The 123,883-nt window shown below is 31.2% G+C and overlaps 20 protein-coding genes, 1 long non-coding RNA gene, 1 other non-coding gene and 1 pseudogene across 38 annotated transcripts in view; 10 read left to right on the forward strand and 13 right to left on the reverse strand.

The window, feature by feature from the left end:
• LOC109354686 (xyloglucan glycosyltransferase 4-like) overlaps nucleotides 1-1,311 on the forward strand; it is a 3,722-nt gene extending 2,411 nt beyond the window's left edge. The window contains exons 3-4 of the mRNA XM_019597350.1: nucleotides 1-51; nucleotides 449-1,311. The exon at nucleotides 1-51 is cut by the window's left edge and continues 354 nt beyond it. Coding sequence (XP_019452895.1) covers nucleotides 1-51; nucleotides 449-1,084 — 687 coding nt within the window. The 3' untranslated portion in view covers nucleotides 1,085-1,311. The remainder of the gene's footprint in view (nucleotides 52-448) is intronic.
• On the forward strand, nucleotides 2,032-4,182 carry LOC109354689. The gene is made up of 3 exons (XM_019597355.1): nucleotides 2,032-2,408; nucleotides 3,136-3,195; nucleotides 3,813-4,182. The coding sequence occupies exons 1-3, from the start codon at nucleotides 2,097-2,099 to the stop codon at nucleotides 3,948-3,950; spliced, it is 510 nt and encodes a 169-aa protein (XP_019452900.1). The 5' UTR covers nucleotides 2,032-2,096; the 3' UTR covers nucleotides 3,951-4,182.
• LOC109354688 (gibberellin-regulated protein 14) lies at nucleotides 7,237-8,888 on the reverse strand. Of its 2 annotated transcripts, XM_019597354.1 has the most exons (5): nucleotides 8,726-8,885; nucleotides 8,555-8,587; nucleotides 8,303-8,401; nucleotides 8,095-8,188; nucleotides 7,237-7,685 (listed from the first exon to the last, which is right to left on the reverse strand). In XM_019597354.1, the coding sequence occupies exons 1-5, from the start codon at nucleotides 8,780-8,782 to the stop codon at nucleotides 7,501-7,503; spliced, it is 468 nt and encodes a 155-aa protein (XP_019452899.1). In that variant the 5' UTR covers nucleotides 8,783-8,885; the 3' UTR covers nucleotides 7,237-7,500. The 2 variants fall into 2 exon arrangements, with proteins under 2 accessions (XP_019452899.1, XP_019452898.1); XM_019597353.1 differs by having other exon boundaries at nucleotides 8,095-8,401; nucleotides 8,726-8,888.
• Nucleotides 14,917-18,542, forward strand: LOC109354687 (senescence-associated carboxylesterase 101). Its single transcript, XM_019597352.1, has 4 exons — nucleotides 14,917-15,120; nucleotides 15,321-15,672; nucleotides 16,671-17,210; nucleotides 17,500-18,542. The coding sequence occupies exons 1-4, from the start codon at nucleotides 14,918-14,920 to the stop codon at nucleotides 18,298-18,300; spliced, it is 1,896 nt and encodes a 631-aa protein (XP_019452897.1). The 5' UTR covers nucleotide 14,917; the 3' UTR covers nucleotides 18,301-18,542.
• On the forward strand, nucleotides 21,352-22,428 carry LOC109354886 (peroxidase 31-like). Its single transcript, XM_019597681.1, has one exon. The coding sequence runs from the start codon at nucleotides 21,392-21,394 to the stop codon at nucleotides 22,361-22,363; it is 972 nt and encodes a 323-aa protein (XP_019453226.1). The 5' UTR covers nucleotides 21,352-21,391; the 3' UTR covers nucleotides 22,364-22,428.
• Nucleotides 30,681-32,984, reverse strand: LOC109354691 (U-box domain-containing protein 40-like). Its single transcript, XM_019597357.1, has one exon. The coding sequence runs from the start codon at nucleotides 32,808-32,810 to the stop codon at nucleotides 31,119-31,121; it is 1,692 nt and encodes a 563-aa protein (XP_019452902.1). The 5' UTR covers nucleotides 32,811-32,984; the 3' UTR covers nucleotides 30,681-31,118.
• LOC109354694 (zinc finger AN1 domain-containing stress-associated protein 12-like) lies at nucleotides 36,406-37,963 on the forward strand. The gene is made up of 3 exons (XM_019597360.1): nucleotides 36,406-36,569; nucleotides 37,281-37,808; nucleotides 37,899-37,963. The coding sequence occupies exons 1-2, from the start codon at nucleotides 36,462-36,464 to the stop codon at nucleotides 37,758-37,760; spliced, it is 588 nt and encodes a 195-aa protein (XP_019452905.1). The 5' UTR covers nucleotides 36,406-36,461; the 3' UTR covers nucleotides 37,761-37,808; nucleotides 37,899-37,963.
• LOC109354696 lies at nucleotides 38,021-38,609 on the reverse strand. Its single transcript, XR_002108588.1, has 2 exons — nucleotides 38,276-38,609; nucleotides 38,021-38,098 (listed from the first exon to the last, which is right to left on the reverse strand). It is a non-coding gene; the product is annotated as an uncharacterized LOC109354696 (long non-coding RNA).
• On the reverse strand, nucleotides 40,234-42,538 carry LOC109354690 (U-box domain-containing protein 40-like). Its single transcript, XM_019597356.1, has one exon. The coding sequence runs from the start codon at nucleotides 42,361-42,363 to the stop codon at nucleotides 40,672-40,674; it is 1,692 nt and encodes a 563-aa protein (XP_019452901.1). The 5' UTR covers nucleotides 42,364-42,538; the 3' UTR covers nucleotides 40,234-40,671.
• On the forward strand, nucleotides 45,959-47,516 carry LOC109354692 (zinc finger AN1 domain-containing stress-associated protein 12-like). Of its 2 annotated transcripts, XM_019597359.1 has the most exons (3): nucleotides 45,959-46,122; nucleotides 46,834-47,361; nucleotides 47,452-47,516. In XM_019597359.1, exons 1-2 carry the CDS (start codon nucleotides 46,015-46,017, stop codon nucleotides 47,311-47,313), a joined length of 588 nt encoding a protein of 195 aa, XP_019452904.1. In that variant the 5' UTR covers nucleotides 45,959-46,014; the 3' UTR covers nucleotides 47,314-47,361; nucleotides 47,452-47,516. The 2 variants fall into 2 exon arrangements, with proteins under 2 accessions (XP_019452904.1, XP_019452903.1); XM_019597358.1 differs by having other exon boundaries at nucleotides 46,834-47,516.
• On the reverse strand, nucleotides 47,574-51,202 carry LOC109354695 (ferredoxin-thioredoxin reductase catalytic chain, chloroplastic-like). Of its 2 annotated transcripts, XR_002108587.1 has the most exons (7): nucleotides 51,023-51,202; nucleotides 50,320-50,432; nucleotides 49,705-49,754; nucleotides 49,495-49,566; nucleotides 48,198-48,258; nucleotides 47,829-47,950; nucleotides 47,574-47,651 (listed from the first exon to the last, which is right to left on the reverse strand). XR_002108587.1 is itself a non-coding variant. In XM_019597361.1 (6 exons), exons 1-6 carry the CDS (start codon nucleotides 51,117-51,119, stop codon nucleotides 47,906-47,908), a joined length of 438 nt encoding a protein of 145 aa, XP_019452906.1. In that variant the 5' UTR covers nucleotides 51,120-51,202; the 3' UTR covers nucleotides 47,704-47,905. The 2 variants fall into 2 exon arrangements, 1 of the variants encoding a protein (XP_019452906.1); XM_019597361.1 differs by lacking the exon at nucleotides 47,574-47,651 and having other exon boundaries at nucleotides 47,704-47,950.
• Nucleotides 54,649-55,295, forward strand: LOC109353484. Its single transcript, XM_019595783.1, has one exon. It carries the CDS (start codon nucleotides 54,708-54,710, stop codon nucleotides 55,065-55,067), a length of 360 nt encoding a protein of 119 aa, XP_019451328.1. The 5' UTR covers nucleotides 54,649-54,707; the 3' UTR covers nucleotides 55,068-55,295.
• On the reverse strand, nucleotides 57,240-58,843 carry LOC109353683 (protein CREG1-like). Its single transcript, XM_019596035.1, has 5 exons — nucleotides 58,590-58,843; nucleotides 58,223-58,258; nucleotides 57,771-57,972; nucleotides 57,583-57,661; nucleotides 57,240-57,464 (listed from the first exon to the last, which is right to left on the reverse strand). Exons 1-5 carry the CDS (start codon nucleotides 58,787-58,789, stop codon nucleotides 57,343-57,345), a joined length of 639 nt encoding a protein of 212 aa, XP_019451580.1. The 5' UTR covers nucleotides 58,790-58,843; the 3' UTR covers nucleotides 57,240-57,342.
• Nucleotides 61,174-63,091, reverse strand: LOC109354875 (putative pentatricopeptide repeat-containing protein At5g37570). Its single transcript, XM_019597664.1, has 2 exons — nucleotides 61,998-63,091; nucleotides 61,174-61,862 (listed from the first exon to the last, which is right to left on the reverse strand). The coding sequence occupies exons 1-2, from the start codon at nucleotides 63,070-63,072 to the stop codon at nucleotides 61,180-61,182; spliced, it is 1,758 nt and encodes a 585-aa protein (XP_019453209.1). The 5' UTR covers nucleotides 63,073-63,091; the 3' UTR covers nucleotides 61,174-61,179.
• On the reverse strand, nucleotides 63,360-67,732 carry LOC109354876 (protein NRT1/ PTR FAMILY 5.8-like). Of its 2 annotated transcripts, none has more exons than XM_019597665.1 (4): nucleotides 67,611-67,732; nucleotides 66,465-66,682; nucleotides 64,882-65,396; nucleotides 63,360-64,289 (listed from the first exon to the last, which is right to left on the reverse strand). In XM_019597665.1, exons 1-4 carry the CDS (start codon nucleotides 67,663-67,665, stop codon nucleotides 63,470-63,472), a joined length of 1,608 nt encoding a protein of 535 aa, XP_019453210.1. In that variant the 5' UTR covers nucleotides 67,666-67,732; the 3' UTR covers nucleotides 63,360-63,469. The 2 variants fall into 2 exon arrangements, with proteins under 2 accessions (XP_019453210.1, XP_019453211.1); XM_019597666.1 differs by having other exon boundaries at nucleotides 66,465-66,673; nucleotides 67,611-67,707.
• Nucleotides 73,016-78,591, forward strand: LOC109354698 (mannose-1-phosphate guanyltransferase alpha-like). Its single transcript, XM_019597376.1, has 15 exons — nucleotides 73,016-73,283; nucleotides 73,402-73,499; nucleotides 73,959-74,059; nucleotides 74,168-74,246; nucleotides 74,356-74,416; nucleotides 74,495-74,541; nucleotides 74,699-74,791; nucleotides 74,921-75,011; nucleotides 76,210-76,258; nucleotides 76,536-76,652; nucleotides 76,743-76,890; nucleotides 77,290-77,382; nucleotides 77,460-77,528; nucleotides 78,095-78,137; nucleotides 78,391-78,591. The coding sequence occupies exons 1-15, from the start codon at nucleotides 73,229-73,231 to the stop codon at nucleotides 78,489-78,491; spliced, it is 1,245 nt and encodes a 414-aa protein (XP_019452921.1). The 5' UTR covers nucleotides 73,016-73,228; the 3' UTR covers nucleotides 78,492-78,591.
• TRNAI-UAU lies at nucleotides 80,772-80,845 on the forward strand. The gene has a single exon. It is a non-coding gene; the product is annotated as a tRNA-Ile (tRNA).
• Nucleotides 81,124-82,573, reverse strand: LOC109354699 (probable galacturonosyltransferase-like 10). The gene has a single exon (XM_019597377.1). It carries the CDS (start codon nucleotides 82,463-82,465, stop codon nucleotides 81,296-81,298), a length of 1,170 nt encoding a protein of 389 aa, XP_019452922.1. The 5' UTR covers nucleotides 82,466-82,573; the 3' UTR covers nucleotides 81,124-81,295.
• On the reverse strand, nucleotides 84,900-95,776 carry LOC109354697 (paired amphipathic helix protein Sin3-like 2). 12 transcript variants are annotated; one of them, XM_019597373.1, is made up of 23 exons: nucleotides 95,648-95,776; nucleotides 95,219-95,294; nucleotides 94,438-94,647; nucleotides 94,166-94,346; nucleotides 93,985-94,083; nucleotides 93,722-93,886; nucleotides 93,343-93,625; nucleotides 92,774-92,910; nucleotides 90,901-90,976; nucleotides 90,778-90,807; nucleotides 90,364-90,560; nucleotides 90,108-90,262; nucleotides 89,796-89,923; nucleotides 89,434-89,688; nucleotides 88,104-88,742; nucleotides 87,873-87,907; nucleotides 87,090-87,716; nucleotides 86,911-87,008; nucleotides 86,701-86,839; nucleotides 86,463-86,615; nucleotides 86,184-86,347; nucleotides 85,673-85,784; nucleotides 84,900-85,258 (listed from the first exon to the last, which is right to left on the reverse strand). In XM_019597373.1, exons 2-23 carry the CDS (start codon nucleotides 95,290-95,292, stop codon nucleotides 85,121-85,123), a joined length of 4,095 nt encoding a protein of 1,364 aa, XP_019452918.1. In that variant the 5' UTR covers nucleotides 95,293-95,294; nucleotides 95,648-95,776; the 3' UTR covers nucleotides 84,900-85,120. The 12 variants fall into 12 exon arrangements, with proteins under 12 accessions (XP_019452918.1, XP_019452916.1, XP_019452914.1 ...); XM_019597371.1 differs by having other exon boundaries at nucleotides 93,343-93,628; XM_019597369.1 differs by having other exon boundaries at nucleotides 93,713-93,886.
• LOC109354700 lies at nucleotides 91,321-101,416 on the reverse strand. Its single transcript, XM_019597378.1, has 2 exons — nucleotides 100,803-101,416; nucleotides 91,321-91,679 (listed from the first exon to the last, which is right to left on the reverse strand). The coding sequence occupies exon 1, from the start codon at nucleotides 101,383-101,385 to the stop codon at nucleotides 100,819-100,821; it is 567 nt and encodes a 188-aa protein (XP_019452923.1). The 5' UTR covers nucleotides 101,386-101,416; the 3' UTR covers nucleotides 91,321-91,679; nucleotides 100,803-100,818.
• On the forward strand, nucleotides 106,061-108,291 carry LOC109353556 (annotated as a pseudogene).
• Nucleotides 111,836-113,730, reverse strand: LOC109354061 (CLAVATA3/ESR (CLE)-related protein 25-like). Of its 2 annotated transcripts, XM_019596414.1 has the most exons (3): nucleotides 113,344-113,726; nucleotides 113,229-113,313; nucleotides 111,837-112,192 (listed from the first exon to the last, which is right to left on the reverse strand). In XM_019596414.1, exons 1-3 carry the CDS (start codon nucleotides 113,495-113,497, stop codon nucleotides 112,153-112,155), a joined length of 279 nt encoding a protein of 92 aa, XP_019451959.1. In that variant the 5' UTR covers nucleotides 113,498-113,726; the 3' UTR covers nucleotides 111,837-112,152. The 2 variants fall into 2 exon arrangements, with proteins under 2 accessions (XP_019451958.1, XP_019451959.1); XM_019596413.1 differs by having other exon boundaries at nucleotides 111,836-112,192; nucleotides 113,229-113,730.
• Nucleotides 114,655-119,198, reverse strand: LOC109353295 (putative rRNA methyltransferase YlbH). The gene is made up of 10 exons (XM_019595515.1): nucleotides 118,861-119,198; nucleotides 118,657-118,757; nucleotides 117,985-118,098; nucleotides 116,776-116,880; nucleotides 116,561-116,665; nucleotides 116,192-116,330; nucleotides 115,831-115,946; nucleotides 115,686-115,742; nucleotides 114,904-115,101; nucleotides 114,655-114,855 (listed from the first exon to the last, which is right to left on the reverse strand). The coding sequence occupies exons 1-9, from the start codon at nucleotides 119,006-119,008 to the stop codon at nucleotides 115,000-115,002; spliced, it is 987 nt and encodes a 328-aa protein (XP_019451060.1). The 5' UTR covers nucleotides 119,009-119,198; the 3' UTR covers nucleotides 114,655-114,855; nucleotides 114,904-114,999.

Here is a 123,883-nt window from a genome sequence, read left to right on the forward strand (position 1 = left end):
GGTCCAATGCAGCTTTTTCGGATATGTCTTCCTGCTATAATAACTTCTAAGGTCTTTTAATTTTCAGTTCTCTTTTAACTTCTATTTGATCTTTGCATGATACTAAATAGCCAGAATTTCTTTGCTAGAATGATTTGACACTGTATTTAGAATCATGATTTTCTCACACCATATTTTCACACCTTTTATATACTTGCATTATAATCATTGATTCAAAGATTTCTGCTTTAGATACAACAATAGGTAGATAATAGATCATTAGGATTTAGGCGAATAAGCTAAAAAAGCTAAAAGAACTCATAGAAAGATCATAAGCTATTTTCATTATTAACAATCATTCTTGAATTTTGGCGAATTCTGACAAATAATTTTTGTTGTGCAACATTACTTTAGATCATTATATTCAAAGTGTATTCAATATTCTTATTTCTGTTTTGTTTATGTGCAGATATCAAAATGGAAGAAGGCTAATCTGATATTTTTGTTCTTCCTATTGAGGAAACTTATACTTCCCTTCTACTCATTCACCTTGTTCTGTGTCATATTACCCTTCACTATGTTCATACCAGAAGCTGAACTACCCCTTTGGGTGATCTGTTATGTCCCTATTGTCATGTCATTCTTGAACATTCTTCCATCACCAAAATCTGTCCCTTTTCTAGTTCCTTATCTCCTTTTCGAGAACACGATGTCGGTTACAAAGTTCAATGCCATGGTTTCTGGACTATTTCAGCTAGGAAGTGCTTATGAGTGGGTTGTGACAAAGAAAACAGGCAGATCTTCTGAGTCAGATTTATTAGCCTTGGTTGAGAGAGAATCAAAGTGTTCAAATGAAGATAAAATCCTCAGAAGGCGTTCCGAGTCCGGCTTGGAATTGTTAGGAAAACTTAAGGAAGCAGAAAAGCATCAAAAGAAGAAGAGGAATAAGCTATATAGGAAAGAACTTGCACTTGCTTTACTTTTGCTCACAGCATCTGCAAGAAGTCTTCTATCAGAACATGGTGTTCATTTCTATTTCTTGCTATTTCAAGGATTATCATTTCTAGTCATGGGTTTGGACTTAATTGGTGAGCAAGTGAGCTAAAACAAAGCCATGAAATCCTTATCCGAAATAAGCATGCGAATTGATTTACATATTCTTTGACACCAGGTAGATATTATAGAGCGTTATGACATCATTCGATTCATGTAACCGACCTCAGCTAATGTGGCTAAGGCTTGGTTATTTAGTTATTCTTTGACACCAAATACTTTGTTCTGTATCCAGATTTCAGTTGATTTCATTGAAATTATTACAATCATTTGAAAGAAGTATAAAATATGAAGCATTGATGAGCAACAAACATTGTGTTTTGGAAATGGAACTCAAACTCCATGCATCACTATAGCAAAATTTAAGAACTATAACTCAATAACCCTTTGATGTTAAATAATCAAATATTCAATTCCATATCCAGTTTCCATACATGAAATTATGTTAACAATACCCTAAGCAATGCAACCATTTTCTATCACTAGGTTGTAAAACAAGGTTGCTATGATGTCAATCTAGCTCATAAATGATATATTGATTCAGCACATGTGGACGAAACACAAAATAAGTAAATTAGTGAAAATAAAAAATGATTCCAAATATGGATGAAACATAAGAAGTGAAGATATTGTGTTGAGTAATTCCGGATGGGGATCACCTGTCCCAACTTGGTGTCCCCATTCCTATCCGGTTCCACTCATATATTGACATATGAAATTAATATATTATTTTAATAAAATAAAAATAAATTGAAGTATTATTTTTGACTTGTTGGCAAACACTAATTGGTCTAGGACATAAGACAGAAACTTTTATGGGGCAGAGGATCTCGTTCCGAGTAATGCCTACTATATTCTTTTACTAATCATCTGATCCACAAGAAAGTAAATATCACTTTATAACGTAGGTTAATTTCTCCAGGGTAAAAGGGTGGGCTTGACTGGGCTTTTATTTTTGGGCCTGTAATACAAACTAGAGAGAGAGAGAGAATGTTGATCTTTATCTGTGTGTGGAGATAGATAGGGTGGAAGGTGATAGAGAGAGAAAGTTAGATATCGAAATTATGAATATGGCTACAACACTATTATCTTCTTCTTTATCTTGTTTATCTCTTCACTCAATTCCATTCTCTTCTTCAACCACTCTTTCTACTTCTCTTCTTCCTTTTAACTTTGTTCCTCGCACTTCATTTCTTAAGAAGGCACGTTTAAGCATAGTCAAAGCTGTAGAAGAAGAACAAGAACAAGTTACAATCGCTGAACAAACACCTACTGTTGTAGTTCCAGTATCACCATCTGATACTTTAACAATGTTCTTTCAAGCAGAGGGAACACTTAATGAATCTTCTATTCCTTCTCTCACCAAAGCCTTACAGGTACTACTACTCTCATTGTCAATTCAAATATTCAAGTTGTTATGGTGTAAAAGATATCATTCAATCGTGAGTCAAATGTAACCTTTCGCCTTTTTCGATAGACTCATTCTCCAAGACATAGATTAAATACATGTTTGACTATTCCTCTCATTTTAAATTGGTTTTGAAACGAAACTGAGCTGAAAACCAGAATTTTTAAATTGCAGTTGCGGTTACAGTCATTGCGATGCCGATTCGGCAACTGCACTGTGAATTATTTTGTGATTAAAAAACTATTTTTGAATTTGATGCTGTCTGATGCGGTTACGTGGCGGCCACATCATCCTGAATTGGAATCACACCGCAAATGTAATATTTTGATGCTTTATAACATATAGAACTGCATAGAACTGATAAGGTAGCCAGTTAAATTGGAAGTTTTTGGTAAAATTAGATTCTCAACTAGCTCATAAATGTAAATGACTTAAAAGTTTCATAGGCTTCTCTCATTGACTTATACATTAGGCTTTATAACATTAGGTTAGGGGATTTTTTAAATTCTTTCCTAACTAAACAGGTTTTCTAGCTTATTTTTTTTGTCAGATAAGCTTTATGACTAGCTTATATTGCCAAACACACACATATATGAAATAATTTGTGGGTAGCTTCTGTTTTCTGATTGAAAATTTGGATTATTAACCTTAACAGTTGCATATCAAAATTCCTTTGTATGCATATTTTGTTATAGGAGACAGATGGTGTTGCCAATTTGAATGTTCGTGTTGACGAGGGACTCGCAATTGTAGAGGTATACTTCAACTACTGCTTTAATATATTTGGCAATGAAAGCTTATTCTTTGAACTCTAAAGTCTAAACTTCAATAGAACTGAATAGTGAATACATTATATCTCTGACCAATCTGTAAAACTCGTAGAACTCAATACCATGCCATTGTTAGCTTTTAATATAATTATACAATGAAATTATTTTTAGTATTATATTTGGGGAACTACCTCTTCTGGTAGAAGAAAATGGTAGAATGAGCCCTTAAGTGGTTTGGATATGTTGGAGGAAACCGTTAAGAATTAGTAAGGTTCTGTTTGCGAGTTGAATTTTGAGGGAAAAAGGAAGGGAAAGGCTTCAGAGCCTTGTCAAAAGTGTATTTCATGGCTTTGAATTTCCCTCCAAACCCGAACTCGTAAATGAACCCACCTAGATGAAATGCAGTTATGCAGATTAGTCTAATCTCTAGAGGAAAATGTTGGCCAAGAAAAACTATATGTGAACTAATTAGATAGGATTTAGAGATCAGTTTGTGAATAAACAGAGCATTATTGCATCGTTTGATCTATGTAACTTACTCCACTCAGTGAGTCATTGCTATTGTTGTTGTATCATTAGTGTCTTTTTGTGTTGTTGTTCAGTTGAAAAAACAGACAACAGTGCAAGCTACAGGAGTGGCTTCTAGTCTCTTAGAAACCATACAGGGTTCAGGCTTTAAATTACAGACATTACATCTGAGTTTTGATGATGAAGAAGATGCAGCAGCAGTAGTTGCCTAAAGTAAATAAGCTAGTGTAAGGACACAATGAAGTTCCACAAAACAATTCTATTTGGTTTGTATAACCCGGATTAACTGTGTTGTATTTATTTTATTAACAAGCAGCTAAATCATGTCTCAAGCTTTTCAATATTCTTATCACAAGGGAACCATTCATTTCAACCATCCATGTGTAGTGCATGTGTTTAAAATTAATATTCATTCTTGGGTTAGCAGCTAATTATTATTGTTTTCTTTTTAAAAAGTAAAAGTTTACTAGTTTGTAGTTTGTGTCTTCAATTTTGAGATAATAGTTGATCCCGAATATAAGTTAAAATAGTCTTTGTTAGGGAGTCATAAAAAATGTTAAAAGAATTAATTTAACCCACATTTAATATTTTTATAACTATTAAGTTTTTTAATTTACCAAAGATTAAATTGTTACATTCAAAAATTTTGAGAAATTAAAATAGGTTTTTACTCTTTTAAATTTTATATAATTGGTTTTAGTAATATGTAATTTTATTATATTTGTCAATATTACATTTTTAATGGTTATAAAATTATGAAGTTTAAGTTAGACAAATTATGTGTATAAATTACATGGACCTAACCCAATCCTAATTGCTATATGGTTTAATCAACCATGATTGACCAAGTTGATATATAAGATCACATTAATTTGGGTCTAGGGTTCGATTTGAATTCAAAAAATGATCCGATTAATATTTAGTGGGAAATGAGAGATAAATCTTTTACTACCCATACGCCTTACCATAATAAATAGTGGCATTAATTTGCCTGGTGAAATTGTCAATCTCATATGTCATGTGCTCTGACATCTGAATAGTGAATAGAATAGCTGTGATTGTTCAGAACTTGAAATTCTTAGAAATAGATATAGTAAGAATCTTTGGTGTAGTGTTCAGAGACAGCTATGGAGCCATTACTTCTACTATAAACTAAGCCCATTTCTGCCATCAAAATTCGAAACATTGTCATGTCCAAAAATAAAAAAAGAGATATTATTTGTGTGTATATAGTTATAAAGTTGGGAACAAAATGAGAGGGACAAAAGTTGATATTTAAAATTAAAATTAAGAGTTTTGTTATTTACAAGTAGTTTCGAGTTAATCAAGCAAGTGTATAAAAGTATTTCATATGTCATAACTGATAATAATGTATTATTTAATCTTACTAGAAATTTTATCACTCAGACTTGTAAAGTTACACGGTGATAAAACATCAACAAAAGAATAAAATCAATATACTAAAGATAAAAATATTAATTTGAATGTTTGAAGTTTGAACACGTTAAACCAGTATTGTGAAAACCTAACTATCGATTGGACTTGAAAATTATTGGAAAACATAGCTACTAAGTAGAAATAAGACAATAACACTAACATTTAATTGAGTAAGTGTTAATCAATTAAAACTATAGCTAATCGATTAACTAGTTATAAAATGTCACGTTTTACACATTTAACGCATGTTGAAATTATTTTACAGTATGTGTTTATTAGTTTGTTAGTTAGTTAGCTAAGTTTGTTACCTATTCATGTATAAATAAGGCTTTTTCATGTGTTGATCAATAATGAAAAATCATCATAATATTCATTTTAAGTTTTCACAATATGGTATAAGAGCATCTTCAATAAATGTGTCTCTGTTTTCGTCGCTGCAGTTCATTTTTTTATTTATTATCAAATCACCATTTCCTTATCTTTGTTTGTTGCTATCATTGCATCATTTCTTCACTCTTAAGGTCAATGAGTAAAACTGTCATGGTTAAGTATTAAAGAAAGCTCATAATCTTCTTTATTCCTCTCTATCACTCAGGAGTTTCAGCGGATTAAGCATGAACTTGCCATGACTTGTAGTGCAAAGGACCAAACACTCATTCATGCTTACGATGCAACTAATGTTGCCAAGATTCACATGCAGAAAGCAATGTCACATGGAAAAAGGCTTCTTCCAACAACATTTACCACATCCCAGATTCTTGTTATGCATCAATGCACTTTCTTGTTATGCCAAGATTCTCATATCATTCTTGTAACTTACCAGTGGTGTGCAGTGTCACAATGGAGTCCTAGCAACCTTCAAGAGGAAATCTGAACATGGCAGAGTTAGGGCTTCAATCTCAAATATACATTTCTTTTATATTGACAAATGGAAGAAATGATAGAACAAATACACATCTCATATTAGTGTCATGCATGATTGTTGTCATGCTTTGAAGATTGTTATAACCCGTTTTCAAGACCCTGTTTGTAAAGGGAAAATTAAAAATGTTGTTAAGAAAATATATGAAATTCACGCCAAGAAAGTGAATACAATGATCAGAAGCTACTAGGAAGCTTCAACAATGTAAAACCATGGGAAAACCATGGGAATATGGTCAAGATTTCTGATCAGGAGTATAATCGAGTGATTGAGAAAATCCAATCACATCAAGATCGAGATTTCAATCCATCACATTCTTATCAAATCAAATTATCAAGCTGAAATCCTTAACATTTATGCTCTAGCTTGAGGGGGCTATTGAAGAACAAAGCCACCATGAAAATAAGACAACAATAACAATTAATCGATTAACTGTGTAAGTATTAATCGATTAGCACAATTGTTAATCGATTAACTGGTTAGAAAATCAAGTGAAACATTGGTTGAACAATTATTGTAATTGACACATTTTACACGTTTTACACATTTAACACATGTTGAATTGTTTTACAACATGTGTTTATTAGCTTGTTAGATAGTTAGTTAGGTTAGTTGCATGGCTTGCTTTATAAGGCATGATATATAAATAACACTCTCCTGTATCATTTTAATTCAATGAAAAAAATTCACAATATTCATTTTATGCTTCCATGTTATTTTCACAATAAAAACGACTCTGGTTTACCGTCTTAATCGAAAGAGAGTTAGATCGCTTTGAACCGGGAAAATTTCGGTTCGACCGTGTTATACTCGATTAAACCGGATTATCCCGGAAGTAAACCAAATAATTCACTTAAAAATTAAAAAAATGAAACACTACTCTCATCTTTTATTTTTTTCCGGTCTAAAAAAGAAAAATATTCTACAGTTTAATAACATCTGATTATTAATTATATAAAACTTTATATTTATATATAATTATATATTTATAAAATAAAAACTATTAATTATGTCTCACATTACATTCCGTTAAACAATATAAGATTAGGAATTAGGAAAAATATGAGAAAACACTCTTGCCCTCTACTAGCACTATATTTAATTATAGCATATTAGATGTCCAATATCAGTAATTGTAGACAAAAAATGTAGATAAATACCACTGCAAATCCATCAATGTATATTAATTATATAAATATGAATTTCTTCCATGAAGCACATACATCGATCTCATAGACAACACAAATTAAGAGGGATATAGTACTAATTGATCATTAACACAATAACTTGTACTATTAAATACTCAAACTTTAACAATACAATAATTCAAACTTAACTACTACTACTAATAATAATAATACTAGTAAAAACTTAGGCACTAATATATAAAGCCATGCTTGTATCTAAGGGCACTTGGGTCTATTGCCATGAGTCAACATATCAGTGTAGCATTTCCCACATTTGTCACGGTTACCATAAGTTCCTGGTGGGACACATTTGCATCGGTCACAACATGTCACACATGCTCTCACACATATTTGTTTCCTTGAGTGCAATTGACATCTATAACCACATAGTGGGATACAATCTGCACATCAAAACATATACATACAATACTACCATTAATTCTTCATACCCCACTAACACTTTATCAGTAAACAGTACATTACAATCACTCCCACCATTACAATCAGTACAAAATGTGTATATAAGTTTTAAGAAAGGAGTACAAGAAGTGATATAGTATTAGTACGCTTATCATATAAGTTTAGCTTTCCAAGTGAATTGTTTTTGTTATAAAGATTTTAATGTAAATGTTTGATAATATTAAGATACTTAATATGCAAATAACACTAATAGAACCAAGTCAAAGTTTACTGAATCTGAAGAATGATGGCTGAAAAAATGGTAAAAATTACTTATACAAGGTGCTCCAAAAGGGTTTCCTTTATTTGAATATACCAAATAATTAAGAGGAATGTGTAGGACTAGCTTACCCTTATCTGACTTCACAATGGGAGCTGGAGCAACAGGTGGCTGAGCAGGTGATGATGGAGTCGTTGGTGGTGGTGAAGGAGGAGGAGTAGGTGGCTTCACTGGTGGTGGTGCATTCACTGGTGGTGGTGAAGGTGGTGGAGTTGATGGTGTCTTCACTGGTGGTGGAGTTGATGGTGTCTTCACTGGTGGTGGAGTAGTTGGTGGCGCCTTCACTGGTGGTGGTGAAGGTGGTGGTGCCTTCACTGGTGGTGGTGAAGGAGTTGTTGGTGCTTTTATTGGGGTAGAAGGAATTGGCCTCAATATTGGCTTCATTATGAAATAAATGATAAGCAGAATATAGAGATAGTGACAATATAGTATATAAAATAAACATTTTAATAAGGATTAATTGTTATTATTATAAAATATGTTATGCAAAATACAAGAATGAAATAAAAAACAAGTGTAGTATGAGCATACCACAATGTTGAGAACTTCATCATAAGAAGAAACCTGCTTGATGAATATTTAAGCAATGGTTAGATTTTCAGGTTAGGATAATAGTTGAACAAAGATGATAACTTTTAGTTCATTTTCTTAGTGGGTCTAAGCAAATGATGAGTAAGTATAGAAAGTGAAGCATATATATACCTTTGTGGTTAGCACCAGAAGAGAAATGAGCAGAAGAATAAAGGATTTGAAAGCCATTTTATGGAGAAGACAAAAGAGAAATGATGAAAGAAGAGTGAATAGGTAATTAACTATTGAGAAGTGTTGATTCAACCAATTACTTGATCTTGTTGTTATATAAAGTTCAAGACTGAAGAGAGAGAAGGGATATGAATGAAAACACATGTACCATTCTCTATGTTAGTTTATGTGTCAAAGTGTATAGGATGGATTGAAAGTTTTTATGTATAATATCATCTATCATTTATATTTAATTATTACTCATTTTGATTCTTAAATATAATTTATACAAATAAGTAATAAATGTTATATCAAGGATAAAAGACTAATCGTGATGCCCACAGACCAATTTATGTCCCTAACGTTCGTCAAGTAAACCATGTGGATTCGTCAAGTAAACCATGTGGATTGGTTGTGTATAATTCTTTACCTTTTAAAACAATTTAGTTTGTTAAATTTTTAATTAAATTTATTACCCTAATGCAAAACTTTAGTACATAAAGTAATTAATACAAAGTGTAAAATATCACATTTGTTTCAAACAAAAAAGGTGGGCACAAATTAAGTGTCTATTTACAAGTTGAATTTTGGAGGAGAATGAAATAAGTGAAATACTTAGAAGTCATGAAATATATTTGTGCAATGATTATAAAGTCTTTCCTTTCATTTCATTCATCTCTAAAACTCAACTTACAAACAAACCCTTGTATTAATCTTTGGCTTTATCCCAAGCAATTATATGCTAATTTTATACTCTTTCAGAATTTGTTGTAGTTTTTTATTTTTAAAATTATTGTTGTTTTAAAATTTTCAATAATTGGTCAAACTTTTTCAATTCCATTTTAATGCAATAACTATACATATTATATATTTTTATTAATTAACAGAAAATATATATTTTGATCCCTCAAAAAAATTTGTGTACCAATTTGTTCTTATAAAATGAAAAAACCTAAAATGATCCTAAAAAGTATTAAATATGGATTAAATTAGTTATTTTTAGCATTTTTATGAAATCTAAGAATGATTGTTTTGAATCACATTCTTATTTTAAATACTAGTTTGAATTTTTATTTTTCTTGATGTTAAGTTGGTACACACATAAATTTATAAGGACAAGGGTGAACATTCACTCTAATTAATTTTACTTCTTCTCAAATTAGGAAATAAATTGGAACTTTTTTTTAACAAAAATGCAATATTTCTAATTTATATATTAACCTTAAGTAAGAAATATTATGGGAAAAATTAATGTTTTAATAAAACATAATCTTTAAATTAACAAATGCTCCTTAAGTTTTCTTCTCCATTCATATATATTATTAATAGTGTATAAGTTTATTAGAATCGGAAAGATTCACGATATAAATTAAAGGGGCATACTTGAATTTGAGTGTTTAGTTAAAGGAAAGTATAAATGTGTTGTATGAAAGTTTGGACAATATTTTATCGTAACTATTATGTCTATTGATAAAATATTAATTTTAAAATCATTTCTAATCGTTTTGACTATGTTTTTAGGATATTCCCCAACCCATATAAATTGGACTAAATTTCTTTTCATCAATCTCCTCAACATTCCCTTATCTTTTAACTATTACAACTTTAAGTTGAGTTAGGCTCAACATATTATCCACAAAATTATTAAGACTCTACACTTTTTGTATAGGTTCATGATATTTCACATCGAATACAATATAGTGGATGTAAAAGTAAAGCATCCCATATTCTTTGAGTAGTATAGCTTTTAAGCTAAGTTGAACTCAACATATTATCCACAAATATCAATAGTACATAAAAAGAAGATCTAGATAATTTTTTTGTTGATATGATTTTTAATTGGATTTAATATGTATACATTAACAATATAAATGTTTTTAACACTGTCAGCAATTCATTTATCATTCGTATGCTGATCACCATTGACTCTTAAAACAAAAATATTATAAATCAATTGTGAATGATTGACTGATAGTATAAAAAACTTTAGATTAATGGTGCATATATTTTAAACTCTTGTTTATTAGAGATGAAATGAGGTGTGGGTGCAATGTCCTTAATGTGTCCTTTAATTGGGTTGGATTGAAGGATGAGGCCACAAGTATTAATTAAACCATGCCATGCATCCACCTCTGTCAGAAATGCCTTAATTGAAGCACTAATTAGCAAAGGTAGTAGCTGTTGGGTCTAATAATGATAAGAGTTATTGTTTCACCGATGATGAAAGAAATGCCTAGAGTTATTGCTACGCTTGTGCTACTTGCATTGGATCCATAATCACCTCATCCTCATGTACTCTAAGCTCTTCAAAAGCTTCATGCTATAAAATTTAGAATGATCACATATTGCTATTGTAGGCATTTGGATGGACACGAAAAATGATTGTTTTTACTCACATTTTCAATGACAAAAACGTGATTTTATGGTAAACAAAATGATAAAAGTGTTATTACACATTGCATTTTGTGTGTTATTATGTGACACTTGTCTCTCATTAATGAAGAGGATCCTTACTTAAAAATGAAAGTGAATGAAGGGTATGGGTAGAGAAAAATAAGATACACATCTTTCCTAATAAATTAATCAACCAAGAAGAGAGGGGAAAAAGTTCCTAGCTACTCTTTGGTTTTTTTCCTTGTTGTGATTGTATCTCTCCCATTGGAGGATGAACAAATTTTCTTTAGTATATTGTAGTTTCTCAAACTATAGGGTAGATTTTATCTTAAAAATATTTGACTTGCACAACAGGTAGTTCAGAATGATCACCTTTTTGATATTGATATTGTAAGACTAAACCTACCTAACATTGACAAGTTAGTTTTTTCTCAAAGTGAAGTTCCACATTTGATATAAGGGAATGAATGGAAGAATTTATATATGAAAAAGACTCATAAAACTAATGTCTTAAAGTTTTGGTTTAATAAAATTCCTTATTAGTTAGAGGCTCCCTATTTTACAATGGAAAAAATAGTATAATGAATGACCTAAACATCATATTTTACAAAATAATAATGTGTTATAAAAAATAGTATAATAAAAATAAAGCTCTTTCCTAAACATTGTCATTGACAATGATGACAAATAACCTAAAAAGTAAAGTCTACCTCCAAGATGAAGTGTTTAATAAAATAATATTAACCTTTTTAGTTTTCCAAACTTTACATTTTTAGTTTCCTAAATCATGGCCTTAATCGCAATGTGTAGTTTCATAAACCTTTTAGATAATCTAAAATCTTGTGTATTAAATTAAAAAGAAGTTTTGGTCGAACATATATATATATGACACTTTAATTATTTAATTAACTCAAATAAATGAAATTATATTAATACATGATTAGAATTTGTTTAAATGGCCAAGTCTGATCTCTAAAGTATTTTGTAAGCTTATTCCAAAAGAATAATTGCAAAAAGGAAAATCCCGGACAAAAACAAGAATTCAACTATGATTTATCAGAGTAAAATTGTGATAACTCATTCATTCACTGTTGGATCGAGCTGAAATTTTGATATGTTGTTCCTGACTCATATGGATTCAATGCGAACGGTCGAATTGCTGAAATGAGCAAAAATCATTGCGTTGAGCACAAGTTTCTACGCTCAACACAAACAACATCAAATTTCAACATTGTGCTATTGTTTCATCTGCGCTCAGTGTGGTAGGTGGTGTACTGAGTGCACAGAGGTACGACCAACACAAGTGGGTGCGTTGAAAAGTCGCGAGAAGCCAACTGAATGTGCGATGAGCGCATAGGACAACACCAGAACATTATTTAAGGACTTCCACCTCGAACAATTTAAGAGACACTTCATAAATTCACATTGTAATATTTACTTTTGAAGTTTTTAGGGAGTTTAACTTACTTATATCGTGGAAACTAAGTATAAGCACTATAAGAGTTAATCTATACTAGCTTGTGTGTAGTTCTACCATCCCATGAGTTGTGTATTTACCTTATCTTGTTTGAATTGTGTGAACATTAATAACTAAGTACACTCTTGTTGGGATTGAATGTAATACAAGCTTAAGGTATACTCTAATTTATTTATATGAAGTTCTTGAAGTTTTGATTATATTTGAGTTAATGTAGCAAAACATTGAGATAAAAATATTGTTTTACTCTTTGTTGAAACTAGTTTTAAGAGGATTATTTTAGTATTTCTTAAATAAAATAAATCAAAATTCCCTCTTCATTAATTTTCAGTCAACCCCAAAAAGCCTTGCATGTGCCAATCCATTATTATTTATTTAATGCACTATCCAAGCTTTATTGTTTGGTTGTAATCCTTTCTTAATTAGATTTCTTTGTTTGTTTTTGAAGGTTGTTGAAATTAAAGTCTAAGAAGACACCTAAAATAAACACTCCAAAAATAATACACTTCCTTGGACCATTTGGTTAAAAGTAATGAACGACAGAAAACAAATTGGAAAATAATAGTCCTTGACATTGATGTGGAGAGAGAGGAGTTTTGACTTTTATTTGTATCAACTTTCAGAAAAAATATATATTATCCCAACATATGTATTGATGTAGTTTAGTTACCTTGTGATGCACGGCATGCAAATTGACTATACCACTACATTTAATTATATAAACTATTTTAATATTTTCACTTAAATTATAACTAAACACACCGTATATAATTAAATTGTTATTTAGTCATGTCACTTTAATATGAAATTACATCCTAAGTAATTTAAATTTTACATGTAATATTTTCATCACAAATAAATCAAGATAAAAATAAAAATAATTATAAGTTACAAAGTAAAATTGAAAATTAGTATAGTATAGTGACCAAATAAAAACTTAATTATTAAAAGTGTTACCCGACAAATAGGTTGACACTTTAATCAAATAGATTTTCAAAAGAAATATAAATAATTATTATCTAGAATATAATTGTTATGAAATTGTTTAGCAAACTTAATTAATTTGGGAAATAAAGGGTTTTTGTTTGTAAGATTAATGAAGTCAATACTAAAGCAAGAATAAAAGTTAACGATATTAATTTGAATGGTGAAGAAATCGATATTAGACTTTTCTATTCAACATCTGAGTATCCAATACGTAATAATGGCATTATAAACATGACTATTCCTCTAAATTCTCCAACAATAGTTATTGTCTATTTATCAATTTATTGCATAAATAGAAAAAAAACTAATCAATCAATTATAATAAATTAGGTATCTCAATGTCTAGTTTAATTAATTCCTTCTTAAAATTAAGATGTTACTAGATGACATACTATAGATCTAGTTTAACTATGAAATTTCTATTATGTACATTCAAACCTTCAATCATGAATTGGGTTATCAAACCAAATAAGCATTAGAAATAAAAGTAGACATGAAAAACAATGGAGTAGTAAGAGTTCAAATATTTATACGTAATCACAGACAAAAAAAGTTTAACTCCCCATTCCTATGGAAATCAAAATCTTAAATGTTGTTGACATTCTTTTACTTTTGAGCAAGGTTGCAAAGGTTTGTTTGTCGTTTCAATCTTAAGGTCTCGTGTTGATTACAACCCTCATGGTCTCTTATTTACCCTAATTTGAGTGTGATTATCTTCAAAGATATATTCTAATTAGATTTATAGAAATCAAAAAATTTCCTTGGACATGAGCATATCACTAGGCGAATATTTCGCTCAACCTAATTCATTCGTCAGGTTCAATTGACTTCTCACACTTGTATAATATGACCGGCAATTATGTACATTTTTTAGAACTACTCAATTATTCTTTTTATCTAAGGTAATTTTCTTATTAAATAAAAAAATAGGTAACTAAATTAGGGAAATGAATGTGATTAGTTATATTTTGTAAACTTAAGATAACAATTCTTTTCTAATTATCTTCCTCCTCATTTCACTTTCAAGTTAATTTTTTCATATGACTAATACATTATATATCATTCATGAATGTTATTCTTTTATTTAAGAAAATCAACAATAATTAATAAATAAATGATGATGAATAATATGCTAGTAATAAAAACAATTCTTACCTATTTCTCTTCATTTTTTTTAATCTTATTTTCTCCACTATATATGACAGGAAAAAAAAACATTAGATATCCTATTGTTGTCAAAAAAGAACATTGTCATAAGATAAATAAAAATGTTAGATACTTGTGTTGACTTTGCAATGTGTATAGCATCAACCATATTTTCCTCTTCATTTCCATTGATTTTCATTGCAGATTCTTTCTCTTTTCTACAAACTACTAATCAACCTTCTTTTATACCTCTTTTCTTCCTTCTCAAATCTCAACCTTCTTCATCACAACCTTCTACTTTATCTTACCTTTCCTCTCTTACTCTTTCAACCACCATGACCCAATCTTCATTGTATGTAACATATAAAACCATAAACCATGTTCCTTTTTACTCTTTCCTTATGTTTTTCTATCTTACTTTGTTGGGTTTTGTTTTGTTTTCATAAACCAATAAAACAAAGAAATATATAACATATAACATATTGAAGTGTTGAATCTTATAGAGTTTTATGGTATTAACTTGTGCTGATTTTGTGTTCTTGTGTGTTACAGATTTAGCAGTGGATCACAGCTTGCACCATTTGTGATAAGTTCTGGTCTTCTACGTTTATCATGGAATGCTATCATTTCTTTGGAAACAGTCATTGATTCAAAACAAGGAGTGAAACTTTCTTATAAAGTTCATTCTGTTCCATTTCATGGAAAAGATTTGAAGATTATAGTATTTGAGACTCAAGACCATGATGTTAAAGTGGATTTGATTTCATTTAATGATATCAAGAAGAAAAAGTTCATTGACTTTGAGTTCTTGTGTACTGAACGTAATCCAGTTTTCTCTGTTAACAAAGATGTTTTTTCTCTCTTACATGAAAATCATCAGATCCTTGTTCAGTTGAAAGATGAGGTAAATTTCATCCTTTTCCTTTCATTTTTCTAAGCACTTTTCTGGGTTTGATTCGAAATTTTGCAAGGTGGAAATATTTTAACATAATTTGGAAAGTGATTGAATATGTGAACTGCATAAAAAACTTTTTCTTGTACCTGCAAATTTAGAGATTGATTGATGTATGGACTAGTCAAACTTATTAGTTATTAACTATAACACTCTTTTGACTTGGAAAAGTTTCTGAGTTTGGCTCTAAATAAGTAAAGGTGTATCTATTAGTTATGATTACCAAAGATTAAAAAAGAAAAAGAAACATTAGTAGTTAGCTAGAGGATTGTATGTGGACAAAAGTGTTAGTTCAACCCTACTCAAATCCAAAAGTGAACTTAATGATGTGGAAATAGGAGTTTTTATTTATTTATAGTAAATACCCTTATTAAAACAATATCCTTTTATGCAATTCTAATTCCTTAAATCAATTGGTCTAGTGGTATAAGGCTCTGTTAGATCCCCAGAAAGACCAAAAGGTCAAGGTTCGATTTTTAGGAGCGATATTTATTGGGAGGGGCAATCATACACCCCGAAAGAGATTAGTTCCTTACCCATAGGGTGAGAAGATACTCTTGATAGTGAAAAGTCGGATTGATTGTTAGGAATGATTTTGTCCTGGTGACATAGTTTGTAAGCCAATGTATGAATGAAAGGATAACTCTCCTAAGTTTCACATGTTTACTAAATATTTTTGTTACCAACACTGAGGAAATATATATGAGTGTTTATCTGCTATGTAAATAGCCATAGTACTTTTCTAAGTACACTTAATTACATTTTACTGAATAGGAAACTCTATGCATACATTATCAGATTGTGTCACTATGAGAATGTTGCATTGTTCTTTTTCTTTTTCTGTCCTGTTTCATCATGTTCACTTAACCTTTATAGTAATAGTAGGGATAAATTTTTCTAGACATATCATTTTCTTCATGTGCAAACTCTATTAACAATGCTTAATGCAGATTACTAGCTCCACTCAATTGATTGTTACTGGAAGTGGTCTTGCTGGATCAGTTGCTTCTCTTTTCACTATATATCTATTAGATACCAACGGTTCGGGAAAGAATCGCCCTCTCTGCATCACCTTCGGTTCGCCCCTTATCGGTGACAAAAAATTGCAAGAATCGATATCACGTAGTTCTACTTGGAATTCTTGCTTTCTAAATGTAGTGTCTCACAATGACCCTCTTCCAAGGCTCTTCATAACAAACAAAACCACTTCCTACATGCCTTTCGGAACATTTCTCTTAGTTTCTGATGAAGGTTCTACTTCTTCTGAGAACTCTGAGTTTATTTTGGAACTTCTTGTGGCATTAAGCTCAACCAATGTTCAAAACCAAGGATTTCAATCTGCTGAATATGGTAACATAGTCGAAAGTCTATTTCGTAAAGTAATTTGCAAGAACCTTACATCTCAGGCTGAGAACATTAATCTTTCTGATTCACTACTTGCAAGTATTAGTCTGCAGTTGTTGGCTCTAGGATTGGCACCACTTATACAGGTACCAGAGTATATTTTATTTCTTGCAGGACTTGTCTTATCTTATAAAGTATTGAAGTCTCGTATCGGTCGAGAATATATCAGTCATTTATTCTAAGAACACGAAGTTCACATTTGAGATAAAGTGTGCAAACTTCACATTCGAGATGTCGAGATCTTGGATGAGACATATCGATATCATACATTGAATTGTTATTTTTACATTTGTGGAGCATGGATCAAACATTAATATTTTGGTAAATCATAAATCCAATTTCTCCTTGGTCTCATTTCTAAAGTTGATTTAACAGGAATCCAATATTTCGAAAAAGTTGAAAACATTAGAAGTGAAATTCATTATGGACAAAAGGACATTATTTGATCCAAGCAGGAAACTAAATGTATTGAAGAAAGATATGGCTCAACTTGAATGGTACAAGAAGAAAACTAAAAACCAAGGAATAGGGTACTACGACAGCTTTCGGAACATGTACTCGCATTTCGACCTCGACGTCATTGGGTTCCAGAAGAACCTAACAAAATACTGGGAAAAGATGGTTGAAGAGGCAGAGATGAAGCCTCAAAAAGAAGGTTCACAATTCCGAACCCGTTGGCTCTATGCCGGAACTAATTACAGAAGAATGGTTGAACCTTTGGTTATTGCTGAATACTATAGGGACAAAGGTCAAGACTATGTGAACAAGAAAAGGTCTAAACATTTGAAAAAGTTGGAAAATTGGTTGAATGAAGGGAATGAGAGAACTAGAGATAGTTTAAACAAAACAAATAAACATAATGTTGAGTCCATTTTAACCTTGGATTCTTGCTTTTGGGCACATGTTGAAGAGGCTATAATTGCATGCAAAGAGTTCAAGGAGTTGAACAATGAAAAAGCAAAGAATAAATTGGATGAGTTTGAGAAGTATGTATATAATCTGCTGAAGAATTATGCAGTGTCACCAGAGATATTCTTGTCAGGCAGCAGCTATATAAAATGGTGGAATGAGTATAAAGCAATCAAGGGAAGTTCATATGATTCAACACTTTCAAGCTTTATGAGCAAATCTGAAAATTACAAGGAATATGCAGAGGGAACTTTCGATTTTCTCTGAGTGTGTAATGATGATCTAATAAAGTATACTTTAGTTGGTTGAGTTTTGGAAAAATGTGTGTTCAAATCTTGTAATGTATTTATTCCTTGTTTGAATGTTTATTATTGAACTCTTGTTTCTATTGGCAGTGATTTAATTTGTACTTTGTTTTTTTTCTACCATGATTCTTATGTAACCAAACATCTTAGTATCTTAGCTCCATTACCCTCAAAATAGACATAATCATATATCTATATTTCTATGAAGAGTAATGTGTTTGAGTTAGTTCTGAAAAATACATTATTTTAATAATCAATTATAAGTATAATAATATATCATAAATTTTATAGTAGAACATTTTTATGTTCAAACATGGAAGGTTTGTATATGAAAGCTTTTTGTTAACCAACACTCTTTCTTTTAGCTATACATTATTTGTCTGCCTTAAAGATTCTTAGCTTTGTGTCACCTAAAAGTCCAAAAATATAAGATATTGAGCTTTTATTTTATGCAAAAAATTAATGGAGTTACATGTGTATGCAGAATGGAGAGTATGCAAGCTAATTAGTTTTAAGGTAATTTGAAAAGCCATGTTTCAAGTGTGAAGATAGGACCGGCCTTCACATGAGATCATGAGACTAATTCTTATAAAGTATTACTTCTAGAACTTTAACTAATTAATTATAAATTCTACATGTTCTATCCAAATTTTCGTGTAGAGTTTTGTAGTTGTTCTTAAATGTGGAAGAAGTTGATTGGCAATCATATCTCCCTATTCAATCTGGATAAGAGCCAATCTTGGACTATCTTCGATGAGTATCTGAAAAAGAACTTCAAAATTCAAGCCAGAATAAGTGGTTTGCTTTAGAGACATAAAGTAGAGTAAGCGTATATTTTCCTTATAAGTGACTTCATCTAGTTATTGTGAGGTGGAGTGGTCTGTACTCTAGTAGGTGATCAATCATCGTTAAGGACGATATCACTTTATCATATCTCATATTGACAATATTGTAGATTTGGACTACCTTTGTCATATGGGCAACATGAGTTTGTACTACTCAGGCTACATAGTTTTATCTTTGGTGTGAAGGAAGGTTTTTCTACATTGCAAGTGTTGATTTGATTGTCTTATTTTCGTCGTCATATTTCCTAGCTAGGTCTATGTTCTAGAATGATCGATATTTGTATAAGCTAGATCTTACTTGTTTGATTATTGGCGACGACGGGTGTTAACCGGTATTAACATTGGGATACCAACCAAAAGGATATTTTTTGCTATGTGCATGCTATTTGTTCTTTGTGGATGAAAAAAAATCACAAATATATGAAAATGGAATGTTGGCAACATAAAGAGAAAGAACAGAGTTAAAAATGAAAACAGAGGGAATAAATTAAATGTGAGGTAAAAGTGAGATTTGTCATAAATCTTTTCCGTTTTATAACATATATAGATATATGTGTATGTATATTTAATTAAATTTATGGTTTCTTGTTATTTATATTTTCGTTAAGTTACATATCTTTTTTCGATAAGGAAAAATTATATTAATAGGAGTACAAGGATACCTTCCACCAATAAATTGTTGATCTAATGGTGTAAGGTTTTACTGGATCTACTTGAAAAAGTTTGATTTCTGATAGCGACACTTGTTGAGAGAGGAAACCACGAACCCTAAATGGATTAGTTCATTACTCAAAAAATGTGAGAGAATACCCTTGGTAGTACAGAAAAACAAGGGTGCTCTCTCAATTCAAAGAGAAGATCAATTGTTGATTTTTTTAGAAGCTAGATGAATACAAATTTTTGGATCATTACACCAATTTCCAAAAGTTAAGCTAGATACCCTATTATAGAAACACACAAAAAACATAAGCCATGATGATTTCTTACCATTTATGTCATGATGATCGATAGTATATGACTTTTGTTCTTTTGTGTGGAGGTGGTAGAGCTAGAATGTTCATCTTTCAGCTAAATTTGAGTAGGGGTTAGTTTTGGACTACCTTGATGGGCTCCCGAAAGAGCACTCAAACATTTAATTCAATATAGGTGAAAATATGTAGATATAAGACAAAGTGAGAGTATATGAGTACGAGAGTGTAAGTTTACACTTACTCGTTAGAGGACTCCCCTAAATTGAGTGAGACATATTCCACGATGAGATATTTTAATCATGACAGGTTGTCCAACTAGATCTTCCCAAGTGTGAGTGACTTTATTTGTGTCGAGTAGCTTTGTTGCTTCTATGCTTTGGTTAGCATAGTGTTTTATCCAAGGTGGGTCATTTTGTCCTCTGTTCAAGTTATTGTAGTTGTATATCAAGTAAGTCCTTGCCGCATGAGAGAGGGTAACCCACAGTTTTTAGAAGGTGTATTCAACTCTATAGTATTGTCTGTACTGATTAGGCAATGAGTCAGTCTTGTAACAAATGTTTGTTATTTTACGAGTGTTGACTACACCATGTCTTACCATTGTCACTATTTCCATCAGTTAGGTCAGTCATCAAGACGTGATTGACAGTCACGCACCAAATCTTATACGTCTAGTGATGGGTCGTAGCATTATGAATAAGTCAATACATGTCGATCCACATTCTAGAATGGAAAAAAAAATTATACTAACGTTACATAAATATTTTATATGTTAAAACAAAATGGCATAAGTAAGTTTTAATTAGTTGTAGACAATATGAAAATTGATTGATTTGAAATTCTCAATGAACACAAGAAGAGCATGAGAGAGAGAAGTGAAAGTAGTTTGAAAGGTGGACGTTCATTGATCTAATAAGAGAATCCAATGGCAACCAGCTAAGCTAAACAATAATAATTTACAGATATTAGCATTGCCAGTGCCAGCCCATTGTCCCCATTCCATCCAAGATCACATGTCTCAAACGTTGTCTCACTCTATGTCCGAAGTCAATCAGAATATTCTATTTTATTACTTTTTGCTTTTAAAATTTTTATTCTATCCGATATATAATTGACTTGAGACAGAGAATGAGATACGGTCGAGTACATGTCATCTACATCCCATTCCTCTCCCCCTTTAACTTAAATCCCCTCACTACCCTTTCCCTCTCACTCTTTCTCTTCACTTTCCACTTTCACAATGCATTCTTCATCTTTCTTCTTCTTCTTATTCTTCTTCTTCTTCCCTATCATATCACAATCAAGACTTACCCTTGATTTCTACAAACAATCATGCCCTCAGTTTCATCAAATCATTCAAGACACTGTCACTTCCAAACAGATCTCATCCCCAACCACCGCCGCCGCCACCATCCGCCTCTTCCTCCACGACTGTCTCCTCCCTAACGGCTGCGACGCCTCCCTCCTCCTCTCCTCCACTCCTTTCTCCACCGCTGAACGTGACAACGACATCAACCTCTCCCTCCCCGGCGACGCCTTCGACCTCGTCGTTCGCATCAAAACCGCCCTCGAGCTCGCCTGCCCCAACACTGTCTCCTGCTCCGACATCCTCGCCGCCTCAACCCGCAACCTCCTCGTCATGCTCGGCGGACCTAACTTCCCTGTCTTCCTCGGCCGCCGTGATGGCACCGTCTCAACCTCCGCTTCCGTCACCAACCACCTCCCGAAACCCGCCATGGCTATGTCTCAGATCATCGACATCTTCACCCAACGCGGCTTCACCGTCGAAGAATTCGTTGCTCTCACTGGGGCCCACACCGTTGGTTTAACTCATTGCTCAGAAATATTCAACAATAAAAGCAACAACAACATTCACAACGATAACGGTTACAACCCTCGTTTCGCAGAAGCGTTAGAGAAGGCGTGTGGGAATTACAAGAATGACCCTACACTATCGGTGTTTAACGATATAATGACACCTGGCAAATTCGATAACATGTACTTCCAGAACCTTCCGAAGGGTTTAGGAGTATTGAAATCGGATCATGGGTTGTATAGTGATAACAGAACGAAGCCATTTGTGGACAGATTTGGGAAAGATGAGAATGAATTTTTTAGGGTTTTTGCCAAATCAATGCAGAAGCTTAGTTTTTTGGGTGTTAAAACTGGGAGAAGAGGTGAAATCAGAAGAAGGTGTGATCAAATTAATTGATTTTGTTTTTGTGTTTCAGATTGTAATGATATTAGTAAACAATGTTTTAAATAATGTTTTTGATAATATATAGTTACAATTGCGATTTATGAAATTCATGTTATTTAAGGTTGATTATATAATATATAGGTGTTGTTGGATTTGGGTGTTCTCTGAATAGATGATGAGTTTTATTTTTACTTAGTGTTATGTTGTAAAATTTAATTGAAGCTCTAATTTCATCTGATTTTTGTTATAGTAAGAGTATAATATATATCTTTTTCTCTCAATGTAAAGATTAAAATTCATCATTCTTATATGCCACTCATGAATGATGGGTGAAGAGGGTAAAAATTATTTACACTCTGCATAAATCTTTCTCTTGGAAAAGATGTAGCATTTTACATGATTATTTTTTTGTATTACTAAAAGTATTTCTAAAATTAATCTCTCGAGATTCATGGTTATCTTGCCAATAATAATTAAAAATTCTTAACTAGAATTTCATGTCTTTAATTTTAAGTAAACTTATTCACTTTTTGTCTCTTATCCCTTTTTGGTATAAGTAAAAACTAATCCTTATGATGTGTATGGTCTTTTTCACCTAAAATTTAATCTTTTGAACTAATACAATTTTTTGGATCTAATAGATTTTTACATCACTAAATTAATACATTATTGGTGATTTTTTATTCTTTAGTAGACATAATAACAAAAATTAGTACTAACAAAATAAACATTAAAATTTAAAAGATTTTTAACCCTTTAATCAATTATTTTTTATTAATTCAGTTCAATTAGTGTCTAATAGATCTTTATTATCTTAGGATCCTTATATTATTATTTTGAAAATCTTGGAACCTGTATTTTGTCGGTTGTGTTTATTATGGTTAGCAATAGTTAATCAATAGATTTGACATAAAAGTAAGCATTTTGGAAACACGATGATTATGAAAATTGTTACCCGGTTCCTTATTATAGGAAGTGTGTTTCTTTAAAGACTAATATTATATAGTGCTATAAAATTATTCTACAAATTCTGACTAAAAAAAAAGTAATATATAGTACTTATAAGTTAATCATTAAAAAAATAAAGTATCATGATATATGTAACTTTTTTGTTGATAAAGAATTAATATGATAATTTAATAGAACACATATCATTTTTTTTAAATAATTGGGTTCATCTTTATATGTTACTTTAAAAAGTTAGACAACAACGATGTTCTATAACTTAATCAGATGATATATCAAAATTATTAAAATCTTTTATCTACTCAGTTTAGCTATTTTTTTAGCAAATTAGATTTACTCATATTTATTTGTCATTTTATAAAATCAAAACAACATTAATGATCATTCTCAGAATTCTTCCCCTACTTGATTAATAAGTGATAATACACAAAAATTTGGTTATAATTATTACATAAATAATAGGTAGAGTTGTGAAATATTACATAAATTTGATACAAATAGATATATTAATAATTTTCTTAATTGGTGCATTACAAACTTAAATGACAACTAATTAATAATTTAGGTAGTATTATATAAATTTAATAGAAATAAATATATTAATTGTATTTCTTAATTTGTTAGCGCTAAAAGAAACACTTGGAAACGAAAACAGTATAAAATAAAAGATGCATAATGAAGTTATGGTTTGTGCTTAAACAAATGAAAAAAGACAATGGTGTAGAATTTACCAAGACAATATTAAATTGAAGAAGATGCCTTTTCATTACGATAAGATAAATGATAGAACTTGTTTGTCATGGTGTGTCTTGGATAACCTATCTTCAACGATGTTTCATTCCGTTTTTTCATTTTTTAAGCTAATTATATATTGACACATGAATAAATTTTTTTATTAAAAAACATAATGTAATAAAAAGTAATACTATGATTAGTTTGAGATATGGAGTGAAACACTGTTTGAGACGAGTGATATTTGTTCATTGAATAGAACAGCTTTCAAGGCACATGCATGTGTATGCATGTTAATACAGCTACCATATGCATATTAATACAAGTATACAACTACCATAGCCTCTCCATACATTATCTTCAAAAAATAGTTCTAAAGCTTTTATACTTGAGCATGTAATTGCGTTAAATATAAGGAAAAATAAGAAGAGTTTTGGCATCTATGTTTATCCTATTACTTGTAGTTGGGAGAAAAATAAATGGTAGATCCATAAGGATGTAATGCATTAATGTTGATAGAGTGGTTTCGATTATAGTGAAATATATATATATATATATATATATATATATATATATGCTAACACTATAATATATATACTTAATACATTATAAATTATTTATTTGTATTACTTTTATTTAAGAATAATAATAATAAAAAATGAATGATAGATAATGCAATAACAATATAAAGAACTCTTATACTGTCAGTAAAGATATATTTTTCTGTTTCATTTAATGACTAAAGAAAATATATAAGTAATATTAAATTTTTTATTTTTTATCAAGAGTGTCCCCACTCAATAACTTCACATCTTTCCCAAGATCTAAAGATGTCAAAGTATGCTTTGTTTTTCCCAGCAATTTTATTTGAGAGAAAGATATATGTATTTATTCTTAGTTATTGTATCATCGATCATTCATATTTTATTATCATATTAACTTTTCAAAAAAGTAATATAAACGAATAGTGAATATTATATTGACTGCATATGAATCTTTACAATGATAATACATAATTATTGCATTCATTTTATTTTTATACACATTATAACCCGATTATCGATCAAATGTGCATGGTTTTATGAGGTAGGAAGGTTGATTGCGTGTATTGAAGACGAAGTCGTTCGTGGAAAAAAATCAACATTATTTGCACAAATTTGGCGTCCGATGTCAGAATAATTATTTTTATACCTTTCCGGATAGGGAATCAAGCAAACAAAGCGAAATCATAGATTTGTCGTGAGGTACATGCTTTTTAGGTCATCCAAGTCCATTTCAAGCCCGAAAACGGCAGTTCAATATTTTTAGCAATTTATGTTTTGGATAATTTTTGCATTAGGTTTTCTTTTTAGTATTTAAAAACTTTTGGGATGTGGTTGTCAATCTTTATCTCATCATTAATAATGAAATTCGAAAGTTTTCTTCTCCAGGTGGATTCCAGAATTTTATCTGTTAAGTTTATCGCTTATATACTTATATTCTCATTTTAAATTTAGATCTTATCAACCCTAACCCTTTATAATTCTGATTGCGTCATTTTATATGTTATAAGCTACCTATGATTTGATTTTAATTGCATAAAAATCTCTATCTAGTAAATAATATACAACACACCATTACTGAGATACATTCACTTTAGAGTATTTCCTTGTGTCCGTTTTTAATTTTATTTTTGAGTTAATCACAAAATGGGGTTAGACAACTATTTTGACTTTAAGACTTGGTATATTAGTTAAAATAAAATAAAATAAAAAAGTAGAATTGGATTCGGCGATAATTGAGGAAACAAAATCTACGAAAATATTGTAATGTGTAATGGTCAAATGATGAATGTGATAACAGAGTGTATAAACTCATAGTAGTAGAGACGTGGGACCCAGTATCATGCTTTTGTTTGCAAACATCGCATGCAGTGTTGTTATCAATTTTAAGGACTTAGATTATGATATATCACAAAAATATATTAACAGTATAAGTGTTTTTTATACTATCAGTATATTATATATTGTTTATATGTTAATTATTATTAACTTTTAAATAAAAGTAATACAAATTAATGATGAATGATGTGCTGACAATGTAAAAAATTTTACACCGAAAATGCATAAATTTTAAATTCTATTATGAAAGCTGAGACATTTATTGATGCCTTGAATTTGATGAACGCGGTTTGGGTTCAAGGCGAATAAGCTTTGGGGCCCTTCTCTACAATACAAAGAATTAAAGTATACAAAAGAAATTAACCAAAAAAAAAATAGTATACAAAATAAATCATAAAGACCAGTGGAAACTAGTATAATATATATAAGTTTGGTTTTGTTCAATAAGGAATTCGACTCGAGCTTAATATAAACTATTCTTTAGTTTGAATTTGGTAGATTAAAGTTCATCAATTCAAATTGATTTATTTAAGATAAATTATTCAAAACCGTCCTATAACTTTTCTATGTGAAATTATTCCATCTAGTTCATATTAGTTGGTACCATTGATCTCAAAGTTAGTTTTTTCTTACATAGTTAAGGTCAGTATCAATTTGGTTTCTCAAGTTTTCAGTTAATTACAAATTGGTCACTTAAATTTTTAGTTAGTCCCAAATTTGTCTAACTATTTTAGGAAGTTTTAAATGGTTTTCAATTTCATACTAACATTTAACGGGCGTTAGAAAATTTTGACATTAAGGTCAGTAATTTAAATTGCAGCCGCAATGTTGTGATATGATCGCAATATTATGGTTGCGGTAACTGCCGCAATCGCATCACACCATAATTGTGGTGTGATTTCGAATCACAATGATGCAGTCACTTCGGGCTGCAACATAACTACATTGGATCGCAATGAATTAAAAAATAGTTTTTTAATCACAAAATAATTTACATTACAATAGTCACAATCCGCATCGCAATGACCGCAATTGCAGTAACCACAATGTTACCGCAATCGAGATCACAACCGCAATTTAAAGCAAGTCAATGGTGTTAATAGATATGAACTTAATGGACTAATTTCACATAAAAGAGTTATAGGATCAATGTAAAAAATAATGAAGTTAAGAAAAAAAATGAATAATTTCACTTTTTATACCAAACATAAAGATTATTAGTTTTTTAAACATACGGTAAAACTCCATTATTGTAAAGAAGGGTTATTCGATTATTGTCCTTGTAATTTAATTTATATTTGGTTTTTGATTCATACCATTTAAAGCAATCTATTAAGTGTGACCTGGTAAACAAAGTGTTAAGCCAACTATCACATGTGCGATTAGGAGATGACATGTTCAATTTTTGTATGGAGATGGTGATTTCTCCAAAATGGCACTCATAGGTATGAAACACAAAATCTCATCATTTTTTCTTTACTATTATCGATTTTATTACATTTTTTGGGTACTACCAATGATATTCTCCCACTTTTTCTAGGTAAGAAACTCATCACTTTTGAGGTTCGTGGCTGCATCTCCAAATAATTGTCACTTTCAAGAATCGAACTCCCAACCTTGGGGATCGAGTGAAGTCATAATGTATATCATATTCATATATTTATTAGTAACTAAAATACATCAAGTTGGTAATAAGTATGGGTTTAATAGTATTGGATGAAGGAACTATTAAATGCCTAAGTCATTTGGATTTGATTGGTTTTTATGTGGTCATGGGTTTAACCTTCATTACTACTATGCACCAAAAAATATATAGTAAATGATTAAAGTATTTAATATTAATTGTTGTGAAATTAATATAAATACTTGAAATCTATAAAAGGAAATATATTAGTTTAACTTTAATTTAATATAATAATATTTTAAGAGTTTAATAGTCATGCATCGTCAGAATAAAATTCTTTACATTATCAATATATGATCCATCATTCATATATATAACTTTTATTTAAGAGATTAATGATAAATAATGCATTGACAGTGTAAACTAATCTTACATAGTCTATATATAAATATTAAAATCATATTTTAAAGTAAAATACATTATTTTAACCCCTATATTATTGTCAATTTATGTATCACTTTGTTTAGCATGTCACAACTAAATATTATATAAGCATTTAATAGAATTTCTATCAATTTATATTTTTATTGTTTGAAATAAAGTGTATAATCTTCTCACATAAAATCATATTAATGTTTTTCAGTCTGGTTTGATTAAAACCCATCAATTTTACGATTTAAACCATAACCGGTTATATCCTAGTAGCTTATATAATAGCTCTCCACTCTAATTTAATTTAGAGTCAGCACTAGTTTGATTTTCAATTGTAATCTTTATTAAAGTTAGGGGTGTGAAAAGAATGACATTAATTTGTTTACCAAAGATGTGATTAAAACTATACAATGCAATAGATTGGGTGGTCAAAATAGAAGGGGTGTATAGAGAAAGATCATAAGCTATTTGCATATGTAAAGAAAACACATAAGCTTAATAAGCTAATCATAAACCCAAATAACTTAACTCTTTTAGAATGCCCTTTTGGATTTCAAGATGATGATGCTAGAGATTATTTCTCACTAGGATCCTTAAGACATTTGACTCTTCAATCATATGGATATAAAAAGAACTAAAATAAAATTAACCAAGAAACATGTCCCTTAAGTTTATTATTACAACTTGCAAGATTGAAGATAAATAACAATGTAAGGATAAGTTGAGTTCCTAACAATGGTAGGTTGGGTTGGGACTTAAGTTTCTAACAATGTTTAAATTTGATTGATGAGTGAGTTATTTTCTTAAATTTGGATGTGGTATCCTCAACAATGTTATTAGGCTCAAACGACCCAACAGAATCCGAATAAAATAGGTTACATAGAATAAAGAAAGAGTATGAAGTATTCATTGTGTGCAAGGAGTATAACACTTTATAAACCAACATTACCAGGTCTTTGTCAATGTTTGTAGAAGCAACCTTCTACTTATAGATTTTCTTTAGATATTTAGAGCTAAAAAGTCTATAATTGATATGACTCTTATACGTATAGAGACCAAGTTTTGCAATTGCGGCATGATATGATTGTAGTGGTCATTACAATTGCTATATTGTAGTCGAATTATGTAATGCAGTCCACTATTTAAATCACTAATTGTATATACATTTCTACCTATATATTTATTTCTATGCCTATGCCTATGACTATGTCCATGTCATGTCTATAATCCATCAATAACTTGCACCTTATTAAATTTATGCATGGGTAAGTTAATCTGAGTTAGTGAACTATAATTGAGTCGAATTTGAGTTAAAAAAATAGTTTGACATTGAACTTAACTAAAAATTAGATTCGAACTAATCCTTAACGAGTCGAGCTGAGCTTAATGAAGTTCAACTTAATTAATTTCTACTCATAATCGGAAAAGTTGGAGTGTATACATTTCCATCATTCTTTAACTGAACTCAATCTTGAAAGGAAATATCACATTCCCACATGCTTTATTGTACATTCATTGGAAATCAAAAGCTCCTTTAGCATAGTCTTCATAATTGCTAGCATTGTTCATGAAACTTGCAAGTGTTGAATCATATGAACTTCCCTTAATTTCTTTATACTCTTTTCACCAACTCATATAGCTGCTTTTATGCAAGAAAATCTCTGGTATTAGAGCCTCTTCAACATGTGCCCAAAAGCATGAATCCAATGTTAAAATGTGTAGACATTTTTTTGATCACATAGTCTTTACCACCATCCCTATAGTATTGAGTAACAACTCAAGATTCAACCATTCTCCTGTAAGTAGTCCTACCATAGAGCCGGCGTCTTGTACGAAATCCGGCATTCTTTTCGAGCCTTCATCCCTATCTCTTCAACCATTTCCCCCCGGAAAAGTGTTGGTTTCTTCTCTAACTCAACAACAGCAGCATGGTCCAATTGTGAGTAAATGTACCTATAGTTGTCATAGTACCCCATCCCTTGATTTTTAGTTTTTTTTTCCTTGTAGTATTCAAATTGGAATCTCAACTTAGAACCATTGAGCCTAGGGTTATTTCATTCTATTATTTTCATCAATGAAATGTGTGAAGAAATGTGGCTCTCATGGTTTCTTTCCCAACAAGTTTTCTGTTTCACTACCCAACCATTTGTTAACAAAGGAAGATTTTGCAATAGGATAACTTCTTAACAATGTATGTCACATTTTCCTTATTATTTTTATTAATTTATGCTATATTTATAATTGAATATGATGAAATAATTAGAGGAGCTTTCTACAATTGTAATATCATATCATGAAATCAAACTAAATTCACCCACATAAAACTTTTTAAAAGAAAAATGTAAGACCTAAATAAAACAACCTTTTCATTCTAGATTATGACCTTATGGAGCACATAATTAAAGAAAAGAAAAGAAAGTGAAATGGGAAAAGAATAAGATAGAATAAGTTGTTACTCTTTTGAGCATTATTCTGGGACATTGAACAAGTTTTCACTAAATAACTCTACAACACTTTCATGTTCATAACTTCATAGATTCATTGTAAACTTTCAGAAGTTAAACTTTTACTTAACTCTAAATGGAATCAAAGAATGAAAAACGTATAATCTGACCTTAAATTATCTTAAGATAGCAAAATTTGTGTGCAAAAAGGAGAGAAAAAATAAAGATAACCAGCTTATGCAAACGATGGAATAAAATAAAGTGATAGCATATATTCCAAACTACAACATCACTTTCTGGCTCAAAAATCTTTATCTTTATTAATCTTTCTCCTAGTTTATTCCATCAACAACATTACAATCAATGTTCCCTAATCACAATTAATCCTCATAAGTTCATTCCAGCTGAAATTCATAACGATTGTTGTATTTCTACTCCTCATAAGTGAGAACCCATAAATAAATTCAGGGTTCTACCTTTTAATCCAACTTTAAAATAGTAAACAATGAGGAAAAATTCAACAACAAAGCAGCAACTTCAACAACATTGTTTGAAGATGTAAAAAATCAATAATTACACTTGTAAAAAGAACAAAATTGTAGCCTTACTCAGCACTCGAATTATGAAGTTGTTTGACACATGTAGCCGACTACGCTGAACAAAAAAAAACTTGATTGTTGTTATTATAGTCAAAACTCGGACGAGTTAGCATTAGAATCATCCAACTCGCTACAATGTCGGCCACGAGTTCGACAACCTAACCCGGAGTCGAGTAGATCCTCCCAATCCACATCCTCCTCCTCTTCCTCCTTCCCTCTCATCATCTCCAAAATCCGCCTCACCTTCTCCCTCGCCCTCTCACTCCCGACCTTCTCCACCTTTTGCAACACCTCCACCACCCCTGCCGCCTTTGCCAATGCCTTAAATCTCAACCCACCATGACTCAATGCATACATCACACTCACACAACTCTCTCGAGTTGACCCGATTCCCAACTCGGACCCACCCAACAACCCCACCAAACATTCAACCACACCCGCATCCAACATTGCAGCCCGCCCATCCGACCCAGAGCCCAAATTACACAAAATCAACAAAACCCGACTTATCATATGACCCGACTCAACCATCATCATTAAAACTGGAACCGAACCGAACTTAACCATCTTTGACATATTACTCTGAACCATGGATAAATGATAAAGCGCTAGGGCCGAGTCATGACGCGTGCGCTCACTCTCCGAACGCAGCGCGTGAAGCAAGGGTTGCAAACCACCCAGAACACCAATGGCGGTTTTGTTATCATGTTCTATAGCCAAACTAAAGAGCGCACCGGAAGCGAGTTCCTGCGATTCAGAGGATCCCAGCCTCAAAACTTCAATCAACGGTGGAACAATCCCTGACCGTACGATCTTCACCTTGTTTAATTTCTCCAACGAAAGGTTGACCACTGAAGCAAGAGCGTTGACCTGAACATTCGTGTACTTTGAAACAATGAGAGATTTTAAAACAGAGAGTAATTGAGATGTGCAGAGAGAAACCCTAATTTCCTCTCTTGTTCTTGTAATCTTTCTAAGTGAAATTAAACCCTCTTCGATGATGAAAATTTGGGGGCTTTTGAGGTTTGATATGATTTGTTCCAATTCAGGGATTGTGGTGGGTTCAATTTCAGAAGAGGAATTTGAAGAGTAAGAGTAGTAGCAACTAGGTTTTATTGAAAATTGAAGAGGTGGTGTTGAAGCTGAAGCTGAAGCATTAGTAGCTATGGATTCGTCTGAGGTAGAATAAAAAAGTGCTGGCCTATTAGGGATTTGGGTTTCGGCGCGGTTGAAATTGAAATTAGGGTTTTCCTCCATCCTCAAAATCAAATCTTTTTCCGAAACTGTAGCAACTTGGGTTGGCACATTCTGATTCTGATCACTCTGTTTTGAAATTATTGCGTGTATGATGTTTTCTGTAGTGGTGGAATCTGGTGCGACGAGAGTATTGTTGGAGTTTATACACCATTTGGTTATGGCGGATTTGAGGGCAAGGTTGGGGATAACGTTGGAGAAATCAGGGGTAGTACCATCTAAGAGTTGAGGGGTAAAGTTGAGATTTTGACAAGTTTGAACAGTGATTCGATCGAAGGAGTGGCCTGAAGAGACTATAACTGGATCTGACATTAGGGTTTTGGTTATGGGGCAGAGAAATTCTTCTGGGGGTTTTTCTGTAATTTTGTTGTTGGGTTTTGAAGGTGGTTGTTGTTGTGATTTGGTGTGGTGGAAAAAGATTTGCTTCCATTTGAACCTTGGAGTAATGGGTTGTGGAAGTTTATCTGATTTCTTGTTGTGTGTGTTTTTTCTGTGGACTAAGAGCTTCAGTGTTTGTTGAATCTCCATGGAATTGTTGTAACTTGTTTGAATGAAGTTATCACTTTTTGTGAAGCATATAGAGATGAGGTGAAGATCCCATAATTTAAGGTTTTGATAGATGTTAGTATGTTAAGTGTTGAAGGGGTTGTAGTGGGTGAAAGAGAGTGAGTGAGTCAGAGAATGATGATTGATTTGGTGTAGCAGGTGCAGGGTTTGGGTTTGAGGACTGTGCCACTGTGGTGTGATGTAGAGTTTTGATTCCTTTGCTTTTGGGATATCTACCCATAGGAAAGGAAAAGCTGAGGGAGTGATCATACATCGCAAACACACCATTCTTAACCTGAGTAAGTTTAAAAAACTTATTCTTGAAGTAATTGAATTCCTTCTCATAAATGAATCGATTGTTTATCTATTGTTGTATAATGGTTATGAATATCTTTTTTAATAGACTTAAAAGTAATAACTATTTTTATTTAAATTTTATAATCTATATGAATTAGATAAAAAGAATATGTAAATATAAACTAAGATAGTGAAAAATGTGTCTTCTACTTGGTTTTGTTTTTTGTTCTACTTTGAATTTGGTCCAGCATTTGATGTAAACGTTCAATTAAGTAAATTCCACATAAACTTCATCATAGTATCACTATTCAGGAATGTTCATAGCACTATGCTTCTGTTTTTCTCCTTTTGTGAAGAAAATACCAAATATACCATTGGGGCAAAACCACAAACAGCAACAAAAGTTTAAAGATAAAAGTGGTATTCTCAGTCTTCCCCATACCCCACCTTCACTTTACAACTTTAACCTTTTTTTAATGAATTAACACAATTACTAAAGGGTATCTTAGCATATAACACTTTTGCATGAGGAATGTGTTTTTTCCAACCAATGAACCCACAATTCCTTCTCATTATTTCAATATTAATCGGTTAAGCCTTTAGCACTAATTAAGCACATCAATGTGGGCCTTTATGGATGGTTCTCGGCTGGACAAATATGGAAAAAAAGATCTATTATCCCGAAACCTATTCCAAACTAATCATATTATGCTGTGTCGGTTAAAAAAATTAAATATTCATGACTTAATAATTTTTGCTTCATTCTATGATTGGTTAGGACAGGTTTGATGACAGATTTGGGGACAACAGATCTCATTCAACAAATCTCACCATTCCTTTGGTAAAAGTGATGGGATTCATATTTCATTTTCCTGGCCCAACCCAATTCATGTTAAGAGACCATTATTGTTATTTCCTTTATCTTTATGATGATTATTATCCTTCATAAAATATATTTCTAAATGATGTAGAACATGGATTTATGCATTACTTGGTGAGTAGAATAATAACATGTGTTTTCTAAATTATGTTAAGATTAACTTTATCTTAATTTACAAAATACAAGGCTATTTAAAAAAGACAACTTTATTGGATGGATCCACAAACCACGTGATAAACTTACTCTACATTTTGTTTTGAAACATAGATCTTTGTAATATGAATATTAAGTCCCAAGGGGAAGAAATTACGTTCAATTATTTATTTATTTATTTAACTTTTCGATGTTGAGTTGCGTAAACTTTTCACTTATGTCTCCTTTACCTTAATTTGTGTGTTAATATCTTTATATGACAAAAATACTCTCTAACTTTACATGATATGCATTTAATTCATTAGTTTACATAATATGTAAATAAGACTTGAATATTGGTTCAATTGAGAAATAGTTCCTCACTATAACAACGACCTTTTGCATGATGTGCAAATAGTTCTTGAATTTTAAAAAAAATTGTAAGAAGTACACTATACTTTGCATGCAACACTTGAACGTTGGAAAATAATTATTAATGTTATAAATAAAAAGGGAAATACGGATATTTGGTTTTGAACAATTTTTAACCCATTTATATATAATCAATGGTTAATTTCAATATATGAGGACCATTAGTTTAAGATCATGCAATAATTTTTCTCTCACTAAATAGTTAAAAGGGAATATAAATGACAAGCTATAGTTATGAAAAAAAGTTTTGGAATCATGATGGATTTATTGTGTATATTTAAATAGAAATAAAATTGAAAAATATTATACCGTCCTAAAGTATTATTTGGATTCGTATAAATAAAGATGACATGTGTTACTTAAAAGTGATAATGTACCCTTTTATAATAAGGTGGATTTGGATTTTAAGCTTATTTTAAGAGGAGATAACATTACTCATAAAAAATAGTATATGAAAGGCATGTTAAGTAAGACATGTGCAATTAATCCAAAGATAAAATTGGAGATAATATTATATTACAACAAACATAGTTTATATGTGTTGGATCTAATATACAAACAAGTTGATAGAAAAATAAAGAGAAATATAAGGATAGGAATTTTTGGTGTTATTCGTTATGGTACTGAATATTAAGGTGAAAAAGTGTCAACCTGCATGGAACAACATTTTTTTATGTATTTTTCAGTGGTTATTTGGGATTATATTTGTTATCCCAAAAAATATATTACGTTATTAATGATTAAGGAACCTAAGGTTGCATTTAAATAAAAGCACGATATAAGTGCAACAAATATAATAATTTGAATGGGCATATAAGATAAAATTAAAAATAGAAATATTAGATTAAAAAATAGGAGTGAAACCTAGGTTGAATCTCACTTAACATAACTAACAAGACCAAGAGGAGAAGTTCCAATTAGAAAAAAATTATCAACGGAAAAGAAATGAAAATAAAGGTTAGAAACCAAAACATAACCAAGTCCATTACAAATAGCATCTATTTATCTCAGTATATTGGAAAACCATTATAGCATAACCAAGATATAAATGATGTTTTTGGGTTTATTCAAGTGTCAAGTCTTACATTGAATATGTGGGGAAATGAAAGAATTTATAAGTAGGAAATGCCCATGAAACTAATGCTTTAAGGTTTTAGTTCAAGACGTAATGTCTCACTTGTGACTCTCCAATTTTCTCATACCTCGGTAACAGTGGAACTCCCTAGTAATTGGAAACTCCCTGATCGCAATCTAGTTCAACGGATGCAGTTAAAAGAAAAGCTGTATATACCTAGAAGCCCATCATTTGTGTTAGAGAAATATAGAGCTTCTAAATAAAATTAAGAAAACTAAAAACAAGAACATGTTAAAAGAGATTGAGGCATAACATGTGTGTTCTATTCTATGTTGGGTGTATTTTATAATAGAAGAGAACATGAATACACAAATTCTCACCCTTGAGAAGAAAAAAATGGGCTTAGAGAATAGAGTGATAAAGAGATTCAAGTTTTAATTCTCATTTGTTGCCCTTACAGTATAAAAAAATTAATTTATTGTTAGTGCATAATATTAATTTCTTTAAAAATATCTATATCATCATAAATTTCAATTGGATAGAAAAAAACTGTTAAAATAATTAAAATAAGAATCATTATTTTGGTAAAGAAAAAAGTTAAAAAAAAAGAATTAATTATGTTTAGCGCGTAGCCAAACAAAAATTGGCGAGTGGTACTAGAATGTTCTGTTGTGTTATCACACGTCTTTCTTATCTTAGGCAACAAGACATTACCATAACTATATATACATATATTATTATACATGTTCAATTCATATAACAATATATCATTCTTCAATCTCTCTTTATTCATTCTCACAAAATATAATTAATATCAATGGCAAGTGGTGGAACAGAAGCTTTTCCTGATTTGGGTAAACATTGTCAACACCAAGATTGCACCCTCCTTGATTTTCTTCCTTTTACATGCCATGGCTGCAAAAAGGTACATACATCTTTCTTCAATACCATTCTATCGCCTCGAAACAATTTCTTCACTTGCGAGAATAAAATCTATGCAAATTTTATTAAACAGTAGTTAATAAGCTAATAGTATTTTTTATTTTAAATGGTGATAAATAAATCAGATATTAGTCCATAAGTCTTTTGGTTAATATACCAATATGTTTTTCCATTGATGATAGATTTAATTATTAGTTAACAAGTTAAAAAACTAATTTTTTTATTATTAATAACACTCTCCCAAACATTTTTATTTATGTCCATGTGCTTTTAGATTTAAAATATTTCACTTTCACTATATTAGAAATTAGTGAAAATAATGAATTGTAGGACAGATTTAACCCCATACAAGTTTTTTGAATCTGTCCTGGAATCAACTCATTGTTAACCATTATATGGGAGGTATATTTCATTGTGAAAAACTGATAAATTATGGTTGCAGTCGCGGTTGTCATTGAATTATGTTTATTGTAATTGCCGATAAATGGAGGAAAATGCAGCCATAGCATCCACCATTTGGATGTGTGGTTGTGAACATTGTCAAAACCATAACATTGTAGTGGTAATTACCATTGTGAAATGCAATTAAAACCATCTAGCATTACAGCAATTGCACATAGTATCCATGTGTTTTGTATGTGTATAGAATTTTTTTGTCCATAATAAAACTGTTTTAACATACATGTAAATGCAGGTATTTTGCTTAGAACATAGATCCTACAAGTCCCACACATGCCCAAAATCTGACCACAACAGCAGAAAGGTAATTGTTTGCCAAACATGTTCTATGTCCATTGAGGAGACCATAGGCTACATAGGACAAGAAGAGGAAGCAGCTATCTTGAAGAAGCACCAAAAATCTGGAAAATGTGACCCCAACAAGAAGAAGAAACCGATGTGTCCGGTTAAGCGCTGCAAAGAGATTCTAACATTCTCTAATACAAGTACTTGTAAAACTTGCAGCATCAAAGTGTGCCTCAAACACCGTTTCCCTGCTGATCATGATTGTGGCAGAGTCACTTCATCTTCTTTATCATCTGCTGGTGCTGGTGCTAATGGGCAATGGAAAAATAGATTCTTGGCTGCTCTGGCTTCAAGGAATGGCCAAGACTGTGGCAAGAGTAAAGGGCATAATTCATCTTCTGCTAGTAATCCTTCTGTTAAGGCCTACTGAGGGTAGGGATCAGATATAGGCACAGTTTTTATTTGTGATTGTACTTATATTGTATTTATGCGACCACAATTGTGATCGTAATGGACTATTAAAATCACAATATTGGTCGCAATTGCGATTGAGACTCAAATTTAAAACCTTGGATATGAATGTTGTAGTTTATTTTACATGGGTATAATGCAATATTGAAATCCATTGTCTTAGAATTTTGTTTTGATAAATAGCACTAAGCATGCTTTCATACCCACAAGCATTTTTTGGGTATGTTGTTTTCTTCACACCTTTTGTTGTCCCTTTGAACAATATCTGATTAATCATTTACCAGTTCTGCAGTTTTCCTGATTATAGTGTGATAAAGATATTAAAACAAGTTAATAAAAGCTGCATTCGGAAATAAGCAGTCAAAATTGAAGTGATGAAATGAATGAGATTTGTAATACAATATAGGCAATGCTATTTAGAAGGGGCAAATGTCAAAAAATTACATGTGGTATTGGGTAAATACAAATACCTACATATTATTAGACCTTTCTTTTTCACTTATCATTCAAAAGATACAGATTGTAACAAGTAACTTAAATCATCATATCTGTTACATATTTGCTGTTGCTTCTTTAATCTCATCCAAGGTGATGGTCTGCAAGGCAAGAAATGTTGAATCTCATTAAGGGGAGAAAATATATTCTAATCAAAATTTGAATATAGATGTGCCAAGTCAAGGTCGTGCAGCCTCCCAGACCCCACTAAGTGGAAGCCTCGTGTATCGAGCCGCCTATTTTTTTAAGTCGAGGTCGAGGAGAAAAAATGAAAGTCACTTATGGCCAACACAGCTGCAACCATGAGGAACAAAATCAAAATTTGAACAAATTGAATGAAAGAATTGCTATATTGTAGTCGAATTATGTAATGCAGTCCACTATTTAAATCACTAATTGTATATACATTTCTACCTATATATTTATTTCTATGCCTATGCCTATGACTATGTCCATGTCATGTCTATAATCCATCAATAACTTGCACCTTATTAAATTTATGCATGGGTAAGTTAATCTGAGTTAGTGAACTATAATTGAGTCGAATTTGAGTTAAAAAAATAGTTTGACATTGAACTTAACTAAAAATTAGATTCGAACTAATCCTTAACGAGTCGAGCTGAGCTTAATGAAGTTCAACTTAATTAATTTCTACTCATAATCGGAAAAGTTGGAGTGTATACATTTCCATCATTCTTTAACTGAACTCAATCTTGAAAGGAAATATCACATTCCCACATGCTTTATTGTACATTCATTGGAAATCAAAAGCTCCTTTAGCATAGTCTTCATAATTGCTAGCATTGTTCATGAAACTTGCAAGTGTTGAATCATATGAACTTCCCTTAATTTCTTTATACTCTTTTCACCAACTCATATAGCTGCTTTTATGCAAGAAAATCTCTGGTATTAGAGCCTCTTCAACATGTGCCCAAAAGCATGAATCCAATGTTAAAATGTGTAGACATTTTTTTGATCACATAGTCTTTACCACCATCCCTATAGTATTGAGTAACAACTCAAGATTCAACCATTCTCCTGTAAGTAGTCCTACCATAGAGCCGGCGTCTTGTACGAAATCCGGCATTCTTTTCGAGCCTTCATCCCTATCTCTTCAACCATTTCCCCCCGGAAAAGTGTTGGTTTCTTCTCTAACTCAACAACAGCAGCATGGTCCAATTGTGAGTAAATGTACCTATAGTTGTCATAGTACCCCATCCCTTGATTTTTAGTTTTTTTTTCCTTGTAGTATTCAAATTGGAATCTCAACTTAGAACCATTGAGCCTAGGGTTATTTCATTCTATTATTTTCATCAATGAAATGTGTGAAGAAATGTGGCTCTCATGGTTTCTTTCCCAACAAGTTTTCTGTTTCACTACCCAACCATTTGTTAACAAAGGAAGATTTTGCAATAGGATAACTTCTTAACAATGTATGTCACATTTTCCTTATTATTTTTATTAATTTATGCTATATTTATAATTGAATATGATGAAATAATTAGAGGAGCTTTCTACAATTGTAATATCATATCATGAAATCAAACTAAATTCACCCACATAAAACTTTTTAAAAGAAAAATGTAAGACCTAAATAAAACAACCTTTTCATTCTAGATTATGACCTTATGGAGCACATAATTAAAGAAAAGAAAAGAAAGTGAAATGGGAAAAGAATAAGATAGAATAAGTTGTTACTCTTTTGAGCATTATTCTGGGACATTGAACAAGTTTTCACTAAATAACTCTACAACACTTTCATGTTCATAACTTCATAGATTCATTGTAAACTTTCAGAAGTTAAACTTTTACTTAACTCTAAATGGAATCAAAGAATGAAAAACGTATAATCTGACCTTAAATTATCTTAAGATAGCAAAATTTGTGTGCAAAAAGGAGAGAAAAAATAAAGATAACCAGCTTATGCAAACGATGGAATAAAATAAAGTGATAGCATATATTCCAAACTACAACATCACTTTCTGGCTCAAAAATCTTTATCTTTATTAATCTTTCTCCTAGTTTATTCCATCAACAACATTACAATCAATGTTCCCTAATCACAATTAATCCTCATAAGTTCATTCCAGCTGAAATTCATAACGATTGTTGTATTTCTACTCCTCATAAGTGAGAACCCATAAATAAATTCAGGGTTCTACCTTTTAATCCAACTTTAAAATAGTAAACAATGAGGAAAAATTCAACAACAAAGCAGCAACTTCAACAACATTGTTTGAAGATGTAAAAAATCAATAATTACACTTGTAAAAAGAACAAAATTGTAGCCTTACTCAGCACTCGAATTATGAAGTTGTTTGACACATGTAGCCGACTACGCTGAACAAAAAAAAACTTGATTGTTGTTATTATAGTCAAAACTCGGACGAGTTAGCATTAGAATCATCCAACTCGCTACAATGTCGGCCACGAGTTCGACAACCTAACCCGGAGTCGAGTAGATCCTCCCAATCCACATCCTCCTCCTCTTCCTCCTTCCCTCTCATCATCTCCAAAATCCGCCTCACCTTCTCCCTCGCCCTCTCACTCCCGACCTTCTCCACCTTTTGCAACACCTCCACCACCCCTGCCGCCTTTGCCAATGCCTTAAATCTCAACCCACCATGACTCAATGCATACATCACACTCACACAACTCTCTCGAGTTGACCCGATTCCCAACTCGGACCCACCCAACAACCCCACCAAACATTCAACCACACCCGCATCCAACATTGCAGCCCGCCCATCCGACCCAGAGCCCAAATTACACAAAATCAACAAAACCCGACTTATCATATGACCCGACTCAACCATCATCATTAAAACTGGAACCGAACCGAACTTAACCATCTTTGACATATTACTCTGAACCATGGATAAATGATAAAGCGCTAGGGCCGAGTCATGACGCGTGCGCTCACTCTCCGAACGCAGCGCGTGAAGCAAGGGTTGCAAACCACCCAGAACACCAATGGCGGTTTTGTTATCATGTTCTATAGCCAAACTAAAGAGCGCACCGGAAGCGAGTTCCTGCGATTCAGAGGATCCCAGCCTCAAAACTTCAATCAACGGTGGAACAATCCCTGACCGTACGATCTTCACCTTGTTTAATTTCTCCAACGAAAGGTTGACCACTGAAGCAAGAGCGTTGACCTGAACATTCGTGTACTTTGAAACAATGAGAGATTTTAAAACAGAGAGTAATTGAGATGTGCAGAGAGAAACCCTAATTTCCTCTCTTGTTCTTGTAATCTTTCTAAGTGAAATTAAACCCTCTTCGATGATGAAAATTTGGGGGCTTTTGAGGTTTGATATGATTTGTTCCAATTCAGGGATTGTGGTGGGTTCAATTTCAGAAGAGGAATTTGAAGAGTAAGAGTAGTAGCAACTAGGTTTTATTGAAAATTGAAGAGGTGGTGTTGAAGCTGAAGCTGAAGCATTAGTAGCTATGGATTCGTCTGAGGTAGAATAAAAAAGTGCTGGCCTATTAGGGATTTGGGTTTCGGCGCGGTTGAAATTGAAATTAGGGTTTTCCTCCATCCTCAAAATCAAATCTTTTTCCGAAACTGTAGCAACTTGGGTTGGCACATTCTGATTCTGATCACTCTGTTTTGAAATTATTGCGTGTATGATGTTTTCTGTAGTGGTGGAATCTGGTGCGACGAGAGTATTGTTGGAGTTTATACACCATTTGGTTATGGCGGATTTGAGGGCAAGGTTGGGGATAACGTTGGAGAAATCAGGGGTAGTACCATCTAAGAGTTGAGGGGTAAAGTTGAGATTTTGACAAGTTTGAACAGTGATTCGATCGAAGGAGTGGCCTGAAGAGACTATAACTGGATCTGACATTAGGGTTTTGGTTATGGGGCAGAGAAATTCTTCTGGGGGTTTTTCTGTAATTTTGTTGTTGGGTTTTGAAGGTGGTTGTTGTTGTGATTTGGTGTGGTGGAAAAAGATTTGCTTCCATTTGAACCTTGGAGTAATGGGTTGTGGAAGTTTATCTGATTTCTTGTTGTGTGTGTTTTTTCTGTGGACTAAGAGCTTCAGTGTTTGTTGAATCTCCATGGAATTGTTGTAACTTGTTTGAATGAAGTTATCACTTTTTGTGAAGCATATAGAGATGAGGTGAAGATCCCATAATTTAAGGTTTTGATAGATGTTAGTATGTTAAGTGTTGAAGGGGTTGTAGTGGGTGAAAGAGAGTGAGTGAGTCAGAGAATGATGATTGATTTGGTGTAGCAGGTGCAGGGTTTGGGTTTGAGGACTGTGCCACTGTGGTGTGATGTAGAGTTTTGATTCCTTTGCTTTTGGGATATCTACCCATAGGAAAGGAAAAGCTGAGGGAGTGATCATACATCGCAAACACACCATTCTTAACCTGAGTAAGTTTAAAAAACTTATTCTTGAAGTAATTGAATTCCTTCTCATAAATGAATCGATTGTTTATCTATTGTTGTATAATGGTTATGAATATCTTTTTTAATAGACTTAAAAGTAATAACTATTTTTATTTAAATTTTATAATCTATATGAATTAGATAAAAAGAATATGTAAATATAAACTAAGATAGTGAAAAATGTGTCTTCTACTTGGTTTTGTTTTTTGTTCTACTTTGAATTTGGTCCAGCATTTGATGTAAACGTTCAATTAAGTAAATTCCACATAAACTTCATCATAGTATCACTATTCAGGAATGTTCATAGCACTATGCTTCTGTTTTTCTCCTTTTGTGAAGAAAATACCAAATATACCATTGGGGCAAAACCACAAACAGCAACAAAAGTTTAAAGATAAAAGTGGTATTCTCAGTCTTCCCCATACCCCACCTTCACTTTACAACTTTAACCTTTTTTTAATGAATTAACACAATTACTAAAGGGTATCTTAGCATATAACACTTTTGCATGAGGAATGTGTTTTTTCCAACCAATGAACCCACAATTCCTTCTCATTATTTCAATATTAATCGGTTAAGCCTTTAGCACTAATTAAGCACATCAATGTGGGCCTTTATGGATGGTTCTCGGCTGGACAAATATGGAAAAAAAGATCTATTATCCCGAAACCTATTCCAAACTAATCATATTATGCTGTGTCGGTTAAAAAAATTAAATATTCATGACTTAATAATTTTTGCTTCATTCTATGATTGGTTAGGACAGGTTTGATGACAGATTTGGGGACAACAGATCTCATTCAACAAATCTCACCATTCCTTTGGTAAAAGTGATGGGATTCATATTTCATTTTCCTGGCCCAACCCAATTCATGTTAAGAGACCATTATTGTTATTTCCTTTATCTTTATGATGATTATTATCCTTCATAAAATATATTTCTAAATGATGTAGAACATGGATTTATGCATTACTTGGTGAGTAGAATAATAACATGTGTTTTCTAAATTATGTTAAGATTAACTTTATCTTAATTTACAAAATACAAGGCTATTTAAAAAAGACAACTTTATTGGATGGATCCACAAACCACGTGATAAACTTACTCTACATTTTGTTTTGAAACATAGATCTTTGTAATATGAATATTAAGTCCCAAGGGGAAGAAATTACGTTCAATTATTTATTTATTTATTTAACTTTTCGATGTTGAGTTGCGTAAACTTTTCACTTATGTCTCCTTTACCTTAATTTGTGTGTTAATATCTTTATATGACAAAAATACTCTCTAACTTTACATGATATGCATTTAATTCATTAGTTTACATAATATGTAAATAAGACTTGAATATTGGTTCAATTGAGAAATAGTTCCTCACTATAACAACGACCTTTTGCATGATGTGCAAATAGTTCTTGAATTTTAAAAAAAATTGTAAGAAGTACACTATACTTTGCATGCAACACTTGAACGTTGGAAAATAATTATTAATGTTATAAATAAAAAGGGAAATACGGATATTTGGTTTTGAACAATTTTTAACCCATTTATATATAATCAATGGTTAATTTCAATATATGAGGACCATTAGTTTAAGATCATGCAATAATTTTTCTCTCACTAAATAGTTAAAAGGGAATATAAATGACAAGCTATAGTTATGAAAAAAAGTTTTGGAATCATGATGGATTTATTGTGTATATTTAAATAGAAATAAAATTGAAAAATATTATACCGTCCTAAAGTATTATTTGGATTCGTATAAATAAAGATGACATGTGTTACTTAAAAGTGATAATGTACCCTTTTATAATAAGGTGGATTTGGATTTTAAGCTTATTTTAAGAGGAGATAACATTACTCATAAAAAATAGTATATGAAAGGCATGTTAAGTAAGACATGTGCAATTAATCCAAAGATAAAATTGGAGATAATATTATATTACAACAAACATAGTTTATATGTGTTGGATCTAATATACAAACAAGTTGATAGAAAAATAAAGAGAAATATAAGGATAGGAATTTTTGGTGTTATTCGTTATGGTACTGAATATTAAGGTGAAAAAGTGTCAACCTGCATGGAACAACATTTTTTTATGTATTTTTCAGTGGTTATTTGGGATTATATTTGTTATCCCAAAAAATATATTACGTTATTAATGATTAAGGAACCTAAGGTTGCATTTAAATAAAAGCACGATATAAGTGCAACAAATATAATAATTTGAATGGGCATATAAGATAAAATTAAAAATAGAAATATTAGATTAAAAAATAGGAGTGAAACCTAGGTTGAATCTCACTTAACATAACTAACAAGACCAAGAGGAGAAGTTCCAATTAGAAAAAAATTATCAACGGAAAAGAAATGAAAATAAAGGTTAGAAACCAAAACATAACCAAGTCCATTACAAATAGCATCTATTTATCTCAGTATATTGGAAAACCATTATAGCATAACCAAGATATAAATGATGTTTTTGGGTTTATTCAAGTGTCAAGTCTTACATTGAATATGTGGGGAAATGAAAGAATTTATAAGTAGGAAATGCCCATGAAACTAATGCTTTAAGGTTTTAGTTCAAGACGTAATGTCTCACTTGTGACTCTCCAATTTTCTCATACCTCGGTAACAGTGGAACTCCCTAGTAATTGGAAACTCCCTGATCGCAATCTAGTTCAACGGATGCAGTTAAAAGAAAAGCTGTATATACCTAGAAGCCCATCATTTGTGTTAGAGAAATATAGAGCTTCTAAATAAAATTAAGAAAACTAAAAACAAGAACATGTTAAAAGAGATTGAGGCATAACATGTGTGTTCTATTCTATGTTGGGTGTATTTTATAATAGAAGAGAACATGAATACACAAATTCTCACCCTTGAGAAGAAAAAAATGGGCTTAGAGAATAGAGTGATAAAGAGATTCAAGTTTTAATTCTCATTTGTTGCCCTTACAGTATAAAAAAATTAATTTATTGTTAGTGCATAATATTAATTTCTTTAAAAATATCTATATCATCATAAATTTCAATTGGATAGAAAAAAACTGTTAAAATAATTAAAATAAGAATCATTATTTTGGTAAAGAAAAAAGTTAAAAAAAAAGAATTAATTATGTTTAGCGCGTAGCCAAACAAAAATTGGCGAGTGGTACTAGAATGTTCTGTTGTGTTATCACACGTCTTTCTTATCTTAGGCAACAAGACATTACCATAACTATATATACATATATTATTATACATGTTCAATTCATATAACAATATATCATTCTTCAATCTCTCTTTATTCATTCTCACAAAATATAATTAATATCAATGGCAAGTGGTGGAACAGAAGCTTTTCCTGATTTGGGTAAACATTGTCAACACCAAGATTGCACCCTCCTTGATTTTCTTCCTTTTACATGCCATGGCTGCAAAAAGGTACATACATCTTTCTTCAATACCATTCTATCGCCTCGAAACAATTTCTTCACTTGCGAGAATAAAATCTATGCAAATTTTATTAAACAGTAGTTAATAAGCTAATAGTATTTTTTATTTTAAATGGTGATAAATAAATCAGATATTAGTCCATAAGTCTTTTGGTTAATATACCAATATGTTTTTCCATTGATGATAGATTTAATTATTAGTTAACAAGTTAAAAAACTAATTTTTTTATTATTAATAACACTCTCCCAAACATTTTTATTTATGTCCATGTGCTTTTAGATTTAAAATATTTCACTTTCACTATATTAGAAATTAGTGAAAATAATGAATTGTAGGACAGATTTAACCCCATACAAGTTTTTTGAATCTGTCCTGGAATCAACTCATTGTTAACCATTATATGGGAGGTATATTTCATTGTGAAAAACTGATAAATTATGGTTGCAGTCGCGGTTGTCATTGAATTATGTTTATTGTAATTGCCGATAAATGGAGGAAAATGCAGCCATAGCATCCACCATTTGGATGTGTGGTTGTGAACATTGTCAAAACCATAACATTGTAGTGGTAATTACCATTGTGAAATGCAATTAAAACCATCTAGCATTACAGCAATTGCACATAGTATCCATGTGTTTTGTATGTGTATAGAATTTTTTTGTCCATAATAAAACTGTTTTAACATACATGTAAATGCAGGTATTTTGCTTAGAACATAGATCCTACAAGTCCCACACATGCCCAAAATCTGACCACAACAGCAGAAAGGTAATTGTTTGCCAAACATGTTCTATGTCCATTGAGGAGACCATAGGCTACATAGGACAAGAAGAGGAAGCAGCTATCTTGAAGAAGCACCAAAAATCTGGAAAATGTGACCCCAACAAGAAGAAGAAACCGATGTGTCCGGTTAAGCGCTGCAAAGAGATTCTAACATTCTCTAATACAAGTACTTGTAAAACTTGCAGCATCAAAGTGTGCCTCAAACACCGTTTCCCTGCTGATCATGATTGTGGCAGAGTCACTTCATCTTCTTTATCATCTGCTGGTGCTGGTGCTAATGGGCAATGGAAAAATAGATTCTTGGCTGCTCTGGCTTCAAGGAATGGCCAAGACTGTGGCAAGAGTAAAGGGCATAATTCATCTTCTGCTAGTAATCCTTCTGTTAAGGCCTACTGAGGGTAGGGATCAGATATAGGCACAGTTTTTATTTGTGATTGTACTTATATTGTATTTATGCGACCACAATTGTGATCGTAATGGACTATTAAAATCACAATATTGGTCGCAATTGCGATTGAGACTCAAATTTAAAACCTTGGATATGAATGTTGTAGTTTATTTTACATGGGTATAATGCAATATTGAAATCCATTGTCTTAGAATTTTGTTTTGATAAATAGCACTAAGCATGCTTTCATACCCACAAGCATTTTTTGGGTATGTTGTTTTCTTCACACCTTTTGTTGTCCCTTTGAACAATATCTGATTAATCATTTACCAGTTCTGCAGTTTTCCTGATTATAGTGTGATAAAGATATTAAAACAAGTTAATAAAAGCTGCATTCGGAAATAAGCAGTCAAAATTGAAGTGATGAAATGAATGAGATTTGTAATACAATATAGGCAATGCTATTTAGAAGGGGCAAATGTCAAAAAATTACATGTGGTATTGGGTAAATACAAATACCTACATATTATTAGACCTTTCTTTTTCACTTATCATTCAAAAGATACAGATTGTAACAAGTAACTTAAATCATCATATCTGTTACATATTTGCTGTTGCTTCTTTAATCTCATCCAAGGTGATGGTCTGCAAGGCAAGAAATGTTGAATCTCATTAAGGGGAGAAAATATATTCTAATCAAAATTTGAATATAGATGTGCCAAGTCAAGGTCGTGCAGCCTCCCAGACCCCACTAAGTGGAAGCCTCGTGTATCGAGCCGCCTATTTTTTTAAGTCGAGGTCGAGGAGAAAAAATGAAAGTCACTTATGGCCAACACAGCTGCAACCATGAGGAACAAAATCAAAATTTGAACAAATTGAATGAAAGAATTACCTGTTCCTGGCCAGCAAAATCATTGTCAGGAGTGAGAAAGAGCATGCAATGGCACTCCTTCCTGCCAAAAGTATCAAACAAAGTCACGATGAAGTTAAAAAATGAAATCTAAGTGGGACAATTTGGGGCATAACTAAGAAATTTTCATAAAATAATCTTCTTTAATCCACATTTCTTGACAAACAACAAAAACAAAGGGATTTTATAGCTCAAATGTATTCCGGAGGTGTTCTGAACACTACGGTATTACTCAAGATATCTAGAGTTGTGGTGCCTTTGACAAAAATGGACGAAAACCGAAGTCAGACTTTAAACTTGATGGTAAAAATACCTACAGAACAATTTTTTAGGAAAAATTAATTATGAACAACCACTTAAATTATAGACTTTTACAAGACAAATAAGCCTGTGGCTATGTATGTTCTATTTGATATAGTTGTTTCATAGGTAAATATGCGTTGTGATAAGAGTGGATGTTGGTTGAGATAGCGAATAATTTTATCCTGGGAAAATACTAAGAATGATATAATGTAGATTAATGATCCTTCATCAAAGCTTCAAGAAGACTAATATGAACAAAGTAAAAGCAATCTACGACTTACGAACTAGATTTGATAAAGCTTCACTAGAAAGTAGAAAAAAGTTTTGTTCAAATGTGTAGAAAATGCAACCAAGGGACGGAACTTAAATATTAGCTATGAGAAGTAATTATGCAAGAAGAAATTGGAATGTTATTGCTTTTCAAGCCTTCAACCAAAGCGTTAAATGCTATTTCAGACTCTTAAAACCAAGAAGTCACAAAAGTCTTCAGTAAATATTCCTAAGAACATAAATGTTGGTTTGACTCGCATTTTCACTATGAATCATGTTTACTTCTGTAGATTTTTTGCAGTTACCAAATCATCAATAGGATTTGTTCTAAATTTGCTAACTTCAACAATATGAAATGTAAAACTCTATAAAAAATCAAAAAAGAAACGGAGCTAAAACAAACTTTCACAGTGGGAAGAATTATTAAAACATACTCAAAGAACATGAGTTTATCAGAAACTATTATGTTAACTTCTCTAGAGGGTTAAGACAAGTCTAGAGGCTATTCTAAACTAGCATTTAACATCTGCCAAGAATGATACGAGTTGTTTTCAGTAATTTATCGATACAATCCTAAATATAACTAATTTAAACAAACATATACTCTTAAAAAAGCATTGGTCCATGCAGAGCAAGTAGCTTCCAACTTGGTAACATAAAATCATATAAAGCATGTATATTCCAGTAGTTATAAAGATGTCCCTACCTCTCTCTCATTGGAACACATGGGCAATTCCAAAATCCTTGTGAAGCCTCAGCAGGTTTATCATCATAATGCCTAAAACACAATGATCAGAGATTATAAAGCTATAATACATTGATACTGATCAAATTGTATTTGTAGCTACATTTCTAGAGGTATAGAATGAAGACAAAATATCATGGGTGACGAGAAGACAAAAGAACAAGCATCTACCGGCAAGGGCAAAGTGGTGCACCCAATGAATCTTTATGGTCAGCCAACCCCTGTTTCAAAATAGAAAAATTTATAAGATTCCATGTATAATTTCATTCCAACATGCCATCTTGGAAGTTTAAATGATTTTGTTTCATTTTATTTATTGGCATTTTTAGAGAGTGAGCCTCAGTGCAACGGTAAGATTGTTTGCCTTGTGACCTGGGGATCATGGGTTCAAATCCGAGAAACAGTCTCTCCCGTTGCGATAATAAGTCTGCGTACATCTACCTTTGGGTTACCCCTACAACTAAAGTATAGATCTGTATGCATACTGCACTTATACACTACCAAAGCATGTTTAAATCCGGCAAATAAAGCATAACTTCAAGTAGAGACTAGCCTTTGTAAATTTCTAACAACTATTTTTAGTTTACATGTGAACAATAAATCTCCCACCACTCTCACTTTTTTCATGATATTGCAGGACTAACTAATTGCACTAAGATTCATATTACCATCTAAACTAATATAAACTGAGTATGAGTTTTTTATTTGGCAATGCCCCCTACTAAAACAAAAAAAAAGGAAGTTAAAATTCATATAGTATTTACAACCCAAAGGTAAAGAATATACCTTGATGACAACAGAAGTGACTCCCTTGTCAACACAAAAGTATGTTCCCGACTTCCGGGCATATTGCTCCGAGAATTTCCTCATAATTTCAACATTTTTATCAGTTGGCTCCACTGCAAGAACAATCAAATTATTTCCATAGAAAAGTGGTGTTAACAAATCACGAAAATTAAAATCACAACCATCACAAAAACTCCACCTTTTTAGATTGTCACATGATTCCTCACTAACTTATAATCTCAACCATTCATTGTTTAAGCAGCGTTCAGAAGAACTTAAAGAGATCAGAGAGCTTATTTGGGCTTATGGAAACTGCTTATTAAAATAGGTTATGACCTTCCTATAAAAAAATTAAGCTTATTTCAATAAACTTATTACAGAAGCTAGTGAAAATAAGTTCTTTTTAGCTTAACTAACATTCATGGTATATGGGACATTCTTATAAACTCTTTTTAGCTTAATTCAATAAACTTGTTAGAAAGGTTACCAAAATAAGCTCCTTTTAGCTTATTTCAATAAAGTCTATTGAATAATCACTTAATTAAATCGGATATGTTTATGTGTTTCTCTAATCCTCTCAATTCTGAAAACATTCATAATAGAAATATCCTCTCTAATCCTGTCAAATTTGACAATAATCAAAACCCAATTAAGGTGTAGAAAAATTGTAATAAAAATTAATTGCAGAGCGTTGAAAATTGACCTTGGGCTCGAACGGTGAAGAGATTGCGGTGGCGCCGGAGAGGGGTTACGGCGGAGGAAGGAATGGCGACGGCGAAGGTGGAAGCTTGTAAAGTCATTATTATTTTTTCTGCAACAAAATGATAATAATGGATTTTTTTTATTGCGCTCTGTGTGTGAAAAATAGTTTAAGAAATGAGATTGAGATTATTTATTAATTAAATAAAAAATGGGAAATTTTGTGAGGGTGTTGAAGCCACTCGTTTTGTGGAAGTGAAAAATATCTGTGTTGATTTGTTTGTTTGGTTATTATCTTCTTCCACTAAAGTGTATGTGTTTCTTGGTGGTGGTAAGTGCTAACAAATACTGATTATGGTTAGTTCAAATGATACATATTTGATTTATCTTAAGTGATATATCAGATTTGAGTTTTGTAAATAAAAAAAATATCTACTGAATTGTATTTCCAGGATAGGAAAAAAAAAATTGATGTTGAAGCTAAGTTTCAACTTTTGGATTCTTTAATTGGTTCTCCTTTAATTCATATTCTTATCCACACTTTCACATCACAATCAAATTAATGCATTTTTATATGTCATTCCATTTTTATCTTCTTCTGTTTTTTGGTTCTTTTTATTTTTTATCCAAAGATATTAATTTTTATTGTATACTATTAATTTTAAAATAAAAACATAAAATAATTTTAAAAAATAGAAAAAACACCACCATACAAATATGGAGAAGATTACAAAATTACATGATAGTTATAATCTTTTTAATAACAAATACATTTAAAACATACAATTAATTTTTATAATAACATTAGACATTAAAGGAAAATGATAGAACATAATCTACATGTCACCTTCATCTTAATCCAACTAAAAATCAAGTGTATGATTGCGTGGTGTTAGGTGTTTAATATGTTCTAACTCATACTTCTTATAGATATCATCTAGAAATGTAAGAAAACTCAAGCATAATAAAATAAAAATATCAGTTACATTGTTTTAAATTTTTTAAAACTATAACATTTCTAGCTGTCAAAAATAAATAAAATGTTCATAGAGAATAATAGTATAAGAAAATAACTTTTAATACAATTTAACTCATAAAACATTTCATTACTTTAAATAATATTATAATTAACATTTAGCATAAATATAATTGATCATGATAACATAATCAATTTGCATATATGAGATTAAATATCTCAAACTCTCTATCCATTATTAAAATTTTGCACATACATCATGACGGTGGGAGATAGTTGTTAGGTGTATTCAAATTCAGACCGATCAAATTTTATCAATTTGTTTGGTTTTGCCTTATTACTAGTGAAATTTAGTACTTGGGTTTTGGTTAGGCAACTTTAGGATTTGAATGTATGCGTAATTTCAATCTTTTATAAAAAAATTATACAAATTGAGTCAAAACTGTATATAATATTTGGATTGAACATCTTAGTCTAAAAAATTAGACTGGATGGTAAGTTAATTATGTGTATAAATTTTTTGGATCAGATGATTTTTTGCCTAAAAATTGATCAAAACCGACTGCAAACAACTCCTAGTGGTTGCCCCTCACTTGATGCTCTTAATTCCTAAGAGTATCTTACTTAGTTTTCGGAAATAAGTTTATCTTAATGCGACTGATAATTCATTTCCTTATGTATAGGTCAATCAAAGTATCATATATATGATCCCTAAACATAAAAGATAATTGGATCACATATTCTCTCAACAATCAATAAATTTGGATCATGAATTCACTCTAACAATTATCATAATTGAATCATAGACCTCTTCATCAATAATATAATTGTGCCTCACTTTTATTAATAGTGTAGATAATTGAGTGATAATTCTTCCTAACAAAAATTAAAATTTAATATATTATCTTCTATTGCTACTATATTAGAGTTAGGCCTTATCTATATTATTAATATTAAATAATAAAAAAAAAAACAAGTATAGATGGTTGCTTTTAAAAGATAGAAAAACATTCAACATATAATATATATTATATGTTCATGTTATAATATATATATATATATATTATATGTTTATGTTATAATATATATATATATATATATATATATATATATGAACTTACACGGTAAAGATCGGAAGAATATCTTATAAGACAACAAATATACTCCCGTAGAAATTTATGCTGTTATTATTATTTATTATTTTTTGTTTTATTTAAAAAAAAATCAATGACAATAAAGAAAATTAAGGATTTATACAGATTTAAAAGTATAAAATGATAATTAAATATAAGTAAGGAATATGAGATGTCACATAATTATTTTTCTCCAAGTAAAAAAGGCCTATATGCATTAATGTTTGATTTATGTTGCACTGTTCAAATACTTCATCTTTCAACAATGATCATTTACATAGGCTTCATTTTCAGGAGTAGACATTGTCATTCAAATGATTATAATCCTACACATATAAACACTACCCATTATTTATTTTATTTCCACAAGCCATTATTAACTGAGTTAAAAAATGTCCGCTAAGAGAGTTAACCCACGTATTTGTAGATGTTCCCGATTCGGATAGGATTGCCTCCCGTACGAGGATACATGTGGAAACCAAAAAAAATAAAAGTCCCGTATTACTTTGTCATGTATCTTTTTCATCACCTTCACACAACTCATGCTTGCTTTGTTGCAATTTAGCTCACAATTAAAAACAAAAGATATTGCTTCTTAATTCTTTTCCCACTAAGCATGATATTCCTTTTTGAAATATAAACATAAGTGAAATGAGTTTTGCGACATCTCCTAATAAAACATATTTTATACACATCACAGAATCACAAAATTTAACTCCTCTGAACAACCTTAAATAATCAAATAATATTCACCTTAATTTCCATAAGTTGATGACCTTTTAATGTTAGTATGCATTCTAGTCCATGTTTTATATATGCTAAACTTGTGCTTTGACAATTATCACTCCCCTCATTCTTGCTCACACCTTTCTCAAACATTTCATGTCTTTAATCATTCTGCTCAAACACCTCCATGTGATCTTCTTAAGTAAATACCAAGGCATAACCATATAAATTACTTAAACTTATTCTTTTTTTATAGGCAAATGTTAATATGTTAATATTTTTTGATAGATGAAATTTGAATCATCAACCTCCTTATCATTCGACTTTCTAAGCCTTCCATCTTTATCACTTGATCACCTTATGACTCTCTCAAGAATTAGGGTCTATTTATGGTAGGAGAGAGAACTAGCCCTTGACATTTCTTCGGTGTTTTTAATTAAGATGATAGTTTTATGAATCTATATTTGCTGAAAGATGATAGATATTCTAATTTTTCTTCTAGGGTTATGCGAACCTACTATGATGCCATGATAGAATTGACTTTCTTGTTCATATTATTCATTATAATCAAATGAATAAATATGTTAAGAGAGCAATAAAATCTCTCAAAAACAAGATAGAATTTGAATAAAATTATCATATCTTAAAATAAAATAAAAGGAAATATCAAGAAAATATAAGAAGATATGCGAAAAAGATAAGTAGATATAATATGATTATCTTCAAAATATGGGCCCAAAATAATTGGGCTTACAATCCAAAAACAAAAAAGAAAAAAGAAAATAAGAGAGAGAAAATGTAGAACAGTTAGAAGCAAAACAAACGCATAGAGAGAGAAACCTCCATCTCCATCCATGGCTACCTTAACCAACGCCTCCGCCATGCTCCGTCGCCGTCTCCTCCAATCTCACCGCACTCGCGGCGGTGGATCTTCCGGTCAAAGCCGTTGGACCAGTCCTGGTCACGAAGAACGACCAAAAGGTCTTTTCATGAACCGAACTCCACCTCCACCAGGTCAATCTCGAAAATGGGAAGATTGGGAACTTCCTTGTTACATCACAAGCTTCCTCACCATTGTTATTCTTGGCGTTGGTCTTAACGCTAAGCCTGATCTCACCATCGAAACTTGGGCTCATGAAAAAGCCCTTGAACGACTCAAATTGGAGACAATTAATCTTCATGCCAATAATAATAGTGCTTCAGATTCTGAGTGAAATCTGATTTCAATTCGGATCTGAAAATCTCCGAATTCGAATCGTTGAATAGGAGATAGTGAATTTAGTTTAAGAGAAATAATAATTTCGATGTAATAAGGGTATAACTGGAATTTATACTCCTTTTCTAAGCTTCATTGCTTAATTTGTTAGTTTTCATTTTTTTGCAGATGTTTATGAGATTCATCACTCGTTTTTCCTATGGTATATAGGTGTTGGTTTTTTGGTGTTAATGTTTTTCTATTTTATATTGTTTTTATCTAATATGATATTATATATAAATCTGCTATCATTTGTGTCTTGTTGTTTGTTGAGAAACTAGTTGAGCCTAGCTAATTTTTTTGGTTGTTTTTTCACCGGATTTCGCTACCATTGGGTTGGAGGTGGTGGTTAGGTAAATCGAGGTCGTAATATTGTAGTTCTGGTAGTCTCCATAACCCGATAGTAACTTTAATCGTGGCCGTATTTTCTAGCGATAGTCAGCAATTGCGGTAAATACAATTTAAAACCTTGGGTAAAGCACTCACCAAACAGGGACACTGAGAATCAAACTGTGACCTCATGGGCATAGTTCACCTAGGGCATAGTTCATTTCCATTTCGTCCAATCGTATTTGGGTAATTAAGCATAGAATTTATGTCAACTTTTAATATGGATTTTGAGAATAGAAGTTGTTCCCTTTACTATTGATTTTGTATCATTAAGTTAACATTGGAAATTTTATGATATTGGGTTGCCTGCTTGGGTATCTTTATGTGCATGAGTCAAGAATTTGTGGGTTATATACACACTGTGTTGTGTTTGATCTTTTTTAGCTGTATTATCCTATAGGTTTAGTTCAAACTTATTCTAGTTTCCCATTCTGAGGGAACTTATTTCCTGGCCTGCATTGTTTGATTGGTTCAAATTATTGAAATACTGTTTTGAAGTTTTGTACCTAGCAATTCTTATCAGGTTGAAGTTTTAGATCCACTCTCTCAGCTTATGGTTCTAACTCTACTACATAGCTGTAATTTTGTTGGTATTTCCAAATTCTGTTTCTGGCATTTCAGTCTATATCTAATTGAACTCTGTACCATCAAGCAGTTAATAGAGTGCAGAAATACTTGAATGAGAGTTGTCTTAAACTAGTTCAGATGGGATTATGGACCTTCAATTTATTTTTATTTTGCACTTATAGACACTGAACCCATAATGAATTAATTTTAGATTAGATTGCTACATGCTTGAATTATTGTTAGATTAGAATGCTATGTGCTTTACTCTGCACTTGTTTATGATGGTTAAGTCTTTAGATAAAAGGGCGGTCCAATGCACAAGATTTCTGCCTAGGTCTTTATATGGGGTAAGCAAATTCGTCATGAAAGCCTATATAGTGTATGTTTATGTTTTGTACTAGTCTGCATTTTCTTTAAATATATGAATTAGTGGGGTGTAGCTTTGCATCAGTTCCTTTGTTACCCTTTTATTCTACTAGTCCAATCTGAAAGAAAGACTAAATTGGAACATTATGAATTGCGAATTTCGTTTTATCTAATTACTGAGTGTACAGAGAAGTTGATGATGCCAACAACAAACTAGTGAAGTTTAGGATGTTATGTTCAATTTCTGATTTTACTTATTCTCACACAGTAACTTTTGAGCAGCTTTTTACCCTGACCTTCATGATGTTTGTTGATACTAGTTTACTGAAGTTGGGTGTATGTTGTTGTTGGGTGGAGCTAAAATGTTAGATTTTAATTGAAGCTCATTTGTAGTATTATGGAGCTAAAGTTGATTGAGTTTGCAAAGCCATTAAGTCTTCTAATATGATGTTTTCTTTGCACCTGCCATTCACACCTCTTGGACATATGAAACAGTCTTGTGTTGTGTTGGTTTTTTTGTTAGTTTATATCACAATTTATATAATTTTCTCATTTATATCAAATACCGAATTCATCGTTCCACATATCGGGTTTGTCATATAGAAGGTTTCATAATAGAAGTAACGAATCATATATCTCAGTTAATGTCTTTTTCTGAAAAGAGTTGATGGTATTAGATGATCAGTGAGCAATATTTCAATGAAGAAATAGTTAGAATTGCATGAAGTAAGGACAAAACCAACATTGATGCACATAGTTGAGTTGAGTTGAGGAGAGTTAGTTATAGTTATTTTACTAAGTGGGTTAATTTATTTATTTATTTAAGTTCTCACACTCAGCAATACATTCATAATATAAATATCAAGACATGTTATGTCAAGACTTTTTTCAGCCTTATTATTACAAATTATTTAACTTTTAGAAAGTAAATACTGTTTCACTGTGATAGGTTTTGGACCACCAAACCAATCAATCAAAAATATATTTTCAATCTCTAATTTGAAGACTTGAAAGTTGTGATCCTTAGGCCAATCTGTGAAATATTATAGCAAAAAAAAAAAACAGAGAATTAGTTTGCAACTATTGTCATGACTAATGAAAGAATACATTATAAATGCTTCTAATTCATTGATTTATGGACAATTACTTACCCTTCATCTCTGAGTGCTTGGAAAACAAAGCATATTTAGCAAACCTGGCTTCCTTAGACTTTTGATCAACCAATTTTAGCTTAAACAAAAATGAAGATTTGTAAGATGCAACAAAATGCAGACCAGTGCAACAATAAAGGAAAAAATACATAATCATGCATATTCAATAGATTTTTTTTTCCACTCACCTTGCCACTTAGAGTAATTTTGGAACAAGTAGGATTCTCTGGGTCTATTTTGCCACATGTTCCAAGAGGGTATTCACTAACTGTGAATGAAGCTTTTGGGTCTTTCAATCCATTTTTTGCTGTTGGATCTAAAGTTGTCAAGTAAAAATATGGGATACCCTTTCCTTTGTTAGGTAATCCATCACTAAATGATACCACATTCCTACATAATAGATAATAATATATAACTTGAGTATTTTTAGAGAGAAAAGGAAATAAATACAACTTTGCATCATTGCAGAAAAATATATAGAGAAAAATCTTTTTGATTTTATCTTAGAATAAAAACATGGTAAACAAGTGTATGAAATGAAATATATAAAGAACTACTTGTTTGGTTACATATTCATAGAAATTAATGTTCATAAGATATTGAGATAGTAAAATTAGAGTAGGAAGAAATGCTTAATTACCCAAAGGGTGCTCCACCTAAATCAGCTGAGATAGTACTGCAAAGAAACAAATAAGAGAAGCATTAAGCACATAAATCAAATAAAGAAGTAATCCATCCATGAAATTAAAAGAAGTTTTTTTTTTATCGGTAATTGTTAGTATAGTAGTATTTTGTTGTAGATTAGACTCCATTTTCAACATCCTTTACCCTAACCATTAAACCACCTTATAACTTTCCTTTTTTTTGTTCATGGTAGAACTCGAACTCACAGTCTCTTTTACTCCATTCCTTAAGTCCTCCCTCGTCACCATCAAACTACTCAGAAATTAAAAGAAGTTAAGGAACTTAGAGAGAAAGATAAATAGAGAGAGAGGGTATATATATACCTAAGGACCCCCCAGAAATTCTGAGATACCAACCAACGAGCAGTGGCAACAGCATCATTTGGGTCTGGTTTCTTTGCAATGGAGTTTATAGACAACAATGATTTCCCATGCACTATAGAATTATGGGAACTCACCAACAAGAATAAGAAAACCAAAGGGACAACATAGGAGACATTGATCATAAAAACATTGATGCCCATGTTTGTTATGTTCTTACCACAACACAAGATGTCTTAAGATGAAAAGTGAATATCACATGAAATCACAACAACTCTTGACTATATTTAAATGATTGAAACAAATTGGTGACACATGTCATAATGTGGGTTATTCCAGCTCAAAATTTGTATGTAGCACACTGTCTAGTGGTTTAAGTTTACTTATTGAATAAGATATTTATGAGTTAAGACTTTTATGATGTGCATGTTACGTGTTCCTTTATCTTGCTTTCTCATATATTATGCATATAACAAGGCCAATATATGGAAACTACAATTCTGGTTTATCATAAGATTTATTTGCATAAGATAAAGGTGAGTTCTTCAAGATTCTGCATGGCTGCCATAGGTAAAGGACATCATGGTGGTGGGGACTAATGTTCTTCAACGTATATGTCCTCTCTTTGACTAAACTGTTTCTAGATATAAATGATTAGCTTGTACTCATGAAGTTGTAAGGTACATAAAAACTTATACCTATATAGTATTTTTTTGGTACTATCAAGAATATTTTTTTCATTTTTTAGGTAAGGAACTATTTTCTTTTAGGGTTAATGATTATCCTCCCAATAAGTGTCGCACTTAAAAATCGAACATTTGAACTTAAGGATCTAATAATATCTTACATAACTAGATCAACATGTCGTTGGTAGATAGTTTGTATTTGATAAAAGTAATTGTACAACTAGTTGAAATTTATTAGATGAGTGAAAAGAAAATACAATATTGATTTATTAATTAATTCTTAATTGCATTAATTAAATATGCAAACAATAAAAAATTAATTTTCTAATAATGTATTTTAATATTTGTTTTCTGTAAACTCAAAATAAGTAATATTTATATATGTGTATGTCCATGAATTCATGATAATATATTTTGTCAATTTCACCTTTATAATAAAAAAATAATGAGTCATATGTAAGATTTATGTAAGTTTAACCTTCGAGAAAGATGAAAGATTAGTATGTATTTTAATGTTGGGTGATTGGTAAAGTTTCAAATGGTAAAAATGATAAATCAATTATTGAAAATTCTATGATTATTTTTTTTGTTTCACACAAGTATCTTCGTACCGGAGGCAATTATGTCCGAGCCGAGAATATCCACACGTATGTGGGGCTAACTCTCCCAGCATATATTTTTTTCATTCACAAAACTCGAACCCGAGACCTTGCTTAAGAGAATCAAATATATACCACTTGAACCATCACATTCTTATGATTATTTGAAATTTAATTAAAGCAACTTTATCAAAATTAGCTTTGAAAGGCTATAAGCTTCTTTTAAAAGATAGAAACTCCATTAAATTTTTGAATACCAAACAGTTTTAATAATTTATTAACTGAGTTAAAAATCTATGAACTATATGAAAAGCTATAGACTGCTTGTGGTGTGGGAACATTTTATTATATTTTATAGACAAAATTATCGATACATTCCTCTCATTCACAATATTATAAATAGATAATACATTTTTGAATTTGCATTACTAAATTGGAATGATTGTGGATGGTCATGAAACTTTTTCAATATCTTACTACATAATATGATTTTGTTTCCATAATCATACATTAACACATTATAAAATACATTATTACTTCAGCAACTAATACATAATCATCCTGTCTTTTATTAATTGAATTAGCTAAATCATAATCATTCAGCAATATTGTTTTTCTCCATATCTACTAGGTGAGCATGTGTTAAGTTAAGGGTTATCAAACCTAAATGTTAGTCAGATTATTTTTTTGAACTCAGATCCGGATCTGATTCTAGATCTGAAGCTAATTTGATCCTAAATATTGATTCAGTCAGTCTTTAAACCTGAACCCGACTCTAAACCCGATTATATATAGTGAATATTCATTTTAGATAAAGTCTCCTTAATATTATATATTATTATGAATATGTAATTTGACATATAAAATAATATATGTATATATATTTTAATCATATACATATATATATGATGAAAAAATTGGAGAATCATTTATGCTTTCAACAAAAAATGTGTCATTCTTCTGTACACATTGAATAAAGACACATAAAAATGATGAGTGAGTGGCCATAAGCCAAGTCATGTTTGGTCCCTATTCGGCCCTAACTATTGCTGAATTTAATTTTTGAACTTGAACCAGGTCCTAGACCCGATGAGACTCGACCTTATTCAAGCTTTATCATGATCGAGTCATACCATATAAGCGGATAGGGCCCAGTCCTACTCACCCCTAATATCTACTATGTCAATTTAAGCCATAAATAGCATAATTGTGTGAGTTACACATATGATGAGGATAATGGAAATGTGGTTGAGTCATGTAAATATCCTAAGTTGAAGTGTCATGTAAAAAGGTATTATTCACATCAAATTAACAATAAAAATTCTTCTTCATATACTGTCCTCTAGTATTACTTTGTATCCAACTATACCCTGAAGGTTTTATCATCCCCTTTTCACTCATCATCATCTTAACTTCTTCTGCACACTCCCATTTAGCCTTTGATGCATAAGTATTTGCTAGAAGCACATAATTTCCAGAGTCCTCAGGGTCAATCTCAAAGAGATGTCTAGCTGCAATTTCGCCTAACTCGACATTGCCATAAATTCTGCAACCTGCTAATAAAGAACTCCAAGTTGTTGCATCAGTCTTATATGCATTCTCCTTTATGATACTGTATGCCCTTTCTAGTTGGCCAGCCCTCCCAAGCATATCAACCATGCAAGCATAGTGCTGAGGTAAAGGATCAATGTCATATACCTCAGTCATAATCTGAAAAAACCTGCAACCTTCTTCCATAAGACCTGAAGAGCTACATGCATTGAGGACACTAACGAATGTAACATGGTTCGGCTTTAATCCTTGCTTTTGCATCTTTGAGAAAAGATCTATAGCATCATGTGAATTTCCATGCTCAGCAAAGGCTGCAACCATTGCACTGTAAGCATAAACATCTCTGTAATTCATGCTACCGAATTCCCTCCGCGCTAAGTTAATATTTCCACATTTTGAGTGCATGTGGATCAATGCACTGGATACAATATGTGTCCTTTCTGAGAGAGAAAGAACAATTGGTCCCAATCAAACAAAAGTATAAAGGTTAGTGACAAGCATTTCTTTTAACCTAAAGGGATTAAATTTGGCAAAATAATGAAGCACATAAAACCAACAATAGAAGGTCTTCTTACCACAACAACCCTCATCGAGATGGTCGGTCAATGTTTTCGACATTCTAATATCTCTAAGCTGTGCACAAGCTGACATAGCACCCGCCATTGCTACCTCGGTGATTTTAATCTTCACCTGTCTCATTTCCTTGTACATGTCAATAGCTTCATTTGCATATCCATTCTGAGCATAACAAGCAAGCATTGCTGCATACGTTGATGCATTCCGCGGCATCGGTATGGCATCAAATATCCTTCTTGCTTCACTCACATCACCAAACTTTCCATAACCAGCTATCATTGCTATCGAAGATACTGCATCCCTCTCATCCATGCCATCATATAATTCCTTGGCAGCTTTCATATCACCCTTATTAGCATATCCAGCAACCATAGTAGTCAAAGTAAAATTATCCCTTTCTCCCATGTTATCAAAAAGCCACTGTGCCTCAACCATCATTCCAACCTTGGCATACCCACGAATCATTGCCGTCCACGTAACTACATCTTTATCACCCATCCTATCAAACACATACCGTGCATCAATTACACAGCCGAATTTCGCGTACATGTCAAGCAGCGCAGTTTGCACAATCTTCATTCCAAAACACCCTGACTGCACCAACCTTGCATGGACTTGTTTCCCTTCAAATATCGCGGGGACTCGTCCACATGCATTAAGGACTGAGGAGAAAGTGAACCCAGATGGGTAAACCCCATTTTGGTGCATTCTAGCATATGTAGAGATGCAACAGCGAAATTGGCCATTGGATAGGATTGAACGAATAAGTGAGGTCCAGAGGAAGCCATTTTGGCAGTTTGGTATTTTATCAAACACCTGGTGTGCATAGCGAAGATTGGGTTCAGACGGAAAATGGAGAATCTGTAGTAGCAAACGACCCAAAAAGTAATGGTAGTGATGGGATTGAGTGTGGAGTTTGAGAAAATGGGCTTGTGTTTGTTTGAGATGATCAATGGTTTTAGTAGCATTAACCAGTTGATTTACTAAAGCTGAAATTTTATGCTTTGGGTTTGGGTTTGGATGAATGATGAAGTGCTCACGTTCAACTTCACTCATGTTCAACTTCATGCACATGATGTTCTGACAAATCTCTCTTTTTACCTTATTATTAAAATGAGTTTCAAATTTATGCATTATCATTGTAAAGTTTTTTATATTATCGGAATATCATTCGTAGTTGATTTATATTACTTTAGTTTGATAATCAATTATCATTAACATATAAATGGTGAATGATTTAATACCTAAGATTTTTGTTATAAACAAGATGTAATAAGTATCATTTTCATAAAGCCTTACATTATGTCAAAAATATGTTGACATTTTTGTTTGCTTTTTCAATCTTACTAACCAATAAAAGATCATACAATTATTGCTATCCAATATATAAGGTGAACTAGTTGAACAAACTTCAGCCTAAAAGGAAAAAAAAGAAACAAAATTACAATTAAAAAGAAAAAGGAAAAAAAACTCAATTTTGAGTATCAGAACCACTCCTATTGTGGTAATATTTACACAATAATGCATAAAATACCAAACTCATAACACTTAACCAAGTTAGAAGCCAATAATAATTATCCAAACGTGCTTCATTCATATCATCACAAAACCAACTTGGAGTTCCTTTTGAACTTGTATATACTTCAACTAATGTAATCAAAAGTGCACTCACAAAACTTCCAACTCCAAAAACACTTGTATACAATGCAATTCCCATTGTTCTCATTGTCTTAGGAACTTCACCATAAAAAAATTCTTGCATGCCAACAACTGTGAAAATATCTGAAATACCAAGAAGAATATATTGTGGTAGCAACCAAAATATGCTTAGTGGCACAGTTTCTGATAGTGACCCTGAATTTTTCATTGCTTTTCCAATCTCAAGTCTTCTCATTTCAACTAGTGCTGCAATAACCATAGCTATGATTGATAAAACCATTCCAATACCCATTCTTTGTGTAACACTTATACCTTTGTTTTGGTGTGTTATAATCTGAGCAATTGGTATGAAAATTTTGTCATATAATGGCATTAATAGTATTATGGACAATGTAATAGCACTTTGTAGTGTGGCTGGTGGGATCTTGAAAGTTCCTATGTTTCTCTTCATTGTCATGCCTTGTTTTGTGAAAAATGTTGCTGGTTGTTGGAAAATCACTGCAAACATAAGAAGCATTGTCCATATGGGAAAAAGCCTCATAACAACCTTAACATTTGATAACACATATATGCCACTTTTTGAATCCTTAAGGCTTTCCAACTTTTCAGGACAAAGGGGTTTCTCTTGAAGCCTATAGTAAGAAAAAAACAACAATATTTTGCTGTAAGTACCATGCATGTATAGTAAATGGTGGGGGTTGGTTTGACACAAGGATCTCATGTCTCAAATTGTGTCATAAACATGTTTTGGACCAATGAAAATATGTCATGTCAATTTAAAAAATTAAATGTTTATTTTCTGTTTTTGTTTCAATATTGTTGATCGTAGACATAGTTTGAGACAACAAATTTTCTGAAGGAAAATCTTTAACTTCATCATTTCCTTGGCAAACTCTTGAAAACAAGAAACTGAGGGGTTACTTTGCTTGAGAATTTTTTTTTCAGTTTTTATTAACAATTGCCAAAATGCCACCTTTTTTTTTTTTAATTTTTTTCCATATTTTTTCACTACTTATTGTACAAATATATGAAAAAGGAATAAAAACAATATGGCATTTTTGCAATTATTAATAAAACAATAAATCATTTTCTCAAACTAAAACAGACTCTAAGTGAAAATGTGACATTTTTGTTATCATAAATCAAAACATAATATGAAGGTGAAAATGAAAACATAAAACAAACCAAACAGCAAGTAATTTTCTAAGTAAAAGTAGAACTTACTCTAGCTCCAAAACTTCAGGCTTGTCATTTGATATAGTAATTCCACAATGGAAGCATTTCATTGCAGATGATTTTATAGCTTGAAATATATTCATGAAGTTCTTCTTAACTTGATTTTCATCATGGTGTTTATATAAATATATAGGGCTTCCACATGAGAAAACTAAAATAGACATAAGCATTGAAATTGCAGGGATAGCAAAACCTATTACCCAACCAAAGTTTTCTTGTATGTAAGACATGATTGTAACACCCATTAGGCTTCCACTACAAATACCAAAGTACCACCATTGGAAGAACAATGTTCTATTCTTGGAACTTGTGTCATCTTTGTTAAGTGGCAATTCTTCTTCTTCATCAAATTGGTCTGCTCCAAAGGCTTGAAGAGAAGGGTTATATCCACCTTGGCCGAATGAAATCAAGTAGAGAGACAAAGAGAGAAATGAAGTAGACATTGTTTTGTTTCTATCATACCATGACCTTGCTAGTGTGGTTGATGTCAATGCTACAAGGCCCTAACAACAAAACACAACAAAATATTGTTAGTGTAATATTCATGTATTGTCAGTATAAAGATTTATATATAATCAGTATATCGTATGTAGAGTGAGGAATGATTAAATATGAACAGTGAGTGATACAATAATAATGTATAAAACTATAATATAATCGGTGTATACAATTTTTTTATATCAGGATCAAGGTGCCATAACTTTATAATTGGTTTTAAACATTAGCTTATTTTATTTCCTCTAAATAATGATATAATTTAGCATGTAGTGTTTATGTGCATGAATGAATAACTTTAAAGGAAAAGAGGTATACTTTGTCTAAAAAATAAAGTTAGACATGTCCAGTTTTATTATTATCTTGTTGCTCCAATTGTTACCTTGAATTTTCTATTTAAGGTAATTTGTTTTTTAATAATCATTTTTGGTGAATAAACAATTTTACATGTCATAAATTCATTTTTAGTTTCAGATATCATATAGTTTCACTTATGTCTAGTGGCATATATTTTTCTGCTGAGGCAAAAGAAAATTCTCATTGTTAATAACCAAGAAAGGATATGAGAAAAAAAATCTATCAACTAAATTTCTTTTTTAATAATCAAAGTTTGGAATAAACAGTCTGTTAGAGAATTAGAATGTTGAATAGTATTATCTTTAAAATGTAGCATAATATGGCATTATGGTTTTCACATAATGGATAATGCTGATTAATCAAGTTTGAGGTTTATCCAGAATTCCAAACTTAATAATGGATATGACTCAGACTCCAACTAACTTCATGATAATGCTGTTGTTCTTTTTCAACTGTTTATTCATGTAGTCATCATATTTTTTATAATTAAGATTATAATTGATTATCAAAAATAATAAATAAGCAAAAGTAAAAAAGGAAATATGAGGCCATCATGGTGGAATATTTGTGCCAATATATATATATATATATATATGTTAAAATTGGAAAATAATTTATATTAATTTTAAAAGCAAAATATAAAGTATAAAGTAAGAGACTTTAGTTTTATGATATATAAATGTTAAAATTGGAAAATAAAGTTGTGGAGGGTGACTCACCATAAAATAGAGAAAAGATGAGGCCATTATCGTGGAATATTTGTGCCAATATGTATCAGCAATAGGTGCCACTAACAAGGGCATTATGGAAGTGAAACCAACCCAACTATTTACCATTTTTGCTGCAGATGAATTACTTAGGTTCACAACATCAGTTAAATAAGTTACCAAATTTGATGATACCCCCTTAAATGCAAATCTTTCTATACCTGCAATTGCTGCCACAAACATGTAAAATATAAATTTTTAAACTCAAAAAGTTTCTACTAAAAAAATTATTAAATTTTGACCCAATACTCACATAATTAGTGCATTTGATTTGCTATAATATAAGGGACAGTACAAAATATTCATATTTGATTTTCTAACTAGAATAAAATGGGCCAACACAAAAGTTATATTTTTCCCTAACTAGAACAAAACTTTATCCTATCCACTTAAAATTTGTTGTTCTTACATTAAAGACATAAAAAAGGGCAAGAACATGCAAAGTTGGCTAGATAGAATAATATTTTCATTCTTATTTGAGTTTAGTTCAATATTTTATAATTTAATATATATTTCTAGAAATTAAGAATAGTATTTTCTTTTTTCTTGCAACGAGAAATATTATTTTTATTTTTACTTTGATTCGCATTTTATGATAACAATAACCATAATAATATTCTTGTGAAAAGAGTATTCTTAATAAATAAGAATCACATTGGCAATGAGAGAAAAATATTTTTATTTTAGTAAGAATGATCTAAGAATCAATCAATGACCTTTCTACTATCAAAAGATGGTAGAGTGATAACTACTTTCCTATGTTTTCTAATGAGTACTAAACTTCAATGATACTATCTTGAGGTCTATTTGTTGTGGAAAACAAGATCATTAATGGGATTAGGATACTTCATTTGGACTTGGATTGTCCAATTTCATATAAGAATTGGTGAACCTTATATAAGTCTTATTTTGGTTATTAATGAGTATAAGATTGTTCATCTAAGTATAAAACTTGTCACAAAGGATCCATTAATTTCCTACTTCCTTTTTGTGACTCATTCATGCATGCTTCAATACAGAAACTATTGTGATCTTGAGTAAGTTCATTAACAATATGGTTGGAAAATGAGAAAGCACAAGATATATATATATGCATACCTAGGAGTAGAATACATGACTTGTTGAGCCTCTTGAATCTTTGTGCACCAGCCATGACAAAAGAGGTAGCTACAAACCTATAAATTATGATGAAGCAACCAACCTCTCACTCTCTATAGAGTTAACTAAATGAGCCACAAGGTATGTAGGAAACGAGAATATACAAACCAAAAGTGGGTTATGTTTCTTTTAGGTCACAAATAACTATGCATTCACTATTTATTGACCTCTCAAGGTTAGGCATGGCAACAAATGTGGGTAGTGTTTTCATGTTCTCAAACTCAAAATATTTACGGGTACCCATATGAGTAGTGGATATTTGCAGGTAACCAACAAATTTTTAATTTTAATTATATATTTATATAATTTGTAGTAATCAATATGTAAAAATAATTACTAGATGAATAATATGATATTTCTATGATAAATTTATTATCATAATTAAATATGTCTAATTTATTATGAAATACAAATAAAATATATAATATATAATCTTAAAATAATAATAAAAAACAAAAATATATATAAAAAATTAACTATAAATTTTGCAGGTGCCCATGAGGTGAGTATTATAAAATATGTTCCCATCTAAAAACTATTATTACGAGTAGCCGTTATGAGTATTTCTATGGGTACTCACGAATCGATTTTTTTTTTGTCATTCCTATTCGATGCTTAGCTTCAAATGGCTTTGGACAATGTATTATACATACATAGAAGATATGTGACAATAGACTTTAACTTTGCACACCAAAAAGCATCCTTAAAAACAAAAATGTTGCTTGCTTTAATTTCCTATAGGAGTAGTGTTATTGTTGGTCACGAAATAAGTGCAAAAAAAAGTTAAAAAACACTTTCAGTTTGAGAATGATTTTTATAAGTGTTACCGAGGTAGATAAGAAAATGTTTATTCTGCACCATATCCCCTCGCAGGTTATACCACATTGACACGTTTCAACCATGAATCCTTAATGTAAATATTATTTTATATGATGTGGCTATGATTCAAGTACTCCACTTTTTCACATATATTCTTTTTAATATTATAGTTATAGCTATTTAAACAATCATATGCAAGTGAATTCCATGTGTTGAACTAGCTAAGCTAGCTATGACTCCGAGTACTAGGCTTTTTCATATGATAAGAATTTAATATTACAGTACTGATTACTAACAAATATATGCAAATTAAGCGGATTCCATGTGTTTAATTTGTTGTCAATATTGCATACCATAGACAAATTACTTATTCCACTCACCTATTTGGTCTATTGAGTCTAAGAAAATGAATAATTGAGATTGAGTGTAAATTAATTTGGGTGTAAACGGATCCTCCTTATATACCGAAATGTTTGTTTTACTGTATCATCATCAAGTTAAAACTCTTGTATAATGTGGTTGCCTTTGTGGCATCATAATGTCATTTATTCTTCTATATATGTATTTTTAAGAATTTAGTAAATTGCCTTTCGAATCTAACCTTTAGTTTTACATATTATAGTAAGTATAAAAAGTTTGAGAGATTGTAACCACAAGTGCATTGGAAGTATGATTTCATTTGTTACCAATGTAGCATCATCATGCTTCATGAAAAGATAGTAAGGGGGTTAAACAAAAAGACAAATGTGCATATGTTTCTGGAAAAAAGTTCTCTTATTTTATATTATGGAAAAATGTAGCATCTAAACTTTATAGTATTCAATATGATAATTCATACAACTTATACATTCATTACCTATTAATATATAATTTATTTTGGCTTTAAAGTTATGCAAAGTTATTAAACTCAATATCTGTTCATCAATTCATTTCAGATATTGGGTCATTAGGAAATTACTAAATCAATATTGAATTACCAATAAAAGTTTAAATAATATGAGTGTTGTTTCTATAGATTCCCCACTTCAGCTATATTTGAGTTATATTCTCAATAATTCTCATCTCTGAGTATACATATGAAACATTCAAAACATTGATATTACCAAACAACCCAATAAGCAGACAAAGTAGTGAAATATTGATATGTGTTGATCTCTTTAATATTGGTGCTTCCATGATATGGACACCACTTTTTTTTTATAATTATTATGTCAAACTATAGTGGGAAATGAGTAGTCATATATACTTGTATTTCCATTATCTCAAATCTACAATTTTTTGTTAAGAGTAACCGGTGTCACATGATAGAACCCAACATGTCTTCTCATATCATATTATTTGAGTATTAATCCCCTTATAAATATTTGAGTATTAATCCCCTTCTCATATCATATCATATTTAAGAGTTTTGCATTAATACCAACCTTAATGCCCCAAATAATAAGATTTTTTATTGCTTAAGCTAATGAGTTTGATATGGAGAAAGTGAGAAATGAGTGATATTGTGTGTGTGAAAGTACGTGGAACGGAACTGAGTGGCGTCTATATGGCTTATCTGGTTTTTAGTTCTCATGCATGGTTTTTCCATACTTATGTAATATATATATATGTAAGTAACATTACGTATATCACCCCATTCATTTTCTTTTTCAAAAGCAAAAGGTGTTTTACAAACAAAAGTAAAAGCTGCATAGTCCAAACATTAATATTTTCTATACTCCTACGCAAGCAATGTCACATTACTTTATGTCGACACACATGTATTATATATATATATATATATATTATATTCTTTAGGGTATGAAATTATTTAGCTGGGAATGAAAGTTATTGACAATGGCGTTACAAGTGCAAAGATGAATGAAAGTTGTGTCATGTTTATCAGGCAAAGCTGCAGCAACATGCATGCATGCATTGCATGGAACAGCAAGTAATGGAAAAGCTTTTTAGGATCAGAAAGTGATACCCAGTGAGATTTTATATCAAATAATTGTGTAGGACATTATCTGGATCATATTCAAAAAGGGACTTTATTGGTAGTAGACAAGCTTTAATTTCCACTAAATGGGACTACAAGGTCTTCAATTTGGCCATTGGTATCAAATAAACAATTCATTATATTAGTCTTTTAAATTTCACCAGAAAATCATCAATGAAGTCGAAATATTGTGTTTCGAGAGTCTCTACAATAGCTTTATGATCACACATAAGTGAGATCGTAATTCTGCTAATTTAGAAAAGTGGTAGGCCGAAAAATCATTTTTTTATACTACTAATAATATTCTCTCATATTTTTGGTAAGGAACTAATTCTTTTCAGGTTTCGTGACTACTCCAACAAGTGTTACTCCCAAGAATCAGGAATCAAACTTTGAGTCTTAAAGATATAATAAGACCTTATACCACTAGACTAACACTTTATTGGTCTAGAAGAATTGATTGAACGCTTCACTCGTAACCACAATTTAAAATACTTTTGTATTTTAAAGGGGGCCAAAATTCTCCATCTTTGAGTGAGTGATCCCAACATTTGACCACTAAAGCTTTGTTCTAATTATATTGAGGTGTCTCTTTCCTTCAATAATTAATCTGTGTGGCTATCTATGATTTTCATAAATCTTTTCTAAAAAGGCACATCAGTTTTTTGTAGGTGCTTTTTAAGTATGAGGTTGTCCTAAGATTATTTTTTGGAATAGATTTCCTCATGAAAATTAAATTGTGGTTATGTGAAGAAGATATTATAAATATTTTTTCTTCATGAATACAGACAACACTTACTAATTAACTACTCATTCCATAATTTTGCATGAATGATATTTTTTTAAAGGAAAACCCTATTTTTATTTTATCACTCTTAAACATATCAACACATTATAATTCATAAAATAAAAAAATTCCATCATCTCTTTGCATTTAGAAAATTAAACTAACCTTAATATGATGATCTACTCTAATTAAGAATGTCTCTACATTCTTCCACTTTTTCTATGACAGGTGTGCTATCACAATTTTCTCTATACTATATTCATTTTTAATTCTATGTTGATTTTTACTCATTTAACCCAATATTTCATCTATACTACATTGTGTTTATTCATTTGTTAACATTTTACTATCCAAGATTTACTCTCATGTAATTCATGCCCATAAATCTAATGTCTTTGTAGCTAATGGTGTGACTGAAGAAATCATAACCATTTTCTTCTAAGCCACTAGCTTCCAACTCGGCATTCTAGAAATAACATAATCTATTAAATGGAAGAGTCAAATCCAAAAAACTAATCTATTAGGTGAGACAGTCTTATGATTTAAGTATCATATTAAATTTGCGATTATACTTAATGTGTAACTCTTAATATTGAGTGTCAAATTCTACAGGAAAGTGCTGAATTAAAGATTGTTAATTACAGCAGGCTTAGGGGTGAATCAAAATAGTTTTAAATACTATACAATTGTTTGGTTCAGAAGATCTATTCCTAAATATACATTTCATCTTTGAATGCTTCTTCAAAACAGGTTATTAACTAGAGAAAGACTAAGGTTGATGAATGTATAGATCCATAATAAAACTTTCTTTTTGTGTGAGGTAGTAGATGAATAAAATAAATACCTCATTTTTAGAGATTGGTATAGAAAGAAAGGAATTACAGTTTTTAATAGTAAGAAAATGCATCTTCATCAAATTTTCAAAAGGTTAAGAGCATCTTCATCTCATGATTTCTTCCTTCATTTCTTACTATGAGATTCTTAGTTGTTAAAATATTTCTTACACAAGAATTATTCTTATTAGAAGATGTGACCCAAAGGGAAAAGAATGAGAGATAAATTGTGCATTCATGTATACTAAATATTATTTTATGAAAAAATAAAAATAATGTTTATTATTTTATGAAAAAAATAAATATTATTTTTAATTTATGGGATATGTATTAAATTATAAATATTGCGTAAGACTCACATAACAATATAGTAATATTCTCCTTGAAGATGCTATTAGTTTGACATTGCTATTTGGCTCCTTTATGGCTTTCCTAATCCTTCTGATTGAGACAATAACATTGTGTATCATAGGATTGTTTATTAAGGTTAATTTGTTTGTTATTAACAACCCAATCTAGGAACAATAGAGTTGGGATTCTCTCCATTAATATAATATGATTTAACATTTTAATCCTTAAGATATAAGAATATAAGAATTTTACCCTTATATGTAAGTGCAAAAATGCTCATTTTCCTTTCCATTAATGATATATAAAACTCATACATTATCAGAGAATATATCTTTTTCTCATTCTAAAAAACACATGGAGTATTATTACATGAATAAAGATATCTACTATTTCAAATCTTGTATCTCTCCTAAGTGTCATATATCAATCAAAATATTGATATAATATTGATATTGATATATCATTCCCATGAGTTGAGTCATCGATCTTGAGATCCAATCAGAACTTATATCATTTCTAAAAATTGAATTCTCGATCTTGAGATCCAATAAGACGATAGTTCATGGTATATACTAAGGTATCTGATCTGATCTAGCTGTAAAGTTACAGACACTGACTCACGCAACATCATATGACCCACAAACAGACCAAACTTCTGAACCATCACTCTTTCACTTCACCAAACCAAGTTGAGATCATCTTCCACAATTCAAACTAAACACACATTCATTGTCTTCTACACTCTCACAAGTTTGGTTTTTGAACCAAAAGATCTGTGCCTTGTTCTGAAATGGAGAGTTCAGAAAAGGTGGTTGCTGTGATTATGGTGGGTGGACCCACTAAAGGTATTTCACATCTTTCCTTGCTTTCTTATCAAAGTTACAATCTTTTTATCATTTGGGATTTTGGGTCTTTATTTGATTTTGTTCATATGCTTTTATTTCAATTGTTTTGTTTGTGTAGGGACCAGATTTCGACCTCTTTCATTCAATACTCCAAAACCTCTTTTCCCTTTGGCTGGTCAACCAATGGTTCATCATCCTATTTCTGCTTGTAAAAAGGTTTGTTTCCTTTTCTCCTTAATTATACTTCACATTCTTCCTTAGTAACTATATTAAGATAATCAATAGCAACTTTCAATTTCAATGTTGACTTGCATAATGTTTTTTTAGTAAACCCTCATTTCAGTTCTCAAATTATCTGAAGTTTTGTAGCACCAATTAAGTCCTTAAAAGATTTGAATAATAGTAAGCTGAATGTGTTTATTGGTGATTGTGACTTAAGTCATCAGAAGGATCAATGTGGTGATGTTTTAAATCTTTCAAGGGCTTAATTATGACAAAAAAGTTGTAAGGGCATATATGGCGATACCGTAATATTTAGAGAATTGAATTGAGGCTTACTCTTTCTTTTTTCATATTGATGTATCCGACATTAAAGGTTAGCTTTGGAATGGATGAAGAGGAGATATGACTTATAAGATGTGGAGAAGTCTTACTAGTTTTTTGTGTCTTCTACAGATACCCAATTTGGCTCAAATTTATCTGGTTGGATTCTATGAGGAGCGAGAATTCGCTCTATACGTCTCTTCAATTTCATACGAGCTGAAATTGCCAGTAAGGTGACAGTTATATTAATAGCACGCTTTTATTTTTTAAATGTTTATAAACTCTGTTAAATGTTGAACCTAACTAATGACTATGATGTGTTATTACTAATGTACATCTAGATATTTGAAGGAAGATAAACCGCATGGTTCAGCAGGTGGCCTTTACTACTTCAGAGATATTATCATGGAAGATAATCCGGTTAGAAACATTTTTCTGATGACTGTGTTTACATTTTGTATCGTATTATGTATTGAATTAAAATGTTTTATGCCGAAGTTCTAACAGATAGGATACCTTTTGATTGCAGTCACATATCTTTCTGCTAAATTGTGATGTTTGCTGCAGTTTTCCACTATCATCCATGCTTGGTAAGTATGTTGTTATTACGGCACAGTAGTTCTTCAGAAGTACGGTGCCGCTGAAATATTTCTTTCTTCCTTTTGCAGAAGCGCATAGAAGATATGGTGGGATGGGGACAATGTTGGTAATCAAGGTTGGTGCATTAAAACATTATTGCATGTATAATTGTATATCCATGTGCATTTTAAGTTCATGCAAATGGTGTTGTGTCTGTGTATAAATGCATCTTTGTGTTTCATTGCAAAACCATTTTTTCATTCTCCTTTCGGGGTTGGGGATGTCATGTGCAGGTTTCTGCGGAATCTGCCAGTGAGTTTGGTGAGTTGGTTGCTGATCAAACCACTAATGAATTGCTGCATTATACTGAGAAACCTGAGACTTTCGTGAGTATTCAACTTGGTTCATTTATCTTCACTTTTTCTCAAGAAAAAGAAAATTTGTGTAACGTATGCGGCATGTCTATCTTGCTTCTGATTTTACCTAGAGAATATTAACCATCTTATAATATGCAGGTTAGCAATTTGATAAATTGTGGTGTCTACATTTTCACCCCTGATATTTTTAATGCCATCGAAGATGTATCTATGAATCGAGAAGGCAGAGGTTGGTCTCTTTCCATCACAATTTCAAAAGTCTCAATCATAAAATGGTTGTTATTTCATGAATGAGTTCCCTAAAACGCTATATTTAACTTGTCTTCAACCTGGAGAATTTTAAGCAATAAGTACAGTTTCGTTCTTGTTTTACTGCAGCTTCTCATCTTCAAGATAATACTGTTAATAACACAGGTGTCTTACAAATATTAACATTTTGTTTTGTCCTTTCTCATCTATTCATAGACCCTTAGTTATGAGATGTATGTGAGAAAGTATAGAAAGAGAGTCGGTCTTTACACTAAGGGGATGATGGGAAATATTTAAGCCAATAACCTGCACCATGACTAAACCCCGATGTGGCAATGGGAAAGAGGTGAAAAGGGAAATTCAGTTAGTTAGGAGTGGGGATAAATGTGAGATGAGAAGAGAGGTAATGTTAGGCCATTATTCAGGAAAGGTTTCGGGGCCATTTAGCTAGGAAGGAGCAAGCCCTCTAAGTCTGCGGGTGTTTTATATCTTTATCTCTAGTTTTTCAGCTTAATCAAGTGGAAATATCCTCCTTTTAAGGCGCTAGACTTCATTTCTCCTTTTGTTAATTTCCGGTAACTATCATCTCTCTTTTAACTTCTGTATGTGCTGAAACGAAGTTTGTGTCAAACTGGTATTCGTTTTAGTCACCGTGCACATATGTTGGCCCTCTGGGAGCTTATTTGTTCATCTACGCCAAAGGAAATATTACTGACTAAACGAGCTATCAGCGTAGCACATTTTCTTGGCAGTCATGTAGACAAATGTCTTATCAGTTTATCTCTTATTGAATTACTGGGTCTGGTTGAAGTTAAAACATATACTTTATGGAAAACATATGAACCTGGCCCTTTTATGACCTTTTATTGTTAATCGAAGAAGATATGGGATACTTCATATTCTAATGTGCCAAGAAGGTTCTCTGCATAGTAAAGTGCAAATCTTTGTTTTGTTTTTTTAAACTCTGCTGCATTACACACACACACACACATATATATATATATAATTATAATGTTACTTTTTTTAATCAATGACATGTGCATGCTAGGAACTAGAAAATCTCTATTCTTTTGCCTTCAGGATTTCACGTTATCATCTAATTTATCTTGTGGCCTTGTGCTATTCACAGTAAAGTTGTATGACTGGATATTGATTTTATTTTGTTCAATGTATTGCAGCTAATCTACGTCGTGTCTCCAGCTTTGAAGCACTCCAATCTGCCACAAGGTTGATTCAATACGCTTCTTTTTTAAATTATTTTTAACTATACTCGAGAAATTTACTTTACGGCATGCATGAATACACATCCGAACAACCTATTGGTTTAGACATGTGCCAAATGTGAAAGTAATGTTGTTCATTATCATTCAGATAACCAACCCCCAAAGATTTTCCTTTTTCTACATCTTGGCGATTCAATGAGAATCCAGACACATTGCACATTCTTTTATCGGTATGAAAACTGAAATATCTGCATGGATTCATGCATATATTTTTCCTTCAGGACTCTTCCCTCGGATTTTGTAAGACTGGATCAAGATATATTATCTCCTCTAGCTGGAAAAAAGCAACTGTATACATATGAGACAATGGATTTCTGGGAGCAAATTAAAACTCCAGGGTATGGTTGTGTAGTATCTTAATATTGTCTTAAACTTTAATCTTCGAATGTTATTGGCTTTTACTAATAGCATACATCTGACATTAACAGAATATCTTTGAAATGCTCGGAGTTGTATCTTGCGCAATTCCGGTATACGTCATCCCATCTTTTGGCTAGCGGAGATGGTAAAAGGAATGGTACAGTTGTTGGTGATGCATATATTCACCCCTCTGCAAAAGTTCATCCATCTGCAAAGGTAGTTCCACTCTTGCCTATATAAGAATGTTAACCTTTCCTCTTTGAGACAAAATTTAATACAGTGCTAATACATTGTTGCATTTTCTGCTGTAAACTACGAAAGACTAGGCAAATTTATTTGATCTACCATTGAAGTTATTCTGTATGGTGTTGTTTCCTGGAATAAACGTTCTCGGTTATGATATATGAACTACAATTGAAGTTTTTTAATTCAAATATGCTTTGTTCCATCCTGTTCTAGCATATCTGCCAAACACTACCTTGGAGTTAATTTGTTAGATGAACGGCGAGATTATGATGGCATGGTCAAATTATGATGGCAACATTTTATTTAGATGAACGGCGAGAAACCAAAATTTGTGATCAACTTAACTCGTGTTTTCATTTTCTTGAACAGATTGGTCCCAATGTTTCTATCTCGGCTAATGTGCGCGTAGGTGCTGGCGTCAGGTTGATCCATTGTATCATCCTGGATGATGTTGAAATCAAGGTAAGGAACTGGATGCCTAAGATGTATAATATTTCATTGTATAAAACATTAAACAAATATGTTGTTTCTCCTGACAGGAAAATGCTTTAGTTATAAACTCTATTGTCGGATGGAAATCATCGATCGGAAGATGGTCGAGGGTGCAGGCAAGTTTAGTACAATTTTAAACATAGTGATATAGAAGATAAAGCAAAAATATAGAGAGAAAATTGATTCAAAGGGAAAGTTTGAACAATCATATATCTGTGAGAGATTTGAAACTTTACTTGGTAATTGAAAACTTGTTTAGCCCTCTGTTGTTTTAAGGTTAAAGTATAATTCTGTCCCTATATTTGATGCATGTTTTCAACTTGGTCCCTATATGTCAATTTCTATTTAGTCCCTTCACAATTATTTTCAAGTTGATCCTCATGATTCATTATTGTTATAATAGTGTTTGTTGGAGTTTATTATAAGGATCAAATTGTGAATACTTTTCATATGTAGGGATAAAAAGTATACCTTTTCGGTACCTATACTTGATACTCATTTTCACTTTGGTACTTATAAAAGGTGAGGACCAAATTGAAAACAAGGGATTGAATTGAAATTTTTTTATAAATAGGGATCAAGTTGAAAACTAGCATCTTATGTAATGAAAAAAAGTCTAGTCTGATCTTGTTTAACATCTCAAGCCTACTATAGCTGACTAATAGTGAATTGAATGGTTCAGGCTGATGGTGACTACAATGCAAAGCTTGGCACAACCATCCTAGGTACAAAATTCCCTTTATTTATTCCATGTAACATGTTCTCAAAATTCACTTACCAACAAGGCGTTGGTCTAGTGGTGTAAGACCCTACTGGATCCTCAGATAGACCAAAAGGTTAACAGTCTGATTCCTAGGAGTAACATTTGTTGAGAGGGGCAGCTAGCCACACACCCTGAAGGGCATTAGTTTCTTGATACCGTTGATTATACGAAAAAAACTATGAACTTATATCTTTTTCCCCTTATGATAATTTTAGGAGAAGCTGTGATAGTTGAAGATGAGGTGGTGGTGATCAACAGCATAGTTCTCCCCCATAAGACTCTCAATGTCAGTGTACAAGAAGAAATCATCTTATAATATTGAGAAGAAAGTTTTACTAGTAACTCATCAAAAGATGAGGCTTGACAGGAACAAGGAAGTTCTGACTTCTGGTATAACGAGATAAATTATCTCCTTTATTTATTAAAATCATGATGTGTCCTATATAATCATTTTCTACAAAAGTATTTCTAAAACTAAGCAAAATTGTACACATGTCATACTTTTACTGACTGAAGGAGATAAGTTATCTCATGATATGGGGAGATACTTTATTCTTATATAAATATCACCCCATATATGAATTGCCTGAGTTTTTGTCTTATATAAGCAATTTTCAATACATTTTTATCTATACTTCCAATTTTATTTTATGTCCACAGAGGGACCAATAAAATCAATTATTAAATTATATATCAAAGTTTTGACTGGGAATCTTGTATTATTTCTGTTTATCTTCTCTCTCAAGTAAGTTTATATGCTAAATTCCAATAAGCTAAATTCATATTTTGTTCTCATAAACTTTCTAAGTTATTCCAAGCATTCACTAAGTCCTCTTTCCTTGGCTGCACTTTTTCTTCACATTCCCTTACCAACACATCAAAACTCAATGTTTAAATCAGAAAAGTAGCCCAAGATTAATTTACCTCAACCATCAATGGTGCATGTAACAGAATAATAAACATTCCCTTAATTTACAGTTTATTAAGCCTTTAATAATTTCCAACAAATAATAAATATATTAAATATAAGTGAGGATAAGGTGGTATGTTATGTAAAGTTTAGGTTAAAGGTTATATTTTATATATAATCAATTATACTTGTAGGAATAAGAGTAAAAACTTGATATATTCACTTACATTGTTAGCTTATATAGTGATGAAAATGTAACAGCTAGTTCAGAAAGACAGTGATGAAAATGTATTAAATGAATATTGACTTTATTTTATTTTATACAATATTGGTATTTTTTGTGTTCTTAAATGTATTTCAATCTTAATATTTCAATATAAAATTTTTAACTACTATACATGTATTCCTCACGTTCGATTATAAAGTTCAATGTACATGAGTATGATTGATATAACTATGATTGACATACATATCATAGACATTATATTCAATCATAGAATATTATCTTTAGATCCTACATTATTTCTCAAATAGCTTTCAAGTATTTGATATCTTTTTAGGCATACAAATATTCTACACTTTTCCAAATACTAAGTATTTAACACATTCCTAACAGTATTCAACACCTTTTTAGATAAGTATTATTTCAATATCAAATCTCTTTCATGCTTTTTTAATCTTTATCAACTCATTGTATTTGAAGATTTGAAAGTTTAAATCAAATGGATTTATAACTCAATATAAAAAACAATACTAAAAATATATGATATAGTCTCTCAAGTGTTTTTCTCGTGCTTTCTTCTTTTCTTCATATCTAGTAGATCTCTTATTCGCTTGTTTCTTGCCAGCTTGAATCTTCAAAGGTGGTTTTCTTAAATACAACATCTTTAAGATCTTCAAAAAAGTTTCAACAATCTTGAAGATAATATTTGTTTAGAAAGTATTTAATGCAAGGAATGCATTGAGTTTGATATCGAGATAGCATGTAATGTAGAAAATTTTCTAGAAAAACAAAAATTCTCATTAAATAAATGCTAATAATTTGAAATGAATTCAAATGGTGAGACATGTGAAAAACTCATTGAGTTGTACAAGTAAATCAATAAAGCTTACACATGTTGGACACACTAGTCTCTGGATGCATGTGTCACGGGGCGAGTTACTCGTTGGACGAGCTTGGTACTTAGATGTGATTACTCGTTGGACGAGCTTGGTACTTAGATGTGATTACTTGTTGGACGAGTTTCATCTTTCAAACATATTATTTTATTTTTCTAAATGTTTTTAGCTTTACACATTTAATATAATCATTTGTCCTCTTGAATTTACTTTCCTACTCAAAAGTTCATTCATTTCTTTAACCATATAGTCTTGACCTACTATTTATAATTTAATCCTTTGTTGAATTAGTAGTCTCAAATTTCTTTGCTATTCAAATTCAATTTTTGGTAATTAATCTAAACATAAGGGATTAGCTTAGAGATTTTTTATATCAGTTAGATCTAATAATATTATTTAATTCAAAACTACTTTCACTTGATAGGAACATAATTTCATTTTCTAAAATAGCCAAGCTTTATAGAATAATTAAACTTATAAAAATAAAATCTCCTAAAAATAAAATTCCACTTAATATTTTACTGAAATTAGGTAAAAATAGTAAACCTAAAAATTAGAAAATGTAATGGTCCCGTAGCTCAGTTGGTTAGAGCGTTGGTCTTATGAGCCGAAGGTCGCGGGTTCGAGCCCCGCCGGGACCAATTATTTTTGCTATTAATAGTAAACCACTATTTCAATTCATTGAAACTGGTTGTAGTAACTCACATTCATAAGGAAATTGATGCATTGTTTGAGTATTTTCTGCTTCCATAAGTAAAGTTTAATTGTATGATCACAATTTATTTTTACCACCTCCCATCTTTTAATTGATTTTCTTATTATTAAGATGAAGTTTATAGTGAGAAATTATCCAATTAGGTGGAGATGGTACAAATATTTTTTATTACAAGAGTTATACTCAAAATTTTGTCCTATAGTAATAAATTGATAACTTTTATGGAAATGCATGCTCATACATATATTCCATATAATATTCTTTGTTACTACACTACAAACATGTATCAACAAACATTACAAAATTTAATGATGGTTCTCTTTGTCTATACACAAATCAAAGAATCTTTGGTACATAGTTACAAATGGATCAAAAATTAACCAAGAAAAGAAGAATCTCTTGTGGTTGCAACTCCTATATGTGGCAATGATTTGAATGATGAATGCTTATGGGTTATGTAAAGATCATAAGATGCCCAAAGATAATCAAGTGGACATGGTTTCATAGCATCAAGCCTAACCCATGGTTTCCCTTTACCACTCCAATGAAGCAAACTAACTTGACCATGATGCAAAGTCCTACAAGTATCAACAACATTATCCCCTCCAAGTCCATGTTGATTCCATCTATGTCCAATAGCTTCAACATCTCCACCAAAAACCATCAAAAATGGAGGAAGTGAACCCAACTCATAAATTCTCCTTTCCTTTTGAATTTCCATCCATTTTTCAATTTTCTTTGTGTAATCACCCTCTCTCCATTTTACCAAATCCATTACCATTACTCCGGTGTTGAAATAACAAGGTTTTTTTGTTTTTTCATCAAACTCCTTAGAGAACTCATTACTAGACCAAAACTCGTAGGAGAAATATCTTGTAAAATTTGCATGACAATATTCTGGTGCACCAATCACTCTTGACCCAGATAATGAAACCTTCCATAGCTTTCGAATATCGTCAACAACTATAACATCAGAATCTAAATATATAACTCTCTCAACACAATTCTCAAGCAAATCAGCTAAATAACTTCTTGCATAATTCAATGGATTTTCAAGTGCTTGCCTTATAGAAGGTGATATTAGATGATTGACTAAACTTTCCTTAAACATATAAACTTTGAATCTAAGATAAGGAAAGGAAGATTCAACAATCTTGTTAAAATCAACCTTGTTCTCTAATCTTGAATCAGATGCAATGAAATGAAAGAAAAGATTCTCAGGACAAGAAGTGTGTTTGAGAACTGAATGAACTGCAGCTATAGAACCTCTTAAGTAGTCCCAATCAATGGTCATAGCAATATGAACAAATGAAGGGTCACATGCAAAATCCAAATCCAAATTGTTTCTATCAAGTAGAGAACACTTTTGTTGATTTCTATATTCTGGGGCCTCTTTGAATTGCAAAAAGGAATCAACTTTAGCTTCAATTTCATAGCCACTATTGTGTAAGATCTTGTTGTTAATAGATCTAATAGCACTAGCTTGAAAAAGAAGCATACAAGATGAGAAAAAGAGCACATAAATAATTGATTTAGAAAGAAACATCACTCACTCACTCTATAACTATAACTTTGAATTTAGAACAAAACACATTAATTGATATAAGAAAAGGAGTAGAAGATGAGAGAGATAATACTATGAAAGTATATAAATGAAATGAAAGAACATATAGGATTTGAAACTAGGTTGTTATGGTGTCTTGTGACTAAGGTAGGCTCCAAGAACCTTCATATGGGTTTGTGCCTTTTGAATTGTCCCCATATTGAAATATTAAGGTGAAGTAAATATATTGTTCAAATTGAATTCTTGACACTAATGCGCTGTATAATGGTATAAGGTTTTATTAGGTTCTGAGATTAACCAAAAAGTCAAATGTCTGATTTTTTTATAACTATACTTGTTTGAGGAGATAAATATACACTTCGAAATATAATAGTTTGTTACCTAGAAGTTATGAGAATATTCTTGTTATACCAAAAAAATATTATATGCTCCTTTATTTAAAATGTCTTTTAAGGCAACAACTATCAAATTTTACTTATTAGAGAAAATAATTTATGTTATAACTGTAGCATTATTTATATTTAATCACCATATTTTCAAAATAATAATAATAATAATACAAATGAATAGTAGATAAATTTTAAAAAATACAGAAATAATACATTTTAGGAAAATATATGCATAACAAATATAATAAAAGCACGTGAAAATAGAGATAAATTTGTACACAATAAAATATAAAATAAATCAGTTGGGACCTCAAACATTAATAAAACCTAAAATGATCATAAAATATCAAACGTATGTCAAATCAATCATTTTAACATATTAATATATGATATGAACTATTTTGACTCATATTCATGATATTTAAGTATTAATTTTGACTTTTATTTTTCGACGATCAAATTAATACACCCAAAAAAAATTTAATAACTAAAAGTAGGTATTTAATAATATCAAAATTTTGGAGATTGAAGAATACATTCATTTAACCTTGGTTTGCTTAAAGGGTGTGAGACTTTCGGTTACATTGAATAGAGAGATTACCTATGTGTGACCACATACATTCGATATTTTTATATTAAATTGATTCAAATTAAAAGTATTAAGAATAATAGTCTATGGCAGGGTTACACGCTACAACTTCGAACGCGTCAAGATCTAATTAATATAATATATGCTTATTATTTTATTTATCTCTTCCTTAACCTATGAATCTACACGTTTATTATTTTTTTTGTATTATTAATTTTATTGTTGCATCGTAATTCTATACTCGAATTCATCTCAAAATTTATTATTATTTTTAAAATATTATCTTCAGATTCATTTCATCTGCCATTTTCTTGTATTTAGATAAAAAATTAATAGAATGGATATTGTTTCCAAATGTTCAATTTTGTCATGTTAATGGTATTTGTAAAAAAAAATTAATTTCAAATTAAAGTCATAATAATAAGTATAATGGGTGGTTGAGTAATCAATTGAAAATACTCAGTTATTGAATTAATAATTTGTTAGACAAAACATAATTCTTTTTTTCTAAAACACAACGTTCAACATGCAAAATGGTATTGTTTGTGTGAATATATATTTTTATTCTCTTCTCTCTCTAAAGTCTCTCCTCCTTTGAATTCAATCAAAGACTGAAAAGGTAAATAAATAATTAAATATATTTAGAGGACCCCAATGATATGAAACACGGTTTATAAATGCTTTTAATGAAACCACGCGTGTATTTCTTGACCCATGTCACACGTTATTATGTTCAATCAAAAGTAACAACATTCTCTTAACCTTAACCGACCATATAAAAGAATTCAACAACATTTATATATTTGCATAAATTATATGGCACAAAAAAACATGATAGTAGTCAAAATATTATGGTCAACCAAATACAAACCTTCAAAATTTATGTGAAGAGCATCCTATGTTGATTTTGGTGTGCATATATCTTTGTATAAAAATAAACCTAAAACTTTTCCTCCTTTTATATCATTGGAAAAATACAAGTATCCAAAAAATATCAACTAAATGTCATAGTCAATAAAAATTAATTTAATTTGAAAACTTATAATACCAAGAAACATGGACTATAACCCTCTAATACCAAGAAGATGGATCCAAGAATCTACGCACTGACAATATAATTTTCAAGTAATGGTGACATCAATGCAAATTCGTGCAATGAGCTATGAGTTTAATCACATGGTACACGCACCTTTAGGCCAATTGATGGAAAGTATCAAGTGATCACACTCGTAGCTCATTGCACAAAGGTAGAAAATCATCTTAAACATGATGGTGATTTTGATCAACATAGTGAAATATAATACAATGCTTATCAAATTACTTTGCTTTTAGTTGTATACTTGTGTTGTTTTGTAAGCTTTAAGCCACAATATTAATGCATGCAATTTTGTTATGAATATAATCCCACACATCTATTCTTATTCATGAATTCATAATATATTGTGCATGAAACTATTTACAAATGAGAGGTACCCATCTACATTCCCCTCCCTATCTTTATGTAAAAAATTCAGTTACATTATAACAACATAAAATTCCCAAGTTTTGTTGCACCAAGACTCTTATAAACATAAAGAAGCATGTATTTGAGTCTCTTCAACTGTTTAATAGAAGCTTCTTGCTGCAACACAAATGTTTCATTCGCTACGAGGATATAAATCATTGCGGGAATGCCAACAACCTGCGATACCTTTCCTGCCTGCGATGTCGGGAAGAAGAAGATGTGGTCCTTGATGATGCTCTTCTTTTACTTTTGGGGCGGAAGAAAAAATCTTGTGTGTCGAGAACATATGAAATCTGCAGATGCAACTGATATACATTAGAAAAGCAGAAGAGTTTTATGGCAATATGAATATAACACTCTGAGAAGAAAAACAAAATAAAAGATCAGAAATGCTCAAGAGTGCGAAAATGGAATTCATATGGGGGAGTTAATTGAACATATTCGCTGTCAGTTTTCTCTCTATTGACACTAAGTATTGTATACAGGCTCGGTGCAAATAATTACAAAAATCGATTTAAATCATTCTTGGTTCGGACAAATATGAGTGCGTAGCCGATACAGATACAGGTACGAGATACAACGTTATACAAAAATCTAAGGTACGGGTACGTCAATATAATGTTAAAATTAATATATATAGGAGCAATATCAACACTGGCATAGGATACCAGTGTCCCGAAACCGATAAGTATAAAAATGCAACATACCTTGGATGAGTTGCAAGCTATCTTGCATTCCAATCCATTAATTACTTGAACACCATCCATGGCGGAACAATATGCAGAGAACTCATCTAAGCCTTCATATTTGCGTTTGTTTCTGCATATGTCAAAATAAAAGGCAACAAGTTACACATCACCTCATTGAGATTACAAGCACTCCCCTAGAGCGACAAAACCAGGGGTTGCTCCATATATATTTCTTTTTCGAGGTCCCGATGAAGGAAGGCATTTTTAATGTCTAGAGTGATGTAGATATTTGAAAGGAATTCTGAGCATCAACCTCTAGCGTGGTGGAAATAATAAGCAATGTAAAGGAGGATGAAAGGAGCTACTTATACATATAAAGTGTACTTACATCTGAAAAAAAAAGAATATAATGATTATTTAAGCTATCATGTTCAAATGAATTAATCCCCTTGCCTCTTTTTTATCATTTTAACAGTAAATGGAAATGCCTCAAAACAGAACTTAAAAGTTTAATCTTGCAGATTTGTACCTTTGAAGTATAACGCCATGGGGTCCCTTTTTGCTAGGAGAGACAGACAGAAAATCATTGTGCAGATAAAAGGAAAAATTCGGATCAATAGATACAGCAAACATCTCAGGCTTTTCATTCATATTGTCCATGAGCTGGATGGATAGTCGAGAAGGGGTAGAAGACTGCAGTAAGATAAAAATGGAAAATGTTATAATTTATGATGTCCGGAAACAAGTATATACTGTGTGTAAATATGTTCGTTAAATCATGAGACGGGAAAAGTCACAAAGAACCTACACATTGTAATCGATATATATTCTCTTCATGAAGGATGACATGAGCATTAGCATGATAGACTGAACCATTTAATTTCCCGGGTTTCCGAGACTTCTCATACTCATACAATTGGAGAAGTTTACTGTCTACCTCGTCGGTTGCAACAGTTTGAAGCTGCGGAAAGGGTCTCAACATTTAGAACCTTTACAGAAAACAACCCATAACTGGAAAAATAAGACAGATAAAGAAACCTACATACCTGTCTGACCAACTTATATATTAACTTGTCCAATGTGAATAGCACATATGACTGATTCCCGATAATTGCACGGCATTCATCCTCAAACTTTGCATTCTCAGAAGATCCATCAAGCAAGTTGTACAACGCACTCATAAATCTGAAAATACTTACACTATCAACAATCAAGTTCAGTGAACGGTGGCTCATATAAAGTTGTAAGAAATATACCTTGAGTAAGGATCTGGGGAACTAGCATCCTTCGTTTTCCATTTCGTATCTGCACTAGTTGAATTTGTTTTTGCTGATAAGATCCTTTCATAAAGAATCTGCCAAGGTCAACATAGTGTAAGATATAAACCTAAGGAAGCAATTTCCGCATAAATATTTGCATTAACATTATCCCTTACTTGATGAAGCCTAAAAAGCACATAAAAATCATCATTTCCATAAAACACCCTGGAATCCTTCATTTCTTCCACAAATGAAACTGCCGATATATGCTTTGTGAGAGGTTTCACTGACGAAAGGAACCTCTCTGACAATAGTAATGATGAACCATCTCCAACAGATTGTGCATCTCCATCAGCTTCACCTTCACTCTCAACCTTACCATCAACATCATCATGCTCGATCTCTTCCTCTTCCTCATGATCTTCACGGAAGCCTTCATCGCCAGCAGACTCACTGCCTGAGGCATCTTCACCAGTTTCAGAAACATTCTCACTGTCCTCGTCATCAGCATCTGCATCGTTATCACCTCCTGCCTCTGGACAGCATTCGTCCTCTCCATTTCTAGACTGATATTTCCTTCTCTCGTTACTATGATTTGACTTGGCCATTGATTGTGCATTGGAATCTCCATATCCGACAAAGTTATCTTCCTCAGAATCACCATTTGGGGATAATTCACCCTCTTCCTTCTCAATTTTGCAAAGCCCAGCAGAAGGCCTAACAGATTCTTCATGGCTTTTAACTTTAATGCTCTCGTTCGTCACGCCATTCGTCACCGGAACTGGAGCTGTGGTGTCACATCCCTGAAACACAAACAAAAACAGAGGCCATTCTGACATCAATTGGTATATTAAAACAAGATGGTTTAAGAGACAGCAAAAAATAAGTCACAGCTTGTTACAAGTACTTTTACTAAAATTAGGTAAGAAATGAGATTTGTCACAATTGAGAACTCATACCTCCACCAAAGGTGCATTGGCACTCTGAGATTTGGCTACAGAGTCATCAACGTCGGCAGTTCGTGATGGATCAATGACACAGCCATGAAATATGAACAAAACTTAGTATTTTGACAATAACTAAACTAATAAGTTAAAACAGAAAAAGATAAAGAACAGAAATGGCTGAACATGAATAGAAGAACCAAAATCATTGAAGACATCAATTTCACAACTATCTTGAATACAAACCTGGAGTCAATTCTGTGTTCATTCTGCTCAGGCTATTTTCTCCTCTAACTGCAATCGATGCATTGCTTTTAGCACCTTGTTCATCAGCAGCAAGTTGTTTACTAAATCCGGAGGATTTATCAGTGTATTCTACATTTTTCTGCCCTTTATCCGTCAAAGGATCGTCTCTACAAACCAGTTCACCACCTACAGATACATTTTCTTTATCATTAGCTGCTAAACCAGTCCGATGAGCATTCTTTACTTCAGTTGTTCTACCATCAGCTTCATTCTTATCCAATTTTGGTGACCTTGAACTCGTTGAAATAGAGTCTCCATGAGGACTTCCGTCACAAACATTATGGTCTGCTTTCCTCTCCTCCACCTTTTCGGTCCTAGGAGATTGGGAAGGAACACCGAGAATTGGCTCCAAGAAGGTACTCCAAAGCCTCATAATTTTATTTGACAACTCCTTACTAGAGAAGAGCTCTTCACATGAGTACTGAATGAGTTTATACAGGTCTTCGTGAATCGAAGTATCAGAATATTCGAATTCCAGATGTGGAATTAGAGGCTGTTTATTTCCAGCGGCAATTGACTGAAGAATATCATCCTCTTTCTGCTGCTTCTCTTTAATTTCTTTAATTTCAGCCACCAAAGCTTTATATCGTCAAACATGAAATATTAGAACGGGTAGAAAGAATGATAACACTGAAACTTGTGAAGATGTTCGATGCTAACAATCGTAAGCTTTTAATAAAATCATTTTTGTTACTGATAAATTTTAAGTAGGTTTGGAGGTAAAAACCCACTAAGATTTATCAATTGAATAAAAAATTGTAAAAATATATACTCATACATTTAGTAACAGTCGGGTAAGAGTCTAAGAAAAGGTTGAAGAGTAAATGGACATTATCAATCAATGACATGTTAAACTTACTGACCCACCCTTCTACAAAATAAGAAAATATTAAGGCTAGTAGAGCCAACTCCTGTTTGATGACTTTCTTAGCATGCATTAAGCACCAGTTCCTCCATATGCATTTTTACCATGCTTATACCACGGTGGCTAGCTTCAGAATGTTTATTATTTATACCCGATTTTACATTATTGGCCATTGACCATTGTAGCCTCTAGTAACCATCAGAGAGAGCTTCGATGATTCAAGAAATATAGCGAAAAACATGTCTAAACCAAGCAACTTCAACAGTATAATATTTGAACAGTTCTAGCCGAAGTTTTTTAATGTATATTCATGGAGCAAGTCAAAGCAACCAAATCTACAGGAAATATAAATATGAAAGCTGATAAACTGCATATCCAATTATTATGCTTTTTAGTTCAACTTACATTTTGCGCTCAAGTTCTTTGAATCTTGCTGCTTGAAGTAGAAGCTACGGTGATCAAGTGATTTGTAGTGATTTTTAGCATAAATTTCAGCCCAAACCTTATTGAAATCTGAACGACACCTAGACCACTCCTCTTGTCTCTGCTTCAGTCGGGTAATTATTACAGGCAGAGAATGATTTGGATTTTTACGCAATATTTCTATAACGTCAAGACCATGGTCTCCATATAGACGTTCAATGCTCCTTAAATTTAGAACTGCAATATGTAGCCAAGACAGAGTCAAATCATCATAATACTCTAATAATGGATAGTAATAAACTAATACAAATTATGACTTTAGATTGCGATTATTTGGTACAAACCGGTGAAATGATCTTCAATACAGCTCAGATTCTCCTTATTGATCTTATTTTCAGTAATGTTATTATACAATTCCTCTGCTTGTTTAGCAGCTGAAATCACGGACTCTAATAGCATGTCCAGCTCAAATCTACATTAGAAAAATCGATAACATCATCTTTTGACACATAGACTCAAAATGAAAATTGGATCAATGAGGAAGAATGGATAATGAAAACAAAGAAAAGCTGTCAGATCCAAGAAAAATTAAGCTAAAGCAAAATAATGAACTAATTAAAACAAAAGTGGAGCTAAAAAACAAGAACAAGTTTTACCTGTCATCTTCACATCTAAACAAGCTTTCTTCATACTGATTCCTGCGCATATGCTTGAAAGAATAATCCTCACTTCCTGAAGTCACAGATACCCAGTGATCATTCAAAACTTGAGCACCAAGCTCAGATCTCTGACTAGCCTTCGGAAATGGATACTGCAAAATAAGAAAAAATAAAGATAAAAAACAAGGAGTTCCACAAAAACAACATATACGACAAGGCCAACAAGAAAAGAAACTAAATGGAAGTTACATACATCTGAGGGAAGAAGACGGTAGCTGGGAGTACAGCGTTTACAGTCGCTAAGATCAAGCTCTTGAATGGATTTTGAAAGGTATTTGTTTTCCCTGTGTCTTTCCTTCTCTTTACCTCCATCCATCTCACGCTTCTGCTCTTTCTCTTTGTCCTCCAACTTTGATGATCTTGATGCATGAGCATCAGTAGACAATGACTCTGAAATCAACATGTTAACAACATCAAAACAACGTATATGGACGTAATAAAAAATCATGTCAAACCTAAACTCGGTTTAATTCAACAACCAACATCTGCACGATTAAGTTAAAGAAATAATCTGACGAGCCTCCTACCTAAAATAAAGAAAGGAAGAAAGGAAATAAAAGCATAAAACATAAGGAGGACAATTGATATGTATTGTACATTGACGTACTTTTACTCATGACACCAGCGAGGAATCCATCTGCAAAAATCAGTTGAAAGACACAACCTCGATGTAAGAGAAAATAGATTAACAATAATAATAACAAGGAGAAGAAAGCTGAAGAAACGTTACCAATATTTTCGCAACGCTCCAAGAAATCATTGAATTCATCCATAAGATCAGAATGCTTTCCAAGTAAATCGGTTACCTGAAATGGTATAGATTAATACTAGTGGCAACAGAAACTCAAAAGCTGATACTTCATTGAAGGTGAAAACTTCATCAAAATCCATTGAGTTCATTAAAGAAATCTCACCACCTGGATCACCTTATCTATTTAATCTAATAACTTATTTCAATGAATTGCTATACAGAGATTGATGAAAATGAGAATACAATGAACATACAAATGAAAAGGATTAGTTCAAACACTATTGAACTTCCTTCATACCTACAACATAACTTTGAATTCAAGTTTTACTTGGAACGGTGATATAGTAACTGAAAATAATTTTAATATCTACAAATATATATTGTTAAAAATGAATGTTATGTTAGATGAGTGGACACTAGACGAGATAGGATTAAAATGGAATGCATTAGGGAGAAAATGGAGTAGCTCCTATTGAAGAAAAGATAGTAGAATCGGGCCTTAGGTGGTTTGAATATATGTGGAGGAGACCAGTATAGGCCCTAGTAAGGAGAGTAGATCAAATGGAAGCTAGCCCAATTCCTAGAGGAAGAGGGAGACCAAGAAAAATCATAGGGGAAATGATAAAGAAAGACTTAGAGTCTTAGAGATCAATGTTTTGTCAATGAACATGATTTACGGTAGCACATTATGGCATCGTTCGATCCATTTAGCTGACCCTATCTAGTGGCCTAGTGGGATAAAGGTTTGGTTGTTGTTGCTGTCAATATTGGCACAAAATAAATACCAAATAAATTTTCTACATTAGCATATATCATCACTAAAAGAAATGAGTAGTGACAAATATGAAGTTGAAGCATTAGTTTTCTTAATTATCTTCTGGATTTTGAGAAACAATTATCAACTAACACATATGCTCCAATTAATGAAACTTAATAGAATTCCTAGAGAACTAAAGGAAGTAAGTGCAACTAAAATGATTCAATGTCAACAAGAATACCCAAGAATGAAGTACAAGAGTAAAATCAGACAGATATCTTCTAGAATGAGTTCGACTCAGTGGCTCACAGAAGCTGGAACAGAGAACAACTTTCACAGTCATTAAGGTCAAGCTCTTGAATGGATTTGTCCATGTATTTGCTGTATCTTTCCTTCTCTTTACCTCCATCGACCTCACGCTTCTTCTCTTTGTCTTTGTCCTCCAACTTTGATGATCTTGATGCATGAGCATCAGTAGACAACGACTCTGAAATCAATGTGGTTACAGCATCAGAAGATGATATATGGAAAGAAAAAATATCATTTAAAATCACTAAGCATATTCAACACCAACATCATCTGAATGATTAATTTAAGGGGGGATATGCAGTCCATAATCTGACAGTTCTCCTCGAGAGTAAGAAAAGGAAAAAGGAAATTGAAGCATATACATAAGGAGGATAATTGATGTGTATTATATGCCGACTTACTTTTACTCATGACACCAGCAAGGAATCCATCTGCAAAAACAAATTTGAAAGATTTAATCTCAAAATGATAAAATACATTGATAATAAAAATAGCAAGAAATTTGAACAATAATTACCAATATTCTCACAACGCTCCAGGAAATCATTGAACTCATCCATAAGGTCCGAATGTTTTCCAAGTAAATCAGTTACCTGAAATGTAAATTTTTCAATTCATCCTAGTATTAGATTAACTCCGAAATCATTGAATTCATCCATACCAAACATACGCAAAAGGAAGTAACAACTAAAATGATTCAATGTCAACAAGAAAAACAAAGAATGAAGTACAGTAGTAAAATCAGAGAGGTGTTCAAGTCAGTAACTCAAAGAAGCTGGCACGTACCAAATTTTGCAAATCATTCCTTTTTATTATTCCATTGCTGAAAATGTGAAGGCACTTCAAGAATGCTTGGTAGTCATCTGCACTACTCAACTTCTCCTTAACTTTCTCACAGAAACTGAATGCTTGACTATACATGCCTGGTAGTATGAAGACAAAAATTACAAGATTCGACAAGTTAGAAAACTACACACGTAAATGTGAGGATCATGGTCCTATTATTTCTTACCATTATTTTAAAATGAAAAAAAATATCGAAAAACATAATAAAAGGCCAAAGAAATGCAAATAATAGAACTACCGAAACTCCATACAGCCAGTCATCACCAACATTTAATTATGTAAGCTTTTCCCCTCTTATATAAATGGATAAGCCTTCTACATTGTAATCAATTAATTCATTCAATAAAGAAACACTTTTCAATTCTCTCATTTACTTTTCTGTTTAGTTTCAATACTTTTACAATTGAAAACACAATAGCTTATCGGCAACCAAAAGAACTGTATGAATCTAAAATGCAAGAAACATGTTCAAGCAATGTGATTTTGTCCAAAGCATATGATGGACTTACTCTTTAAGGTATCTTTGTCATCATTAGAGGCAAAGTCAGTAGCCATACCAAAACCTTCAGCCTTTTTGAAAGATTTCTTTTTGTCAGGAAAGCGTTGCGAGTTCAGATCCCTGTTGTTATCAAGATCAGCTTCTCTCTCATCATGGTCACGGATTCTCCTATCCCGGCTCTCGCGTTTCCTCTGTTCCTTGTGCATGATCATTGTTTTGTCATCATCAAGATCAGTGTGATCAATACTCAGATCACGATCATGAGAAGCAAGTAGCCTGTCCCGTCGATATCGCTGCTGTAAAAAGTTTATAGCCAATCGTTAAAAAAACAGCTCACAAAAGTCATGCACAGGGGGAGAGCTGAGGGACACAATTACTACCTTGTCTACCTGCATTGGCCGCATCATGGGTGCTGAAGAACTCCGCTCATTAAAGCGCTGCATCGAATTTCGACCAAATGGAGCATGGTGTGCAGAATGTGTTCCAGAAGTATCTGGTAAAAATCTAGTAAACTCATCGAGTAAATCCCGATGGTCCTTAAAAAGGGTAGCAACCTAGAATTTTTTTCCAGAAAAAGAGCAAACATTTAAACAAACAAGTAAGAAGGAAATCAACAAAGATCACCAAAATAAAAAAAATATAAGAATTTTACCTCACTATAAACCTCCCCAATGTCCTTATGCTCTTTGCGGTACATATTCAAAATGTCCAAGAATGATTTGTAAACAAGCTCATCATTTTGGAATCGTTTCTGCGGAAGCAAAACCGATGAATTAATTCTAAGAACCAATAACTGCAGTAAAATAACATCCTCAACCAAGAAGAAAATTCACCTTTATCTTGTTCACAAAACTAATAGCTTCTTCAAATTCAACCGTCTTCTTAGGAGGAGCATCATCCTCATCAAGTGTTATCTCATACCCCTTTGGCAAGAAAGTATTAAATCCAAAAATCAAATTATTGTGCCCTTTAAATAGCTCCTTAACTCTTGCTATGACACCAGCAGTGTCGGTCCTGAAAAGGACAAATAAATACTTAGACCCAACACTCACCTTTTCAAATTAAAAAAAAATCAGATATCGTAAAAGGGGTCGTAACATTCTACCTTTGAGCCTTGAAATCTTTCATAACCTCAAGGAACAAATCATATTTGTCTCTTTGGTCATGAAACATGTCTTTCACTTCCTTCAAATAGGATAAGGCATCATTGGTAGTCAGTTTCTGTGATGTAGTTGCTCCTCCGCCTCCTGTCCCACTGCCACCACCTCCACCTCCACCTACTCCTCCTCCTCCGGCGATTTGATTTTGGCCATAGCTTCATACACAGAAAGGAACCACAATTTAAGATATCCAAAATATCAACAATTATTGCACGATCTCAAGAATTTATCAAATGGCCACTTGTTCAATTTTCATATCATCGGAAATTTAGAATCTCGTCGGGTTGAAAAAATAGTGTCCATGTATACAAGCATAAAGTACTTCTAGCCATCTTCTAAGGTAATCAATGAAGTAATTTAGACCATACTCATATTACTTGCCCGGTAAGATTCACACATATGACTTAAGCAAACCACAATGTGTAGCCCTAGCCCATATACAAACACATCCATTCCTGTTAACCAATTATCTCACCAGGAAATACATTCAACATTCAATTGAAGTTAAATTAATGATAACCCTAAATTTTGGAAAACCCTAATGAAATTCAAAAACAATTTAAACACAAACAGCACCCTTTAATTCATCATGTGAAGTAGCTAAGGGCAACAGATTTACAACATAAACAAGCTCAATTCTTAAAGCATAAAATAGGGTTAACAAGCCAATTCCACATGCAAAATTAACACATAATAAATTATATATCAATGCAACAAAAAACATACAAATCAGCACGTGAGGAACCAAAGGGGCGTTTGAATTGAGAGCCAGAAAAAACATCATCCCTTGCTCTTTTCATATCTGCAAAACAAAAATCAAATCAAATTCCAATCAAATTAAATAATAATAATAATAACAAAGTAGCAAAAGATGAAGATAAACATTGAATTGAAGGAATATGAAGGAGACCCATTAAGTGAAAAAGGGAAAGGAATGTTACTTTATCGATTTCCCAGAAAAAAAATAGCTGGGAAAAATAAAGAGAGAGTGGAGGTTTGTGTTTGATTTTGATGAGACAGATAGAAATAAAATAAGTTTGGTTCCCTAAGATTGTGTCTATCTCTTAAGTTGTATAAGTTAGAATGAAGAGAAACTGAGACACATTGAAAATTTGAGATTTGTTTGAAGAGAGAGAGAGGGAGAGAGAAACGTACGTGCAAAGTATGAAACTTGAAACTCAAAAATGTTGTTTGGAGTCAGAAGTGAGAAGAGAAGCAGAGACAAAACATGTTCGAAATGAAAAGGTGATGATGTAAGGAATTGAGAAAAAGAGGTTATTGTGTTATGTTATGTAATGTTCTGTTCTTTTAACTTGTGTTGGCTCAATAACCATGGATCTATGGATACTTCTTCTTACAAAGCCCATTGTTTCTTTCTCTTTTTTTATTAGTTTTTTTTTCACTTTTCATTGAGTTTTGCTTTCAACATTTTTTTTATGAGAATAATATATATTCTGGTATATAGAGATAAGTTATTTTCTTCGACCATTAAAATTATGACACGTGTCCTATTTAATAATTTTTATAAATATATTTCTAAAACTTAACAGAACAATACATATGCTATAATTTTACTGATTGGAAGAGATAAATTATCTCCTAATATGATGAAACATTGTATTCTCTATCTTTATTGAATGAAGTGGTTTGGTGTCACACTCTAAGAAGTATCTCATATCAGTTTTTTTATAATCACGGTTATCTCCTCATATAAATAATTAACTTATTTCTGGTTAACTCACCTGAATAATTAAGCTCTAATAATGTTTTATATAACAATTAACAGTAGTATATGATTTAATGACTTTCGGGTAAGCTTTATATTCTCTACCCATTTTTATTCATCTGTCTTATTTATAAAAAGGTGTATTTTTTTGTTTATCTGGTTTATAAGTTCAAGTATTAATATTTGTATTCCAAGTTTACCTAATAATCTCTTAATCTGCGTAAGTAGTAATTTCTTATATTCCAATGTACCCAAAAAAGTAGTAGTAGAAAGAAAGTAATAGTCATAGATAAATAAAAGGACATGATGGGTAAGACACAATAAATTTAAAACAAATAAGAACAATGATTATTTTACTTAAGGGACATTTGAACAAACTACCAACAAGGCGTTGGTCTAATGATGTAAGGTCCAACTGGATCTTCAAAATCAATGGTTTGATTCTTGGAAGTCACATTTGTTGAGAGTGACAGTCACGAACCCCAAAAAGAATTAGTTCTTTACAAAAAATGTGAGGGGATATCCTTGATAGTACCCAAAAAAGAAACTAATAGAATATGAATAGTAGATCATTGACCGACAATATAAAAACATTTATAATGTGAGTATATACATATTAAATTCATATAGTATACTACTAACATATTGTTTTGTTCATTTTTTGATAAAGATTTTCTATCATTGATTATGAGAAAAATATATATATCTTTACTTTGTAAAAGTTTTATACAATGTTAGTCAATTATTTATCATTCATTTTCAATCATCATTAACTCTTCAAAAAGTAATACAGATGAATAGTGAATGATATATTTATTATGAATAAATTTTTATACCGACAATTCATAGATATTATACTTTGTATTATTTAGAGCAACCATAGTGGTTGTTCTTAACAGAATAAGAATATTTTTACTTTGTTCTGCATTGTGTGACTGTCTTATTCTTATTTTATGAACTTTATTCTTAAATAAGAACAACGACACATGATGAAAAAGATAGATGTTTGGTTAAAAATGAGGTAACTCTCAAATAAGAATAAGAATAATAATAATGTTTGTCATTGTGGAAGAGAAAATATATTTTATTTTTATTTCATAGAAAGTTACAAAAAAAAATATAAAATAATATTTGAGAAGTAAATAAAAATAAATATATTGTTTATGATTACAGATACTCTTGCACTTTTAAAGTGATGTCAATGATTTGATTTAATGTGTATCCATTCTTGAATTGAAATAGATCATCTTTGTCACTTTATAGAAGCATTTCTCATTGCCAATATTTAATACCATATTTGTTATTTGGTAATTTTTTGAGATACGGCAAATTATTTTTTTTTAGATTTTTTGTTTAATTCTTTAGATCATGAACTCCATAAATAAACGTGTGTAAAAGTGTTAGAAAATGAAAAGTGAGAGAATAATGAATATTGTTGATTATATAGTATATCTTATTTGAATTATTAAGACTAAGATATATGTATATAACATTTTTAAGTAATCATATGACAATCAACCAACTTTTAATATTAATCATCTATATATTTATTATATGACCTATTTTTATTATTCTTACAATATCTATATTAAAAAATGTTCTCATGAGTCGATCATTATGACATTATGATAGATTTTGCATTTAACAATGTATATTCAATAGCGTCCGTGTGTAAAACGCTATTAACTAAAAGGCAGAAACAAACGAACATCGCTCGTGAAGGAAACACTATTAAATATGATAAGTGGATATACATTCAAAATTGTGTGCTTCAATAAGTGATATAGAATGTGTAAGAAACAACATCGCTCGCACCACCATTCACTCAGACTCTAAAACTCAGAAAATCATCATACGCCAAAAGTCACATGACACTCATTTTCCCACAAAACCTTATCATGATGCTCATTCATTCAATTCATCTTCCTATCTGACTCACCTTGCCATGACACTCATTCATTCAACTCATATTCTCACAACACTCATGACATTCAATCATTCACCGAAGATTCCAAAAATGAGTTGTCAATTTTCCCTTTTAATAACATCATGTGTTTTTTCCTTTTTTGTACCTCACTATAGATAACTTATGTTATGATTTATGTTTATTATTTTTTTTTTGTCAAATCGTTTTTTAGATAATCTATCTAATACATTCCTAATATGCTTAGATGTTAGCTACTATTATTCATGTTCTTATGGATCAAGACAGTACTTTCTTTATTGAACGAAAATGGGTGATTGTCAATCGATAGACGAAAAAAATATGAAAATGAAGTGAAATCCTTTATTCATTTACTATTGAGCGTGTTAAAAACATTAATAGAATTGTATGTCATTGTTTAAAATGTTACTCAAACTATACACATTTCAAATATTAAAGATAGAAACCTCATGTATGTGAATATGTCATACTCTGAAGTTATTGAACGTAAATGAGAATTAAATTACAAAATATTTCAAGGTACCATTTTTTGGTTCTATGTGGATCGATAACAACAACGACTTTTAGTATTAAGAACACTTTTTTATACTAGATCATATAAATGAGAACCAATAAACTATATTATTAACATTATTTTGAGTGAGTTCATATAACCTAAGTGTTTATCTAGTGTGTAAGGTTTTACAATATTTATAGATAGACCAAAAAGTAAATGATTCGATTTTTATGAGCAACAATCAAACATTCTAAAAAATATTAATTCCTTACGTATATGGTGAGAGGAAAAAGTGCCGAGATTGTGTTCTTTTTAACCCTATATTTAATTTATTCTTTTTAGTTGGTGACATTTTGTTATCATATCTATCTTTGTTTTGGTAAAGTATCACATCTGTCTAATTACATTAATGTTTGTAAGTTTTTAGTGCACTAGCTTTTGAGCTCTTAGTAAATTCCATAGTTATTTTATTATTATATATTAATGTTTTAAATTAAAAGACAAATCATAAAATATATAATTAATTTTTTCCCTTTTTAGGCAACTTTTTTGAACGGTGGGGAATGAATGAGCTAAGTTGGAATATAAAGTAATTTAATTTTTTTTAAATAATGAAAAATAATATGATATTGTGAGATGGTATGAAAAATTATATGAAAAATATATTATTTAACTTTGATGACTTACTCACATGCGCCTAACATGCTAGATATACTTAAAACACAATGTCATGGGTTCAACTTCTATTGTATATATAAAAAAGCTTTGTTAATTAAGTGAAAACTCACTATCAATTTTGGCACCTCCTTAATGTAAAAAAAGTTGAAAGACAATTTGCATAGTTGGTAGTTTTTTTGTACCATTACTAGGAGTATCAGATCACTTTATATTTATAGAATTAATCATCTTCAGTATACGTGATTACTCATCTCAATAAATGTCTTATAGTTAATAGTTTGTAAGAACCAAATAAGAGAAAAAAATATTAGAAGAAAGTTTAATACTTTTATAAAGGAATTAGAGTTACATATTCTTTATGATAATGAATACTGACTCCAATCCAATATATTAATTATGAGAATTATGACACTCTAATTATCATTTTTTTCAATGGACAACTTTTATTTAAAAATTTAAATAAAACAAAATATCTAACCCTAAACCCCCCACTAAGTCACAGCTACATGTTTTATTATATATAAAAACTTGTAGACATATCGAACACATAATATTTGAAAACATATACATTTTTTATATTATCCAGAATAATTATATAGGGCTAAATTTTAATAAAAATAAGTCAAAGAGCTCATGAAATTAATCAATAGGTCAAAATGATAATAATCACATTGAGAAATGTTACAAAAAGATGTTCCCAGTCTTCTTTTCTATGTATAATAACATTGTGTGAGACTGAGTCATAACAAGTGGGGTTATGGTATATAGAATATTTCACTTTATAACTTGCGATTCATAACTACATAAGTAATATAAAATGATGTTTGAGTAATTCTTAATGTTGGAATGAAATATTAGTATTTCAAACAAGTAATACAATAGGTGGTGGAAATATTTTGATATATGACATACAAAAGTATATTCAAGTATATTTTGAAATATTTTGATATATGACATACAAAAGTATATTCAAGCATATTTTGAAATATTTTAATACATGACATTTTGGTGTCCTCATTTCATCATCCAACTAAAAAACGAACATTTAATTTTTTTATAATAAAAACATAAAATAATATTTTTATATTATTTGTTGGAATTTAGTGAACTATAGAGACATAATTTTTAGTACATATAATTCTTATTATCTCATGTGTTTTATTTTAATGTTTCTATAGGTTTTATTAAGTTCTTAGTAACACTGCAGAGTAAGTACAGAACAAAATATCTAACTGTGCATGAACACTTTCCACAACTGAATTAATGATTTTCAATAGTCATAGAAAAAGAGTAAAGAATAAAGATAATGTAAACAAGATCTCTGCAAATTGGATGAAACCAAACAATATAATAGTAGTAAATTAAATAACCTCAACAAAACAAAAAATAATGCAAAATTTATAGCTAGCTGGTTATAGAATCTATTAGCCGATTATTAACCAATTTCACTTAATGAGATAAAGACTTGATTATCGTAAGCCTCAACAACAAGACACTTCAATCTTTGGAGTCAAATTTGCAGTTTTTTGGCACCTGAAATTTTCACCTTGTTTAACATCTGATATCAAATGTTTCCTAAACATGGTTATGAAAGCTTCTACTCTCTCATTCAACTCTTCTTTTGAAAGCAATGGTACTTGCTCCTCTTCTTCTTCTTCATCTTCATCTTCTTCTTCATATATCTCATTCTGAACATGAACAAGAGTAGAACTAGTAGTACTAATCCAACATTGTTCTTTGTAGCATTCTTTTCCTTCTTCAATTTCTTGACAACACTCATTATTCTCCATTTTCTTGTCACCTTTTACTTCTTCAACATTTCTTTCACTTTCTACACTTTGACCCTTATAGTCTTGCCTCATAGAAATGAATAGAATGGATAATAGAATAACATTGAGGACAAGGAAAATCCATGCACGCCATTGTTCAACTAGAAAGTGCTTTAGACATAACATTAGAAGAAATGTAGAAGCTGTGAACACAATAGTAATGTGTATATTATCCTCCATGTTGTGTTCTTCTTTCTCTTTGGTTAATTCTATCTCCATATTTATTAGATCTTGTTTTTGTTGGTTTTAGAAATTGTGTTAGAGTTTGAATATATAAATAAGTAAGAGAAAATGGTGCATGTTCTATAAGGGTAAAGTTGTAATGATGAGTGATGTAAGGTGGTGAGGAGACAAGTAAACATAATACTAAGTAGGACTGTTGCACTGCCACAACATGCTAAGGTCCATGTTTTGATGATTTCAAACACCCCAACTTAGAATATTCGATTCAGATCACGTGTTCTCAATAATATCTAATTCTATGTTGTAGATCAATTAGATACTGTCTTATGAATAAAAAGTAAATTTTTGAAAACATGGAGTAACATTTGTATATTACTTGTTAAAATATAATTGGTTTGAGACAACGAATATAACATCACTGATGAGAGGTGATTTGTGTGCAAGAATAATAGGTTTGTATGTTTATGTGTGTCTTTGCTTGGCGTGCACCTCAAATCACTGATAGCTCCACTACCCTTAAAGTAGTGAGTGATAGGGTCATGACATTGGTACATTTTGGTAATTACTAGTTACTATTTACTACAATACAATTCCTCATTGAAAGTTTCAAATAGAGTCCACTTCAAACTCTAGCTACTTCTTTTAAGACTCTAGGGACCATGGAGTATCTAGAACAACAATTATGGTTTAGTTCACAAAATCAACGCATCTATTAAGCTTAAATATCTATATACTATTTTATTCCCTTTAAGAGAATCTCCACGACTTGAACCTATAACTTTAGAGACTTATAGTCATTTATTTCATTGAGTCGCTACCACTAATTGGTTGAGTACTAATTGATGGTTATATCAACATTTTCTTTACTAAATACAATCCCACAAAGATAGTTTCAATATCATTCACTCCATCCTTTGCAATTGCTACACAACTCTAATGAGTCCATAATCTCAGATAAAATGACGACCCAATATATTTGACTTCCATCGAATGCTTATACGCAATCTTCCTCTCACAATTGAAAAGACTATTTCAAGGAGATTGGTAGAACTAATGTGTAGAAAATAAAACATGATGGGTTGTAATAAAATGGAGAAAACTATAGAGAATGAAGAGTTTGTTTAAAAATAAAATAAAAATGGAGACAATGATGTACATGTTAGGGAAGAAAAGCAATAGGAATGTCCTACTAAAAATTGATGAGATGCAACTTTTAAGACAAAATAAAAAATGATGGAACAAAAGCACGCTTGAGATGCACATATAATCACATAATGTCCCCACATGTCCAATGGTATATAACCTATAAACCTTGTCCCCTTTTTTCTTTATAGCTGGTTCTGCCAAAACTGGTGCACCACACACTAGATTCCTTATCTTTTAGAAAGTGTCTCCAATGTCATGGATCATCAATTCAAAGGGGTGATGATTAGGAATAAAGATTTACTATCCCGAATCGTGTCTCATATATTGTCTCGTGCTAATAAATATTGCAAAATTTATAGCATAGTTTTGAGACTAAGATCGAGTTTTGGGTTGTGATTAGATAAAAGGCTTATGAAAGGAGTTACTCCAATATTCTAACCACTGATCTTGTGATTAAAGTTAATTAGCTTATCTTAAGTACGTAATTTGTCAATTTTTATATTAATTTTAAGAGACTTTCTTTATGTTAAACCCTAAGATGTAATCCGCAATATAATAATTTCGTAGTGGACTCCTTTTCATAAGCATTGTGTAAAAGTAAAGAAAAAACAATACACATTGACATTTATATTATTTTTATTTAAAATGGTATTACACTTAAAATACAAAGAAAAAAATCACTTATCTTTCTATTGAGAGAAATCTCGGACAATAATTTTAGTATATGATATATAGGATAAATGGAAGAATTATATAACCTTGACTAATTGTTTGGAAATCATTCAGTCATACATCCATCAAAAAATTTCTTAAACTCTTTAGTTGGTGTGACAAATAATATTTGATTGAAAATATATAACAATTTTACATTAGTAATAGACCACCTCTGACATCTTTTTATCACGTAGTTTAAACAACATAGACTTTTTCTACGAGTCGCATGCTACTTGCATCCTATTAAGGGTATCCCTCAACCTTTTTGGGTAATGAAATAATCTTTTTTGGGATGCGTAACTGCCTCTCCCAACAAGTGTCACTTACATGAATCGAACTCTTGACCTTCTGTTCATCCTGTGATCTAGCGAGACCTTACATCACTAGGTCAATCCCTTGTTGATACAATAACACAGGCTGACACAAACATAAGTCAACTATACATAGAGTAAGCATTTGTCAAAACCACCTGACACGGAAAAACAACCTCTGTATGTCTGGAACAGGCTCGACAAAGCCAATTGATCGGTCAAGCCAACAACATCTACATGAGAATATTCTCCTCACCTCCCCATTATAAATAGGGCTCCCCATAAAATAATATCCTTATATTTATTAACTTACTTATATTACTCATTTACACTCTCTTATTAGCCTATTATTATTCTCTCATTCTTATATTCTATCTTTTTCATATGCTGATTTGATCGTCAGAAATTTTTTCATATATCTCCCTTGGCGATCTCAACATTTGTTAAGTGACATTAGAAAATTTCACATCGACTATTCTATATCCAGACCTCACCTTATATTCTCTTTCCAACAGGTTTATGGTACACAACTACTTGATATAAACGGTCAACCATTACATAACTTCATTTATTTTATTACTTTATAGTTTATAGTGTAAGGTTATTAGATTATTACAAAATCAATAACCATACCATTGCTATCATCCTAGAGAAAAATGCCATGCATCAAAATTTAGCATATTTCAGTAGCTCCAAAATTCAATCTGCCAGATATAAGCCTTTTCTTGATCAATATATTTTATATAAAATTTATCAAGCAAAAACTAGAAATTAGGGATTAAATATTAACAAAGATCCTAATAGCATATATAGTAGGATTTAATTACAGGAGTATAAGTAAAAAAATAATTATAAAATATAAAAACTATGAAGACTACTACCTAGTTGTGATGTAGATAGATATGTAATACAAGTAGAGAGACTCTTTATAAGATTTGAATATGTGACTTTATAATCACTATACAACAACTTTATCGTTGCGTCAAACTCATTCTCTTATTTCGTAAATGACTAAATAAAAGGTGAATTATGTGCCTATGAGGAAGAGGCTATTAACTGGCTATTGAGATGAGCCATGTATGAGATTATATATGTATAATATTTGTACAATTTGAACGTTGCATCAAGAGGGTAATGAACCATGTTTAAATCATTGCACAAAATACTTCATTGCTCAAAGATAGAATAACCATGCATCAATCCCTTTTCACCTTAAAAAAAGTCCAATAATTCCACCAATTTATATAAATCGAAAACGATTAATTATTTACGTGATGGATATATTGGTAATACAAAAAAATATTTTTTCATTAGCCTGAATTCTCATTGTGGTATAATTTTACTAATTATAAGCTTTTCATTGTAAAATGTCCCAATATTAATGATAAAAAAATATTAAAATAACTAATTTTACTATACTTTCAAAAATTATAAATGGTATAAATTTTTTGAGATAACAAAATAAGTTGTTATTCTAAATGTATGATGCTCAAAATTCAATATTAAAATAAAATGGCTATACTAAAAAGTAGAGAAAAAGATGTACTTAATGATAGCTATAGCATAAAAGTTTTTTATGTTGGGTTACATCTAATTATCACTTTTTAAATATAAGCAATACAAATTAATGAGTAGATGAAAAATCATATATTAATTATGTATAAATTCTATAATGATAAGTATACATTTTACACTATAAGAAGTATAGACAAGTGATTTGGGTGGATAACAATTCAAATTTTGTGAATAGTTTAGAAGAGTTCTACTCCATTAATATATTTCCTTAACTTTAGATTTAATACAAAATCTGTATCACTTTTATTAACCAAAAATATCTGTATAACTTTTTAAATGCCAAAAGATCTAAAATATAATTAAAAAAAGAAAAAAATATTTATATACTCATATTGTAAGAGATTTGTACACGGTTACAATATCATCCACATTTATTTGTAATATTCATTGATTTTTTGAATAAAAGTAATACAAGTGAATAATAAATAATATATTGACTATGTATAAATCTTTACGATATCAAAGGTCCAACTAAACCAAACCATGGTGGATTAGAGACCAAACCAAAAGCAGCTGGTCAAACACACTCACCCACTGAAAAACTTCATTAAACAAACACTTTCTCATAACATTTATTTGAGGTTAGTCACTGTCTACTCCTAACCAGTAGTGCTTACCTTCAATCAAAAAGTTTAGATATGTTGCCAGAGTATTCTGCTCAACAAATTTTGTTTTCAAAAATCGAATTTTAATATTTTTGATTTTCTTTAGATATGTTATTTGAGTGTTCTGATCAGCAAACTTCGCTTTCAGAAATCGAATTTTAACATTTTGAATTTTGTGAGAACATATTAGACTATTTGACTATTTGACTATTTGACCAAAGGTGTTGGGAGGGCATTATTTCTAACAATTTACATTAGGACTTTATAGTTTATACCTTTACAACACCAAGAAATTAATCCATCTCTAAGAGGTTTCATGATTCTTGTTATCAATAATAATTTAGACCAAAATCAGAAAACTAAAACCAATTTACCTTTGCCTACACTATTCCCAAAAACTCAAGAAACCCATCTTCAAAATCAAAACTTTATGGCTCCCTTCACCTCATAAATGGATAAAGATCAAACCTTTGTTCTTCATCTCTTCGTTTTGTGCTTCATTACATTCTGGGTCTTGTTCGTTTCTTCCCAGGAAGAAGAAGACACTGTGAGATGTCTCATTGGGATCAAGAACACTCTCCATGACCCCACAAATAGACTCTCCTCATGGCAATTCGAGAACACAACAGTGGGTTTTATCTGTGACTTCGATGGAGTTTCTTGCTGGAACCAGAGGGAGAATCGTGTTCTTGGTTTAGACTTTAGAAATATGAGTTTATCTGGTAGGATTCCAGATTCTCTGAAATATTGTGGTAAGAGTATTCAAAGTTTGGATTTTGGGTCAAACTCGTTGAATTCTGAGATTCCCTCTGAGATTTGTAATTGGATGCCGTTTTTGGTGTCTTTGGATTTGTCAGGAAATAAACTTAGTGGGAATATTCCACCCACAATTCATAACTGTTTTTATTTGAATGTGTTGATGCTTGAAAACAATGATCTTAGTGGTTCTATTCCTTCTGAGTTTCGTGATTTGATTAGGCTTAGGAAGTTTTCTGTTGCTAATAATAGGCTCAGTGGTGCTATTCCTGCTTTATTCAATGACTATGATAAGGGAGGTTTTGATGGGAATGATGGGTTGTGTGGTGGTCCTATTGGATCTAAGTGTGGTGGGTTGAGTAAGAAGAGTCTTGCTATTATTGTCGCCGCTGGTGTGTTTGGTGCCGCCGCGAGTTTGTTATTGGCTTTTGGGGTTTGGTGGTGGTATCATTTGAGGTTGAGATGGAGGAGGAAGAGAGGTTGTAGGGTTGGTGACGATGACGGTGGCGGCGATGAAAAATGGGCTGCTAGTTTGAGAGGATTTAAGCTTGTTCAGGTTACTCTTTTTCAGCAGCCTATTGTGAAGGTAAAGTTAGGGGACTTGATGGCTGCTACTAATAATTTTAGTGATGAAAGTTTTCTTATTTCGACGAGGATGGGGGCAACTTATAAGGCCATTCTTCGGGATGGATCGACGCTCGCGGTGAAGAGGTTGGACACTTGTAAGATTGGGAAGAAACAGTTCCGGATGGAGATGAATCGGCTGGGACAGGTTAGGCATCCGAATTTGGCACCGCTTTTGGGGTTCTGTGTTGTGGAGGAGGAGAAGCTTTTGGTTTATAAGCATATGTCTAAGGGGACTTTGTATTCATTGTTGCATAACAACGGTGGTGGTTTGGATTGGTTGATGAGGTTCAGGATTGGGCTTGGCACAGCTAGGGGTCTTGCGTGGCTGCACCATGGGTGCCGTCCCCCGATTATACATCCGAATATTTGTTCCAATGTGGTTCTTGTCGATGAGGATTTTGATGCTAGGTTAATGGACTTTGGACTTGACAGGCTTATAAAGTCAGACCCTAATGGTAGTTTTGTGAATGGGGACTTGGGGGAACTTGGGTATATACCTCCGGAATATCCAAGCACCCTTGTTTCTTCGTTGAAAGGGGATGTTTATGGATTTGGCGTATTGCTTTTGGAGTTGGTCACCGGACGCAAACCTCTTGATGTGAGCAACGACGAGGAAGAATTTAGGGGTAACTTAGTGGATTGGGTAAATATGCATTCTAGTTCGGGTCGAATCAACGACTGTATTGATAAAGCCATTTCTGGAAGTGGACATGATGAGGAGATTCTGCAGTTTCTGAAAGTTGCATTGAATTGTGTGGTTTCTCGCCCCAAGGATAGGTGGTCTATGTACCAGGTTTATCATTCGTTAAAGGGTATATCCAAAGATCACAGTTTCTCTGAACACGATGACGAATTTCGTTGATCTTTGGTAAGCCAGAAACCGAGAAGGCGTAGTTCTCGACTAAGTATGGCTGCAGAGAACTTGTAGTAAATATTTCCATGGGCGGCATTGAGCAGGTATACTTGTATTTGTATGATATAATAAACTTTATCTGGCAACTTAGGTTATTGGCATTTTATGAAATATATTTGTTTCATTGTTGTATGAAATAGCAACCTCAAATGAGGCCCATATTTGCATATATTAAATGAATTACAGTGTAGTGACTATTGTAATATTTTTGGAAATACCACAACAACAACAATCACAAAAACTCTTAGTTTTTTTATCCTTAGGTTGGATTAGTTATATGAATTGAAGGATGAACTTGCAGTGGATGATTGAATGTGAACCGTAATTAGCAGGATTTGAACCCCGGAGTCGGCTCGAGAAGGCTTGTAATTAGCCGGATTTGAACCCTAGAGTCGGCTCGAGAAGGGTTTTATGTAGCCCTTGTCCTTGGTCCGTTGAAAATCTGGCATTACAACCATACATGGATGACTGAGATTAAAAGTTAATAAATGTTCAGATAATCACTTAAAGAAGTCATGTGCATTTATTTTCTAATCTCGACCATTCAAATAAATCAAATAATTTATATTAATTGTTTTCATTTCTCGAATAATTGCAATTACTTCATTTCCTTTATAATAGGTATGTGTGAGGATAGTAGATTAAAAACCACAAATGGAATTATCATTATGTGAATATTCTTTATATGTAATTATTGGGAAATATTAGCTACCCACAATAAAATAAATAATAAAATGAAACCATGTTACAAAGAGAAATAATATTTGCACAACATATTTATCCTAAAAACTCCAATGTGATTCAAGTGGATTATTTAAAAAAAACTTTCTAGTAGTGTGAGGGATTTTCTATATACAAGTATCATTGTCCTACAAGAAAGTAATCTATGGTCCATGTTCAAATTAAATTTCACACAAAAATAGTAGTAATTTGTTATGGTCCTAGCTATGAAGGGATATGTTGAATCAATTTAAAAAAGACCTAAAGTTAGGGATTTCATTGGAAATAGGTTTTGAAATTTATTAACATTCTCCAAAAAAAGGTACTATTAATAATCTTGTGGGTACCAAAAACCATTAAAATAATGCACTATGGGAAAGAAATACGCAATATTTCTTGTCATAGGCCCTATAGTATTTTTTGCAATAATGCATTTGATTTTGTTTTGCCATTATGTCATTGTATATTATTACATGTTGATAATAAAACAAAAGTACATTTATCCCATACTTTTTGTATATTATATATATTTCCAGAACGATATGATGTAAGAATATAATGTGCATATAACATAATCTTTTTTCCTATGTTAGAATAAATAAAATAACCTTAGACAATTCCTTTGCTAAAAATTAAATGGTCAAAGATTCATCTAAGGAAAAGCAAAGGAATGTGGCAAAATTATGTGGGCCATTCCTATGAGGGTGAAAGACAAGTTAAACAAATTGGAAATTTCACTTTACTAACAAACAAGAAATAAATGGTCCTCTTTTATTATTATTTTCCTATTCTAATCTTAGAAAGTATATAGTTTTTATGATTTAACTTTAAATTTTATGGATAAGGAACTATTTACTTTCGAGATATATAGACGCCCCTCCTAACAAATATATAATTTAAGTACTAAGATACTTAAATTATATACTTCATTTTCACAAAAAAATAAAGGACTGCAGTAGGCAAATTAGAATGTGAGACCACTCTAGGAATCTATGGATAACCATTGTTGGATTTTAAGGGAAAAAATAATTTGAACCAAATATGAAAATAATTTGCGGTTTGGCTTGGTTTTTATTATTATTATTATATGATATATCTATTCCTATCCAATTAAAAATGATTTGTGCTTTATTAGGTAATTTGTTTCTTTTTCATTTCATTTTTTTTATCTTTAAAATAAAGTGTTTTGAAAATCATCTTAGTTAATTAAGTTGTGAGACATAATATATAAATGTCTAGTAGGATGACCAAAAAGTCAATGTTTCAAATCCTGAGAGCGACACTTGTTAGGAGGCAGTCACACATCCGAAAAGTGTTAGTTCCTTACTCAAAAAGAACGAAAAGATATCATTGGTAGTACTAAAAAATATCTTGATTAAGTTGTGAGACATAATATCTAAATGTGTGGATTCAAATCTTGAATATGAACTTGTATCATTTTCCTAATGATTCCTTATGAGCAACTTCTAAATATATTCCTACTTAAAAGTAAATATATAATATTAGAATATAAATAAATAGATAAATGCAACATGTGACTGATTTGGTTAGGTCTAGAATGGAAAAAAGACAAAATTCAAACCAAACAAATGAGTTCTTTATAAAATTAACACAGATTAATTCTAAAAAAACAATTTTGATTGGTTTTGGTTATTTTGAATTGATATATGGTTTCTTTAATAAATAAATGGTCCTCTTTAAATTATAATCCTTGAAAGTACATAGTTTAAGTGATGCACTATTCCCTATGCTATTAAGTTGCACTAAAATAGTAAAGACAAAACACCATGTGGGACCTTCTTAAGGATCCACCTGCTTTTGATAATTGTAAACATATACATGCAGACCGATAATGATCTGTTATCTTCAATTATGTGTCAAAGTCTGTTCCGAACTAATTACAATGAAATAAAAATAGAAAAATCGTGAATATTCGATTTTTTTTAACTTACATGATATATTGTGATTAGTATGGAACATATTTGAAGATATGCTTGAGATCAACAAAATCATATATTTTTGCATATATCAAAATATACAAAAAGGAGAAACAAAAAGTGCAATGGGTGAGAATATGTCTCCCATGCAATAGAGAGAAGAGGGAGAAAAAAAACAAAGGTTCCTAAATTTGAATCTTGGTTACTTTAGACCAAGTCACACCCTTCTCGAATCTATAGAAATGAGACCACAAAGAAAAAGCAAAGATAAAGAAAAAGCATTAGGCAGAGATTGTTCTTTGGTTGATTTAGCTTTTGTGGGACACCTTAATTTTCCAAACTCTCCTAATAATTTATATATTTTTAGGATTTTAAGAAGGGTAATTTGATTTAAGGTCCAATTGTTTATGGACACTTTATTAATTAACTATAGAGAATAAAATATCTCATTATATCAGAAAATAACTTATTTCCTTCGGCTAGTAAAAATATTATGTATATATTGTTTTGTTTAGTTTTAGAATTTTTTTTGTGAAAAATAATTAAATATGACATATGTAATGATTTTACTGGTTTGAGGGAATAACCTACTCTTACTATAAATTTCATTTTGTTTGTTTATTTGATTTTACAGAAATATTGAAGAGACATTTGAAAGTGATATTAATCTTACTCTTACAAAAGATATGAAACTTTTGAAAGTAATCTTCTTCCCTTTGAGACTATGTGGAGTAATGCTATATTGGTATCCAAATTATCTATCTATACTTTCTATCAATCAATTATTGTTTTTGGATTTTATTTTAAAAATTACTTTTCATTATTGAGAAGTGTGAATACATAAATAATTAATTAGAAGTATTGAGAAATTTGTGAAATATGTGTTTTGCTTGCTTAAACTTAATGGCATCACTATAGTTCCACATATAGCAAATAGAACTCATGTCAAGTGTATAAACTTTAAAATTAGAGAAAATGTTTTGTTGAACAAAATGAAAATTAAAAGATGAGTACAAAGTTAAAGCCTAATTATATGATGCAATGAGACTAGACCTTTTATTGCATGCACTTCAATAATTCAATGTAATAAGGTTTTAATGCTTTTTTCCCCATCTTTTTTCATAGCATATTCATATCCATAAATCTTTCTCTTTCTCTCTAGATAAGAACATTCACTATTTCACATATTCTTGCATTCTTGAAGCCATAAGGTGCACATTTTTTTTTACTTTAGGAATTTGAGGACATAAATTGCACCAAAATTTTGGTTACTTCATTTCCTAAGCTCTTGATATACAACCCCATCAAAAAGGTACATTCCAAAACCAAAAAAATAATATATATAATAAGATCACAATTATATGCTTCAAACACTCACACTACTATGTAACAACAATATCTTAGAACACATTGCTAAATTCTTCCACAAAAAGGTATAGCAAAAATTCAAGACTTCTTCAATATTATTTCTTCAAGCTAGTAGTGGAACATCACAATGCTCATGCTTGGGTAGGTGGCTGTCTAAATTTCACTGCCCTCCTGAATTAATATTACACAAAAGTATTCAAAATATTAGAGAAAAATGAGCTAAAAATATATAAAAAATGATATAAATATCATTAATACCACTATCAGGAGTAAGGATTCTCTCTATTAATGGAGGGGTAAGTAGTACAAAAAAAAGAAAAATAATATGATGAAATATTTTTATTCTTTTACGTATACCGAAGACATATCACCCTCTAAGATTGAAGGATTTTGAATTTTATTTTATCAAGAGAACTACAAAAGTTGGTACAAATAATCATACATATAATGATATTCTATAGAAATGACATGAAACTAATTACAAATAGCAAAAGGTAGCAAATTCTACTTTTAATTCAAATAGTGCTAAAAGCATTTTATGATATTCTTCCAATAAATTAATGAAGCTTTCCATAGAAAGGAAAAGGAGGTACATAACTTCCCCTCCATTAACTAAAGTGGTATAGTTCTTCATCCAATGTCTTTTTTTTTGTTTTCTCATGAAAATAAGAGAAAGAATGTTTGTTAAAGATGCTTTTGATAAAGAGTAAAAAATATCATTCCCTCAAGTGTTTCAAGTATGAGTACCCTAAACATATTGTACAACACTAGTGAAAATAATGAAATAGATTTCAAAATTGTCTTTTATTGATTTATTAACCTTTCTTGGACATTAATATACTATAACTAGGCTCCTAGTACATTACCCACAAAACCAAATTTAAAAATGAAGTAGAAAATTATGGCATCTTCAAGCACATTTCCCTTTTTTTTCTTGTTTAATTTTCATGAAAATATAAATAACTAAAAGAACTTTGGGTTCCAATATAATGTGAATTACTCTATTATGTATATAAAACATTTCTAAAACTCTTAATCATTTACAATTCCATTTCTCATTTTATGCAATAAGCCATGCAAAGGATAAGAAAACAAGTAGAACCAAGGTAAGATATGAGATCGAAAAATAAGACATTTTGATTCCATTAGAAGAGCGGTAAGACCAACAATAATAAGATAAAACATTTTGTTCGAGAGATACATGTACCTGTTGTGAATAGGATCGGGTCCATTAGGCACTTTTCTCTTGCTAACAAAGATCAATCCAGAATTTGAATGAAGGGAATGCCTCTCCATGCTAACCAACTTTAAATGCTTGGACATTACATGTAAAGGAACTAGTACCATAGTCCTTTTTGTTTGATGAAGATCCATTGAGATTGCAAGAAACATAAACCATATAACTCCAACAAATATCAAAGCACCAAGAACAAACCTTATTCTACTTCTAACCCCAACAACTACTACAACACCCATATCTTAATTTTTTTCTTATGATTTTCCACCTAGTGAAAGTGGCTTGCAACTAAAGGTGAATGCATGAAAATGTTTCATTAACATTTTGGCATTGAACATAAAAGGATAGTAATATAAGAAGAAGATAGAAAAGGAAAGAAAGAGAGAAAGAGGGAAAGGACAAAGTAAAGGACTTGTTCCTAACTTGGAGGGCTTAGAGTGAGTGACTCTATTTACACCACTTCTATATGGAGGGGCCATCCATATATTTTATTCTATTGTACATAAATGTACTTCATTAATTTTTAAATATTATCCTGTTTCTTGCTTGGTATAGTTGAACATTATAACCAATCATCATACATTTATGTGTGTATATATATAATATAAAAGTAACAAAGTGGTATAATATATGCTGAGATGGGATGTGTAGAAGTGAGTTCAGATAAATATTAATAGTTTTCAACTTTTTATATATATATATATATATATATATATACTAATATGAAAGTTTGACTAGTCTCTCTTTTTTTGGTAGAAAAGTAAAGGACTTATAATTTCTCTTTCTTATTATTTCTCCTTTCTTTACAAAAATAATTGCCAAGTTTTGGTATATAAAGTTAATATTGTGCAAAAAAATATTTTTTAGTTTTTATTACGAAAGAAATGTAGTAGTACTCTTAGAATAATGGAGTCTTTTTTTATTTCCCACTATTATCCTCGCACTGGAGACAATCATGTCCGAGCCGGGAATATCTATAAGTATGCGGGGCTAACTCTCCGAACAAGTATTTTTTTTATTCACAACACTCGAACCCAAGACATTGCTTAAAGGGAAATCAAACATGTACTACTTGAACTAACACCGTTGGTAGAATAATGAGGTCATCTGATATAATAAAATATTTCTCATTTTTAGTATTAATGACAATGATAATTATAATAATATCCTATTTTCATTTTACTTTATTAATAATTGTAATCATAACCACACGTTACACTATTGTTTACTATTTTCGTATATATATATATATATACATGTCACATAAGCTAATCTAACTCTATTTTCCAATAACATTAACAAATTTCAAAGTGCAGATTACCATATCTTGTTATCAGTTATTACCATGCATGCGCTGAAGCATAATCTCGCATTTATGATGCATGAATACTCCAAATTTGGCAACGAACAAGTCGGTATTGTATGCGTATCGAATATATCGTATCGGCATCTTATACTGGTACAATATACATACATTTTTATGCTTGGCCTACCCTACATTGTATGTAGAAAACAATTGAAGGTCTAATAATTCATCACTACACTAGAATATGTGTAAGCAAAACCATGACCTGTTGCAGGCAGCAATATTAGATTACCCAGCTGCCGCGACCCGATTTTCGATTGGAAGACTGGCTCTGCGAATCCTCTTAACAACATTTGAAGAAATGAGAGTTGCCAAAAGCAAACCCTGTTGATCCCTTTAAAATATTAAACATGCCACTAGTAACTTTATCAGCCTTTACTGCAACTGTGTTAGTTGAGTTCGTGATCTTCTCTTCTTTTGAGCCCATTTTGGTCCATATATCGCCAGGAGGGTTCGGCCGAACCGTCTGTCAGTTATCTGTAGTTTCATATAATCACAATAGCTCAAGCTATGGCCATACCATTAAAATCCAAAACTAATGTATATAATACAATTCATAAATGTAGTTCCCGGCCCTGTGCAATCGGACTAAAAGAATTTCTTGTAAAATTCCGAATTTAGGGCACATTTGGGTTGACAACTTGATTAAGTTTTTATTCAATAAACACTTAACACATGAGAGCTAATAACCATTATATAGCTCTTCATAGCTTATTTTATAAGCTTCTATGATAAGCTTATTGAAATAAGCTAAAAACAGTTTATAGGAAGGTCATAAATATTTTCATAAGTTATTCCAAACATATGCTTATGTGCTTATATATATGATAAGATAAACCAAATAAGCTCTTCCAAACACCCCCTAGTGTGTGTTTTGGATTATGTCCAAATTAGCTTAAAATCAAAATCTACCTGAGAGAGCTTCATATTTAAACAAAAAACAATTGCTTCCCTCAATTTTATTCGAAACCAAACATGTCATTAGTGTATGTGTAGCGCAACAAGTATCTCTAACTTTTCGTATGTCATGCAAACACAATAATATCGGTTACTTGAATTACCTTCACAAGGCATCCGCAAGAATCCAGCATGTCAGTTTTTAAAGCATACTCAACTACCTAAATCAGAACATGACAATTCAATATAAACTTAGCGAGCATAAGATTGTTCGGACCAAGGATAATAAAGTAAGAAACTACTACATACAATAAAAGTATCTTGTCCAACCAAGGGTGATTCTGAAATTTGCTTCATCAGCACTGCATAGTCAACTTGTGTATATGGAGGGGTAACACTGATGTAATCAAATGGGCCATTATTTCCTGCATGAAAAAAAAATCAATTTTTGAATAGCAGAAACGAAAAGTTGCTAATAGTCACAACTTACAAACTACACGATAATTTCCAATAAGAAAGCGAACTTGTTTTGTATATACTTCGGCATTTCTATGTTCTTTTTAGGGGGCGGGGGATGACGCTGAAAAACACTTTGCAATCTTATGCATCTCTAATCTGAGTAGAATTAGGATATGCATAAAGTGGTATTAAAAGGAAAGGATTTACATGCCTACAAACTGCTCTGCACGTTCAACGAATTTTTCCACACGAACGGTATGTATTACTGAAGAGTCGAGGAATTCAGTGCACTCTAAGTTTGGACGTAAAACATCTGATACAACCCAAGGATCCATCTCAACAAAGTGTACCTGTAATTCAATGTTTATTAATAGAAACAAGAGACTTGAGGAAAAAAGTTATATATAGGTGAAATTATAAAAACAACTTGTGGAAGAGCTGTTAATTCCATTTCCTAAGAAAAGGCTGAATCTATCACTTCGAAGATAGCTCAATAATCTGAGAAATTATAGCAATTTTCGTAAAACTCGCAATCCATAACATATAGAAACTACAAACTGCCCATTCAAAATATTATTACCTGAGAACATCCTCGGCTGAGTGCTTCAATTCCAACGGAACCTGTACCACTATACAAGTCTAACCAGCGTCCAGGTCTCAAGGATGCAGGACAGCCTCCAGCCGCCTTGGTATCGTTAAATAAAATTATTAGTATAAACAAGACTAGATGAAAGCCAGTATCGACAATTAACATGCAAACAAGTGTACATATGAGATAAAACATGCAGCAGGTACCTGTAATATATCAAAGGCTGCACCTTTCACCACTTCCATCATGGGGCGTACATCCATTCCCTTTGGTGAGAGCAGCTTCTTTCTTCGGGCCGTTCCTCCAAGAACCTATATAGTTCATTAAAATGAAAGTTAAGGATCATTCATCATTTCAAAAAACTAATTTCAAGACGATCTAAAAAAAGCAAAGCAAGGTGGTCAATCCTTAGAGTTTTAACATTTCAGATAAGAGGCCCGAAAAAACACAGAAACGGATTGGAGAAAGGGGTTAACATAAGAAAAATAAGACAACAGTAAATATGTTAACATTTTACATTAATTTTCCATATAAATTAGCTACTCAAGCATAACATTCATGGTAAAATGAAACAGTAAAAAGTTCAAGCAATAAAGCTTAGTTCACAACCGAATAGATGTGGTAGGCTTAAAAATAATAAGTAACGAAAAGTGATAAACAGCCCTTTAGTCCATCAAAACAGAAATAGAAATCAGTCCTAGAGTGAAACCATGAAATCATCATATTAAGTCCCCATAGCTGTTGTGGTTTTCATCTCCTAATAAATGTGGAAATGTGTTTAACATTACCAGATTAAGATTTTAGAAGAGTAAGTCACTGAAGGTGAATGAGTCACAGATCCTAAGTTTAAACAGTATATTGTCTTTATGCTTAACCTTCTAAAATAAAAAATAAACACTTGTCGAGCAAAGAAATATGAATCCCGAACATAAAGGTTGACTATTAGAGTGTACACACAATAAAACCCCAAGTATCTCTATCATTCAGATGAGCTGGTAAAATGGTTTTGAATTAACGTTGCAGTCGCAGTTGCAATTATGTTGAGATTACAAAAGTTGTGAACAAATTTAGAAAAATATGACTGAGGCAGCCTCACTTGCAATTGCAAAGACCTCCACAACTACAATATCTCGGCCGCAATTGCGATTTAAAACCATAAGCAATTCATCATAGATGTACAACGCGGTCATCCTAAATGATCTCGGAATGCAAAGACTGCAGGAAATGAGGGATTACGTTGTTCCAAAGTGCAAGGTAAAGTTTAGTAGCAATACATCTCTTTCATTATTATTTTTTAATAAAGCACAAGCAACCCACCCGCAATTTATGAACATACAAAAATAAACGCATCTAGTTTCGACAACAATGACTATTAATTTGCAGTTAAGAGGAACCAAATTCTAAAATGAGAGCACCTGAAGCAATTTATGCGTAGTACGCGGTGGTTTAGGGTCCTCCGGTGGTGACTCTTGCACCTGCTTCCTTCTTTCAGTCTTTGTAACCTCCTTTGAGCCCTTTCTCCTCTTGGACTAAACATTCCATTTAGCAAAAAGTTTAAAATAGATAAAAAGAAAATACAATTAAATTGACAAACAGTTATGTTATTTGTACTACATGTTTGGATAACCACTGCTACCCGCTTCTCCGGTAACCACTGCTATTTCGGCCACTGTCTCCACTACCACCACATCCATCCCTTAGAACTTTCCTTCATATTTACATAAATTTCTCTAATCTAACTCAAAACATACGATGAATCCGTAACCCTCGTCATATGTTGTCCTAATACACTCTTGGAAATTGTTGATGGAAAAAGGACTGGAAATTCAAAAGCCTAATTGAGACATAACACATAATTTAAGCTTTTAAATAAACAGGTTTTCATATACAAAAACAAAGGGGTAGCATGTAAGAACTTTCCTTCATGTTTACATTAATTTCTCTAATCTAACTCGAAATATATGATGAGTCCATAACCCTTATCACACTCACATGAATCAAATGTTATCCTAATACTTGAAATTCAAAAGCTTAACTAATACATAATACATAATTTAAGCATAGAAAAAGGCATAGAGAGAAGGAACCTTAGAAGAAGACTTAGAAAAATACTCATCAGCATCAACATCATAACCATATCGTTCAAGCAAGACTTTTTTTTCTCCACTCGCCAACCCATTTCCCTGTTCTGCAAAACCATTCCAAAAAACCCAAATTCCAATCACCATTTAACATAAAAATCACATTTTTATTTTCAAAATTGAAGTAGCAATAATGAAAAATGAACCTACTACTGTAAGAGAAAACAACAAGTGGAAATGGTGGTGGGTTTGTGGGTGTGGAAGAAAAGGTGAGAAAAGGTGAAGGAAATGAAGAAACAAGATTAGTCTTAGTGTTTAGAAGAAGTGGTGAGAGTATTTGAAGTGACGAAACCGCCATTGAAGAAGCTTCAATAGAAAAAGATGTACTATAAGGTGTTGTGTGAATGATAATAATAATAATAATAAAGAAAGAATTGAAGTTGTTATTGATAGAGTTAGAGATAAAGGGTGTGTGAGTTGAAAGATTGAGCTTCCATGGTTTCAAAATGAAGAGAGAAAGTAGCAATGACAAAGAACTTTGTTTAGGATAAAATGAAAACGGACATTAGATTTAGAAGGAGAACATTTTGGAATGAAAATGATATATTATTTTATTAAGAGAGAAAAATTTATAAAAAAATAAAGTAATATTTTTATATTATTTGTTTCATTTCTACAAGATATATATAGAGATACCGTCCTCTAATGAGAGGATCCATGCTGAACATTTTAAATCAAACAAAAAATTTACAAAAATGTGTTTCCATTTGTTGTTTTACCAAAGTCACAAATTGAATCCTCAAACTTTTTGGACAATTAGATTTTTTTTGTTTCCCACATGTATCTTCACACTTTAGACAATTCTGTCCGAGCCGGGAATATTCACAGGTACGTGGGGCTAACTTTCCCGACGGACATTTTTTCCATCCATAAACTCGAACCCGAGACCTTACTTAAGGGAAATCAAGCATGTACCATTTGAACCAACGCCCGTTGGTTAGATAGCCGGATTTGAAGTTGAAAAAAGAGTTTCTTTTTGTTTTCCACGGGTATCCTCACACTGGAGGCAATCTTGTCTGAGCCAGGAACATCCACAAGCATGTGGGGCTAACTCTCCAGTGAGTATTTTTCCATCCACAAAACTCGAACCTGAAACATTGCTTAAAGGGATCAAATATGTACCACTTGAACCAATTTTATTAGTAAAATTGGTGATTTGAAAAATAAAATCCACAAATAATCCTTAAAGATTTCTTCCAAGTAACTTGGTTCTTAAGATTCTTTTATTAGATAATTTAATTCATAGAAAACAAAATTTTCAGGAGTCAAATTAGGTAAGAGAATAAAATATCTCATCATATGAGAAGAAACATTTAGCCACAAAAAAATTATTTAAATATATTTATAAATATTTCTAAAAATTATAAAAATAGGATATGTGTCATAATTTTAATAATTGCAAAAAATGATTATCTTCTCATATAATTTGTCTTCTAATATATATAAATTATTAGTAATGTGACATATATTTGATTTATTTTTGTTTGAACTATTTCCAATTTTATAATTTTAGGCATTGTTCATTATGCATATAAATTTATAACTCTATTCTAAAATAACTCATAATATTATAAAAGTAACGACTTTTATCATTTTTTAAAATATGTACATTAAATTATTACAGTCGTTAGAAAAATAATAGAAATATCACACCTCTAAATGGTGTACTGAAAAAATGTATCATCCGAATAATAGATATAAACTTCAATTTATGAGTTACTTTCAAAAAAAATTATTAGATAAAACATAATCAAATAAAATAGTATTGAATAATATTGTATGTGAGTGTTAAAATACATTCAAATATTTATACATAATGAGTATTAATCTAAAATAAAACATAATCAATCGATAGATATATTTAAAAAAATCCTTATAAATTTAAATGGTACTTATAAATGAATCCCAAAAAAATATGGTGCATACAAAAGTCTTTATCTTGTCTTCATTGTCTTCTAATTTCTACAAAAAAAATCATATAACATTATTTTCTTATTTTATATTCATTATCTTCTTATTTTAAAATTGTATTTAAAAAGTTGAACATTACACTAATGAATAAATTCAACTGCAACTTATAAATATTTAACATGATACTATATTTGTCATTTATAACGTACAAACTATACGTTACAAACGATAGAAAAACGGATTGATAGACATGACAGTGATGATCAACATGCTTGTATTTATATAGTGAATATAGATGTGAGATATTATCTCATATAATTTGACCTTTATTTATTAGGAGTTATTTTAGAATCAACTACTTTCAACAAATAAATACTAATATAAATGCTCGTATAAATTCTAATATTATGCATATTCTCTAAAAAGTCAATGTGAATATTGTATATATATATGAATGCATCAATCTAAAATAATAATAAAAAATTCAGAATAGTATCATAAAAAATTATTAACATTGCAATATTGATCTTTAGGGTTTGGGCATTTGGGGATTATTCAAAACCTAGATACAATACCAAAACATTAATCCTCATCAAACCATAAAGAACCAATAAAATTATTTTTGCTTATAATAAAAAGAAGCATTACAAAATCAGGATGAATTTTTATGTTAGAATAGATAAGTTGTCTAGAATGGATTTACCATGACTAAATTGAGTATAACTTATACAATTATTTGATTCCAATTCAAAGAAAATTAGTAACAAGACAATTAAACATGAACATGAATTCTAAAGGTGGTACTTTGATATCAAACTATGCATAAAGGATAATCATTTAGACATGCTATATATTTCAGAAAAATATTCATACTAAAATCATATACAAAAGAAGATTTTATTCACATTTTGAAGTTAAATATTTTTCTTAGTATAAATTAGAGTTGATTGTTAATTATTGTATGTAATGTTTTTTATATTTTAGGATTGCCCTTCTTTAAAACACTTCTCTATTCCAAACTGAAAAGAATTCAAACAAAAAATAAAATGATATTAATTTATATAGACTGAAATTTCATTATGATGATTCTTGGCATTATTGTAGATGAATCTATTAACTGGTATTAATCATGATCTTCTGAAATGTATTCCATATAAAGAAATAGTAAAGGATATAATGACATACAAATTTGAATTGTAACATAGATATTCTATTATTTATAAGAAATTAACAAATTAGCCATAATTTATATTATTTATGTGTAAGTTATTTTAATTTATATTCCATTATCTTCTTACATGCACATTTTTCTTTAAGTCGATCATTTTACTCTTAGTCACAAGTTAACATTTTTCTACTTTCTTCACAACTTTCTCATATTTAATTTTACACAGTTTAATTTTTAAGAACTAACGAGTAAGACTTTTCTAATATTTTTTTCTTTTCGGTCACTCATTTTACTTCTTGTCATGTTAATATTTTGTCTATCTTTTTTACAAGTTATACATGTTTGATTTTTCGCAACTAATTTTTCATCATTTAACAATCTTCTACGTGTCATTCAATTTTATCATTTTAAATTGTTTGATGTGTGCTATTTTTCATAGATAATGACCTATGTAGAATATACTAGTTGAATAAAAAATTAAAATACATCTTGTGAGAATACATAAACAACTTGTTCATTAATAAGCACTCAGCAAGCAACATTCAAAGAGTATTGTATATTGGTAAAGTGAAAAAAATAAAAATAAAAATTGTTTGTAGTTGCCGAGTTTGCCCTAAAGGTCTCAAATTTTAATTCTGTAAAAGGTTCTACTATTGTAGGCAAGATAACTTACACTAGAAATCATGATGAACTTAAATATATTTTTTATTTTAAAATATTAAAAAAAATTAATTCATCATTTAATACATACGTTACCATTTTTACAAAAAAAAATTGATATGATAAAAATTGAAATATTATATTTTATATCATATATTTATCATAAAATATTAATTTTAATTTTATAATGTACAATCCATAAACTTAATGAATATTAAATAAAAATGTTTTTAATTTATATTTTAAAAATATTAAAAAATTATATAAGTTTTTATTTATTACCTTTAAGAAAAAATACTAATTTTTTAATACCAACTAGGTTGACACCATTAAAAATCACATTTTTCTATTACATATTTAATTTGTAAAGTATATTGATAAGTACATTTTTCTTATATCATGATATATATTATCTCATCAATCACTAAATTGTTATATGTGTCATATTTAACAATCTTTTATAAAAAATATTTAAAAAAACTAAAAAAATATGACGCATGTCACAATTTTAGGTAGTAGATGAGATAACTTATCAGATAATATTATAAGATGTTTTATTTTCATTGATAAACAATAAAAATAATAATGAGTAAGTTACACTAATAATTTCATAGTTTTAGTGAAACTACACAACCTATCCTCGATGTTTTAAACCTACATAAAATATTATTAATTTTATACAAACATTATACTAACTAAAAAGTGACAAGTGTAATTAAGTTAAACAATATATGATATTTCGTGGATACAAGTTCAAATAAATAGTATAAGAGTTAATACATCTTCATTAATATAATAATAATTTAAACATTCCTTATAATTATTGATGAAGTTTGTAATGAACTAAAAGTAATAAGTAGACATCGACTGTTATATTATTTGGATTTGCTTTATAAAATATCATATTTTGTTTAACTTAATTACACATATCATTATTTTTTTTGTTTAAGAATTTAAACTTATTACACATATAAATTATTATAATATTGAATCTATTCCTTGGCATTCAACTCCAAACAAAACTCATCAAGAGCTGTAACTGAGTTGTAAGCAAACAGAACTACACAATAATCTTAAAAAATTGACATTTAATTCAACACTACCTACTTCTTTCTTCTTTATCGGTAAACTTATGAAAGCTAGTAATCTTAATTCTTAAGCTTAAACAGATTAATAAAAATAAAGATATAAATATAAATCATATGTCAAAATTACCATATTATGATATGAGGCACACAGAATCATTTATGAGATACAACTCATCTATAATATTAAATAATCCAATTGGGAAATATGATTTTTCTAAATTTAAAAATTATTTTATTAAAACATATTTAAAATCATGATAGTTGAATATTACCATCAAATTATCAGTTTAATAGTCTCGTATTACTAGATTCTAAAATGAGTATCTCGAATTTCAAAATAGATTAT

The sequence above is a fragment of the Lupinus angustifolius genome, chromosome LG08 (genome assembly GCF_001865875.1).
Source record: "Lupinus angustifolius cultivar Tanjil chromosome LG08, LupAngTanjil_v1.0, whole genome shotgun sequence".
NCBI classification, from domain to species: Eukaryota; Viridiplantae; Streptophyta; class Magnoliopsida; order Fabales; family Fabaceae; genus Lupinus; species Lupinus angustifolius.

What these genes read in the sequence shown, in the direction of transcription:
- LOC109354695 (XM_019597361.1), bottom strand. Translation starts at nt 51,119, where the DNA reads ATGACTTTACAAGCTTCCACCTTCGCCGTCGCCATTCCTTCCTCCGCC. An exon ending in CTTCACCGTTCGAGCCCAAG is followed by an intron (nt 50,433 to 51,022) that starts GTCAATTTTCAA and finishes TTGTTCTTGCAG; the next exon opens with TGGAGCCAACTGATAAAAAT. An exon ending in ATTTTGCTGGCCAGGAACAG is followed by an intron (nt 47,951 to 48,197) that starts GTAATTCTTTCA and finishes CTTGCCTTGCAG; the next exon opens with ACCATCACCTTGGATGAGAT.
- LOC109354694 (XM_019597360.1), top strand. Translation starts at nt 36,462, where the DNA reads ATGGCAAGTGGTGGAACAGAAGCTTTTCCTGATTTGGGTAAACATTGT. An exon ending in CATGCCATGGCTGCAAAAAG is followed by an intron (nt 36,570 to 37,280) that starts GTACATACATCT and finishes ATGTAAATGCAG; the next exon opens with GTATTTTGCTTAGAACATAG.
- LOC109354690 (XM_019597356.1), bottom strand. Translation starts at nt 42,363, where the DNA reads ATGGAGATTCAACAAACACTGAAGCTCTTAGTCCACAGAAAAAACACA.
- LOC109354692 (XM_019597358.1), top strand. Translation starts at nt 46,015, where the DNA reads ATGGCAAGTGGTGGAACAGAAGCTTTTCCTGATTTGGGTAAACATTGT. An exon ending in CATGCCATGGCTGCAAAAAG is followed by an intron (nt 46,123 to 46,833) that starts GTACATACATCT and finishes ATGTAAATGCAG; the next exon opens with GTATTTTGCTTAGAACATAG.
- LOC109354688 (XM_019597353.1), bottom strand. Translation starts at nt 8,782, where the DNA reads ATGGCTTTCAAATCCTTTATTCTTCTGCTCATTTCTCTTCTGGTGCTA. An exon ending in TTCTGGTGCTAACCACAAAG is followed by an intron (nt 8,588 to 8,725) that starts GTATATATATGC and finishes TTCATCAAGCAG; the next exon opens with GTTTCTTCTTATGATGAAGT. An exon ending in CATTGTGAAGTCAGATAAGG is followed by an intron (nt 7,686 to 8,094) that starts GTAAGCTAGTCC and finishes TTTGATGTGCAG; the next exon opens with ATTGTATCCCACTATGTGGT.
- LOC109354697 (XM_019597363.1), bottom strand. Translation starts at nt 95,292, where the DNA reads ATGAAAAGAGCAAGGGATGATGTTTTTTCTGGCTCTCAATTCAAACGC. An exon ending in AAAGATTTCAAGGCTCAAAG is followed by an intron (nt 94,347 to 94,437) that starts GTAGAATGTTAC and finishes TGTCCTTTTCAG; the next exon opens with GACCGACACTGCTGGTGTCA. An exon ending in TAGCTTGCAACTCATCCAAG is followed by an intron (nt 85,259 to 85,672) that starts GTATGTTGCATT and finishes TTGCATCTGCAG; the next exon opens with ATTTCATATGTTCTCGACAC.
- LOC109354691 (XM_019597357.1), bottom strand. Translation starts at nt 32,810, where the DNA reads ATGGAGATTCAACAAACACTGAAGCTCTTAGTCCACAGAAAAAACACA.
- LOC109353683 (XM_019596035.1), bottom strand. Translation starts at nt 58,789, where the DNA reads ATGGGCATCAATGTTTTTATGATCAATGTCTCCTATGTTGTCCCTTTG. An exon ending in AATTTCTGGGGGGTCCTTAG is followed by an intron (nt 58,259 to 58,589) that starts GTATATATATAC and finishes GTTTCTTTGCAG; the next exon opens with TACTATCTCAGCTGATTTAG. An exon ending in CAAGCACTCAGAGATGAAGG is followed by an intron (nt 57,465 to 57,582) that starts GTAAGTAATTGT and finishes AATATTTCACAG; the next exon opens with ATTGGCCTAAGGATCACAAC.
- LOC109354875 (XM_019597664.1), bottom strand. Translation starts at nt 63,072, where the DNA reads ATGTGCATGAAGTTGAACATGAGTGAAGTTGAACGTGAGCACTTCATC. An exon ending in TCTCGATGAGGGTTGTTGTG is followed by an intron (nt 61,863 to 61,997) that starts GTAAGAAGACCT and finishes TTTCTCTCTCAG; the next exon opens with AAAGGACACATATTGTATCC.
- LOC109353484 (XM_019595783.1), top strand. Translation starts at nt 54,708, where the DNA reads ATGGCTACCTTAACCAACGCCTCCGCCATGCTCCGTCGCCGTCTCCTC.
- LOC109354700 (XM_019597378.1), bottom strand. Translation starts at nt 101,385, where the DNA reads ATGGAGATAGAATTAACCAAAGAGAAAGAAGAACACAACATGGAGGAT.
- LOC109354699 (XM_019597377.1), bottom strand. Translation starts at nt 82,465, where the DNA reads ATGTTTCTTTCTAAATCAATTATTTATGTGCTCTTTTTCTCATCTTGT.
- LOC109354061 (XM_019596413.1), bottom strand. Translation starts at nt 113,497, where the DNA reads ATGGGTGTTGTAGTAGTTGTTGGGGTTAGAAGTAGAATAAGGTTTGTT. An exon ending in CCCGATCCTATTCACAACAG is followed by an intron (nt 112,193 to 113,228) that starts GTACATGTATCT and finishes ATATTAATTCAG; the next exon opens with GAGGGCAGTGAAATTTAGAC.
- LOC109354886 (XM_019597681.1), top strand. Translation starts at nt 21,392, where the DNA reads ATGCATTCTTCATCTTTCTTCTTCTTCTTATTCTTCTTCTTCTTCCCT.
- LOC109354687 (XM_019597352.1), top strand. Translation starts at nt 14,918, where the DNA reads ATGTGTATAGCATCAACCATATTTTCCTCTTCATTTCCATTGATTTTC. An exon ending in TTGTTCAGTTGAAAGATGAG is followed by an intron (nt 15,673 to 16,670) that starts GTAAATTTCATC and finishes TGCTTAATGCAG; the next exon opens with ATTACTAGCTCCACTCAATT. An exon ending in GATTGGCACCACTTATACAG is followed by an intron (nt 17,211 to 17,499) that starts GTACCAGAGTAT and finishes TTGATTTAACAG; the next exon opens with GAATCCAATATTTCGAAAAA.
- LOC109354876 (XM_019597665.1), bottom strand. Translation starts at nt 67,665, where the DNA reads ATGGCTGGTGCACAAAGATTCAAGAGGCTCAACAAGTCATGTATTCTA. An exon ending in GTCATGTATTCTACTCCTAG is followed by an intron (nt 66,683 to 67,610) that starts GTATGCATATAT and finishes TGTTTGTGGCAG; the next exon opens with CAATTGCAGGTATAGAAAGA. An exon ending in CATCTTTTCTCTATTTTATG is followed by an intron (nt 65,397 to 66,464) that starts GTGAGTCACCCT and finishes TTTTGTTGTTAG; the next exon opens with GGCCTTGTAGCATTGACATC.
- LOC109353295 (XM_019595515.1), bottom strand. Translation starts at nt 119,008, where the DNA reads ATGGCGGTTTCGTCACTTCAAATACTCTCACCACTTCTTCTAAACACT. An exon ending in TGTTGTTTTCTCTTACAGTA is followed by an intron (nt 118,758 to 118,860) that starts GTAGGTTCATTT and finishes ATGGTTTTGCAG; the next exon opens with AACAGGGAAATGGGTTGGCG. An exon ending in TCAGCCGAGGATGTTCTCAG is followed by an intron (nt 116,331 to 116,560) that starts GTAATAATATTT and finishes ATTGAATTACAG; the next exon opens with GTACACTTTGTTGAGATGGA.
- LOC109354689 (XM_019597355.1), top strand. Translation starts at nt 2,097, where the DNA reads ATGAATATGGCTACAACACTATTATCTTCTTCTTTATCTTGTTTATCT. An exon ending in CTCTCACCAAAGCCTTACAG is followed by an intron (nt 2,409 to 3,135) that starts GTACTACTACTC and finishes ATTTTGTTATAG; the next exon opens with GAGACAGATGGTGTTGCCAA. An exon ending in AGGGACTCGCAATTGTAGAG is followed by an intron (nt 3,196 to 3,812) that starts GTATACTTCAAC and finishes GTTGTTGTTCAG; the next exon opens with TTGAAAAAACAGACAACAGT.
- LOC109354698 (XM_019597376.1), top strand. Translation starts at nt 73,229, where the DNA reads ATGGAGAGTTCAGAAAAGGTGGTTGCTGTGATTATGGTGGGTGGACCC. An exon ending in TCCACTATCATCCATGCTTG is followed by an intron (nt 74,417 to 74,494) that starts GTAAGTATGTTG and finishes TTCCTTTTGCAG; the next exon opens with AAGCGCATAGAAGATATGGT. An exon ending in CTGAGAAACCTGAGACTTTC is followed by an intron (nt 74,792 to 74,920) that starts GTGAGTATTCAA and finishes TATAATATGCAG; the next exon opens with GTTAGCAATTTGATAAATTG.